The sequence below is a fragment of the Schistocerca cancellata genome, chromosome 1 (genome assembly GCF_023864275.1).
Source record: "Schistocerca cancellata isolate TAMUIC-IGC-003103 chromosome 1, iqSchCanc2.1, whole genome shotgun sequence".
Lineage (NCBI taxonomy): Eukaryota > Metazoa > Arthropoda > Insecta > Orthoptera > Acrididae > Schistocerca > Schistocerca cancellata.
Window position 1 is genome coordinate 208,409,004 of NC_064626.1, and position 144,179 is coordinate 208,553,182.

The 144,179-nt window shown below is 42.3% G+C and overlaps 1 protein-coding gene across 1 annotated transcript; it reads left to right on the forward strand.

Moving 5' to 3' along the window:
• Window positions 1–50,016: 50,016 nt before the first annotated feature.
• Window positions 50,017–119,249, forward strand: LOC126169105 (NPC intracellular cholesterol transporter 2 homolog a). Its single transcript, XM_049920614.1, has 4 exons — window positions 50,017–50,142; window positions 111,340–111,447; window positions 116,069–116,265; window positions 119,042–119,249. Exons 1-4 carry the CDS (start codon window positions 50,061–50,063, stop codon window positions 119,126–119,128), a joined length of 474 nt encoding a protein of 157 aa, XP_049776571.1. The 5' UTR covers window positions 50,017–50,060; the 3' UTR covers window positions 119,129–119,249.
• Window positions 119,250–144,179: the final 24,930 nt, after the last annotated feature.

Below are 144,179 nucleotides of genomic sequence, written 5' to 3' on the forward strand. Positions count from 1 at the left end.
CAAATGAAATCTTCCCTTTGAAATTTATTCTCTTTCTCAATCTTCGCATACAAATTTAATTGCTGTTTTTTAAAAGTGATTTTCAAATTATTTCTACGAAACATAGAATGTGTCGTCGTCGTCGTGTGGCCTTCCCGTCTCCTCTATATCTCTTTTGTTACGCAACCTTCCCTTAGGATTTCTAATTCTTGCTTAAAAATAACAAATGAAATCTTCCCTTTGAAATTAATTCTCTTTCTTAATCTTCGCATACAAATTTAAAAGCTGCTTATTAAAAGTTATTTTCTGATTATTTCGACGAATCGTAGAATGTGTCATCGTCGTGGCCCTCGGTCGTTACCTGCAGTAACCCAAAACTGTTACTTACCTTTTTTACTGTTACTGGATCGCCATCTGACTGCTACATCGAACTGCGACATGAATATACTTACTCTGGTTTACTATATTCTATTAACTGCTGGTGGGCTGTCATAATAAGTGGCTGTATTTATTACCAAAGCTGACGTTATTCTTTATTAGCAAAGCTAACGTTATTTTTTAATTAATTTGACTGAAGTTACGTAATTCATAGTTTTCTTGACAACAATAAAATTTTTGCAAAGTTTTATGTTGATGGTTTTTGGGATGGATTATAATCAGTAATGCAACATTGCTGGCAAAAATTAATTATATTCTGAAAACGTTTCTTCAAATATTTACTGCTGGTAATGAAATGATTTTACAATTGTTCAAATGGGACCTACTTTTTACAATAATCTTACGACTAGTATTGCGCAAACATACCTTCAGAAGTCTTGAGTTTATCAAAAAAATAATTCAATAATATTAGTTCCTCTTATGATAATAGTTAGCTGATGTCTCTGTACATCCGTTCATAATCTCTTGTAAATCATACCTGGTGGCTGTCAGGCACACCGCTTCTCTCAACCTCCCGCTTCAGACCTGCTACCAACTCGCTTCACATCTCGCTTACTACTGGCTCCTACGAACGCTAAAGTGCGGTCTCTCCTGCCAACAATGCTTTCTGGTGCAGACAATCCCTGCTACCATTACAAAATGTATCAATGCGCGGTCTTTCCCGCAGTTTTTAAAATTATATCAATTTGCGGTCTCTCTTGCCAACAATACTTTGGTGCAGACATTCCCTGCTACCACAATTATTTCCATGACAAATATTAATTATCCTACTTAATCCTATTAATAAAATATAAACATCTTTCATAAATTGTGATGACAATAGACAATAGAAATATACACGTCTTACATGAGTGTTAGTTCACTATTCAGCTATCCAGAGAGCAACGTAAAGGTCGACGCTGCGACTTGCCCCTTCTGCTGCGGGCAAGAACCGACTAGCTGGTCAGCTCTGTACCCGTTACTAGCGACAGCCTGAAGCCGGAAATCAGTTTATTCCGGCCGCCGGCTACTTCCACCAAATGTCCCACACACCAGACGGTGTTGTCCTACCATCCTGTCCCTTCTTGGCCGCGCGGTCTCAGGCGTCTTATCACGGTACGCGCGGCTCCCCCCTCGGAGGTTCGAGTCCTCCCTCGGGCATCGATGTGTGTGTTGTCCTTCGCGTAAGTTAGTTTAAGTTACATTAAGTAGTTTGTAAGCTTAGAGACCGATGACCTCAGCAGTTTGGTTCCATAAGACCTTACCACAAATTTCCAAATTACCTTCTTCTTGTCAGTATTTTCCGTATATTCCTTACCTCACCGATTCTGTGGAGAACCTCCTCATTCTTTACCTTATCAGTCCCCTTATTTTCAACCTTCTTCTGTAGCACCACATCTCAAATGCTTCGAATCTCTTCGTTTTCGATTTTCCCACAATCCATGTTTCACAACCATACAACATTGTGCTCCAAACGTACGTTTCCTCAAATTAAGGAATGGCCTTTTTCCAGTACTACTCTGCTTTTTATGTCCTCCTTTATTTTGCTGCCTAGGTATCAGAATTCCTTAATTTCATCTACTTCGTGATCACCAATCTCGATGTTAAGTTTCTCGCTGTTCTCATTTCTGGTACTTCTCGTTACTTTCGTCTTTCTTCGATTTACTCTAAATCCACACTTTGTATTCATAGACTGTCCATTCCATTCAGAAAATCCTGTAATTCTTCTTCACTTCCATTGCAGATAGAAATATCATCACCGAATCTTATCACTGATATCCTTTCGCCTTGAATTTTAATCCCATTCTTGAACCTTTCGTTTATTTTCATCACTGCTTCTTCAATGTGTAGATTGAACAGTAGAGGCGAAAGACTACATCCCTTTCTTACACCCATTTTAATCCAAGCACTTCGTTCTTGGTCTTCCACTCTCATTATCCCTTTTGGCTCTTGTACATATTATCCACCTTTTGCTATAGCTTACCCCTATGCATCTCAAGATTTCGAACGTCTTGCATCATTTTACATTGTCGAATGCTTTTTCCACGTCGTCAAATCCTACGAATGTGTCTTGATTTCTCTTTAGTCTTACTACTATTATCGACAGGAATGTGAGAACTTGAAGTCATTTTGACTATTTTTCGACCGTGACAGTCTCAAGAAATATGTAAAGGTTTTTTAAATTACCGCTATCAGTCACAAACTTTGTTAACTATTGTATTATTTATTTATTTTGCTACATGTTTCGAGGGAATACCTCATCTTCAAGCTAAATGGCATTACAAAAACAGTTTCACGATAAGATTATATTGATGTTTCATAGTCTTTTCATAAATGATAGAAGAACGAAGATACCCACAGTGGAACGTCCCCTTAGAACAATTTTAGAATTACTGTGCTTAAACTGACACACAATATTTTTTAGCGCAACGCAATCTGACTTTCAATAATCCCTACAAAAGAATGGCCCTGACTAACATTAATCTATACCTTTCACAAATCACTTACCTCACCAAAAATCTCCGTTACTCGAACTACTGCAATACAGCGAGCGCCACTACTGCCAGCTAAATAAAAGATTCAAACTACGGAAGGCACTAACTACTGATAGGCATAGTTAGCAAATGAAAGATTTTAATAGAGAACAAACAATGTGTTTACCTTAATAGTGTTGAAAAACCATAATATACATAGCAGTTCATAATATCCATTATAACAAATTTCAAAACTCCGCCATCTCTCTCCCCACATCCACCACTGCTGGCGGCTCACCTCCAACTGTGCAACGCTACGCGCTGTTCACGTCCAGCTGCCCAACACTACAATGGCAGACAACAATGCATACCAGATGACACAGTGGTTAGTTTATGTGACAGCTACACGATTATATCACGACGTTACTAACGAGTGACAATTTACAATGTTGCTTTTGCGGTGTATCTGTTTTATATCTGCACAGTTTTTCTGAATTATTCTGGAAAGTAAAACATGTTTTAGTAGTAACTTTTGTGGTATAGCTACAATGAGACAGCCTTTTCTGTAGCACAACAATACGTTACAGCACAGTAATTTCTTCATCACAACAATAAGCGTAATAACTAAGATATCTATACGCAAAGCAGTTCGCTTTTGTTTATTATGAGGTAAGTACATTGACTTCTGCAGAACTTAGCTTTCGGAGGACAATAACTACGACACTTCCACACAGATTATCTTACAGCAAGAAGCACATTTAGCGCTACAGGACACGTATTTGAGTGATTAATTTTGTACTTAAAACATTTATTTTTAAAGATATTTGAAGTACAATGATACAAAAGTTTTCCGTGATACATTTCATTCCATTGCTGTAATCTGTAACACCTGAGGGTATAATTACATTAATCCTCAGGGGGGTACACGCCTACTTTGTGTACCATGTGTTTGGCAAGCACAAGGAGCCCTAGCTAATATGCTATTTGCTTATACAACTTTACACATCGGTACCATATTCCTCTAAAACAGAATTACACAGCTATCTGATCATTTAACTGAGAGAGACAAACTTTTTTACTACGTCAGTGACACATGTTTACGCAATTACAGAGTTGGATTACTTCACACTTACGAAATTGTATTTTGTCTGTACTTTGTGAACTGTTCATATTTTTTTCGGAACCATTGTGATAGTACGAGAGCTTTGAACGATATATTTGGTATGGGATCACGATTTTTAAAGTACGTTTGAGGCAGATGACACTTTGACATGAGCAGAGAATTTTTTTTAATTATTGGAGGAAGCTACGACGATTGTGAGAGTTGACTGAGGTGTTATGATGTTATTATTACGACGACAATGTGTATTATGCTGCTGAGGTATGTTTATGATTAATAGGCTGATGCTATATGAGTTATTTGATTATGCTATGTATCTCTTATGATGAAACATTGAAGAAGTGTCGACGAATATGTATATGTATAATGAGGTAAGGAATAATGAGTAGTGGTTAGGGACTCTGGTTTGTGAATAAGGATGTTGGAAACCAAGAATCGTACTTTAAGAGTTATGAAATGTGTGTAAATGCGTGAATGTATCACAATGCCGGCGAAAATTTTTTGGACACTGTTATATTCATAAGATTTTGTTTCTACACATTTGCAACGCAAATTCTCGACCTGTGAAATTTTTTATATGAGACTGTCACTGTAGCGGAAACTGCTGTCGTAAATATTTCCGTAAGAAAGTTAAGTGACCACCTGCACGTAATGCGTCGTAGGCACCCAGCTGAGAGGTAGTCGTCTGACAAAAGAAAGCCATTAGGTGGAGAAAAAAAGAGGCCATTAACCTCACTGTTGACATTCCTTTGTAGAAAGCATCACTAATACGACACGCTTGTTACTTGAAAATATATGATTACTCGTACTTTGTGCTACTTACTGAAATGCTTATGAATTGATGGGAAACATTCTTACATCTGCACACCTGATTATGACAAGCGTCTTTCTACGAGAGTTGAGAGATTGCTCATTTTGTTTAATATATGGTTTCCAGCTGTGTTGCAGCATTAGTTTTATAAAATAAACTTAGATGCATTTGCTAATGTGAACACTTTCTGTCAACAGATCTATTAAATAATTATTTTATGATCCACATTCTTCAAAAAAAGAGCTCTTGGAATGGAGATAGTTATCCATATGGCATGCTCACTTGCAGGTTGGAAAAAACTGTAGTGTTTTAAGACAATACATTTACAGTTGTTTGCTTTATGTATGGAATGTCCCCTTAGAACAATTTTAGAATTACTGTGCTTAAACTGACACACAATATTTTTTAGCGCAACGCAATCTGACTTTCAATAATCCCTACAAAAGAATGGCCCTGACTAACATTAATCTATACCTTTCACAAATCACTTACCTCACCAAAAATCTCCGTTACTCGAACTACTGCAATACAGCGAGCGCCACTACTGCCAGCTAAATAAAAGATTCAAACTACGGAAGTCACTAACTACTGATAGGCATAGTTAGCAAATGAAAGATTTTAATAGAGAACAAACAATGTATTTACCTTAATAGTGTTGAAAAACCATAATATACATAGCAGTTCATAATATCCATTATAACAAATTTCAAAACTCCGCCATCTCTCTCCCCACACCCACCACTGCTGGCGGCTCACCTCCAACTGCGCAACGCTACGCGCTGTTCACGTCCAGCTGCCCAACACTACAATGGCAGACAACAATGCAAACTAGCCACAGACTGCACACAGCACAGCCAGTGATTTTCATACAGAGCGCTACGTAACGTTGCCGATAAGAAAACATAAACAGCCTACTTACAACAGCATTTATGAAAAGACTATGTAACATCAGTATAATCTCATCGTGAAATTTGTTTTTGAAATGCCATTTAGCCTGAAGTTGAGGTACTCCCTCGAAACGTGTAGCAAAATAAATAAATAATACAATAGTTAACAAAGTTTGTGACTGGTAGAGGTAATTTAAAAAAACCTTTACAATGTGAGAACTGCCTCTCTGGTGCCTTTACCATTTCTAAAGCAAGACTGATCATCTAACACATCCTCAGTTTTCCACTCTTCTGTATATCACTCTTGTCAGCAACTTGCATGCATGAACCGTTCAGCTGGTTGAGCGATAATTCTCGCTCTTGTCAGCTATTGTGATCTTCAGAATTGCGTGGATGATGTTTTTCCGAAAGTCAGTTGATATAACGCCGGATTATACATTCTACACACCAGCGTGAATAATCGTTTTGTTGCCACCTCCCCCAATGATTTTAGAAATTCTGCTGGAATGTTACCTAACCCTTCTGTCTTATTTGATTTTAAGTCTTCCAGAGCTCTTTTAAACTCTGATTCTAATACTGGATCCCCTATCTCTTCTATACACGTCCCGTTTCTTCTTCTATCACGTCGTCAGACAAGTCGTCCCTCTTATAAAGACCTTCAATGTACTCTTTCGACCCATCGGCTCTCTCCTCTGCATTTAAGTGTAGAATTCCCATTGGTTTCTTAACGTTAACACCCTTCCTACTAGTTTCAGCGAAGGTTGTTTCGACTTTCCTATATGCTGAGTCGGTCCTTCCGACAATCATTTCGTTTTCAACTCTTTCACGTTTTGTATGCAGCCATTACGCCTTACCTTCCCTGCACTTCCTATTTCCTTATCACAATATCTATAGTCTCAGAGAACTTCAAGTGTACCTCTTCATTCCCTAGTATTTCCGTATCCCACTTCTTTGCGCACTGATTCTTCCTGATCAGTCTCTTAATCTTCAGCCTATTCTGCACCATCACTAAATTGTAATCTGGGCCTATATCTGCTTCTAGGTACGCCTTACAAACCAGTACCTGATTTTGGACCTCTGCCTGATCTTGATGTAATTTAACTGAAATCTTCTCGTATCTCCCGACCGTTTCCAAGTGCAACTCCTCCTCTTATGATACCTGCACAGATTATTCGCTATTACTAGCTGAAATTTATTGCTGAACTCAATTAGTCTTTCTCCTGTCTGATTCCTAGTACCAAGTCGATATTCTCCCCTAGCTCTTCTTCTACTCCTTCCGCTACAATCGCATTCCAAACCCGCGTGACTGTTAGTTTTTCATCTCCTTTTACGTACTGAATTACCCGTTCAATATCGTCATACATTTTCTCTATCTCTTCATCTTCGGCTTGCAACGTCGGCACGTATACCTGAACTATCGTTGTCAGCGTTGGTTTTGCAGTCAATTCTGATGAGACCAACACTATCAATGAACTTTTAACAGTAACTCATTCTCTGCCCTACTTCCTTATTCATAATGAATCCTTCTCCAGTTGTATCAATTTCTGTCGCTGTTTTCATGTTACCCATTACTCATCTGACCAGAAGTCCTTATTGTAGTGGACTGACCCGACAGCCAATCCACTATGACTTGTAGCCGAATAGCACGCCTTTAAGCTCACGCAGACTGGCGTGAGGTCTGGAACAGATTAAAGGAGTTGAGTCTAATAAATAAAGTACGGAGTTGATGTAATACTTAACTTTAATCCATAATTGGAGAGCATCGCTCTTGTTGATACATTATATAATCTCAATATATACTGGTCATGGCGCCTTGCTAGGTCGTAGCAAATGACGTAGCTGAAGGCTATGCTAACTATCGTCTCGGCAAATGAGAGCGTATTTGTCAGTGTAGCTTCGCTAGCAAAGTCGTCTGTACAACTGGGGCGAGTGCTAGGACGTCTCTCTAGACCTGCCGTGTGGCGGCGTTCGGTGTGCAATCACTGACAGTGGCGACACGCGGGTCCGACGTATACTAGCGGACCGCGGCCGATTTAAAGGCTACCACCTAGTAAGTGTGGTGTCTGGCGGTGACACCACAATTATCTTCTTTCCATTTCACTTCACTGATCCCCACACATGGCTCCTAAAACGACCACGATGAAAACATCGGAGACATTAGAGTTTATGCCATTGTTTATCGGTAGTCGTTCGTCCCACACACCATTCGCGAATGCGACAGAGAAGGGGAGAAACGATAGTACTACCAGAAGTAACCTCCGCCATGCGCCGTAAGATGACTTGCAGAGCGTACATGTACATGTAGTTGTTTATAAATATTGGAAGGTATTGTTGACTGCCTGAATAGAAAAGTGTTCATCATTCATGTTTAACGGGCATCTTTACTTTGCGAACTGAGAGTAACACGGTGTGTACGAGACATGTCATACGCGTCGCTGTCAGTATATGATTCTAGGTGATAGAACTTTTCAATTGACAATACTGCCTCAACCCTTTTTGCTTTTAAGAGTCGTCAATCTGAGTGTAGAGGTTCTGAGACAAGAATCTCTAGACGAATAATAGAAGTAGAGTATTTTATCCACGAATGTGGCTTTACGTGTATGAAATTATTTAAAACCGTGTTAAACAGTCATAGGGCCATGACATGTAGGTAGATATCAGCATACAACGGAAAGGATCGCGGGAACCACCATCACTTCCGAACCGAAGCCCAGCCACTGCTTCGAAGAGTGCAGGCCTCCAATCCGTTGCCAACGTTTCATAAATGTGGAGAACAACAGCACAGGTGTCTCCTGTTCATCCAGCGCGTGTCCTTGAAGGGCCACGGCCGCTGGCAGTCTTATTGCCACACAGGAAGCCAACCATTCAGGCACGTGGCGTACTATTAAGAAACGCGGAAATGTGCTCATCCATTCTCTCTATTTCACAGGGTACACCTGCTGGTAAGGCCCGAATGCAGAAAATTGTCCTATTTTCTTGGAAGCTTCCGCAGCCTAGTTAGAAGAGACGTACCTTTGTATGATTGAAGTAGCTAATGTCAGCGACTGTACGCTATCTGATCAAAGGTACCCGGGCACTTGTTAGTGGACATTAATATGGGATGTGGCCACCCTTCGCCTTTATGAAGGCCTGGATTCTGCTGGGCATATTTTAGTGAGGTATCTGAATGTCAGTGGAAGAATGGCAGCCCTTTCTTGCTCAAGAGTCGAACCAGAGAAGGTAATGATTTATTTGATTTATTTATTTATATCATATTGCTTCTTTTGGACTGTATATATAACAGGCTATGTTTTTAATATGTTTTGAAGTTTTTACGTGTTTTGATGCATTCTAAAGTTATATCTCAGAATAGTAATAGAAATACTAACAATAATAATAATTATTATAATAATGATAATGGTGATTAAATAATGGTTTAAAAGTGTATGTATTCGTGAACATATTATATATTAGTATCAATAAGAGAGAAGGTAGTGTTTTTTATTTATTTGTTTTACTTTTATTAACATTAAGAGTCATCCACCGCGTTGTTAACTATTGTAGGTCGTTTGCTACTAAAAATTAGTAACAAGCTGCAGAGAGAGACTCTTCATCTCTTTCTACAGCTTCTCTCAATGCTATTATTTTTCTTGTCTTTTATGTAATTACATTGTTAGTTAAAAAAATGTTATACGTAAAGTACATTTTGGGAAAGGCAAATGTTTTTACTATATTCTTAAGAAGAAGTAACAGAAGAAAGGAAAGATTTAGGTAGTAAAAGAGGTCCCTTTAACTGGATGTTTCACGTGAGAGGGCTTTGGTAAACGCTTCAAGCCTGTCTCACTTGAATTAGTAATCCCATTCTACCATAATTACTACTGTATGCATGTAAGGCGACAGATTAACTCCACGTAGTTCGTGTATGAGGTTTAACATCATTACTTCTTACTACAATTACTTCCTCCATTTACCGGCACCATAAACGGGAGAGGAGACTTGGAAAGGTGACCTCGAGCCTCGTATCCCCGAAAGCCACTTCTTATGGATGTTGTACTTTCCTGTCTGTGCAGTTAAGTCTTATGATACTACGTAGCTGCATTGGTGTTTATATAGTTAAGTCTTATAATACCATGTGCGTGCGTTTATTTTCAATATTATAAAATTCACATTTTTTACAATTTATATCTCATGCAGTTTACATATGAAGGGCTTATTTCAATAGTGGTACAAGTCCATTACCTCCAATTTTCTGCCTATAATCCTTCTGCAATTAATGATCCAAATAAACAGAAAGAAAGGTTCGTCTCTAGCAAGAAGCCATATGCTTGGATATTTCTGGTATCTCAAATGCAGATTTTTCAGCGCTCATTTAACTTTAGGACTCTGTATCTCACAATGAACAAAAATGGACTTGTACCACTATTGAAATAAGCCCTTCATATTGTGCAATTACATGTTTGAAAATAATTACCCAAAAAACTAAAGAATTACATGTTTCACGCTGTACAAAGTGGTTAGCACACTTGACTCGCATTCGGGGGGACGACGGTTCAAACCCGCGTCCGGCCATCCTGATTTAGGTTTTCCGTGATTTCCCTAAATCGCTTCAGGCAAATACCAGGATGTTTCCTTTCCAAGGGCACAGCCGATTTTCTTCCCCACCCTTTCCTAATCCAGTGGGACCGATGACCTCGCTGTTTGGTCCTCTTCCTCCGATCCAAGCAACCAACTTTGTACAAACAGGAAATTTCGTTGTTTTATTTCCTATTACTAACTTATTTTTAAATGTCATGTATGTAGAAACTAGAAACTGCAGTACTGTTGCAGTCGTGTGATCTGCTGCTATGACGCATATGTTTGTGTGTTTGCTGATCTGGTGTGTTTATGTCATTATCTGTTTTCGTATTAGTGTTTGAATCTCTGTTGTGCCTTGTATCATGTTCTCGTGTAGGGGTTTGTGTCTGAACCTGATCTTGTATATCAGTGGTTCAAAATGGTTCAAATGGCTCTAAGCAACATGAGACTTAACATCTGAGGTCATCAGTCACCTAGACTTACAACTACTTAAACCTAACTAACCTAAGGACATCGCACACATCCATGCCTCAGGCAGGATTCGAACCCACGACCGTAGCAGCCGCATGGTTCCGGACTGAACTGCCTAGAAACGCTTGACCACAGAGGCCGGCTATATCAGTGGTTCCCGAGCTTTCTGCGACCATTACCCCTTAGTGTAATCAGATGTTAGCAAGTACCCCTCCATTTCCCTCATCATCATCATCAATATTTTGGCGCCTAACTAAACTTTAGAATGAAAAAGGATTTTCTTTTAATCCTTTCATTCTTAAAATAACAAAAGACAAATGATGTTTCCTTCTTGAACATCTCTTATTAAACCGCGAAGTAATGGGTCAGTGAGACAATTGGTACTCTTTATTTCTCAGTGTACGACGGGTCCTAACTACAATTCCTTCTCAGAAAAGAATGCTAACTAGCTACACTGAGGACAGATACTTGTTACAAAACATACTGCCTCTCCATCTCTCGTTCCCCTAGCGGCATTTACTTTACCCACGCCCTGCAACTCCATTTAAAATCAACCAAGTTAAAATGTGTGCACCACACTTATTGTTTCTAAAACACTTGATTTCTGGTCTTATTACTTCTGAAATGGAAGAAATTGGAAAACTTCAGGCTGCCAGTGTTTTCTGTCTGACCACTGCCACTAATAACATACTGTGTAGGCCTTACAGCTCTGTAGTAGGCATTAAATAGTTACTGTTGTGTTGTGCTGTCAATTAGTTCGTTTATCTGTTGCGAAACGCGTTAATACTAGTACGTTAAAAAAATTATTGATACCGTATGTGAACAGTGTTACTTTTTTATGTCACAGTGATAATTTCAATGACATTGAAAATATAATAATTTTAGTTTCGTGACTAAACCGCAACCCTCAGAAAATGACATTTAAACCCCTCTATGGGTGATTACCCACAGATTGGGAGCCACTGTTGTATATGGACGTTTGCTGCTTGTAAGTTTTGTGCATCCGGTTAAGCACGCTCCATTTGTCTCGATCTCATAAAGCTCGCCCTATGTCTTCGATTTCTGTCATCGGTCATACGTGCATGAGTGTACGGCATTTTAGTGTTATGTGTTTGGAGGATCCATGTACTCCACATTCACATATATCACTTCAGCTAAGGCCAAAGTGGTGCAGGTGTGTAAGGTACAGGCCATAGCCCGTCAGGATGTCTACCATAGCGCATCTTGGGCCAGCATGTCTGACCCTCAAACTTTTTCGAATGTTCGGGAAAAAGGAGAAGATCCAACAACCCCTCTTAGATGTTTCCCATTCTTTCTTCCATGTTTCAACCCACCAAACACATATTGGCGTTTTTCTGTAATATGCTCCACTGTTTTCTAATGAATCTTGTCCAGTCTTTCCCGTTCCAGCTAATATGCTACTGGTCTGCGTCTAATGGTTATGTTAAAGGGATATGTTGCAAGTACAACGCATCGGTCTTCACGGATGTGCTGCCAAATGCCCCTGACAGTCTGAGCATTACACCTCTTTGCCTACGCCTCAGAGCGGTTTTGTGGATCGAGAGTGTTCAATCGATGTGCCCTTACACTTGCTGCGAAACACATAACAGACTCAAAGAGGACTGTATGATACATTCTTAGTGTCTACCATCGTAGTCTGTAGTGAGATGAGTTTACCAAATGGTTCAAATGGCTCTGAGTACTATGGGACTTAACATCCATGGTCATCAGTCCCCCAGAACTTAGAACTACTTAAACCTAACTAACCTAAGGACATCACACAACACCCAGTCATCACGAGGCAGAGAAAATCCCTGACCCCGCCGGGAATCGAATCCGGGAACCCGGGCGCGGGAAGCGAGAACGCTACCGCACGACCACGAGCTGCGGACATGAGTTTACCGTAGCAAGTTTGTGGATTAGTCTTGTTGCTTTTTCAACTAAAAGTCTTACGTAGAGGGTAGGAGGAGTCGGGGCAGACCAAGGAGAAGGTACCTGGATTCGGTTAAGAATGATTTTGAAGTAATAGGTTTAACATCAGAAGAGGCGCCAAGGTTAGCACTGAATAGGGGATCATGGAGGAATTTTATAACGGGGCTATGCTCCAGATTGAACGCTGAAAGGCATAATCAGTCTTAAATGATGATGATGTTGTGTGTATTTATATACTGTGTAAGAGTACAAAAGGAATAGCGATGGAATCCGAAAGAAACTATCTTCATATAGTTAAGGCTAACCGGCCATTGACCTTCTTCTTCTGTGCTGGATGCACACACATTTACATTTGCTTTTTAGATCGAAAACAGTTCGTTAAGAATAGGTTGGTTTGTACTTGCGGTGATTTTTCGGCTGCTTTCTCGCTTACACCGGGAAATGCCGTCTGCTAGCACATCGTTGTTCCTCTGTGTTAGACACTGATAATTTTCGTCTACTTTTTAGATGTTCTGCAGCACTATGCGTTTCTAACAACACACTTTTATGCACGCCATTGTATTCTGTTTGTTTTCATAATTCACGTATGTGTTGATGTTTGTGTTTTGTAGTGTTGCCAACATAACCTTTCCACTACTTTGTCTTTGACCTACAAATATTCTTTTTTGAATTGGTATGTATTGTATGTGTGTACTTCTATTTAAGTATATTGTCTTGCATATGCGGATGACTTAGTTGTGATGACAGATTCGATTGAAAGTTTGCAAAGTAATATTTCAGAGCTAGATCAGAAATTTAAGGACTATGGTATGAAGATTAGCATCTCCAAAACGAAAGTAATGTCAGTGGGAAAGAAATATAAACGGATTGAGTGCCAAATAGGAGGAACAAAGTTAGAACAGGTGGACGGTTTCAAGTACTTAGGATGCATATTCTCACAGGATGGCAACATAGTGAAAGAACTGGAAGCGAGGTGTAGCAAAGCTAATGCAGTGAGCGCTCAGCTGCGATCTACTCTCTTCTGCAAGAAGGAAGTCAGTACCAAGACTAAGTTATCTGTGCACCGTTCAATCTTTCGACCAACTTTGTTGTATGGGAGCGAAAGCTGGGTGGATTCAGGTTACCTTATCAACAAGGTTGAGGTTACGGATATGAAAGTAGCTAGGATGATTGCAGGTACTAGTAGATGGGAACAATGGCAGGAGGGTGTCCACAATGAGGAAATCAAAGAAAAACTGGGAATGAACTCTATAGATGTAGCAGTCAGGGCGAACAGGCTTAGATGGTGGGCTCATGTTACACGCATGGGAGAAGCAAGGTTACCCAAGAGACTCATGGGTTCAGCAGTAGAGGGTAGAAGGAGTCGGGGCAGACCAAGGTGAAGGTACCTGGATTCGGTTAAGAATGATTTTGAAGTAATAGGTTTAACATCAGAAGAGGCGCCAAGGTTAGCACTGAATAGGGGATCATGGAGGAATTTTATAAGGGGCTATGCTCCAGACTGAACGCTGAAAGGCATAATCAGTCTTAAATGATGATGATGATGTGTGTATTTATATACTGTGTAAGATTACAAAAGGAATAGCGATGGAATCCGAAAGAACAGATACTATCTTCATATAGTTAAGGCTAACCGGCCATTGACCTTCTTCTTCTGTGCTGGATGCACACACATTACCCGAACTCTTACGGGACCAACATTAAGTTGGGAATGTGAGTCTCACAGGCAGCGTGCAAGAGATAAATCCCTGCAGTCGCACTATCCTCTGTGCCCTTGGTGGCTCAGATGGATAGAGCGTCTGCCATGTAAGCAGGAGATCCCGGATTCGAGTGCCGGTCGGGGCACACATTTTCATCTGTCCCCGTTGATGTATATCAACACCTGTCGACAGCTTGGGGTCTTGATTTAATTATCATTTCAAGTAGTGGAAAAATTATGTTGGCAACACTACAAAACACAAACATCAACAAATACGTGAAGTACGAAAATAAACAGAATACAGTGGTGTGCATAGAAGTGTGTTGTGAGAAATGCATAGTGCTGCAGAACATCTAAAAAGTAGACGAAAATGATCAGCGTCTAACACAGAAAAACAACGAAGTGCTAGCAGACGGCATTTCTCGATGTAAGCGAGAAAGCAGCCGAAAATCACCGCAAGTACAAACCAACCTATTCTTAACAAACTGTTTTTAGATCTAAAAAGCAAACCAAAATGTAAATAAACTTAATTACAGACCACTGATGGTGCTTTACCTCAATAAAGCGAAACGCGTCTGGTGAAAACATGACGCATTTTTGTAGCTGCAACGACAGAGCAAAACTACCCTCGTGAATTATACAGCAACTACGTACACTATGGCCACACAAATGAAGAGTTATACGTCTAGGTATCTTGCAGTTATTTTTCTCTGTATGTTAATGTTGTGCATTCTACGGGGTGGGCGAGGGGGTGTTCCCCGCAGTGGACCTTTGATCAGTAAACGTACTGTCTTGTTTTCCGCAATCGTGACCTTGTTACAGCTGCACCAGTTACTTATTTTTACAAGGAGTTGTGTAGCATTGCTTTCGAGTTACGCTCTCGAGTTTGCATTTATTACCGCTAGCAAGTCGTCTTCGTTCATACTGTTAAGGAGTGATTTTACGACAGTTTCCCAGAAAACGGACTGGCATATTGAGGCTTGTGAGCATCATTTAATTATTTTCTTGATAACCTTTTGTTTTCCTGCTAGTCATTGAGCCACCCTATATTTGCAATAGTCGAGCAAGCTATTGCATAAGGCTATTATTATCTGTATCTCTCGTAGCCTTGCGAACAAGGTAGGCCACCAAAAAGTGTCGAAGGCGCCGGCTGTGTCTATTGCTATTGCTACTCCGTATTTTTATTGTGTTCTGTTTTATTTCCAGCACATGGTTAACTGCATCGTCTGTTGAGCTTTTGGATCTAAAGCCATTCTGATATGGACTAAGACGAAGAGCCTCCTATGTGAATGTGTTCGATTAAAAAGAACCCTCTCCCGTATCTTAGCCAAAGTGTCCAAGAGGCAGGTGGGCTTCTAAGTCTTTGGGTCTGTTGGAAGATCCCGATCCTCTGAGGTTTTGGTGATTACTACGTCCGCAGTTTTCCATATGGCGGGGACCACTCCTTGCAGCAATGCTTCATTCAGTAACTCTGTTAGAAAAGGCGTCATCTGTGCAACTGTCTTTTTTAGAGTTTCTGAGTACATGCCATTTGGATCAGGGTCTTCTTATTCTTTAATTGTTTCATTGCTAACGCCACCTGTGCTTGGGCAAATGGGACAGTAACAGGACCATCTGTGTAAGTGTCATCCATTTTTCTTCGTAAGTCTGTGTGGTATTGCTCGTCATTCGTCATTTCGTCATCAGGGAGAAGCATGTTCAGTAGGTACTCTGCTGAACATCTCCGGCCCCGTAAGTGCGCCTCAGAGTTCACAGTACTATAGGCGTCTTTACCTTATCTGTTTGAAATTTGAATGGTTCCCCTCATATATTGTGTTTGTAGCTGAGTTTTGACAAAATTGTTCCAGTGGTTATATCTGGTCTTGTATAGTTCGTTTTTATATTTCTGCTTTGGATAATGGTATTGTTCCAGTCTTACTTCCCTCTCTTGTGCTGTTTTGTTCTTTTTGGCAATGTTTCGTTTTGTCTCTAGCGTCTTGCCTTAATTTTGTTAACTCAGTGGACCAGAGGACTTTCTGTTTCGGTGCATGGTTGAGTATTGGGATGGCTAATTGTTGTGCCCTTTGATGCAGGTCCGTCAGAATGTGTGCTACCAGGTCCCTTAAATTTTGCCTGTCAGCCTTGTTTAGAAGTTGTTTTTGTTGATGTGAAGTTCGTGTTTGCGTATGTGTCTGTGTGGGTGAGTACGGCGTTATGGTCACTGTGTGTGGCATTTTCTAGTACTTCCTATTTGTCGAAGTATATTATGGACTTCGCATATGCCAATGAGATGTCAATATTGCTCGTTCCTCCTGCATTGTTGCAGTATGTAGATGTTTGTCGAGCTTTGTTTAGACCAAAGAACCTGCTTTCATTTACTGTGCCTGTTCTGTCTGCGTGCCGTTGAGTCGTCGGTGAGTTGATGTCACTCAGTGTCAGTAGTCTTTCGTCGCTAGAAAACTGTGCTATATATCTCATATTTTATAAGCAAAACGTTGTGTATCATAGGAATACTGAGCATAGAAGGATGTGATAAACCACGATTCTCGTTCACCCGTAATTTCAACCATGGCTACATGTTCAGAACAAAATTGTATTATATTTGTAACTGTGCAATTTAAATCACAACTACAAATGCAGCTTTGGCAGTTTGGGTTCCAGCAATTGTACTGAGATGTTTGGGAACATCTGGAAGTTTCCCGCCACGCATATGCTGTTCTTGGAGACAAATTATATCTGCCTCTAATTCGTTCAGAAGTCTGCGAGTTCTAATTCCAACCAAAGTGCTCTTGTTGCAGGTTAGTTGCAAGGTCTTCACAGCGGGCGTGGGGCATCCAGTGTAGGTTGTGATGTTGGACACTGGGAGCTGGAGCGAAGCTGACATTCTGTCTCATCCCGAAAGTATTCCATTGTGTTCAAGTTGGGAGTCTGGGCAGGCCAATCCATTTCATGACCGTTATTGTTCACAAATCATTGCTTCACAGATGCTACTTCATGACAAGCTGTTTTACGATGCTGACACAATAGTCTCCGAACTGTTCCCCTTCTGTATGCAGTGTATCCATATCCTTCCGCATCTACCGTTTTCTTAAGTGAAATCAGGGAACAACACCCTAACCACGATAAACATCACCTCCTTCGTACTTCACTGTTGGCGGTACACATGACAGGTTACATGCTCTAGGCATTCGATTTACAAAACTTTTCCATCGGATTGCTACAAGGTATAGCGTGATTCAACAACTCCCGACGCACCGTCATTGTGCTATTTGGACTGCTGTTAGCACTTTTGAACTCACGTGCGGCTCCTTCCACTAATATCATGCTAGTTTTTGGAACCACTTTCCATATTTGACAGTCTCCATTTGTCAGCGCACAGGGTCGGTTTAATCCCCAAGCGACAGAAGCCGCCGCTAGGAGCTCCACTATTGTAGAATTTTTAGACGCGAGTTATCACAATTAGTAGTAACCCCTTGAGACGTCAAGTTGAGAGGGGTGCCCAAGTGTAAGATTTGTATATAGTGCGTATCGCAGTTACGCCTGTTTTGCACGAGCGACTTTCTGGACAAAATAGACTACGTGAATTGCATGCGGCTTTCATGACTGTGTGTAGATCAGCAACCAGCCACGGCACAAGTGTGTCTATAACGTCAATGACCTGTAGATCGTGCCGAGTGTAGAGCCATAAATTTTCGAGTATGCTGCATATGGTTTCATGTCTTCTTAATCTTTATTGTGTTGCTTCTTTTGTTTACGAGTCATATTTACGAGTCACGCGGAAAAATTACACAAGATCCTGTATTTTTTCAAATTAGTGTTGTTCTATAAGAGAGACGAAGTATTTGAAAACAAAACGATATTTACGTTTTACATAAAAAGCCTACACTACGCATAATAACAACGTAGATAGGTAAACTGTTCTAATGGAAATTATCAACAGTGAAAAATAAATTATGTGCGAGAAAAATAGTTTTTGATGTTATTTGGCACTTAATAAGAAACCAAAATACAAAGGATAAAGGAATAAGGCGCTTTTTACCGCATTATAGATATTGTTTGGATGCATTTATTTTCTCGAGCAAGTAAATGTATACGTTCTGAAATGTTTGGATGACACTTTTACTATTCTTTCAGTTCTCAGGAGTGCGAGGAATTCACCTTCGACGAGGATTTCCGCTATGAATTCTGCTTTGGTCATTAATAAACTACTACAGTCGCCTGTTCCTATACTTTGTTACTGTATTTCGATTTTTTCGTGAAAAGGATGGTCCATCATGGCCACAGTTTCACCGTTCAGATGCCAAACTGTACAGCAGACGACTTTCAAAACACACGCAATTTCGGCGGTGACGTGTAAACGAAAACAACTACTCGAAACACAGGAAACTCAGTACAGGTATAAAACGCCAGGGACGCTGCAGTAGACTTACTTGTCTCGAGTAGGCAGCTGCGACAAGAAAGCCGATCGTGTAAAACGGGCTGAAGTCGCGAAAACTGGGACATGTGAAAGAGAAGCAGGAAAAAAGGGGGGGAGGAGGGCCGCCAAATAATCAATCGTTTGTGTGGGAGAATGTTTTCGAACAGGCCCTGTCAGTACATGGGCTCTGCCGGGTCTTGGAAAGCTGTGGTTGTTCCATCGCCTTTACACTTGACTACTACATCACTAACAGTCGACCTGGGCAGCCTTAAAAAGGCTGAAATGGCTGCTATGGAATTGTTAATAAGGTCACAACCAACGACTAGTCCCAGTTCCAAGACACTGGGCTCTCCCCGCCGACATATTCTCCTGTTACTGACTGATACTCTCCATATCCTTTTATACTGGAGGGTTAGCCTCACGTTACATATAGTGGTCAATTAGGCTACGACGTTACGTAAGGATGCCTGGATACTTGAGTCAGTATATATAAGAATTTAATGCAGCATAGCAAAATCTGGATTTGCCTTGTTTTGATAACCAAGTAAAATTAGCTCCACCTGCTTCTGTGGCACTTTGTAATCTTCATTATCGATTTATACATAGTAGTAAGTATTTTAGTAATAAGTATTGCAATGTAATATAGGCATTTAAGAATTTTTGGAACGTTCCAGTCACTTCAATGTAAGTGACACATTACGATCATGACAATGACGTGTCGTTTCTGTTTTGTGTATCACAGTTCCCGATTTCATCTTTTCATAATGAGTGAGATGAGCTCAAACTCAGGACAGAGTTTCGTGTTATCCATTACCGGTGTAAGGTCTGCAGAAGAAGAAAAAGAAACTGATGTACAGTGTGAAAGAGTTTTCTGAACGAAAAACGTATTCCATTATGATTTACTAATGGTACAAAGCTTACAAAACATTTACTGTTTGTCATATACATAATTCCTCACAGGGTACAGTATATTGCTTAACAGACGTTATCCCGTGTACAATGTAAATGAAATAATTGATCAAGACATCGCCACTTGAAACAGATTGTATCTTCAGATGTGCTTAATTCATTGTAAACTACTTATGTAGCAACTTGAATATGGCAGCAGGCAGCTGAACCGCTTCTTACCAATCAGTTTTCTACGATAACTTAATGTATTGTTAGATTATATTGAAGAAAAAGAAAAAAAACATTAAAAGAATGACATTATTCGCGCAAAGACTGTATCTTTGCTCGATAGAGTGTTGGTTTACACTCATCAGCCAGAACATTATGACCACCTGCCTACTATCGATACAAACCCTTACAGGCGATAGCAGCGTTACCTGGCGAGGAATGACTGGTAGCCAGCCCCACATGCATGGTGCATGTAGTATCAGTGAGTGTGCTTGTCTTTGTGTGGAATAGGGGAGGTGTGCGATCTATGTTAGTTCAACCGAGGCCCGATTGTGGTGGCATAGAGAGTAGGCGCGAGCATTTCGGAAACTTCAAGACTTGTTTGGTGTTCGAGGAGTGCTGTGGTGAGGATCTTCAACACGCGACGAAACAAGCTGATGACCCATGCATGTGCCAATGTTAGCAACACGACATCTCCAACTACGACTGCAGTGGGAATATGACACTTGAAGCTGGACATTGGTGCACTGGCAGAATAATACATGATCTGATGTATCTCGATACAGTCTTCATCATACCGATCGGAGGGCGCGAATCCGTCGTCTTTCAGGACAACAGCTGCTTCACACCTGTACTGCGGGACTGAGACAAGCCAGAAGGAAGGACGATTGGGTTTAATGTCCCGGCGACATCGAGGTCCTTAGAGATGGAGCACAAGCTTGGATTGTAGCATAGATAGCGAATGAAAAGGAGCCATGCCCTTTCAAATGAACCATGCCAGCATTTGCCTCGAACGATTTAGGGAAATCATGGAAAACCTACAACTGGATGGCCGGACGCGGATTTGAACCAAGACAGGCTGCCGATGGCTCCATTATGCTCTGGGGAACATTCATGTGGGCATCCATGAGTCAAAAGGAGCTCGTGTAAGGCATTATGACTGTCAAGGCACATCGTAGTATTGTACCCTTGATGCAGACCAACAACGCAATGTGGGGTGGTACGTAGGTACTACTATGTAGTAGTGGGACAACCTACGTACCACCCCACATTGTGTTGTTGCCAAACTTATTAAAGATGTCGGATTCAAGATGGCGGCAGTAGATATGGCAATGTCGCAATGATGTAATCGTGGGAAGTTTAAATATTGGCGGGAAAATTGGTAAATTGGCATCCGACTGCCACCTCTTCCTTGGAATTGGCAGGAAAAGGACTCAGCCTGTGCCGGGCTGCTGGATAGGATAGATGTAACTCTTTATTTTGCATGCAGTGTTTATTTAAACAATTTGGGTTGTCACAGGCAGTAGCTCCATCCAGTGTGTTCACCATGAGGTCCAGCGTCCAACTGACCTAGTATACAGTACTGCCACCAGAGGGCACTATCGTCCATGGCGGTCTGGGGAAAAATGGCGGCAATATGACTCAGCCTTCTCTGGACTGCTGGATAGGAAGGACTGTATTTTATTTATTTTGGAACAGTTTATTTAGGGATGGATTTCACATGGTTTATTTATTACACTGTTACAAAACACTCACTCTTTTGTGCTTTGAGGTCACATTATATAGCCTACAGACCTGCAAACTACTCGTAAATCACCGAAATAATGCATACACTGATTTACAGACACGCAAAAAACTCGTAAATTGTCAAAGTAATGCATGTAAGAGGCTCTGCAAATACGCTCACAATGCTTAAACAGCCGAAAATAATGCAATGCACAAACATTCAGTGCACGTGAAAAAATACTTTCAAACTAGCATCAGCCATGACGTATAAGCGAATTGTTCCCTACAAAGGTTACAACGTGTACAAGTGCCAATGACGTCCGGACACGAGCCACCACCGGAGAAACAAATGCAGGGGTGCAAGCTATTGCTCTCAGGCCACTGCCGCCTACAGCCAGTAGGTGAAAGTCGCATCGATTTTCGGGTATACAGTTAGAATTCTTTGAGTGTTATACTGACGTCACATGTCTATGCAAATAAGAGTCAAGTCACCCTCTGGACATGCACGTGTTCACCTAACCACTGTGGCTGAGGTGTACCTGCCTGTCCAGCGCTGATAGAGATGTTTGCATAGTGGCTCACCCCTGCAGACACAGCTAAAAGGTTCTCAATGTTATACTTATGTCACATGTCTATTTAAATAAGAGGCAAGTCTACCTCTCAGTAATAGTAAAGTGCTGCAGGAAAAGTTAATGATCACTTTTGTAGGAACTCTTGTGATGTCTAAGCTTGTCTGGATGGAAATTCTGGTCCTCACAGGACCTGTTCACGAAAATAGCCCAGAATAACACCGACTGCATTCTTCCTCACGATCCTAACGGGACAGCCCGTCACGTTACTTATCAGTCCCTTCTTGGGATTGGTAAAGTGTCACAGAAATAGTTAACCGTCACTTTTGTCGGAATTTTCGTGACGTCTCAGCTCATCTGCATGGAAATTCTTGTCCTAACAGGTCCTGTTCGCAAAACTAGCAAAGAATAGTATGGAATGCATTCTTCCTGATGGTCCTAATGAGGCATCACGAGATACCCTTCCCAGAAATCGTAATGTCCTGCTTTCAACATACGTCTCATAAGCAGTAAACTTCTCACCACTGAAAGCATTCATCATGTACGTGCACACTTGCGAAAACACCGTTAATCATAAAAGCATTCTTGTTATTTCGAAAGAGAGCATCGCTGCAGCTTCCTCTCTTTATTTTGGGGAGGGAAAAAGCAAGTACACACAGAGATGATGGAATGCACAATAAGGTAGACAGCACCAGATTGAGGACAATGGAGGTTGGTTGTGAGTTTATACGAGGTACATTCAAGTTCTAAGGCCTCCGATTTTTTTTCTAATTAACTACTCACCCGAAATCGATGAAACTGGCGTTACTTCTCGACGTAATCGCCCTGCAGACGTACACATTTTTCACAACGCTGACACCATGATTCCATGGCAGCGGCGAAGGCTTCTTTAGGAGTCTGTTTCGACCACTGGAAAATCGCTGAGGCAATAGCAGCACAGCTGGTGAATGTGCGACCACGGAGAGTGTCTTTCATTGTTAGAAAAAGCCAAGAGTCACTAGGAGCCAGGTCAGGTGAGTAGGGAGCATGAGGAATCACTTCAAAGTTGTTATCACGAAGAAACTGTTGCGTAACGTTAGCTCGATGTGCGGGTGCGTTGTCTTGGTGAAACAGCACACGCGCAGCCCTTCCCAGACGTTTTTGTTCCAGTGCAGGAAGGAATTTTTTCTTTTCGTAGGATGCACCTGTTACCGTAGTGCCCTTTGGAACGCAATGGGTAAGGATTACGCCCTCGCTGTCCCAGAACATGGACACCATCATTTTTTCAGCACTGGTGGTTACCCGAAATTTTTTTGGTGGCGGTGAATCTGTGTGCTTCCATTGAGCTGACGGGCGCTTTGTTTCTGGATTGAAAAATGGCATCCACGTCTCATCCATTGTCACAACCGACGAAAAGAAAGTCCCATTCATGCTGTCGTTGCGTGTCAACATTGCTCGGCAACATGCCACACGGGCAGCCGTGTGGTCTTCTGTCAGCATTCGTGGCACCCACCTGGATGACACTTTTCGCATTTTCAGGTCGTCATGCAGGATTGCGTGCACAGAACCCACAGAAATGCCAACTCTGGAGGCGATGTGTTCAGCAGTCATTCGGCGATCCCCCAAAACAATTCTCTCCACTTTCTCGATCATGTCGTCAGACCAGCTTGTGCGAGCCCAAGGTTGTTTCGGTTTGTTCTCACACGATGTTCTGCCTTCATTAAACTGTCGCACCCTTGCACCCACAAACGCACTTTTGACACATCCATAACTCCATCACCACATGTCTCCTTCAACTGTCGATGAATTTCAATTGGTTTCACACTATGCAAATTCAGAAAACGAATGATTGCACGCTGTTCAAGTAAGGAAAACATCGCCATTTTAAGTATTTAAAACAGTTCTCATTCTCGCCGCTGGCGGTAAAATTCCATCTGCCATATGGTGCTGCCATTTCTGGGACGTATTGACAATGAACGTGGCCTCATTTTGAAACAATGCGTGTTTCTATCTCTTTCCAGTCCGGAGAAAAAAAATCGGAGACCTTAGAACCTGAATGCATCTCGTATATACACCAAGGCCCAGTGAGAGAGATTAATTTGAATGTACAGCCAATGAGAAGCTTTTACGGAATGTCACTTTTCCTGGACATGCCATAAAAGCTTCTCATTGGCTGTACATTCAAATGAAGCCCTATGACTGGGCCTCGGTCTATATATAAACTCACAACCAACCTCCATTGCCCTCAGTCTGCTGCTGTCTGCCTTGTTGTGCATTCCATCATCTCTGTGTGTACTTGCTTTGTCTCTCCCCAAAATAAAGAGAGGAAGCTGCAGCGATGCTTCAGAGTGTAGCAGCAAGAGGCATAGAGTTCTGGAGACAGGATTACCAATTGAGTAAATGATTTGTATTTTGAGTGCAAATTTTCGTGTGTATGTTAAGTTCACCTTATTAATTCTGTCTCCTTGTTACAGAACAACTCAAAGCTTTTATCTTGGAGTGTAAGGAGAGACAGGAGGAAGCTGGACTGTGGCAGACGCTCGCAGCCCAGCCTCATGTGGTGAGTTTGCATCTAGAATTGCTATGTGAGAATTGCTATTGTTTGTTCTTGTATAGTAGCAACTCTAAATTTTCTTATTTCATATCTGTTTTTCGGTTTATGTATGTTGTTTGCTGTTGTTGTTGTAGGCGAGACCGACCAATTACTGGACTTCGATTCTGATGAGGCTGATGACATGCATGAATGGGTCAGACAAAGAGCTACTGTACTAGAGGAGGATAGGCGCTCTGATCTGGCCATATTAGATGATGATGATGACTTCTTTGAGGGAATGGGCAGGAGTCGCCTGATGAAGTGTTAATGCCTTTAAGTCAGAGCAAAAACAGTAATTACTCACTCTACAAACATCTCTCTCAGCACTGGACTGGCAGGTATGCCTCAGCCATGGTGGTTACGTGTCTTATTTACATAGACATGTGGTGTCAGTATAACACTCAAAGAATTCTAACTGTATACCCGAAAAGAGATGCAACTTTCACCTACTGGCTGTAGGCAGCAGTGGCATGAGAACAATAGTTTGTGATGACTGGGTGCTGTGTGCTGTCCTTAGGTTAGTTAGGTTTAAGTAGTTCTAAGTTCTAGGGGACTGATGACCATAAATATTAAGTCCCATAGTGCTCAGAACCATTTGAACCATTTTTTGAACAATAGCTCATGCCCCTGCATTTGTCTCTCTGGTGGTGGCTCACGTCCGGTGCCGGTGGTGTCAGTGTGTGCACACGTTCGAACCTTTGTAGGGAACAGTTCGCTGATATGTCGTGGCTGATGACAGTTCAAAAACGTTTTTCCACACACACTGAGTGTTTGTGCACTGCATTATTTTCGGCTGTTTAAGCGTTGTGAGTGTGTTTGCAGAGCCTCTTACATGCATTATTTTGACAATTTATGAGTTGTTTGCATGTCTGTACGTCAGTTCATGCATTATTTCGGTGATTTACGAGTAGTTTGCAGGTCTGTAGGCTATATAATGTGATCTCAAAGCACACCAGAGTGAGTGTTTTGTATCAGTGAAATAAATAAACTATGTAAAATCCATCCCTAAATAAATTGTTCCAAAATAAATACAGTCCTTCCAATCCAGCAGCCCAGAACAGACTGAGTCCTTTTCCCGCCATTTTTCCCCAGACTGCCCTGTGACGATAATGCCCTCTGGTGGCAGTACTGTGTACTAGGTCAGCTGGACTCTGGACCTCATGGTGAACACACTGGATGGAGCTACTGCCTTTGACAACTCAAATTGTTTAAATATACACTACCTGCCAAATAAAGACCTACATCCATCCTATGCAGCAGCCTGGCACAGGCTGAGTCCTTTTCCTGCCATTTCCAAGGAAGAGGTGGCGGTTGGATGACTTAGGTTAGTGGAGGGTGCCCAAGTGACCTTATTTCCCGACATTTTCTTAGGTTAGTGGAGGAAGCCTAATTCATATTTTTCCACCAATATTTGAACTTCCAACATTTTCTGTGGGATGGGAGAGGGGAGGAGAGGTGTTAAGTTAGTGGAGGTAGCCCAGTTGACCTATTATCCCGCCAATATTCGAACTTCCCACATTGACATCATTGCGACATTGCCATATCTACCACCGCCATCTTGGATCCGCCATCTTTAATAAATTTGGCAACACTGCAACGTGGGGTGGTACATAGGTTGTCTGACTACTCACCCCCTCATGATGATCATGTTTATCGATGGCAATGGGATATTTCAGCAACATAATACACCTTGTCAGAACGCTAGGAGTGTGATGGAGTGGTTCGAGGAGCACAGTGGCGAGTTCCAGTTGTTGTGCGGGCCACCCAACTCGCCCAATCTGAACCCAGTCGAACACATCTGGGATGTGACTGTATTTGGCATCAGAGCTCATCGACCCCCTCCCCAGTATTTATAGGAATTAGGTGACTTTCTCTGCAGATGTGGTGCCAACTCCCTCCGGTGACCTACCAAGGCATCACTCCTTCCATGCCTTCCATGCCTTCCGTGCCAAAGGATAGAGAATTGGGTGTAAAGTCAGGGTGTATACGTGACGAGGAAAAAAAATTCCCGGATTTTTCCCGGAATTCCCGGTTAAAAGTACACTTCAAAAAATGGCTCTGAGCACTATGGGACTTAACTTCTGAGGTCATCAGACCCCTAGAACTTAGAACTACTTAAACATAACTAACCTAAGGACATCAGACACATCCATGCCCGAGGCAAGATTCGAACATGCGACCGTAGCGGTCGCGCGGTTCCAGAATGTAGCGCCTAGAACCGCTCGGCCATCCCGGCCGGCTTAAAAGTACGCTTCCTTCCGGGTGAAAATACGCTTTTTCCGTGTTAAGTGAGAGTATACTCTCCTCGGAACTGTAAAACTTACCAGTCTTTTGAATGGTTATGGTTTTACACACCGGTGTAGACTTTGCCGGCACTTTAAAAAACGAAACTCAGGGAACAAAACACGTTTTGAGAAGATGTCTGACGTGCAGCATCATGTACACTGCATATTTTCGTATTACGAAAGTAAAAATTCGAATTCCACCAATCACCGCATGTTACTTTCCGAAGCACTGAAATCGAGTTTGCGATGTGCTTTTGTAAGCCTGTCAGAGCTCACGTCTCGTGATCTCGCCAGCCGATAGCAGTGGACATTCAGAACATAGGACACGTGATGTAGTTAGCCAAAAGCAACACCACCGTTAAGTAACGCGAACAAACAAATAGCAAAAGTTAATGGTTTAAATTAATATACGTAGTTGCTACAAGAAAAGAAAAGCTTTCACATATAATGTTGCCCCTTTTTGCGCGTTTTAGACTTTGAGATACATCACACAAATGTGCCAGCAAAATGTTTAAGAACGACATAAATGTCAGATCTTCTTGGCTCGAAATTATTCTAAATGGTCGTCCTCAAAGAGTTGATTTTTAAATGAGAGTCAAAAGCTCTGCAATTTAAGAAATTCATAGTACATTCTCGCACATAGTTGATCTTGCGTAAAAGGAAATTTACTGTGAAAGTAACGCTTTCCAATCCACCATTCGCAGTATTTTCACGGGACCTGTTAGAAATAGGTTCGTTCCAGCAGTTGCCAGAGCGCGCCAGATAACAAGCGTCACCGCGGTTGCGCAGGTACGATGACGCAGGAAGCCCGTATGTTCGCACGTGTAAAACATTAAAAGATCTTACATAATGTCATAAAAGGAACAAGAGATTAGAGGATACTCCAAGAGCACGGATATTTCGTGAACCATACTGAAATGCATAATTCGGCTTAAAGTGCACATTCGTATTGTCCAGATTTGGATGTAAATTTTCTTGGAGTACCAGTACTGTATTATCTCATGTTTGGTTCTTTATTATGGCATAATGCCATACGTGCTATAAGATGAAAACGTGCACCTGAAATGCAGCGAACAGTTGAAACTAGCAAATAGTGTGGAATTAAACACTCCGTTTCAAATAAATTGGCAATAAATTCGCCGTTTCAGCGAAAAAGTTAATAAAGGCCAAATTTCCTTAGCAACTCGACAAAAATAACTTCTTCATTGTTCTGCAATGGCGATCAATGCTTGACTCTCAGAAAGGGGAAATAAAATAAAATCTGAAACTAATAACACATTTTAGCCTTCCGTAATTATGTGAATGTATTTTAATTCACTTGATAGCTCCCTCTCACAGAAATCCGTTTTGTTTTCATTTGACGTGAGAGCAATAAACGAAAAGGAAACAGCAAAATCACTAAACGTAAACACGGGCCACTTGAGACTACCCACCTCCCCATTACAACTTACGGCTGCTCTATAGATCTTCCCCGGATCTACGATATTTCCGAACTGGGGCAATACTAGATAGTGGCGCCTCTCCTCGCCCGGCCGTTTCAGGTAGGACGCCAAAAATATAAAAATCGGCTTTTCAAAAATATGTCCATTTTGTAGCACACATCTTTCTGGAGAGTCTGATACATAAAACACATGTGCTCGAGCAAATGTAAGACATATTATTTGTTCTAACACGTGCCAAAGTGCAGTGCCACGCCTCTTCACACAGCATTCTTCTATCGCACGTCACTGTATTTCGCTCTGTGGAACTCAAACGTGTAACATTTTGTAATGGGTGCCATCAAACTACACTCCTGGAAATTGAAATAAGAACACCGTGAATTCATTGTCCCAGGAAGGGGAAACTTTATTGACACATTCCTGGGGTCAGATACATCACATGATCACACTGACAGAACCACAGGCACATAGACACAGGCAACAGAGCATGCACAATGTCGGCACTAGTACAGTGTATATCCACCTTTCGCAGCAATGCAGGCTGCTATTCTCCCATGGAGACGATCGTAGAGATGCTGGATGTAGTCCTGTGGAACGGCTTGCCATGCCATTTCCACCTGGCGCCTCAGTTGGACCAGCGTTCGTGCTGGACGTGCAGACCGCGTGAGACGACGCTTCATCCAGTCCCAAACATGCTCAATGGGGGACAGATCCGGAGATCTTGCTGGCCAGGGTAGTTGACTTACACCTTCTAGAGCACGTTGGGTGGCACGGGATACATGCGGACGTGCATTGTCCTGTTGGAACAGCAAGTTCCCTTGCCGGTCTAGGAATGGTAGAACGATGGGTTCGATGACGGTTTGGATGTACCGTGCACTATTCAGTGTCCCCTCGACGATCACCAGTGGTGTACGGCCAGCGTAGGAGATCGCACCCCACACCATGATGCCGGGTGTTGGCCCTGTGTGCCTCGGTCGTATGCAGTCCTGATTGTGGCGCTCACCTGCACGGCGCCAAACACGCATACGACCATCATTGGCACCAAGGCAGAAGCGACTCTCATCGCTGAAGACGACACGTCTCCATTTGTCCCTCCATTCACGCCTGTCACGACACCACTGGAGGCGGGCTGCACGATGTTGGGGCGTGAGCGGAAGACGGCCTAACGGTGTGCGGGACCGTAGCCCGGCTTCATGGAGACGGTTGCGAGTGGTCCTCGCCGATACCCCAGGAGCGACACCTACAACGTGCTGACATGAGAAAGTTTCCAACCGATTTCTCATACACAAACAGCAGTTGATCGACGTTGCCTGGTGAAACGTTGTTGTGATGCCTCGTGTAAGGAGGAGAAATGCGTACCATCACGTTTCCGACTTTGATAAAGGTCGGATTGTACCCTATCGCGATTGCGATTTATCGTATCGCTACATTGCTGCTCGCGTTGGTCGAGATCCAATGACAGTTAGCAGAATATGGAATCGGTCGGTTCAGGAGGGTAATACGGACCGCCGTGCTGGATCCCAACGGCCTCGTATCACTAGCAGTTGAGATGACAAGCATCTTATCCGCATGGCTGTAACGGATCGTGCAGCCACGTCTCGACCCCTGAGTCAACAGATGGGGACGTTTGCAAGACATCAATCATCTGCACGAACAGTTTGACGACGTTTACAGCAGCACGGACTATCAGCTGGGAGACCACGGCTGCGGTTACCCTTGACGCTGCATCACAGACAGGAGCGCCGGCGATGGTGTACTCAACGACGAACATGGGTGCACGAATGGCGAAACGTCATCTTTTCAGATGAATCCAGGTTCTGTTTACAACATCGTGATGGTCGCATCCGTGTTTGGCGACATCGCGGTGTACGCACATTGGAATCGTGTATTCGTCATCGCCATACTGGCCTATCAGCCGGCGTGATGGTATGGGGTGCCATTGGTTACACGTCTCGGTCACCTCTTGTTCGCATTGACGGCACTTTGAACAGTGGACGTTACATTTCAGATGTGTTACGACCCGTCGCTCTACCCTCCATTCGATCCCTGCGAAACTCTAAATTTCAGCAGGATAATGCACGAGCGCATGTTACAGGTCCTGTACTGGCCTTTCTGGATACAGAAAATGTTCGACTGCTGCCCTGGCCAGCACATTCTCCAGATCTCTCACCAACTGAAAACATCTGGTCAATGGTGGCTGAGCAACTGGCTCGGCACAATACGCCAGTCTCTACTCTTGATGAACTGTGGTATCGTTTTGAAGCTGCATGGGCAGCTGTACCTGTACACGCCATCCAAGCCCTGTTTGACAGAATGCCCAGGCGTATCAAGGCCGTTATTACGGCCAGAGGTGGTTGTTCTGTGTACTGATTTCTCAGGATCTATGCACCCAATTTGCGTGAAAATGTAATCACATGTCAGTTCTAGTATAATATATTTGTCCAATGAATACCCGCTTATCATCTGCATTTCTTCTTGGTGTAGCAATTTTAATGGTCAGTAGTGTATATTGTCAGACACTTTGGAATTCATTCAGGTGAGCGGCGCTACGCTACTACTATAACGCCTTTGGGTAAGCATCACCTTCGACACCCCTTCTTAGAGGAATCCTCCGTAATCGTGACACAGGAGGGCGTGAAACAGGAGGGCTAAAAAACCATAAACACCCTTTATTGCTTTGGGTCACCTTCAGATTTCGTCGAATTTTTTTGAATGTTCAAGACTGTGTGTTAGCGTGTAAGATGTCCCAAGCCACTACTTCCATAAGCCGTCTAGTCCAAGGGTCATTCAACAAAATACCAGAAGTTTTTCTTTTAAAGCTCTATACACTTATGCCAGTACTGGACAAGCTTCTCAATTCCATGCACAAAAAATTCTTGTGGCATGTGCATAACCTTTTACGCAGTGCTGCCCAGACTTCATCAGCGAATCTTGAGTCTCGAAGAGCTTCTTTCAGTGGGTTAAAAATGTGGTAACCTGAAGGAGCCAGATCCATGGAATACGGATTATGGTGCAAGAAGATGAACTTCAGGTCTCCCTGCACACATCCATGAGGTTTTCTTTCACTTCTGTTGACAGATGTTTTGGAACCCATCTCGCACACACTTTCCTGAACATCAGTACACCATGAACATTATGGTGGGCTTTTCCAACACTAACAGCATCGTTTGCAACAATATCACTCACTGCAATATATATGTTTTCCCATATCAACTCATCAACTATCACAATGCTATTCTCTGTGACTGCATAGTGTGTCCTGCGTATGGCGAATTTTCAACATTTGTTACACACTGTCTGAACTTACCTGCTCACCATACATTTGTGATCGAGTCAGACAACTTTCATCATATTATTCTGCCATCCGACGGTGAATTTGGATCAGTTTCAACCTTTGAGCTGACAGAAGTCTGATGACACTCCGCTGCTCCACGTTGGTGCAAAACCTGGAAGGGTTTCACTGATTCCCAGCAACCCTTTCGCTAGCCAAGCATGCCAGCCCCACCTGATGATGGTTCTAGGACACTACCAAAAACTAACAAAGATGAAGAGACTTTGCCGAAGTTTTGTATTTCTTATACAACAATTTCTGCTTACAATTTCCTGTGAACACTCTCACACCATTTGGCTTCCAACTCTCGTCAATCGTTCCCTTCCGTCCTCTTCGTCTCTCGTATAATAAAAATGAGGTAGACTTTCCTTTTTCTTCAAGAAACTTCTCAAGTGTCCTCCATACAAGAAAATCTCCTGGCAGTAACGGAGGCAATGCGATTCCGCCAACGACATAGTGTGCTAGGTTAACTGATGTGGGTTTGCGCTGGCACAATGGCCGCCAGGAGTGTTTGTAAAGCACTGTGTACCGTGTCATTAGCAGTAGCTCTCTAAAAAGTTATTTTCTACTTTCCACACATCTATGTGGTTTCCTGCATTTTTGCTCGTAAGTATCCACCTCGTTAGAGCGCCCTATGCAGCACAGTACAAACTGTACTTCACATTATTAGCAGAGACTTTTTAACTGTGACGCATAAAAGGCGATTAAACTAGAAACGAAGTGATATACATTGTGTATAAGGCACGATTAAAAATTTTCCGTTATAGAGGGTTGCTGCAGTGCATATGCAATGTAGCCCGACTGCGATGCGGGTATATATGCACCGACATTTAGACAAGCGATAAATGTGGCATTAGTTCTTTCCGACGTGCGTGCGTTAAATGCGGAAATGTGAACTATGGCCATGTTATTATCAAATGCGTCCGAACAGGACCAACGTGCTGTTATTCTGTTCTTGGCTGCCTAAGGGTGAACATCTCTCGGAGAATGAAGAATGTGTATGGGACAGCATGTCTATCAAAAACAACCACTGTGAAAAATTGCGGCAAAGGCTTCTGCTGATTCATAATAACGCATGTCCCCAAATCGAAAATGTCGTAACTCAGTAAATTCGCCTATTAAAGACACTCGAGTACCCGCCCTGTAGTCCTGATCTGACCCCATTCGATTATCACGCATTCGACGATTGCTGTCGGACGAGGATGTGCAGCAGGCAGTTACGAACTGCTTCACGCAGCAGGACACATTGTTTTACCAAACGGTATCTTCAACCTCGTGCGGCTGTAGGATGATTGGCTCAGTGCTCACAGCGATTTTCCCCGACTGGCTTTCCGAGTCTGGAATATAAGGAGTAACTTTTTCATCACCCCGTACATCATAATCGACATTGAAAACGTAGGCGAAATTATGCGATAACAGAAGCAAAAATGTTGCAGTGAACGTGTGTCGGCAAACAAGTCGTTTCGCAGATATAGCCCGATGTTATGTTAGGAGCCTCCACTGACTACGGAATGAAGCATCGTCCTAGCTAGTACAAAAATATTTGAAAAATAAAATTTCGATTAACTCTCCATCTATTTATGTTGAAATTTCACCCATCGACATGGTTGGGCAATGTAGTGCAGAGTGGTTCACAACGTTCTGACGATTTCAGATTTGAGTAATACAAAAACTAGTCGCGAAACAACATTTTAAACGATGCAGAACATTTATTGGAGTTTATGTAGTACTGTTGTTACTGTGTTGTTGTTGTGGTCTTCAGTCCGAAGGCTGGTTTGATGCAGCTCTCCATGCTACTCTATCCTGTGCAAGCCTCTTCATCTCCGAATAACTACTGCATCTTACATCCTTCTGAATCTGCTTACTGTACTCATCTCTTGGTCTCCCTCTAAGATTTTTATCAACCACACTTCCCTCCAATTCTAAATTGGTGATCCCTTGATGTCTCAGAATGTGTCCATCAACTGATACCTTTTTCTAGTCAGGTTGTGCCACAAATTTCTTTTCTCTCCAATTCTATTCAGAAGCTCCTCATTAGTTATGTGATGCAATCTCCAGCATCCGTCTGTAGCACCACGTTTCGAAACCTTCTATTCTCTTCTGTTCTAAACTGCTTATCGTCAGCGTTTCGTTTCCATACGTTGCAACGCTCCCCACAAATACATTCAGAATAGGCTTCCTAACACTTAAATATATATTCGATGTTAAAAAATTTCTTTTCACCAGAAACACTTTTCTTGCCAATGACCGTCTACATTTTATATCCTCTCTGCTTCGGCCATCTGTTATTTTACTGCCCAAATAGCAAACCTCATCTACTACTTTAAGCGTCTCGTTTCATGATCTAATTCCCTCAGCATCACCTGATTTAGTTCGACTACATTCCATTATTCTTGCTTTGCTTTTGTTAATGTTCGTCTTATACCCACCTTTCAAGGCACTATTCATATCATTCGACTGCCCTTCCAAGTCCTTTGCTGTCTCTAACAGAATTACGTCATCGGCAAACCTCAAAGTTTTTATTCCTTCTCCCTGAACTTTAATTCCTTTTCCAAATTTTTCTTTGGTTTCCTTTACTGCTTGCTCAATGTACAGTTTTGATAACATCGGGGATAGGCTACAACCCCGTTTCACTCCATTCTCAATCACTGCTTCCTTTTCATGCCCTCGGCTTTTACAATGCCGTCTAGTTTCTGCACAAGTTGTAAATAGCCTTTCGCTTCCTGTACTTTACCCCTGCTACCTTCAGGATTTTAAAGAGAGTATTCCAGTCAACATTTCAAAAGCTTTATCCAAGTTTACAAATGCTATAAACGTAGATCTGCCTTTCCTCCACCTGTCTTCTAAGATAAGTTGTAGGGTCAGTATTGCTTCGTCTGTATTGACATTTCTCCGTAATGCAAAATTATTTTCTTGAGGTCGGCTTCTTCCGGTTTTTCCATTCCTTTGTAGAGAATGAGTGTCAGTACTTTGCAACCTTTACTTACTAAACTGATAGTCCGGTAATATTCACATCTGTCAGCACCCCCTTTCTTTGGAACTGGAGTTGATACATTCTTCTTGAAGTCTGAGGGTGTTTCGCCTGTCTCATACATATTGCACACCAGATGGAAGAGGTTTGTCATGGATAGCTCTCCCAAAGCTGTCAGTAGGTCTGATGGAATGTTGCCTACTCCCAGGACCTTATTTCGACTTAGACCTTCCACATCTTCATCTTTTTCCTTTCTATAATACTGCCCTCAAGTACGCCACCATTGTATAGACCATCTATGTACTCCTTGCACCTTTCGGCTTTTCCTTCTTTGCTTAGGACTAGTTTTCCATCTGAGCTCGTGGTATTCATACAGGTGGTTCTCGTTTCCCCAAACGCCTCTTTCATTTCCCTGTAGGCAATCTCTTTCCCCTAATGAAATTTGCTTCTAAATCCTCTAGCCGTTCCTGCTTAGCCATTTTGCGCTTCCTGTCAATCGGATTTTTTTAAACGTTTTTTTATCTCTTTTCACCTGTGTCATTCGATGTGTTCTGCTTTAATCAATTAAATTCAGTACGTCTTGTGTTATCCAAGGATTTCAACTATCCCTTGTCTTTCACCTATTCGATCCTCTGCTGTCTTCACTATTTCGTCTCTCAAAGCTCCCCTTTTGTCATCTACTGTAGTCCTTTCCCCTGTTCTAGTTAGTCGTTCCACAATTCTCCCTCTAAAACTCGCAAAAGCCTCTGGTTCTTTCGACTTATCCAGGTCGCATCTCCTCAGTTTCCTATCTTTTTGCAATTTCTTCAGTTTGAGTTTACTATTGACAACCAATAAATTGCGGTCAGTCCATATCTGCCCCTGGAAATGTCTTACAATTTAAAACATGGTTCCGAAATCTCTGTCTTACCATTATATAACCGATCTGCAACCCTACCGGTGCCTCCAGGTCTCCTCCACGTATACAAACTTCTTTCATGATTCTTAAACCAAGTGCTATCGATGATTAAATTATGCTCTGTGCAAAATTCTGCTAGGCGGGTTCCACTTTCATTTCTTTCTCCCACTCCACGGTCACCTACAATTTTTCCTTTATCTTCCTTCTCCTACTATCGAATTGCAGACCCCCATCACTATCAAATTTTCGTCTCCCTTAACTATCTGAATAATTTATTTTATCTCGTCATACATTCCTTCAATCTCTTCACCACCTGCTGAGCTAGTTGGCAAATAAGCTTGTAATACTATGGTTGGTGTTCGCTTTGTGTCTGTCTTGGTTACAATAATGGGTTCACTATGCTATTCATAATAGATTACCCACATTCCTAATTTCTTATTCATTATTAAACATACTCCTGCATTGCCCATATTTCATTCTGTGTTTATAACCCTGAATTCACCCGGCCTGAAGTCCTGTTCCTACTCCCACCGAACTTCGCTAATTTCCACTATATCTGGCTTCAACCTATCCGTTTGCTTTTTTAAATTTTCTACCCTACCTGCCCAGTTAATGGATCTAACATTCCACTCTCCGATGCGTAGAACGCCAGTTCTGTTTTTCCTGAGGACACCCTCCTGAGCCATCCCCACCCGGAGATCCGAGTGGGGGACTATGTTACCTCCGGAATATTTTACCTAAGAGGATGACATCAACATTTAACCATACATAGTAGAGCTGCATGCCCTCCGGAAAAATTACGGCTGTGGTTTCCCGGTGTTTTCAGTCGTTCACAATACCAGCACAGCAAGGCTGTTTTGGTTGATGTTACAAGACCAGACCACTCAATCATCCAGACTGTTGCCCCTGCAACTACTGATACGGTTGCAGCCCCTTTTCAGGAACCACAAGTTTGTCTGGCTTCTACACAGGCACCCCTCCTTCGTGGTTGCATCTACCGTACGGCTACCTGTATCGCTGAAGCACAAATGCCACCCCAGCAACGAAAGCTCCATGTTTCATTGGGTGGGTGGGGAGTATGAAGTAAAAATGGTTCAAATGGCTCTGAGCACTATGCGACTTAACTTCTGAGGTCATCAGTCGCTTAGAACTAATTAAACCTAACTAACCTAAGGACATCACACACATCCATGCCCGAGGCAGGATTCGAACCTCCGACCGTAGCGGTCGCTCGGTTCCAGACTGTAGCGCCTAGAACCGCAAGCCACTCCGGCCGGCTATGAAGTACACATCGGACAAATACGACCATTCGGGGCCACACAGTACACGAATCTTTCACCCAGTTTTTGAAGACATCTTTCGTAACGGCTGGAGGAATTCTGAAAATTTGATCGTGTATTAGATCTTTTAACTGTTGCAAGTCTGTCCATCGGCCGGGGTACACTCTTACCATCAAATAACCCCACAGCTAAAAGACTGGCACGGTTGAATCAGGCAAGTGAGGCGGTCAATCCACACAAGAGCGTTTGGAAATTATGCGGTTACAAACTGTTTCACGGAGAACTTGAAAGGTCTTCTTGGATGTGTGGCATGTTGCACCGTCTTGTTGGAACCAAGCTGGCCGAACAGCATCTACGAGAGCTTAGGTGTGAACTGTTACGCACACGATCGATGTTGTAGGGAGTTCGGACGGTTATCCGAGGACGCTTGACTTTCGGTTCGATGCTCTGGCAGTTGCTCGAAGGTTCCTCGTACAATTCAATATTGTTCCACGAATAGGGCTGGATATCCTGGCTAAATCTTGTATGCTTACCAAATGCACTTTGCATGCGCACGACAGATTCACCGTAGCGAAAATAGCAATTCACTGTGAAGGCACGATGTTGCCGCGACCATTACAACATTATTACTGATCTGTATGTGGGATGAAGCTTGACACTCCGCACTATTAACAGACGGTGCCTCTTACTTCAGCGCGAGTTATTCACACCTGAAATCGTCAAAACATAGTGAAACACCCTGTAGACGCATGATGACAACTTTTTGATGCTGACGTAAGTCAACAGTAAGAAGTAAGGCCCTGAAGCAGAATTCATCGTTAAGGCTCGCCAGGGGTGAAATTTGCGCCTTTATCGAAAAATTTACATTTCAAATACGTTAGTAGCAACTAGCGCATCATTTCATGCTGAAGTCAATGGCGGCTGATAACACACGTTCGCCGTCACCTGGCAAACGGACCCATGTGTACTGAATCATTTTTTTCTGATATCGTATCTGTGTAAGCTTCCCCTCTTAATTAGGATGCACCCTACATATGCCAGTCAGCCAGCACTTTATGACCACCGACCTGATATCGATATAAAGCCGTCCGGCCGATAGCAGTCACCTGGCGAGAAATGATTGCTAGTCAGATACACAGCCAGCCGGGGTGGCCGAGCGGTTCTAGGCGCCACAGTCTGGAACCGCGCGACCGCTACGGTCGCAGGTTCGCATCCTGCCTCGGGCATGGATGTGTGTGATATCCTTAGGTTAGTTAGGTTTAAGTAGTTCTAAGTTCTAGGAGATTGATGACCTCAGATGTTAAGTCCCATAGTGCTCAGAGCCATTTTTTCAGATACACGCACGGGGCATGTAGTAGCAGTGAGCGTGCTGTCCGTGTGTAGAATGGGGAAGGTGCGCGATGTATCTGAGTTTGGCCGAGGGCAGATAGTGATGGCTCTGAGGCTCGGCGTTTCGGAAACTGCACGACTTGTCAGGGGTTCGAGGAGTGCGGTGGTGAGTGTCTTCAACACGTGGAGAAACCAATGTGAAACAAAGTCCAGACGTCTGCTCTTCATGCCTTCTGGAAGCACCCATTCCACGTGTGGGATGACTCCGCCCTCTATATGTGCACAGAATACACGATGTATTTCTTCCTCTCCTTGACAGACATATCTCTCAGGAGCCCCATTATATGCCCTACATTGGAGCTCCCAACTACCAGTAATCCTGCTCTCTGTGACTGCCCAGATCTTGCAGTCCAAGACGTTTCCTCTAAAACAAGGAAAGCGACTGCATCTGGCTCAAGATCTACATCAGCCACAGAAAGCGCCTTAAGTCTGCTTGTCAGACGAATTGAGCAGGCCTTTCTATTGGTGCCCCAGAAAGTCTTTCGCTGCCTGACATACACTGGAACGACCTCCTACTCGACCAAAGATGAGAGTCAAAGACTGTCAGTCTTACTTTCAAGATGACGGCAGAGCTCACCATCTGTAGGATCTTCGACAAGGCCGATTGCAGACCTTTGATATAGAGCCGAGTGAAGGGTCTGAATCAGAGGCTCAGACGGTTCTGCGACCGTGTGGGCTGCCGATCCCTTAACTTGCCCTTTAGCATAGTGGGACATCTGGTTCCGCTTAATAGGTCAAGGATCAGTTACACGCAGTACGCAGGTACACGGGTAGTGGGGTTGTGTGGAGTGGACTGAGCAGATTTTAGGGTTAGAGGGTCTCAGGAAAGAATAAAAAGGGGTTCAGGTCAGTCACAGGACGAGGGTAGAAGCAGGAACCATAAGTATTACAAGAGTAAATTGTTGTAGCTTCGTGGGGAAAGAACCAGAGTTCCAAGTTCTAACAGAAATCACTGACGCTCAAATCGTTATAGGTGCTGAAAGGCGCCTCTGGCCGAAGATAAGTTAGACCAAAATTTTTACAAACAACCTAACGGTGTTCAGAAAGGTTACATTAAATACAATCGGTGGTGACATGTTTGTTGCTGTTAGATATAGTTTATCTTGTAACGAAATTGAAGTAGAGAGTTCCTCTGAGTTAGTATGGGTAGAGGTTATACTTGACAACTGGAATCAATTAATAGTTGGTTCCTTTTATCGACCTCCTGACTCAGATGATACAGTTGTTGAAAGGCTCAAAGAAAACATATCATCTCAAATAGGTACCCCATTCATACGGTAACAGTAGGTGGTGACTTCAATCCACCCTCGGTATGTTGGCGAAAATACATGTTCAAAATAGGTGGTAGGTATCAAAAGTCGTCAGAAATTGTATTAAATGCTTTCTACGAAAATTATTTTGAGCAATTGGTTCTGGAGCCCACTCGAAGTGTTACTGGTTGCGGAAATATAGCCGACTTCTTAGCAACAAATAATTCCGAGCAGATACGGAGTATCACGATCAGTACAGGGACTAGTGCCCACATGGTTGTTGTAGCGAGAGCGAATACGGCAACATCCAAACAAACTAAAAACAAGCGTAAAATACATCTGTTTTAAAAAGCAGATAAAAATTCGCTTGACTCCTTCCTAAGAGACTACCTCCATTGCTTCCTAACTATTATGTAAGAATAAACCAGATGTGGTTTATATTCAGAGAAAAAGTATCGACAGCAATCGATAGATTTATACCAAATAAATTAATGCGAGACAGAATTGATCTTCTATGTTACATAAAACATGTCTGACTGCTGTAGCAGAAGTAACAAAAAATGTATGTCAAATTTAAAATAATGCAAAATCCCCCAAGACTGGTGAGATTTCATACAACTCGAAATGTATCGCAGATTTCAACGCAAGATGCTTTTAACAGTTTCGACAACGAAACTCTGTCTCGAAATCTGGCAGTAAATCCAAAGAGATTCTTGTTGCATGCAAAGCACACCAACAGCTCGAAACAGTGAAGACCTTCACTGTATTATAGCAATAGCAATATTACCGATGACAGTGCCACTGAAGCTGAGTTACAACATACGTTTTCCGAAATTCTTTCACCGAAGAAGACAAAGATAATATTCTAGCATTTGAATCAACAACTGCGGAAAACGTGAGTAACTTAAAAGTAGATACCCCCTATTCAGCGAGGATACTCAAATCACTTAAGTAAGGCACGTCTTCCAGTCCATACTGCATACCAATTAGGTTCCTTTCGGCATATGCTCATGTCTTAGCTCCATATTTAGCAATAGTATACGACCGCTTGGGCGACGAAAGAGCCATACCTAAAGAGTGGAAAGTTCCACAGGTCACATCGATGCTCAAGCAAGGAAGTAGGGGCAATCCGCTGAATTACAGATTCATATCACTGACATCGATTTGCAATAGGATGTTAGAACACATACTGCGTTGGGACATTATGAATTACCTCGTAGAAATCGATTAACTGACACACATTCCCCAAGGATGTGTTATAGGTCTGCTCTTAATCTGTATAAATTATTTAGGAGGCGGTCTGAGCTGCCATCTTAGATTCTTTGCGGATGATGCTGTCATTTACCATCATTCACAGTCATCAGAAGATCACAGTAGTTGTTGAAAGACATAGTTATTAATTTTCACTGGCCTCTTCGCTTCCCTGATCTAAGCTCATGTCACTTCTTTTTGTGAGGATATCTCAAGTCCCGAGTAAATATTAGCAAAGGACACTGCCTCGAAGATCTGAAGACAACAATGGAGGAGTAAATCATTTGTATTCCACGCCAGATGTTAAATGATGCTACTCGGAGTTTTCGAGACTGGCTACAATCATGCGTTAACATAAGTGGCCAACGACATGATCTAGAAAACACAAATGAAACAACAAAATTCCCAACATAGAGTATGTATAATCACAAATAAAAATATTTTTAACCAAAACTAAGGACAGCTTATTTAAAAGCCACGAGAACATTTATTATTAATAACGTTTGGTATATCAGATTTACTTTCTATAATGTTCCAGAAATTGAAAAACAATATAGAAACAGTGATCACACAAGAACTGTTTCATCCTCGTTTTAAATATATTTAATATCAGTCAGCATTTTAAGTGGAATGTCATGTGGTTATATAACTAACTCCATTACATGCTCCTCTTCTGAAAGAGTTGTACTTATTACGTTTATGTGTAGACAAATTTTCTGTTTGGTTGCAGATTAGTGAAAATAATTATGTTTCAAAATATTTTTATTGTAAGATGCTCCAATTTGTAAATACAAGTATTTCATGTGAATGCGGTCGCTCCTAACAGTTATCATGCGCATTTTATCTGTCGTTTCAGAAGATATTTACAATTTAGGTTTTTATGATGTGTAGCTGAATCAGCCCAAACAAATACTGCTCATGACGCCTTTCATGCAACACCCAGTGTTCACCGAGAGCATTGGTTTGGTTTTCGTTCCAGGCAAAATGATTTTTTAAAGTGAAATTTTACATTACCAGTCGATAGAGCGGTCTCAAATAAGTCTAGCGCAATATTTGTGTATCGGTGTGTGGTAACAGGGGCAGTAAAACACGGAGAAAAATCATTGCTTCAGTAGCGACAGCCACAGCCACGCAGCAGGCAGCAGCGCTACTCAGTCGCTGCTACAGTACTTGTTATTCTCTGTGTTTTACTGTCACTGTTACCACAAATCGATACAACAAATACTGCATTAGAGTAATTTGAGGACGCTTTATCGAATGGTCATGTAAAATTCCGCTTTAAAAAACCATTTTTCCTGCCGATGCTCTCGGTCAGCACTGGGCGTTGCAAGAAAGACGTGATGAGCAGTATTTGTCTGGGCTGTCTTCAATCACACATTTACAAAATTTTTGAATACCTGACGATACATGGGAGAAAATTCGCCTGATGACAAACAAGGCAGAGGCAGAAGTTTCGGTCTACAAGATTCCTTGCATTTACATTACTTTATCACTCTGATCATCTTTATCTGTATTCTGAATTTGTTTGCAAATTGTGGAATTACGCCAACAATAATTTGTACATCACTGGAAACTATATAATGGCACAATAGATTGTCACAACTGATGAGAAGCTTCATTTTTAGTGAGAATTCTAACGGCTTGTGTAAGTAGTAGTAGCAGTAATAGAAGAAGAAGAGGAAGAAGAAGAAGTACTAGTTTCATTCATTAGTAGATCACTTTTACAAGGTTATTGGACATGTATTCCACTATTTATTTTGATTGCTGAGATGCATCTCTCGCTTGGTCCCCCTGATTAGGTATGCTTAAAAATCTCAGTGTCACTCAATTTGAGACTTTCCCACTTAGTTATAGCGAAAGGTTTTCCTGGATGGAGGTTTTATTTTATGTAAAGGTTAACTACTACGATGTTTTCAGAATGTATGATTAGTCTGTTAGCTCTAAACCATTGCCTTTAACTTTGCATTACGATTATTGCAGTTTCCTGCAGATCTTCCTCCCCATGTGATCTAGTTGAAATATTAGTGTGATTTGGAAAAAAGTACCACGGTTCTCTCAGTTACTTTTTCTACCCAGACGTTGAGATACAACAGAAACAGTTCTCGGAACTGATCCGTGAGGGACTCCGAATTTAATATCTTGTACATACCTGTGCCGTATTCTGCCTTTGTTATTTTATATCTGTAATCTGTTGATGTTTGTTTATGTACGGTTGGATCTAGTTTTCATTCTGGCGTCTATTTCAACAGTTACTTAATTTATGCAAGAGAATGTCATGATCAGTAATATCGAAAGCTTCACTAAGATCAATAAATATACCAGATACAAGTTGTTCGTCATCCACTGTGGTAATTAAAAAGATAAAAGTTGCTGACTAAGGGTACATTCCAAGTCTGAACCTATGGTATGAGTCATCTATCAGTTTTTTCAGCAGGCCATTAGTTTCTAGAGAACATTGTTCTCAATAGTTTTGCTAATAATTATGGCATGTGACGAGGGCCTCCCGTCGGGTAGACCATTCGCCTGGTGCAAGTCTTTCGATTTGACGCCACGTCGGCGACTTGCGCGTCGATGGGGATGAAATGATTAGGACAACACAACACCCAGGCCCTGGGCGGAGAAAATCTCCGACCCAGCCGGTAATCGAACCCAGGCCCTTAGGATTGACAGTCCGTCGCGCTGACCACTCAGCTACCGGGGGCGGACAATAGTGTTGCTAAAATGTGACAAAACTGAGACTGGTCTTTAACTAGACAGTTTGCGCAGGCACCGTTCTTGGGTAGAATCGTTAGTTCAGCAGGTTTTGGTCTACTTTGCAATATACCGTTCTCAAATGATAAGTTTACAGTGTCTACTTGCTGTTCTGCGATGACATTGGGAACCATGGAGCAGCTACATGGATGCACATGACTAAAGTGCGCATCATCATTTATGACGGCGGCCGAGTTTAGGTTCGTTCTGTGCATCTGACGTCACAAAACACAGTCAGCCAATGAACAGAGAATGACGTTGCCAGAGCTCGACTGCAGTGCAGAGCACGGACGAGTGTCTTCAGTTTTAGAAAGGTTCAGTCATAAATAAAGTAATTGAACAAAAGCAATGTCTTGATAGCAGACTTTCCTTTAATAGAAAGTTTGGAAAAAGCATTCTTTATACCAATTGCTTCATACTCTATTAATTAATTAAACCAAACAAGTAATAAGCCTCCTAATTCAGGCGATAGCAAGGAAAGGTGGTTTGTATCATTCTCACTAACCGCTTTTTCGCAATAAAGAGCAGCGGTAATTGTTTATTGCCTATTGTATTTCGACGAAGTCATACCAAAAGCATTTATCGGTTTTTTGCGCGAGAGTTTAAAGTCCTCCGGTTGATAGATTGAATGACGAGCTGCGTTAGCGTAATGGTTAAAGTGTATGGCTGCTCAGTGAAAGGTTCTGGGTTCAAACCTTGTTTGGTGCTTAATATTTTCTTTATTTGAAAACAATATCGAAGTGTCTTACTTCATGAATTTTATTCGTTTGAATGTAATTTTTTGAAATTTCTAGTGGCAACTAAAATCCACTATATGGAAAGTATATGCTATGGACTTTTACCTCTGCAAACTCTTCAAAATTTCGTGCAATGGTTTACTTCATCTAATGCTGCACAATAACTGCGTTGAGCATCGAAACAAAATTAAGTCATTTATAGGGGGAAGGTATCAGTCAAGAAAATGTGTAAAAATCAAATTTTTGGGCCAAATAGTTTTTATGAAATCGAATGATAAAGTGTGTCAGAGCAGTCGAAACACCATGTGTCTGCACAAGCGAGCAGTGCAGTGATGACAAAATCGCGCACAGCGAGAAATGCGGGGTGCACGTCTCTGTAGCAGCGAAAGGGTTAATGCGGCCGTGGGGGCTTTACTTGATAAACTGCGCGCTCCCCTCTAAACGTAAGTTTGCGAACTATACTATGGGGCTGCTTCTCTTGGCGCGTACAACTGGCAACGCAGCAATCTCCCGCGTCTGGGCGGCATGCGCGAACCGCCAAGATAAAAGAATAGAACTATAGTGTCTCTAAAGGGGCCTACACATGCGCCAACCGACCGATCAACTGACCGACAAATTGGACGCGTGCAGGCGTTTTGGCCGACCGACGAACTTTCGTTGACGGGACGTCGAGCGGGTTGGACCATTCCACCCTACAAACTGCGTCGAGTGTAGCGCTGTCGTACCAACCGCCCAACAAAGTTTCGTATATTGTCACTGCGCACGGCTGTTCCAATATACATGGCAGTCTAAGAGGCGGACGAAACTTTAAGGACAGAGTTTCCGGAGAAATTTATAGACTGATGAAATCTGCGGGACATGTTGTGCGAGGAGTATAACAATAGAGATGCAAGAAAGGAAGTACTTGTTTCATTTTTTTAACGAATCCATAATGGTTCCGTGTGGCACATTGAGAGAATCAAAGTCCATCGAGCTTCTGTATTTCTGTTTTTAGGTACTGTTTGTATCGGAATTGAATTCTAAAAACAGAAATATCGACATTCCATGGACATTAGTTCATGAAATCTACTTCCATTATTGTTATAAGTTCTAGCTCTCTACTATGAAGTACCAAGTGTGAGATTTTTCTTGCAGCTCTAACAGTTGCTAAGTGCTTTATTTCTTATGTACTTGTTGTGTTAATCAGATGAAGTGCGCCAGTGTCATGTGCAGTCTCTCTTCTCCGAATTTGAAATGAGTTTCTTAAACTTGCAGTTCGTTTTAACAATGTTTTCATGAAGGTCTGTTTTACTTATTTTGCTTTACCATTATGTTTTTTCTTAGTCAACTATAAATCATGTAGCAGGTTTCAGAAAGCGGTTTAATTAATAACTGTGGGGATAAACAGCACTGGATCTAAGGACCTCTTAACTTTGCCACTGGCTAGAAATCTTAATGTAGCTAACAACCTGTCCTAGCAGTTTACCTCTTATAACAGTATTATTTTTCATTAAGAATGGTTTGATGACGTTCAGTAGCTCAGAAGTGCATCATTCACCCATTTTTAAATAATTACGAAACTCATAGGCTCACAGCTGCTTAAGAAACAGAAAGTGGGTGAATTTCTTATTTTGGATTGACCACTTTTTTTGCTCATAGCTTTCTCTCAGCTTGATTTTTTTAACAGCCAAGGCGGATCCTAGTTTTTGTTTCTATGTAAAATCAAGCAGAATCTCTTAGAACATTAGGCTGGCATTACACTTTCATATTTGTTTGAATAAGAAATATGATCAAATATTTGTCGAATTTCTTTGACAAAGATCTTTGTCGTGGCACTAAAAAGGAGTATAACACTGTTGTCACATTTTCAGCAAGTTTCAAGATGGTGGATGACTACTTGTTATTATGCGCTGCAGCTGTTCGTACCACAATTGCATTTTGTGTGTATTTGGAAGAAAAGCGGCGGAAAAAAAGGAAACATACTTGGATGAAGCCCAACGTATTACGTCGAGATAGTAAAAGAATTCAGCAAAATTTGCTATGAGAGTTGCAAGTAGAGTAAGTCAAGTCTTAATACATAAATTACTTACGAATGGATGATGAGAGTATATTTGAGTATTTGCTCAGTAAAGTGGCTTCTAATATTATGAAACAGAGTACCCTCTTCGGAAATGCCGTATGTGCAGAAGACAGGCAAACTGTGAAACTGTGATTTGCTGATACACCAGAGAGCTAATCTAGTTTACAACAGAGCACTTGAATATCACATTGCACATTAAGCAAAATAATTCCAGAAACGTGTGAAGCGATTTATAAAGTACTGAAGGGGAAATATGCGAAGCTAAATAAATGTTTAGTACACTATATGGGGGATAAGAACTATTTTTAATTTTGAATAATTTATTTAATGGAATTAAGTGTTCCAACAACTACAAAATTAGTAAGGTATGAAACAGGTGAAACGCTTTTTAACTTGTACATCCAGAGTTGAAAAATTGACAAAGTAGAATGGAAAGCTAAGAGAGATTTTTTTTTTATTTTAGCGTGTGACCACATCATCTGTTCTGGCTTGCTGAAAAGCTGCCTGGAAGTTTCCAGATGTAAAGGTGGAAGGCTATGATTGTGGACATGAAGTCGCCTGCAGCATATTCCACCTGCCCATCAACTCACAATTAATAGTATATTCTGTGCCCCATGTGCACCCCTCACGCCCTAGTCGAATTAAGCTTATATTTAAAAAAAGGTCGACGAAACAAACCAACTTTGAAGCCACGTTTACAAACACACTACAGAGCCGTCAAATAGCTCTAGCGACGCCAGCGCTCGATGCGGTTATATCTCACATTGGAACAGAAGACGAACGACTTTTATGATCAAATTTACGGCGAGGCCCTACATTTTATCATATTTATTTGATGACAGGCGCGATTTGACAAAGTTCCCTATTGCACCATCAAATTTCTTTGACATAAATATTTGACATATCAACTTTGACAAACAAATATGACAATGTAATATCGGCATAAACACTATGAACTGTTGTTGTTGTTGTGGTCTTCAGTCCTGAGACTGGTTTGATGCAGCTCTCCATGCTACTCTATCCTGTGCAAGCTTCTTCATCTCCCAGTACCTACTGCAACCTACATCCTTCTGAATCTGCTTAGTGTATTCATCTCTTTGTCTCCCTCTACGTTTTTTACCCTCCACACTGCCCTCCAATACTAAATTGGTGAGCCCTTGATGCCTCAGAACATGTCCTACCAACCGATCCCTTCTTCTAGTCAAGTTGTGCCACAAACTTTTCCCCAATCCTATTCAATACCTCCTCACTAGTTATGTGATCTACCCATCTAATCTTCAGCATTCTTCTGTAGCACCACATTTCGAAAGCTTCTATTCTCTTCTTGTCCAAACTATTTATCGTCCATGTTTCACTTCCATACATGGCTACACTCCATACAAATACTTTCAGAAACGACTTCCTGACACTTAAATCTGTACTCGATGTTAACAAATTTCTCTTCTTCAGAAACGCTTTCCTTGCCATTGCCAGTCTACATTTTATATCCTCTCTACTTCGACCATCATCAGTTATTTTGCTCCCCAAATAGCAAAACTCCTTTACTACTTTAAGTGTCTCATTTCCTAATCTAATTCCCTCAGCATCACCCGACTTAATTCGACTACTTTCCATTATCCTCGTTTTGCTTTTGTTGATGTTCATCTTATATCCTCCTCTCAAGAGACTATCCATTCCGTTCAACTGCTCTTCCATGTCCTTTGCTGTCTCTGGCAGAATTACAACGTCATCGGCGAACCTCAAAGTTTTTATTTCTTCTCTCCGGATTTTAATACCTACTCCGAATTTTTCTTTTGTTTCCTTCACTGCTTGCTCAGTATTCAGATTGAATAACATTGGGGAGAGGCTACAACCCTGTCTCACTCCCTTCCCAACCGCTGCTTCCCTTTCATGTCCCTCGACTCTTATAAATGCCATCTGGTTTCTGTACAAATTGTCAATAGCCTTTCGCTCCCTGTATTTTACCCCTGCCACTTTCAGAATTTGAAAGAGAATATTCCAGTCAACATTGTCAAAAGCTTTCTCTAAGTCTACAAATGCTAGAAACGTAGGTTTATCTTTCCTTAATCTTTCTTCTAAGATAAGTCGTAGGGTCAGTATTGCCTCACGTGTTCCAACATTTCTACGGAATCCAAACTGATCTTCCCCGAGGTCGGCTTCTACCAGTTTTTCCATTCGTCTGTATAGAATTCGTGATAGTATTTTGCAGCAGTGGCTTATTAAACTCGTAGTTCGGTAATTTTAGAATCTGTCAACAGGTGCTTGCTTTGGGATTGGAATTATTATATTCTTCTTGAACTGTGAGGGTATTTCGCCTGTCTCATACATCTTGTCACCAGATGGTAGCGTTTTGTCAGGGCTGGCTCTCCCAAGGCTATCAGTAGTTCCAATGGAATGTTGTCTACTCCCGGGACCTTGTTTCGACTTAGGTCTTTCAGTGCTCTGTCAAACTCTTCACGCAGTATCACTCTCTCCCATCTCACCTTCATCTACATCCTCTTCCATTTCCATAATAACCTCCTCAAGTACATCGCCCTTGTACAGACCCTCTATATACTCCTTGTACCTTTCTGCTTTCCCTTCTTTGCTTAGAACTGGGTTTGCATCTGAGCTCTTGATATTCATACAAGTGGTTCTCTTTTCTCCGAAGGTCTCTTTAATTATCCTGTAGGCAGTATCTATCTCACCCCTAGTGAGATAAGGCTCTATATCCTTACATGTATCCTCTAGCCATGCCTGCTTAGCCATTTTGCACTTCCTGTCGATCTCATTTTTGAGACGTTTGTATTCCTTTTTGCCTGCTTCATTTACTGCATTTTTTATATTTTCTCCTTTCATCAATTAAATTCAATATTTCTTCTGTTACCCAAGGATTTCTACCAGCCATCGTCTTTTTACCTACTTGATCCTCTGCTGCCTTCACTACTTCATCCCTCAGAGCTACCCATTCTTCTTCTACTGTATTTCTTCCCCCATTCCTCTCAATTGTTCCCTTATTCTCTCCCTGAAACTCTGTACAACCTCTGGTTTAGTCAGATTATTCAGGTCCCATCTCCTTAAATTCCCCATTACACCATCAAATTTCTTTGACATTAATATTTGACATATCTACTTTGACGAAGAAATATGATAGTACAATATCGGCCTAAACACTATGAATTGAAGGTGAGCAACTGGCCGTGGTGGCCGAGCGGTTCTAGGTGCTTCAGTCCGGAACCGCGCGAGTGCTACGGTCGCAGGTTCGAATCCAGCCTCGGGCATGGATGTGTGTCATGTCCTTAAGTTAGTTAGGTTTAAGTAGTTCTAAGTTCTACGTGACTGATGACCTCAGATGTTAAGTCCCATAGTGCTCAGAGCCATTTGAACCAATTGAAGATGAGCTAATTAGAACAATAGGGCGGCGCTGTAATCGCTGAGTGCTGTCGGTTGGGACGTGTGTAGACTGCCACGAAATTGGTCGGTCTGTCGATAAATTGGTGCGTGTGTAGCGACCTTAACACACAGAGACGGCCGGGGTTCTTTATGCAGCAGCGTATGTCATATAGATGACGATAGGGCTGTTTTAGCGTCCCTGAATAACCCTGCCCTTGCGGATCATAATCTATACGAACTACATGTCAGAGTCTCTCCTTGCCCGTGTGTTTGCACGCTCGTCTCGTACGGTGGGCTATAAAGTCTAGTAGCAGCCGTAGCCGCGAGCCTGGACTTCCGTGTCTGCCGGCGTCGGTGTAGCGCTGGAGGGGTCAGCATAGCCGCAGCTAGAGCGAGTGAAAGCGGGCCCCGGCGGCGCGTTGTGTGTGTCTGTGAGTCTGCAGGTAGCGGCCGGCCGAAGCCAGTCCAGTGGGGCAGCAGAACGCAGCGCAGCCACAGCGGTTAGTCGACGTCTCGCCGCCAGCCACAACACACACCAGGGAGCATGGCCCGCTTCGTCGCTTTCATGCTAGCCGCGCTGCTGCCAGCCATGGCGGCAGCCACAGCAGTCAAGCACTGCGGTACAGGTGGGTCGCTGCGACTGCCACACGGTTGCTTTCGTACTATCCCGATTCGTGTGAAAATGTAGCTGTACAAGACTGATCAATTACATGCGGGATGGATAGCTATTATCTAAGCAGTTCCTGGCGCAACTGTATTTTGCGTATTCCAGAGTATGCCCGATGTGTCTGTGCCATTGACAAGGGATTTCAATTTGATTCAGAATTACTGGATTTCCACTAGGCTTTTGACACTGTGCCACACAAGCGGTTTGTAGTGAAATTGCGTGCTTATGGAATATGGTCTCAATTATGTGACTGGATTCGTAATTTTCCTGTCAGATGTCACAGTTCCTAGTAATTGAAGGAAGTCATCGAGTAAAACAAATGATTTCTGGCATTCCCCAAGGTAGTGTTATAGACCCTTTGCTGTTCGTTATCTATACAAACAGATCTGGGAAACAATCTGAACAACTATCTTACGTTGTTTGCAGATGACGCTGTCGTTTATCGACTAATAAAGTCGTCAGAAGATCAAAACTAAATTGCAAAATAGATTTAGAAAGAACATCTGTATGGTGCAAAAATTAGCAGTTGACGCTAAATAACGAAAAGTGAGGTCATCCACATGAGTGCTAAAAGGAATCCGTTAAACTTAGGTTACACGATAAATCGTTCAAATCTAAATGTCGTAAATTCAACTAAGTACCTAGGAATTACAATTTCAAACATCTAAATTTGGAAGGAACGCACAGAAAATGTGGGGAAGGTTAACCAAATACTGCGTAAATGTAACAGATCTACTAGACTGCCTGCACTACGCTTGTCCTTTCTTTTAGAATACTGCTACGCAGTGTGGGATCATTACCACAGTGGATTGACGGAAAACATCGAAAAAGTTCATAGAAGGGCAGCACGATTTGTGTTATCGCGAAATAGGGCAGAGCGTTACTGAAATGACACAATTTGGGATGGACATAATTAAAACAAAGGCGTTTTTCGTTGCGACGGAATCTTCTCAAAAAATTCCTATCACCAGCTTTCCCAAAAATGTGTGTGAAATCTCGCGGGACTTAACTGCTAAGGTCACCAGTCCCTAAGCCTACACACTACTTAACCTAAACTATCCTAAACACACACACACACACACACACACCTATGCCCGAGGGAGGATTCGAACCAGCTTTCCCCTCTGAATGCGAAAATATTTTGTTGACGCCGACATACATAGGGAGAAACGATCACCACAGTAACGTAAGGGAAATCAGAGCTCGCACGGGAAGATATGAGTTAGTTTTTTTCCGTGCGCTATACGAGAATAATAGAGAATTGTGATGATGGTTCGATGAACCCTCTGCCAGCCACTTAAATGTGATTTGCAGAGTATCAATGTAGATCAAGTTACCTTCATAAGACTGATTATGAAAAGATTGCCACAAGAAAATAGCCACTGTTCTTCGAACATATAGTATACCAGTTGTTCCGTAGATTAAGGAAACAAAGTGGCTCCGTGTGTATCCTACTGCCTACTTCCTGTAATATTTAAATATACAGGATGATACGATGCTATATTATTTGTATTTGAAACTTCAAAAGGGCCAGAGAAAAGCTGTTTTCTGCATGAATAAAAACATATGCTTGGAACAGTCCCGGTTCTCGCCAAAACTAAACCCACAATGCTGATCTATTTCGATCGGAGTTTTTATTTTGTTAGATACCCTAGCTTCATCAATAATCGTTCTGTCAATGAAGTCTTTTTTTTTTTTTTTTTTTTTTTTTTTTTTTTTTTTTTTTTTTTTTTTTTTCAAATTAGACACAAGGCAGTACTTCAGACTTTACAATGTCAAACCTGCTGCCGGGCTCCGTGACAATTTCGTAATACATACCGCGCAACTGCAACGCATTGAAGTATACCGGCCGCTTTTTCAGCGAAGGAAGCTAGTAATAAGCATAGTAGACACCAAAAGCGTGCTTCTACAGGCTGCTCCACATTTTCTACATTTAGTAGAATGAAAATCAAACGCTGCACACCTTCAGACTTTACACATCGGTAAACACAAGAATCAGTTTCTGGTGCTTTCGCGGATGGAAACATAGCGTATGGTTCTTGTTTGCGCCGCGTGTTCGGATCTGATACGTAAGAGAATTAATATAATTACGACCTGAAAGTTTTGTAGTAGGAGTTCTTGAGATACTAAACCTCATTAGTGCGTCCGCTGTTTCAGATTTTTCAGCATTTATTCTCCTGCGTGTCTTTAGAGTTTTAAAGAGCACTATGATCAGTATTTAGTACAAATGATTTGGCTTGATCATGATAAAGATATTTCATGTGTTATTGTCAAACAAGTTCATTCGCGCTGTTCTTCTGTCTGTGGACAGGGTGTCATACAGCTCAGTGGGAGAGAACTGCAGGTATAAATCTATCGTGCTCGTGATGAAGTAACTAGACAAGTATTCACCTGAACTAGTTTCAGAAAACGTAAATCGGAGAGGATGGAGAAAATGTATGTACGTACATCAACAATCCGTTTTCACTTTGTATGCCATTATCTTATGACTACGTAGTTACAGCAGGCGAATGTATAAAAACGGCAGCTTAATTCACACTTCGTTCTTCCGTTCGTCTCGCTTTACGAAAATTAAGTGTTGTATTGACTCGTGCACATCGAGAAATTACATTCTTGTAAACCAAAACGAACTGAAAAATTATTTGAATTCTCTTCAGTTGTCCTACATGCAGTAACTCCGTTATAATTATTCATCCAACGATCGTATCAGAAAGATATAGAAATTGTGAAGTAATATAAAAATCAGTAGCCCCAAATACACACAGAACACAAAACCTTTGAGGATAGGACAGGTGGCTGGAGATTATCACTGAATAATGCATTTAAAAAATACGAAACTGCATGACAAACGAAGAGAATGTCAAATCACATCCTGACGGGGAAAAACACCGCATTCAGTGTGTGTGTGTGTGTGTGTGTGTGTGTGTGTGTGTGTGTGTCAGTGAAGTTACCCTACATTGCGTAACTTGAAATTCCTGTACAACAGGCGAGTCTTTACTTTAGGCTGCCGTAGGAGGTAGTCACGCGGTTTTTATGTGCCCACTAATTCATTCTATAGAAACGCTTCAGCAGAAAAGTTTGTTGCGAACATCTCCCTGGTCCCAGGTGTAACACAAATATCGGTATGATCATACGTTAGAGGCACACCTGACCGTTCTCAAAGACAATGTGCTTCGTTGTTTGCCACAAAATCCAATTAAGTGGCAGATATCGGTAGAATATCCGGCTAATCGAAAGGTAACATGTGATCCACTTAGATTCATCCCTTACAGAATAAATTTAAAAATCGTTGTTCCGAATGATCAGTACGTTTTGAATTTACACTGGCTGTTGCTGTATGCAGTTCATATGTTATGTGGGACAGGCATCTGAATCTTCAAAATTCCACTGGCAAGAGTTCAGTTTTAAAGATTCAAAAGCATGAAAGTGAACTTCAGTGTTCTGTCGCATCTGAAATATTCTTACTTCGAGGTTACAGGTATTGCATCGTGAAATTCTCACTTATAATGCAAAAGGAGTGATTACCTTCGAGGAGTCCCTAATAAAATACTCACTAGAAGAACTTCTGTCATTCAATATTTATGAATAGCTCTTCACCAACCTGATTACTAGATTTCATCAGGGACACCATCTGGTTTATAGAAACAGCTGCATGCAAATAGTTGCCGTATTTACACGTATTTGAAAAGTTCTCGGGCAGGGAAAAAATAATAGATGGCAAATATTGGTTCAAATGGCTCTGAGCACTGTGGGACTTAACTTCTGAGGTCATAAACCCCTAGAACTTAGATCTACTTAAACCTAACTAACTAAAGGACATCACACACATCCATGCCCGAGGCAGGATTCGAACCTGTGACCGTAGCGGTTGCGCGGTTCCAGACTGTAGCGCATAGAACCGCTTGGCCACTCCGTCCGGCTGGCAAATATTCTTAAATGATTACATAGCGTCAACGTGGTCATCTCTGACCGCTGAATTAACCAGAATTAAATTGTGGACCTCATTAAAAGATAAAAAACCTGTGTGTAATAGTGATAATGAATTTCGAAAAAATTCTGCGTCTCGAAGCAGGAATCTTTTTTCCGTGGTGTCCAATTGTAACCCACCTATTCAGGTGCCTGTTCTCATGGACCGTGAGTAGGGCTAGAGATCGTTGTCAATGATAAATCCTACAACATTGTGATTTGTGGATGAATGAATCTGATCAGTTTAGATATGGCTGAAATTTTGTCTTATCGGTGCCTTAAATGCACTGAGATTATCACACTCCTTTTTACTAAATTTCCACGTATCTGCCAGTGCAAGGCAGGAATAAATTACTTCCACTGCAAATCCCTTGCACCAATCGTCTGCGTTAAAGATTCAGTTGTATATGGCAACGCCAATGGAATGACTCACTCTTAATAAACAAAACGCCAATGGGCAGTTGAGATGACCTCGAATGTTCTCAACAGTTGCAGGGAACCCAAACACCTAGTATTGTAAATTAAGTCAATGCCGCTGTAGGTTACTGAAGCCAGTGGCGTGCCAGCCTGTCAGGCGTCGATAATCGGTGTGAAGGCCCACCCAGAAGGTGACGCCCTTTCGCTGCCTAGCCGTCGTCCTTCGCGGCGGTCGTGCTGATGCTGCCAGACAGCGGGTGCCCCGTAACGATGCGCCTTTAGTGTAAATGGGCCATTGTTTCGGGCAGACTTTTACTCCGGCTGCGTCCGCATTAACGGCACGGATCAGCCAACTGCACGAGCATCGCCCTCGTCTGTGATGCAGAACACTGCATGCCGACAAGAGTCCTTGCTAGAGTGCCAATCGTAATCTGATTTCAGAGGCAGCCTTTTGCAGTAAATGCAAGCTTTTCAGATTGAAAATCATCAAATGATAATTGAAACCCTCAGCTGCCGACAGGTGTTGATATACCTCGATGGGGACACCTGAAAATGTGTGCCCCGACCGGGAATCGAATCCGGGATCTCCTGCTTACATGACAGACGCTCTATCCATCTGAGCCACCGAGGACACAGATGAATTGCGCGACTGCAGGGACTTATCCCTTGCACGCTTCCCGTGAGACCCACATTCCCAACTGTCCACAATTCTACATATGTAATGTACCTAACAGATATTTGCCCATCCACTCATTACTCGCGCACACTTTGGCGATTCCCGTAAGAGTTCGGGCAACTTGTGCGCATTCGCACATACGGTCAGTGGCTGGGTAGCCTTTAAATATATCTATGAAGATAGTAATTGAAACACTCAGCTGCCATGTCCTCGGTGGCTCGGATGGATAGAGCGTCTGCCATGTAAGGAGATCCCGGGTTTGATTCCCGGTCGGGCCACATTTTCAGCTGTCCCCATCGAGGTATATCAACACCACCTGTCTGTAGCTGAGGGTTTTAATTAATTATCATTTATTCTAGAGAAGCTGCACGGTCATCAATGATATCTGTTCATTCGAGAAAGTTACTATCTTCATGTATATGAAAATGCATTGCCGTGTAAGCTTGTTGGTTTTGTCGGTTCGTTGGGCCGCACGCACGCCAACCGACCAATTAATTCAGTATGGAGCCTTGACACGCCCCGAGCGCCTATACTCAGCGCTTATGACGAAAGATTAACTTTTCCCGGGGGGAGGCGGGGCGGTCAACACTAGTTCTCGTACCCAACCGACCGCTCGAAAAAAAAAAGCTCGTCGGTCGGTTGGCCAAAGCGCCTACACACGTTAAATTTGTCGATCGCTCGGTTGGTCCGTGTGAAGGGTTCCTGAATAAATCACCAGCGCTCCTTCCGATTCTTAGCGTCCACGGTCGCCTCTAGCAGTATTTGTAGATGTACGAAAAGTCCTGCGTAGTGTGATTTTGTAGCTTTACTGCCTCCCCTGCCACTAGCTCTGCATGCACTTCATGGGGTGACTCGATTTGTGAAGGAAGGCAGGTGATAAAAAAAAAAATGAGGTGTTAGACTAGTAATGCTTTCATAAGGCATTTATTTCTAACTTATATATACCGAGTGAAAAGACCAAGCGAGATGGCGCACTTTAGAACAGTGGATTTGTGTTCCCAAGGGTCAGGATTCCCTAAACCGCTTATGGTTGCCGACATGATTCGCGTTCCCGAGGATCGAGGCTTCCTAAATCGCTTAGGTTGCCGACATAATTACTTAGAGAAGAACACTGTTTCCTTATATATCCTTCCTAAAAGTTTGTCGCTAATGTTGACTAGACACTGAATCCGAACTTCCTTTCCACATGGGTGAAAAGCTTTGCTTCTTTGAAAGAGATAATTGCAAGAATTGGTACTCATTTGTGGAACGTATTGAAGTGCTCAGCAACGATAACTTTGGTGATAATTATAAAGTTCAGAAGGAACGGTGCAGAGTATATAAAAAATACGATATGGTGACACTCTACCAATTGAGTCACCTAATAAATAGAAGCGAAGACAGGCAAGGAAGTTACAGTACGTCTCATCGACATCACAGGTTGAAACATCAGCGTGTGAGAGGGTTCGAACGTAACACTTGTCACAGAGAATTGGGCCTCGTGGTGAGCCATGGCTGGCACAGAACACGTATAGCCGTGTGTGTGTGACCATTGCATAAGAGGGCTGTGATCACAACAATAAATGACGGCCGCAGAATGCCCTACAGCGTCGCCCACTTTATTGGTTGCTGTGGACCAGTCGGCGTCTTCGGTTCGATGCGGTCTGCCTTAGACTTACGAGGTGCATTCAAGTTCTAAGACCTCCGATTTTTTTTCTCCGGACTGGAAAGAGATAGAAACATGTGCATTGTTTTAAAATGAGGCCGCGTTCATTGTCAATACGTCCCAGAGATGACAGCACCGTACGGCAGATGGAATTTTACCGCTAGCGGCGAGAATGAGAACTGTTTTAAATACTTAAAATGGCGACGTTTTCCTTACTTCAACAGCGTGCAATCATTCGTTTTCTGAATTTGCGTGGTGTGAAACCAATTGAAATTCATCGACAGTTGGAGACATGTGGTGATGGAGTTATGGATGGGTCGAAAGTGCGTTCGTGGGTGCGACAGTTTAATTTAGGCAGAACATCGTGTGACAACAAACCGAAACAACCTCGGGCTCGCACAAGCCGGTCTGACGACATGATCGAGAAAGTGGAGAGAATTGTTTTGGGGAATCGCCGAATGACTGTTGAACAGATAGCCCCCAGAGTTGGCATTTCTGTGGGTTCTGTGCACACAATCCTGAATGACGACCTGAAAATGCGAAAAGTGTCATCCAGGTGGGTGCCACGAATGCTGATGGACGACCACTCGGCTGCCCGTGTGGCATGTTGCCGAGCAATGTTGCCGAGCAATGTTGCCGAGCAATGTTGCCGAGCAATGTTGCCGAGCAATGTTGCCGAGCAATGTTGCCGAGCAATGTTGCCGAGCAATGTTGCCGAGCAATGTTGCCGAGCAATGTTGCCGAGCAATGTTGCCGAGCAATGTTGACGCGCAACGAAAGCATGAATGGGACTTTATTTTCGCCGGTTGTGACAATGGATGAGACGTGGATGCCATTTTTCAATCCAGAAACAAAGCGCCAGCCAGCTCAATGGAAGCACACACATTCACCGCCACCAAAAAAATTTCGGGTAACCGCCAGTGCTGAAAAAATGGTGTCCATGTTCTGGGACAGTGAGGGCGTAATCCTTACCCATTGCGTTCCAAAGGGCACTACGGTAACAGGTGCATCCTACGAAAATGTTTTGAAGAACAAATTCCTTCCTGCACTGCAACAAAAACGTCCGGGAAGGGCTGCGCGTGTGCTGTTTCACCAAGCAACGCACCCGCACATCGAGCTAACGTTACGTAACAGTTTCTTCGTGATAACAACTTTGAAGTGATTCCTCATGCTTCCTACTCACCTGACCTGGCTCCTAGTGACTTTTGGCTTTTTCCAACAATGAAAGACACTCTCCGTGGCCGCACATTCACCAGCCGTGCTGCTATTGCCTCAGCGATTTTCCAGTGGTCAAAACACTCCTAAAGAAGCTTTCGCCGATGCCATGGAAACATGGCGTCAGCGTTGTGAAAAATGTGTACTTCTGCAGGGCGATTACGTCGAGCAGAACGCCAGTTTCATCGATTTCGGGTGAGTAGTTAATTAGAAAAAAAATCGGAGGCCTTAGAACTTGAATGCACCTCGTATATGCTCGCATGCACACCATTACGTCAGCTTCCTCCACCCAGAAATAACAAGACTTCTATGACACGTGAAGAACGTCGCTGTGTGCTGGGCTATCAGCTATATGGTGTTCTTGGATACGCTTCAACCTGCTGAATACATGTTGGGCGCTACCATGACTTTGGAGCCTGCAATGGAGCGCTACGAGCGCTACAGAGAGCACAACCACTACGAACTGGACGCGCCTATTCATCAGATTTCGTCCAGATTTATCGCATAGTGCAGGGCTTGACCAAAAATGAAAGTGGTGAGAATGTGAGCTCCACACGGCCAAGCTTTGAGAGAAAAATAGCGTTATTGGCACGGTTTGGGCCGTTCATGGCCTATTTATGTTAACATGGTTTCCAAAGAGCAGTTGGCGCAGTAGAAAGAATACAGACGTTTAATAAGAGGGTCGCGGGATCGATTTCCTAAAGGGAAACGTTTATTTTTAATTTTCAAGTTGCTTACACTACAAATAAACCGAAAAAAATAATCAGTATACTGTATTTTATAAAAGGCATGAAAGGGAAATCTGACACTGCAGATAAATGTTAAGAAATGGATTGTAGGCCGTACCAAGATCTTTATATATACGAGGATGTGCTAAAGTAATGCCTCCAAATTTGTGTGAAAACTTACTCAAATAAAACCAACGTTATTAACATTCTACATCTTTATTCTTAAAGTATAGATTTATTTCTCAGGTCGGAGGCAACGAACCTCTTTCTCCCATCGAGAGACCGGTTTGTTGATACCACCACTCCAGAATGTGACTTTGTTGACAGTCACAACCTCACTTATGCTTGCATCACTTCATCACTATCAAAGTCAAATCCTGGACGGTGTTCTTGAAGTTTTGGAAACAGATGTAAATCGTATGGGGCCAAAACGGAACTGTGGAGAATAGTCGACGACAGTGAACCTAAGACGTCGGATTGTTGCAGATGTCGCAGCGATCCTGTAGGGTTCGGACATTCTCATTCAGAGAGGGAGGATGCTCCATGTGTGTGGACGAACTCATAAAAATTCGAAGCGATTATAGCACACTTCGTCTCGTACCCCTCAGTTGAGCTACGCACCACCATGCTACAGCCACAATTTGGGGCACCTCTTGCTGCAGAGGGTTACACATATGTAGACACGAAGAACCTAGTAGTAATGCAATGACGTTTGTTTCATTTAAAAAGTTTTAATTTTTCACAAAATTCGGTAGCATTACTTTTCAGCACCCCTCCGTAATTTTCACAAGCGTTACTCTTCTAGTTTAATTTATTCCTTTCATTTACATCTCTTGATCGACTTGCCTATCTGTTACAGGAGGTTCATAAGGTACAATGCAGTGACTCTTGTTGGGAAAGTAGCTGGTTCGAAATCGGGTGATGGAAAAATTTTCAGTATTTAGCCAGAAAGTTGAAGAACAAATAGTCACCGATAATGGTTCGAGTAACGTGTGCGCCCAATCCGAACTTTTGTCATATTGTCTAACAATAATGGGGTAGTATATTTTTGATTCGTTCGTCGGATACTGCATTAATCTCGGAACCTCCTGGTGTTCTTTACCATACAGTACAGAAATCCGTCATAACATAAACGGAACATACCACTATGTAATAGCATTCAGTGTAGTAATAAAACTTCATAGACTAAGATACAAGATATTACATCGAGATACTTCATCTTATTCCACACAAACCCATGAACATGTTTAAAACAGTGGACCACGAATTAAAAAGAATATTTGTTAGATTTCAACCCACTTAAAACTGTCAGTTTGTTTTTGTTTTCGTCCTGTTGTGCGATTTGGACCTTGGGCCACTTTTAGGTACCTATAGAAATTTGATAGTATGACTGCAGATGCCATTTGATCGGCACTCGGAAGTACAAGCCTATAGACGTAATTTACGACCTAAACTTGCAAGAGAGCAGTATATTGGTCATACAGGAGAGAAAATTTATTTAGGTGCGCGATACCTAAAAACGGCCTAATGCCAAAACTGAGCAATGGTATAAAAAACCAAAAACTAAGTTGCAAACTAGATGGTCATGTAAAAAATGTGTAACTATGGACCCAGTTAGTATTTTTCGTATTTGCAGTTTCCTTGCCCATAGTTGTCCGTCCCTTCAAAAAATATGGGTCTTTTCGCACTCTTAAGGGACCAATTCGTTTTCCTTTCTTTTGTGGCAGTGGAGTCTATAAACAGTTAATATGAAATTTCGCAGACTGCCTTACAATAGCGCATTTCATTGGCGAACGTAATTTCAAAGTGCAGCGTGTGTGGACCATGAGAGGTTCTGTGCGTTCTGCTTACTTGTGTGTGGGATCATTGCGAAACGCGCCACCGTGGCATTTCACAAGCTTGGATGCATATAAATACTGCCATTAACTGAAGACGGTTCGAATGGGCAACTGGAATACGCACCTCGATGCCTGAGCGTGCGTGGCTGACATTCAAACAGCCGCCTTCTCGAGTCTTCATGGCTCTCGGTCTTTCAACGACCATGCATTTCGCTTTCTCTGGACTCACTTTCTCTCGGTGGCACTCCGTTTCGTGTAAGATTACGCCCCTCACACATAACAAGGCTGGTCGCTGACAAAACAAATATTGACATATGGAATAATCGGGTCTACTGCTGGATGTTTGTGTCGCACTGGCACAATATTTGGACCACGTAACTCGTTGCCCAGTATGGACAAGATCCTCCAACACGGCAGTCTCAGGTAGCATCTGAAGAAGGCAACGGGTTACGTGGCCGAAATATTGTGAAAGAGCGACACAAACATCCGGCAGTAGACCCGATTATTCCACATGTCAAGATATGGCCGGGAAAGCCAGAAGAGTTAAAAAACAAATATTGTTTTTGTTCGCAGAATGAAATTTTTGCTGTGAAGCGGAGTGTGTGCTGAAATGAAACTTGCAGCCAGATGAAAACGGTATGCTGGACCGGCAGTCGAACTCGGGACCTTTACCTTTCAGAGCAAGTGCTTTACCGACTGGGCTACCTAAGCAGGACTCATTAGCCGTCCACACAACTCCGGCAGTACTTAATCTCCTACGTTCTGTGAAGTGTGGAAGGTAGGAGACGAGGTCCTGCCGCAGTTGGGGACGGGTTGTGAATACTGCTAGGGTAGCTAGTCGGTAAAGCATATGCTCACGAAAGGTAAAGGTCCCGAGTTAGGATCCCGGTCCGGTACGCAGTTTGAATATGTTAGGAAGCTATTTTTGGTTAGCACTACTTCTATAGTGCTGAAGGTCACATTTACTCCACAAAAAAGTTCTTTTGCGCAGATCACATCTGTCTTCCTTCTTCGTTGCAGTAGCGTTTTTAGTAGTCTCAGAATTCCTGGCGTTTCTTCCGTAAGATGCTCCAGAGTTCTGTCTCCCACATGTGATCTTTGACGTCGTAAGTTAGTACCGACAGTATTACCTTTTTTTTGCATCTAACTAGCACATTAAAGAGATGTTAGTATCGTTTTATTGGGTATTTACCTCACTATTTACGGTACATCCAGAATAGTCGTATAAGTTTTTATTCTATCGGCTTAAGTTGTTCAGTTTACATTGATGCACCCAAACGTTATGGCCGCCTGCCTAATAGCTTGTTTGTCCGTCTTTGGAACGAAATACATCACTGATAATGCATACTATCCGACAGTTTTCCGATAAGAGTTGCGGAGGTATGTGGCATTAGATGTCTACGCACACGTCATGTAATTCGCGTAAATAACGGCCGCTGTTTTGCGTACGCGGTGATGGCGATAGCGACCCAGTTGGTTCCATAGGATTTACATCAGACGAATTTGGTCGCCGAGACATCGTGAGTTCACCATAATGCTCGTCAAATCACTGTTGCACGTTTCTGTCTGAGACACGAACAATTACTCTGCTGAAAGATGGCATCGCCGTTGGGGAAGATATCAAGCAGGAAGGGATTCAGGTGACTCACAGCTATCAGCGTGTCTCAGATTGTTACCACAGATTCCATGCAAGCACAGGAGAATGCTTCCATAGAAAAATACTGCTCCCGCCAGTATGCATCCGTGGAGCGCTGCACTTTCGAGCCGCCGTTCTCGACGAGGGCGTTTGAAGAGACGATCATCGACCTAGTGTAGCAAAAATGTGATTCACCCGAAGAGCTCACATATTTCATTGATCGACGCTCGAATTCCGGTGGTCCCGTGCACACTGCAACCGTAATTGACGATATCGTTAGGTCAACATGTGAACACTAAGCATGGTCTCCTGCGGAGATCCATGTTCAATAACGTACGGTGAACGGTGTGCTCCAAAACACTTATGCGTGGTCTAGCATTATGTGTTTTCGGCAGAAATGCCACAGATCACCGTCTTTCCTACTTCACAGAGCAGGCAATCCTCCGAACCCCACGTTCTGTGAAGAGTCGTGGGCGTCCAACCACTTAGTGCCTAGTGGTAGTTTCACTGTCCTACCTCTTTCCGTAGATGTTCAAGACATGAACATTCGGCCAGATTCATGTTAGAGATACTGATTCACCGGCTCTTCGTAATAATAATCTGCCGTTTGTCAAAGAGGCTTACCTCAAAGAATTTCTCTCCAGCCCATATACTCCCTAGGTGATCCCCGGCCCGTGCCTGCTACATACTTTGGTTGTCGCGTCACCGTAACGCCACCAGGCGGCAACCAACGTTGAGGTGGGCAGCGGTCATAATGTTTTGGCTTATCACTGTATGTTGTACGTACATTTATCGACGACCTAGTTCACTTATTTTCAGGATCGGAAAAGTTGGGATGCTACCCCGTTCATCCACTGAAAGTTTAAAGACCATTGACGGCCTGGCTATCAGCGCCCATGGTAGATATAAACAAATTCCCTGCACATAATGTTGTATCCACGGAACCAACCAACTCGCGCACGCGCGCCCTGACCGTGACATCGCTGGCCACAGTTCCTGTCGCGGCCGTCGGCGTCTCAGGGCGTTACCGCCGACGGAAGAGGTCGCGCCATGGCTGAGTTCGGGTCCGCAGCGCCCTCTGTCTTTTGCATATGAGGAGGAGCGCTGGCCCCGAGACGGACAGTCTATTGTCGATTGTCCACTGCTAGCCTTTCGTGGAGTTTATAGCGGAGCCATTGCTGTGTGATATTTGCTATTGTATTCGACTAGGCTCAGTACACGGATTACTCTTGGATATTACTTCGACTTGTATTGCTTGTGCACGTTGCGTCAGAAATAAAGATAAGTTATCTCTTCATTTTAGCTGGCGCAATTCTTGTCATTTTTCGGCCAACAGACATAGCTACATCCTGGTCACTACCCACGCTTTATACAATTTGTGATGGCTGCCCCAAAAGTACCGCCGAGGACCTTGGGTTTGGGAGCCGTCACAAAACATAACTTCCTCCTAGGAAATATAACAGTGATAGTTTTGAAGGTTTTAATATTGAACACAACCTGTCATCAAGTTTTTCAAAGCAAATACATATCGCTCCTTCCCCTCTCTGCTTCTGCGAAATTTCTATCAAGTTATCCAACCCGGCGAACTCCTATGAAGTGGTGGATTCTTACGGTAAGGAAGTCACAGATCGTTGCAGCAAGATAGTTCACTCGGAGCCGCTCCTGTTCATAAACTGTGTGAATGCTTAGGACGGAAAGCCGCTTATTCAAGCCAAACCTGTAAGGAAAGTCAATCCCTTGCCTGTGACCCAGGTTGGAGTCATTCTGAAGTCTTATCCTTCAGCGTATGTATTTTAGGAGAGGGGTATTAAAAATGCACGAGAAAAATATTTTTCTGAGAGCTAAAATTTTAAAGTCTTACAGGGGTCAGTGAATCATGAACGAACATACGAACTACCAAAGCTACTGATGGTCTTAATTTATGTCACAAGTGAACGTAATCACACTTTACACAGCTACTACTTCCCTATAATTCGGAGAGGAATCCAAATTAAGGGCTAAATGCGAAAGAAAATGATACTTGCCGGTTCGCCACGTGTGTACTTAGACTATCGAACAGGTATCTTGTCTCATACTGTTTCCTTGTTTTTGTTGTTCTGTAACCCCTATGGACATTTTGTGAAAGTTGTTGTGAATACTCAAGTTTTGGTACACTCAACATTTCCAGCGAAGCAGCTCGCCGCCTTACCTGTCGGGCGTTATTTCGAAAGTCTAGTGTGACCGCGCGGACAAGCGCGGAAGCGATTGCGCAGCTTGTTGACGAACAGGCATCACGCTAGGAGATGCAGGGAAGCGAGGCCGCCCTGTGAAACTGTGCTGCCGTACTAGTCGATGCAACACCACGGCTGCTTGGCCAGGATTGCGTGACGGAAGAGGGAACTCCAGATGGCCAAGCGTTTAGAAAAAAAATGAGGGCATGAGCTGCTTGTGGCAGTAGATTCCAGGTAGCAGCTGGCGCAGCGGAGAGTAGGTAACGAGGAACGTTCGGTAGAGTCCCTATGCGGAAACATTTTTTCAGTCTTTACGTTACACTGCAGATATTAAAATGGTTCAAATGGCTCGGAGCACTATGGGACTTCACATCTGAGGTCATCAGTCCCCTAGAATTTAGAACTACTTGAACCTAACTAACCTAAGGACATCACACACATCCATGCCCGAGGCAGGATTCGAACCTGCGACCGTAGCGGCCGCGCGGTTCCAGACTGAAGTGCCTAGAACCGCACTGCAGATAAGCCGAAATAATGCTAAATATATTGTCTTTATTATATGTGCATAAAAAGCACGATTAGAAAAGCCAAAAGAAACTTGAGAATTGAAAATGAATATCCAGGAAGGGATTAAAAAATGGAAACAACTTCATGTATAAAACCGCACAATTTTATTATTTTTCAGTTAATGATTTCCACGTTCTGGGGTGATATTCGTCGTAAAAATACGAAGTAGTTAATTTCTTCAGCATCTTGCACACGTTAAAAACGCCGGATTTTTAGTTATATAGTTCACTGAAAGCTTCTCTAAAAAAATTAGCTTGGTTTACATTGATGAAAGGCTCTCTTTATGCTCGCACAGTTCCGGAGCAAAGTTTCGTTTCGCCAGTTAGTGACTAAGGTAGCAAGTAATTTAGAATGGACTTTATTCTGAAGCGGTCTTCTCGGGATTTTACCTTTTTCTTCTCTCCTTAAGAGCAGTCTTGAAGCTTTATGGTCATGTTCTTCATCCGACGATAAGAAGAAATAAGCGCAGGGTTCCGCTACGGGAACGCATTTGGGGAAGAAATGCGCCAAGACGGCAATCCTTCATCTTGAAAGATCTTATTTTTGTGGATTTGTTTGTCCTCGCTTCGAGACAAGTAACACAATAAATTTGTTCTCCTGCAAATAGGATCTCATCACATCAGCCAAAAAATTTTTGGTTGCTGCAAGTTAAACAGATTTTGATGTGATGACGTTCCCATCTCTTGTGCAGTCATTCAGTTTCTTGAGGCCTACTCAAGATACATTCCTTTTCGTGCCTCTTGTAAAACCATTAATAAATACAATATACTTAGCATTATTTTGGTTCGTTTGCAATGTAAGTAACGTATAAGTAACGTAAAAAATGAAATTAGTTTCCTCATAGGGTCTAGGCATTTCTCTTTCCGCAACAACCGCTGCCTGGAACCTTCGCTAACACAAATGAAATGGCGAATACCACACCCGACCCGCCCCCCCAAAATGCTATTTCCTCTACATACTTTTCCATTTCGAGCTCTCACCTCGTTCACATTCCATTCTGGCAAAGTCCTTGATATACCATAAATTTGAACGAAATTGATGACGATTAGGCTTGGTCCGCTTGTGAGTATCGGAAAACGGCTACAAAACCCACAATCAGATACAAAAATGTTTTCGCGGTTTGACCACGAACAGAAGGAAATTTCCAAATGCTACAAAACCATACTACGTTGTCATGTTGTTCATGCAGGCTAGAGCGGTGCTGTCCGGGGCTGGATGAAACTCGCCACCATTGACAGGACTGTGTCTGAACCACACGGCTCACCATATTCCTCCACTATGTATAGATGGGTTTCGAACACCGACAAGGAGAACAGCGTGACGCAGTCATCTTCCCAGTTATAAACGCAATCACAAGTTCATTTTATTGCCATCCTGCTAGCTACTTTGTTACAATCATTCCTGCTCCATTTGAAAAAAACTGATATTCATTGCACAACTACGAAGAAACTGCTAAAGATACGTAGAATGCTTTAGGATTCTTCTTCCATTAGCATTCTCTTTGTCGTCTGATTCCTGAATATGTGCCATGTTTAACAATATTGCCTATAACATTTTTTCTCTTACATTGTTATAACGATCTGTTATAAAATGCAAAAAAGGAATTAAGAAACGTCTACAAAAAACAAGAATGGTTTCAGAAGTTCTGTTTAAAATTAGATTCGTGATACACAAACCAAAATGTATAAAAAACGAATAGGTGAAATAGGAACGCTTAATAAATGCACATCTTGGAGAGACCATGTAGCAGAATGGATACGAAAGATCTAAAATAGACATTAAAATTTACGGATAATAATGACAATAACAATATGAGTAGAGCTTACGGTTTTACTACAGCAAGAAAAAGAGCGCCTCTAGATATGCAAACGTAGACCACTGTATTATTGGGGCGGTAAAAACTACGTATTTTGTGAGATGTTGACCGTAAATGCTGTTTAAATGTTATAATCGATGAGAATGACAGTCCGAACCATCATGAAATGTAGGCTATCACAGTCGGCGTCTTCATTAATTCAAACTTCCGGACTAGGAGGCAGTGGTCGAATTTCTACTGTTCGACCACGGGCACTTAGCCCATAAGTTTCAATTAATGAATCCGCACCATAGTTTTAACTCAGGAAAATAGCTTATGGGAGCCTTTATATTTTATGAAGTAACAGCTTTTTCATGAGATGAGAAAATATTTTATTTTCCAAGCACAGACCAAAAGCTGACAAGAATAAACAATTCGTAACCAAGCCGACTACGGCAATGATAAATATCTATCAGCTGCAGCTTCCACCCGCTGTTTTCGGCGCAGTGGATAAACGACGTCGCCATATCAGCCCCCTCCTTTTGAAACCGGGTGCACCAGGTATGTGGGGAAACTTGCACTTGATTTTTCTACCAGCTCTCGTGAAAACATCTGGTGCAGGCAATGGCTGCTCCTGTTCTGCACTTGCTGCTTCGTTGTCCTCTTCTGAAACCGAGGGCTCGGCGAGACTATCTGCTGTTTCTTTGGCCTCCACGTTTGGGGGTGATTTTGCAGACCGAGGAAGGAGTGTACCCTCTTCGGTGTAAGCAGGTTTAAGCCGCTCAATTGAGACTGTCTCTTCTTTACCATCCTTATCGATTTTGCAGCTGTGGCTTCCTCTTGTCATTACCCTGTATGGTCCAGAGTAAGGCGAAACAAGCGGCGGGCGCACCGTATCATCCCTAAGCCACACGTGGGACGTTGCTTGCAGGTCTTTATGTACAAACACTCTCCGGTCTCCATGTCTGACAGGGTTAGTGGGTTTGATGTTTCTCATTCTAACGCTGAGTTGTCTCGCGAATTGCGTGCATAGCTCAGGGGCGAACGGATGTGTAGATGCTGGAACGATAAATTCTCCAGGAACCCTCAATTGCTCGCCATAAACCAATTCTGCGGAAGAGCATTGTAAGTCCTGCTTCACGGCCGTTCTCAATCCGAGTAGGACCAGCGGTATTAATTCAGGCCATGACGTGGAACTACACATTAATGCAGCTTTGAGCGTGCGGTGTAGTCGTTCCACCATTCCATTACTAGATGGATGATAGCTTGTGGTGCGTAGGTGGTAAAAGTTCATTGAAAAGTCGGCTTTCAAACTGCCTTCCGCGATCTGTTATGTTTTGCGGAACGCCAAACCTGGAGAACCATGAATGCAACAGTGCTTTTGCAACAGACTGCGCAGAAATGTCTTCTATTACAACTACTTCTGGTCACCTGGTAAAACGATCAATGATTGTGAGCAAATAGCGTTGTTCTGAAGAGCATGATAGCGGGCCCACAATGTCCACATGTATATGTGAAAATCTTGCAGATGGCGTCGGGAAGTTAGCAATAGGTGCAAAGACATGTCTGCTGATTTTATTACGCTGGCATGTTAGGCATGCACGCGCCCATGCACGACAATCTTTTTGTATTCCAGGCCACACTACTTTGGAGGAAACTAACTTGGCTGTAGCTCGTACTCCTGGATGTGATAGGTTATGTAGTGCACTATAAATCTCGCGACGATATTTGTTCTGGTATGTAAGGTCGCTCCTTTCCTTTTGCTACATCACACCAAATTCCGTCTGGAACATTTGGGACAGACACGTCTGAGCTGCAGCGCAGTTCTCTGTTCCTCTATTAGATTAGATTAGATTAGATTAGATTAATACTAGTTCCATGGATCATGAATACGATATTTCGTAATGATGTGGAACGAGTCAAATTTTCCAATACATGACATAATTAAGTTAATTTAACAACATACTTAAGTTAATATAACAACTCTTTCATTTTTTGTGTTTTTTATTTTATTTTTTTATTTTTTATTTTTTTTTAATATTTTTTTTTAATTTATATCTAAAAATTCCTCTATGGAGTAGAAGGAGTTGTCATTCAGAAACTCTTTTAATTTCTTCTTAAATACTTGTTGGTTATCTGTCAGACTTTTGATATTATTTGGTAAGTGACCAAAGACTTTAGTGCCAGTATAATTCACCCCTTTCTGTGCCAAAGTTAGATTTAATCTTGAATAGTGAAGATCATCCTTTCTCCTAGTATTGTAGTTATGCACACTGCTATTACTTTTGAATTGGGTTTGGTTGTTAATAACAAATTTCATAAGAGAGTATATATACTGAGAAGCTACTGTGAATATCCCTAGTTCCTTAAATAAATGTCTGCAGGATGATCTTGGGTGGACTCCAGCTATTATTCTGATTACACGCTTTTGTGCAATAAATACTTTATTCCTCAGTGATGAATTACCCCAAAATATGATGCCATATGAAAGCAACGAGTGAAAATAGGCGTAGTAAGCTAATTTACTAAGATGTTTATCACCAAAATTTGCAATGACCCTTATTGCATAAGTAGCTGAACTCAAACGTTTCAGCAGATCATCAATGTGTTTCTTCCAATTTAATCTCTCATCAATGGACACACCTAAAAATTTGGAATATTCTACCTTAGCTATATGCTTCTGATTAAGGTCTATATTTATTAATGGCGTCATACCATTCACTGTACGGAACTGTATGTACTGTGTCTTATCAAAATTCAGTGAGAGTCCGTTTACAAGGAACCACTTAGTAATTTTCTGAAAGACAGTATTGACAATTTCATCAGTTAATTCTTGTTTTTCAGGTGTGATTACTATACTTGTATCATCAGCAAAGAGAACTAACTTTGCCTCTTCATGAATATAGAATGGCAAGTCATTAATATATATTAAGAACAACAAAGGACCCAAGACTGACCCTTGTGGAACCCCATTCTTGATAGTTCCCCAGTTTGAGGAATGTGCTGATCTTTGCATATTATGAGGACTACTTATTTCAACTTTCTGCACTCTTCCAGTTAGGTACGAATTAAACCATTTGTGCACTGTCCCACTCATGCCACAATACTTGAGCTTGTCTAGCAGAATTTCATGATTTACACAATCAAAAGCCTTTGAGAGGTCACAAAAAATCCCAATGGGTGGTGTTCGGTTATTCAGATCATTCAAAATTTGATTGGTGAAAGCATATATGGCATTTTCTGTTGATAAACCTTTCTGGAAACCAAACTGACATTTTGTTAGTACTTCATTGTTACAGATATGTGAAGCTACTCTTGAATACATTACTTTCTCAAAAACTTTGGATAAAGCTGTTAGAAGGGAGATTGGACGGTAATTGTTGACATCAGATCTATCCCCCTTTTTATGCAAAGGTATAACAATAGCATATTTCAGTCTATCAGGGAAAATGCCCTGTTCCAGAGAGCTATTACACAGGTGGCTGAGAATCTTACTTATCTGTTGAGAACAAGCTTTTAGTATTTTGCTGGAAATACCATCAATTCCACGTGAGTTTTTGCTTTTAAGCAACTTTATTATTTTCCTAATTTCAGAGGGAGAAGTGGGTGAGATTTCAATTGTATCAAATTGCATAGGTATGGCCTCTTCCATTAACAGCCTAGCATCTTCTAATGAACACCTGGATCCTACTATATCCACAACATTTAGAAAATGATTATTAAAAATATTTTCAACTTCTGACTTTTTGTTCGTAAAGTTTTCATTCAATTTGATGGTAATACTGTCTTCCTGTGTTCTTGGTTGACCTGTTTCTCTTTTAATAATATTCCAAATTGTTTTAATTTGATTATCAGAGTTGCTGATTTCAGACATGATACACATACTTCTGGATTTTTTAATAACTTTTCTTAATATAACACAGTAGTTTTTATAATGTTTGATAGTTTCTGGGTCACTACTCTTTCTTGCTGTCAGATACATTTCCCTTTTCCGGTTACAAGATATTTTTATACCCTTAGTAAGCCATGGTTTGTTACGGGGTTTCTTACGAGTATATTTAACTATTTTCTTGGGGAAGCAGTTTTCAAATGCATTTACAAAAATGTCATGAAATAAATTATATTTTAAATTGGCATCAGGTTCACGGTACACCTCATCCCAGTCTAACTGCTGTAGGCTTTCCCTGAAATTTGCAATTGTTAAATCGTTGACTGAACGTACTACTTTGGAGGACTGTTTAGTATTGCTGAATGGAGCTATGTCATATATTGTAACTAGCTGTGCACCATGATCAGAAAGACCATTCTCAACAGGCTGAGCATTTATCTGGTTAAACTTATCTTGGTCTATAAAGAAGTTATCTATCAGTGAGCTGCTATCCTTTACCACCCGAGTAGGAAAATCAATAACGGGTGTCAAATTGAAAGAACCGAGTAATACTTCGAGGTCATTTTTCCTATTACCCTCTTTCATAGAATCTACATTGAAGTCCCCACAAATAATAATTTGCTTCCCCCTGTCTGACAGATAGCACAACAAGGAGTCCAAATTTTTCAGAAATAGATGAAAATTTCCTGATGGGGACCTATATATAGTTACAATTATAAATGTGCCTTTATTTAATTTAAGCTCACAGGCACATGCTTCTATATGTTTCTCTACACAAAACTTTTTTGTTTCTATACTTTTTGCACAATGATAACTTTTGACATATATGGCAACTCCTCCTTTCTCCATATTTTCTCTCATTACATGTGCAGAGAGCTTATATCCACTTACATTTACCTTATCCATATCAGTAACAATGTGATGCTCAGACAGGCATAGTATATCTATTTCATCCTCAGCTTCTAAATCTTCTAAACAAACCAGAAGCTCATCTATTTTATTCTTTAAACTCCCGATATTTTGATGAAATATACTTACATTATTTTTAATTATACTTTCATGAGAACCTTTCCTTATTCTAACATTTGCAGTACTCTCCTGTCTGAGTTTCTCATTGTGCTTAGGCCTAGTTGCTATACCAGTGGTCACATGGTGTTCAGAGAGGCAGCAAGAAAGGATTTTCTCGTTGTTTAGACGCTAACTCGGTCCAACGAATTGAATTTAAACTGGCACAATTCCTAGACAGGCAATCTGCGACCAGGTTGTCTTTTCCTGAAATGTGACGCACGTCAGTTGTGAACTGTGCGACGTACTCGACTTGGCTGCACTGACGTGGTGAATTGAGCTGTGTGTCTCGTTGAAATATAGCTACTAACGTCTTGTGATCGGTAAAAATTGCAAAGTGCCTCCTTTCGACAGACGTGCGAAAATGCTTTATGGCTAAGTAAATAGCAAGCAACTCACGGTCAATAGCACTCCATTTTTGCTGCTGTCGAGTCAGGTTTTTTGAGAAAAATGCGAGCGGCTGCCATCTGCCATCAACTTGCTGCACCCACTGCTGTTTTGCTCGCATCAACCATGAGCGCTAAAGGAGCGCTCAATCTTGGATGTCCCAGTAGTGTTGCCCGAGAAAGACATTTCTTTAAGTCATGGAAAGCTGCTTCAGCATCTGGACTCCATGGAGTTTTACGATTCCCTGTTGTATTTTTACCTGCAAGTAACGTTGTGAGTGGCTCTTGGGCGGCGGCTAATTTAGTTAAGTGACGTCTGTAATAGTTGAGCATGCCTAAAAATCTGCGAAGTCCTTTGTAAGTTGTGGGAAGAGGCATCTGTTGTACTGCTTCAACCCGCTCAAGCAAAGGTGACAGGCCTGCTGCTGAAACCAAATATCCCAGGAACTTAACCTCGCGTTTTCCAAACGTGCACTTTGTTTCGTTTATAATTATGCCATACTCTGTCAGACGGCGGAAAAGCTGCTGCAGATGTTCGACATGCTGATATACAGAACCAGAGAATACTAAAATGTCGTCCATATAACAAAATACGAATGGTAATTCTCGAAGCACCTCATACATGAATCTTTGCCATGTTTGGGCAGCGTTTCTGAGGCCAAATGCCATAAAATTGTACTCAAATAAACCGAATGTTGTGATAACTGCTGTTTTTTTAATGTCAGATGGAGCCATGGGAATCTGGGAAAATGCTTTGGCGCAATCAATCACACTAAATATTTTGGCATTGCTAATCGTACTGTTAAAATCACATTGGGTACTGGGTAGCGGTTGGGAGTTGTGCGGGCATTGAGCGCCCTGTAGTCTCCACATACTCTCCATGAATTGTCTTCTTTACGGACCATGTGAATTGGAGATGCCCATGAACTATCGGACCTATTTACAATACCTGTTTTTAGAAGGCTGTCGAACTCAGCTCGCGCCGCGAGCAGCTTCTCTGGAGGCAGACGCCGCGGGCGGAAGGCAACGGGTTGACCTTGTGTCGTGCTGATGTGGTGTTGAGTATTGTGCGGTAAGTGCTGGAAGGTCTTGAAGCAGTTTACGAAAAAGTAATTCCTCCGACAGTGCTCTGGTATTGCCTACAGTATACGAATCGTTAAGACTGTCGGGTGTCGTCTTGCGTGACGCACACGTGTGCGCCCCGCTTAGTTGCGGGTACGAAATCGTATCACAATATCCCGACGCGGATGAAGCGGTGGAGGAGCCGGAAATCTTCGTGCGGAAAGACACGGGCACATCGCACTGCACTTGAACCGACGCGGAAGACGCAGTAGGCAACATCCCTTCTGTGGGAACTGTCACCAAACGACGGTTAACCAGGTCGGGCATAAGTCGGTAGTTCCGTAAAAACACCGCTCCAATTATAGGACTCGGCGGCACATCAGCAACCACAGAAGTCAATTTTGGATGGAAGTTGGAATTCAGATATAATGCCAACTGTTTCTCACCATAGGTAGATATTCTGGAATTGTTTGCCGCAGTCAGCACATGTTGCGTTGTTGTCGTGAGTATATCACCTCTCTTTCTTGGATAAACACTGACTTCTGAACCTGTGTCAGTCAGAAACTTCTCACCTGAAGAGAGGTCCAACACGAACAATCGGTGTGAATGGTTGACTGCAGATACCGTGGCGTTTTCACCTCTTTGAATCACGCTATGACTCGGGCGCTTATGTTGTTGACGAACGTTAGCGCCCTTTAACGCCCGCCTCTTAAGTTTGGGTAGCTGCAGGGTTGAATACATTGACGGGCAGTGTTACCGAAGCGTGTGTGGTACCAGCACCATTGGTCTGTCAAATCCTGTTGGATAGCATTTCTTCGTCTTGTCCAACTGCGACTTCGTAGCTGGTGGTGGTGTGAAGTTACTTGCACGTTGAGTTTTGCCACTTGTGCTGCCAGTTGGTGTATGGTGGGTTCGGTCGATGATCACTGCTGTTGGGAAGTATTATTGCATGTTCCTGGCTCACTGACGTCAGATTCCATCACACTACACGTTCTTGGGCCACTATCCTGGCTGTAGTTGAACTCGGAACACGCAGAAACTTCGGTTAAGGTGTTTGCGATGGTGTCTGCTAAGACTTGCAATGGTAAGTCTGTTTCTGCTGCAATGGCGGCACGGATGTTGGTAGGAAGTTTACGAAGCCATATTAGACGTAAAGACTCTTCAGGTAGGAGTTCCGGGCCGGCTAATGTACGTAAGGCTTTGAGTACTTGTGACGGAGTCTTGTCGCCCAAATCTTCGTATGCGAAAATTTTTTGTAGTCGCAAATCTGGTGACAACGTATAATGCTGTATGAGAGCTTCCTTTAGCACAATGTAATTTTGTTGCGACAAGGTTTCTTCTACTTGCTCTATCACTTCTAAATTTAAATGTAAAACCACTATATTAAATTTGTCAATGTTGTTAGACTCCCCACGCCGCCGAAATATGCATTCAGCCTGCGTAAACCAAAGCTGGGGGCGCGTCGGCCAGAACGCGGAAAGCTTAACATTTCCGTGTCGCGCGTAGGTACTCCCATCTTTTGCGTTAACATCTGTCGTTCCGTTTTGTGGCGAATCAAAGGGCGTGGACCGCGATCCTTGGTCGAACAGACTGTAGTCTTCAATCTTGATTCCACTGCCCCATGCTTTTGTCTCTGAATTCATTATTTTCGTCGGTATATATATTTTCTTTATGCTTCTGCTACGATTTTTCGAGGTCACCACTATGGGAGCCTTTATATTTTATGAAGTAACAGCTTTTTCATGAGATGAGAAAACATTTTATTTTCCAACACAGATCAGAAACTGACAAGAATAAACAACTCGTAACCAAGCCGACTACGGCAAAGATAAATATCTATCAGCTGCAGCTTTCACCCGCTGTTTTTGGCGCAGTAGATAAATGACGTCGCCACAAGCTTATTCGTCGCATCGACGTGAAAAATAGCTCTGTGTATAACATCCAAATGAAATATCGTAGCAAGCCAGTTTCCTTAGCCTAGTTGAATAAGAATAAGAAAGGTATTTTTATGTAATTACAGCTAAAAGAAATAAATATCAGGATTTGGTCACGTGATCGAAAACGCTGTTATTCGCTGATGCTCTGGTGACGTCACAGACTAGGAGAAAGGCGAAGCTATACGTTTGTTAAGGGAGCGTTTACGTACTATTTCTGCAAACAGTTCAGGTATTTAGTAATGGAAAGCGCAATTAAAACTTAAGTAACAATAAAAAGCAATTTTGTGAACGCTAATAGTGGTAGCCTTGCGAAAGTTGATGCGTTTATGCTCCACCCATTTAGAGCGGCAAAGTGTCCAACGATGGACATTATTTTCTCTACTCCCTGCAACATCATTAAACTCGCTCAAAACCAAGGAACTGTAGAACTTTTGCATATGGGTCCTTATATTATAACTAGATTGTGGATTATCAGTCATGAGCTACGATCCAAAGCACAATGTAATTATTATTGGCAAAACCTAGTACTGATTTAGTCCGTAGAAGAGGCTCATCAGAGATACTGCATTCAGCTGTGTTCAGTGGCGCAACGGTTAGTGTATCCGACTACTAAGTCACACGTTCGAATCCTGGAAGAGTCGTAAATTTTAAGTTTTATACTAAATACGAAAATAGCGTTAGCAAGAACTGATTGCAGCAGTTGTTTCGGTTGTGGGATATATTACACACAGCTTCACATTAATATTAGTCTGAGAAATGGACAACAGAGGATAAACCCATTTACTTTGCGAGCAAACAATTTACATTTTTGAAAAGTATTGCTAGTAGTGAAGATGTCAACGTGCGCCCACAATACGAAGTGTAGGACGATGAGGTTATATGGAGAGATATAAAGCGTGTACGACATGCAGGCGACGCAAACGCAGAGCTCTAATGTTTGAGAGTGTGAACTAACGCGAATGTCTGAAACACTTACTTCATCTTTATGTAAGGTGATGAAATCGCAAAATTTTAAACAATAAGAATCCTAGCTTGACAGTACGAAGATAAAAACATAGTTTCTAATAATGTAAAAAGTGTGTGGTCACGTAACTGGGAAATATCATTTTGAACGTGACGTGTATGAACAGCGATGAACAGCAATTGCAAATATAAGCCCATGGAAACAGCAAGGAAAAGTCTTCTGTTTCTGTACGGTGTGGGGAAGTTCCGTTTTCATATTAGACTGTAGATCGTTTTATAAATAAGTTGAAATATTCTCTCGTGTTACATTCGAACCAGCGATCTATGGACATCTACTTACAAAATTAGACGAGCTATCGCCCTAACAACATATCAGCCGAATGACACAGGAAATGACAATTTACACTAAGTTTAATTTCGTTCAGTGGCGCTACCCTATAGAGCATACGTCGGAGGTAAATTAACGTTAACTTCACAGTGTAACACGTTTTTAATTTAGTAAACTTGTGCGCCGACGTGGTGGCAATTTGCCGGTACAGTGCAACCACGTTTCACGGATCTTATCAATCTCTGGAATATTCAATAACTTTTCAGGAGTTCGTATTTGTACAGTATGGTACTACACACAATTTCTAACTTGTTTTCCGATACGTAAATTGCGAAACAGGACATTCTGTGAAATAGCATTGTAACAGTAGTAGCAGTGAGCTAGCATTGACGTCACAGGCATCACATGACTCGAATGGAGCGTCTTAGCAGGCTTTCAAATTTGAATTTCATTTCCGATTTTATGAAAGAATACTGAAATTAAAGAGGATAAAAAGCATATTGGGAGCATAAAATGACGTAATCCTTTAAGACAGTTTCCGGGAAACAAATATCCGGTTGAGCTACTGTTAGGGGCGCCAAACCGGAAGAGTTGCGTAGGACAGAGGTGTGTGAACGGTAAAGCGAACGTTGGCGCCCAGACACGTCTGGGGCACAAAGACGGCGGCCAACGGTACAGCCGTAACGGGGACGCGGCTGGCTCTTACCTACCTACCCACCCACGCAGCTGCCGATGCTTCTGCGTCATCACTTAAACACTTAATATGCTGTCACTCGTTCTACTGGCGTTCTGCTCTCGGTGAATCATTTCCTGTGCGTAACGACTTACGTGCTTTTGAAACGCAGACTGTAGATTCAGCGTTCGCTGTAACGAAGCAGAAATTTCAACAAAGCAAGCTGGCATTCATTGATCCGTGACCGAAAACGTACCTGTAGATGCCGGTGGTGAATCATATAAGAAAACAGCGCATGTTGCTTCGATACGCCTGGAGGCAGTGAGTCACAGAACAGCGTAGCCATAGAACAGTGTTGTAATAGATACAGGTAAGATTGTATTTCCACAGCTGAAGCCAAAGGTTAAGCGAATAGGAGAAATAACATATGAAGTAGTAAGAGGTATGCAAGGACATTGAGAACAAGTTATTTTAGGGACACAAAATTTGAAACAGACAGCAACAAATATGCGGCAGACTGTCTGCGAAAAATAAATAAGCTACTAGCGAAATGTGCTTCACCATCCAAGATACACTGCAAGTTAACCCTTGGAATGTGTAATTCAGGCGGAATAATGGAGATGTGCAACAGTGCCGAAACGTGTCTGAGCTGAAGTGAAAACAACCATCGAACTGTTTTACTCAAGGTGGGAACGTAGATGTTATCCTGAAGCAAGCAAGCATGGCTGTAAACACTGAGCTTAAAAAAGTTGCCCATTTCGTAAAGTTTGACATGCTTTGATACTACGAAGGAAGGTTATTTATGAAAATGAAGTCAACTGAAACCACAAATTACTGTAACGAATTACATCTGTTCTTGCCGGGATGCGTTTTTGAGGTTTACACCTACATTTCGTGGATTTAAGTAAATTAACTAACCTAATGTGGTTTAACTCTCCAAAACGCCTAGTGGAAAGTTAAATACCATGATTTATCGACCCACTACATAAAAAGGAACGCAAACAAAACGTCAAACTAGAAAAGTCACTTCTGCCAGTGGCATACAAAATGTTATGGAAAAATTATCCTGGACACACAGCTGGGAGAGTATTAGATTGTTTCCGAAAGGGAAGATCCCGCAGCTTTTAACTGAAAATCAAAACTCCGCCACCAGAAAATCTATGGCAGTATCATTCATTGATTTCAAGGACGCATTGGATACGATAAATACAAACAATAGACAAAAGCAGTAAAGAATTTGGTGTTGAAGCAAAATTAGGCAACATAATTCGTGAAACAGTGTGTCATGTGATAGGAATCTCCTACTGACACATTTAATTTCTGCGCCTGGTGAGATATGCCTCCTTTCCAGATTTAGGTGGTCGTATGAATGTGAACGTAATCACTCCAAAGCAAGTGATGAAAACATAATAGTTTGTCACATAAGCTGCAACAAATGAACGCAACAATTTCACAATCACACAGTTTCTCTGTGCTGCGTCAAAAGATATGTTTTTGACGTTTGTGAAGTTGCGCTCCGTTTTGAAAGTTTTGATTCTTGAATTCCTTTGTTGTAACATAGTTCACACCCTTTTGTTTCCATTTCTGTGAGACGTCTATGTGGTGTCTCGCCTGGTTTCACTATTCATCGTATTTACTGGCGACGGTAGTGTGTTCTTACCACATGACTCATATTCGATAACCAAGTTCTCATATACTATAATCAATGTATAGTACAACTGCCAAAACTACAGAAAGAACAAACATTTCAATGACCGGACGGACAGTTCATAATTTTATGGAAAATAAATGTCATGAAGACATTTTGAACACGGCTCGCCCTATTGGCTGTCCAGCATCATAACCACTTACCAAAGACACTACGGCTACTTTCGTTCAATATTGCACTTGTTAAGCTTGGACCCTTCACTGTTTGTTCTGCTTTTTTTGCCCACTGTTCAGGACACCTTCCTGTTTTCATGCTTGATTTGTATTTAGTTTTTGACGGGGTATCCACTGGACCAACTTAACACTAAATCTGAGGGAGTTGCGATATGAAGTTTCCAGGAATACCACTGGCAGATCATACGTCTGCAAGGAAGACGTGTAACTAGGTGTAACCGAACTGTAGGAAGTATTTTACCGCAAGGTTCACGCTGGTTTCCTTCACATCGGACACCAGGCAACCGGAATGCGGAATGCAGACTCGCCTAGCACCACCATTCGTGTGCTCAGCGTCCGTGAAAAATGGTTATCCGTAGCATTTCGTGTGGTTACGTGACTAGTACATCCGGCAACCCCACACTTATCGCGTAAGAGCCCCACTGCACGCCAGTTTTCACAAATGACTGAGCGCCGGGCCGGAATACTCCAATTTGCAGTTCCACTCTTCTCATCCGTGCTGATAATAGCTACGGCTGGTGCAGTGGGCAGAGACAGCTATTGACCCCCATGCGGAAAGTCTTTAAAGAATGTAATTAACAGGCTGCTTTTTGGATACACGTACATATTTCTCTTGCACAAACAATTGCCAAATCATGAGTGGGTGTTTATCTCTTTAGATACCATTTTTATGTGAATGTTATACGAGGTGTGGCTACAAAATAACGGGAATATAGCTGTAAAACATTTCAAAGATATGAATATTTCGTTATTTTCGCTCTCAATATACTCCCCGCCTCTATCCCTATAACGCTCCATGCGAATTTTCAATTGGTGGAGACGGAGTTGGAAGTCATCTTATGTGAGCTCATTGATGACGCGTGCCGCTTTTTCTTTCACAACTTCATCGGATGAAAACCTTGTTCCTTATAAAGCAGACTTAATCTTGGGGAATAGGTAAGTCATGTGGTAAAAGGTCAGGAGAGTAAGGTAGGTGATTTAACACTGGAATGCTGTATTTCGCTAGAAACCTCTTAACAATGCTCTGCAGAACTCACGATTTGTTCTTCCTCAGTTGGGGTCGTTCATTTTCTCACGGAGTTCAGCAAGAACCTGAAGGTAGTAACGTTAGTAAATAGTTTGACCTTCAGGAACCCAGGGAAAATAAAACATTCCATGAAGATCGCAAAAAATCATCGCTCTGAATCCTTTTCGCTCTCGGTGATATTTGGATGGACTGGAACTTAGTTTTTTGGATCATAAGTGAAAAACAGATTCGTCACATGTTAAAACTCTTTCCAAGAATTTGGGATCATATTCAGTGGTATTCAAAGTGTCAGTAAAAACATTCTCAGGGGCTTCTTTTCGTTCGATCGTGAGAATTTTCGTCAAAAGTTCCACACACACTCTTCTCATTTTAAATTTTTTTATGTATAATTTACCCTACGCGTTGTTTGTCAATTCCTAGAGTTTTAGCATTCGACAAGCCCAATCGACGGTCAGGTCGAATAAGATTACGTACTTTTTCGGGATTTTCATCCGTTTTTGATGCTGAAGAACGTCGCGGGCATGAGTCGTCTCCAACGTATTCTCGGCCATGTAGGAAACGCTTGAACCACTCAAAAACTCGCGTAGGTGATACATAGTCTTTTAATATAAGACCTGTTTTTCCAAGTTTCATGTGAAATTTCACAATTTGTTGTTCTATTATTACACTCGTCATTTTCCAGGGAAAAAAGTTCTAATAGAAACGAAGACCATAGTCACAATGATTTGTCTACAGACACGAGAGGTGCCACATTCCACTGAGAAGGCTTCACGCTTCGCAACTATTTGTAGTTAATCTTTGGTGCGTGCGTACTTGTGACCAGCACCAGTCCCGTCACTTTATAGCCACGCCTTGCATATGGCACGTGGCTGACTACTTTTTGATACTACTGTCTCTTTCGCAGGCTTCGGCCTAGGCTGCTGTTGCTGTGGACCTGCTACGTCTCGTTAAATTCCTAATTAGCTTGGTTTTGTTGAAACTTTCGTATTATAGCATCAAATAATGTGGAGTAGAGCACTCTGGAAATCGTATTGCGAAACTAGCAGCTGCCACAAACTTCAAAGAAAGAGATTAAAACATTGCAAAAAAAATGCAAGTTCCAATAAAGCGGGCCGTAAATATGAACCTGCAAGTTAGAGCTCACTTACATTAATTCTGAAGAAAAGATGTCATTTGTGTCAGATGCTTTCTTGTTAACACTGAGATACTCTCCCAACTGGTGAAATGTTTATGCATTTTGGTGAAGCCATTATTCTGTAGGTTATTTATAGTATTTGGAACGTCACCCCAGACTAACTTCGAGACAGGCGCATGTGCAAGGGAAACGTCTGTTTCCTAAAATGCAAACTGGCATATCACTATCTTATGGACAGATCTTTAAGCCAATATAAAAAGAATTCCATTAATTGCAGATTATCAGCAAACAGAATATTCCAGCATGGCAAGTATCTGGGATTGACACCTTTTGATGTCCTTGTAAGACATATTTGCTACAGGTGTAAGCGAAGAGAGACCTCAGCTTATTTTGTCGCCGAGAGCATGATGCACTTGATCTCATAGTAATGATTGGAGCAAAGGAAAGAAAACAGCCGGCCGGAGTGGCCGAGCGGTTGTAGGCGCTCGAGTCTGGAACCGCGCGACCGCTACGATCGCAGGTTCGAATCCTGCCTCGGGCATGGATGTGTGTGATGTCCTTAGGTTAGTTAGGTTTAAGTAGTTCTAACTTCTAGGGGACTAATGACAATTCAGTATTCGTTTATTTCTTTAGAATGGGACCAGTTGTTGTAGTTTAGCATACTGACTGAATTATTCATTCTTTCAAGTGAAATCAGCCTGTAGCTTTTCTGTAGGTTAAATCGTATGTCAACTGGAGCCACTCTAAATTTTTTTTAGTGGACGAGCTATCCATTCATTTTTCTGGGCGAAACATCTGTAGTAATTTCATAAGCTGCACTAAAGTATCGGTATACAACTGGGGCATGCATACCTACCACAGGGTACCCCTAACCATAGGTATACGTGAAGGACTCACCGACGGTACTCCAAAGTTAAAGTACCCATTATACCTAGAATGAATCCTGTTGCATATTTTAAAACTGATTAACATATCGCTGTAGACTCAGTTGGTCGAAATACAGGTAAAGAGAAACTAATAAAATGAGGAGGTATAGAGTTTGGCGTAATAGTTCCCTTAAGGATACGTGCAGAAGAATCAGCTACAGTTTGCATACAGCTTTACAGAAAAGATATGATGGAATCCATGTATTAAAAATCTTTTGAATCTACTCCATAAATTTCTGCCCCACGTTGGCAAGTCCAGTGTTACTGCCTTTCCGAAATTTTAGTTTTTACATAGTGCCGATACGCAACTTTAGTTTTCCGTCCGTGACGATAATTGTTGCATTTACTTAACAATGAACTTTACATCTGGATTAAAAGGCCGAAACGCTCAGTTGCGCTGGAAATGGGAGAAATTATACGACTAGATAAAGTGTTGAAAACAAATTCACTGTGGTACACGGTACCTGCAAGGATGATACAAACTTAAAATTATATTAAAGAAATTCAGAGACAATCTGCAAAGAAATTTTTTTGCGAAATATGCTACAGAGAAGTCAATCTACGCATTAAAAGCAAGTGATTGGCACCAAGGAATTAAGAGAGAAAATAGTATCATACGCTTTCTGTTCGTTACCTCAGCAGCTACCGAAAGATTTCCATGGTAGGTGCGAACCGATGGGAAGAGGAAAGCTTCAATAAATTTGAATTAAAAAACCGTTCATTTATTTTAAACATGATCTTATAGCGTTAGATAAATTATTTAACTTCAAAAACCTACCAATAGTCGGTATTTAATGCCAGAAGTACGAAAAATTCGTAGTTAAGTAAATATATAAATTTTGAAAATATTGTTTTTAGACACCTTTTATTTACTTGTCCCGGGATTAAAATACGTGAATTCTCTAAACAGATTGGCATAGTAACTGCTCATGTGTAAGCTAAAAACCTGAACAAGTGAAAAACCAGCAAACCAGAAAATGAGTGGATGACATTGGTATAGCTGACACGGTCGCAGAGACAAGTTTCTTTCGGTTTTTCATTCGGCTGAAAAACTCGACTGAACGAAAAGCAATCGATTGGCCAACGAGGTTTTGAAACAAGTTTACTGTCCCATGCCTGCACACGGTTCGAGCAGGCTGTGGACAGTCCGCAGAAGTGTACGCCCAGGGTTTCCCGCGGGCATTTGTTTCTGTGAAACCGCCGCAGCCAGGGTCAAGTGGGGAGGCCAACTAAACATGCAGAGGAGGCGGCCGGCGGAGCAGATGGCGGGCTCAGATTGCGGCGGACGATGCGTGGGCCTCGGCGAAGGTGGCCGCTCCCAGTCTCTGTGCTCGACAGCGCCATGTGGAAAGCCGTAGAATCCGGAAACGTTACATACACTATCAGCCAGAACACTGACTACCGACCTAATATCGATGTAAACCCGCCCAGGCGGTAGCATGTCAACTGGCGAGGAATGACACACACACACACACACACACACACACACACACACACACACACATACATAGTTCGGCGCTGCAGTTCAGTTGCATGCTCATCTTGCCACGAATGTAGTCCTGGCTGTGTGAATGGGTATAATATCGTCCTGAAATATGGCATAATTTTTGGGGAACAACATTTGAATCACGGGATGCACCTGATCACCTAAAATGTTCACACAGTCGTTGGGTGTAGCACGGCCTTTGTGAGAAATGATGGGACCAGCAGAATACCATGCTATTGCTGCCCACACCATCACACTTCCACCTCCATGCTTAACGGTTCCACTGACAGACGCTGGAAGGCGGACGCTAATTATGTGAATATTTAAAGTTTCAAGAAGGCAGGCTTAAGTATAGACTAGAAATATACCAGGCAGTGCTCTAATGTAATGCCTATGAATTTCATGTAAAAAATTATTAATTTTTAAAAATAAGACAAACATTCTTCATCTTTGTCTAGAGAATTACTGTATTTCTCAATGTAACCCCCCTGGTGATGAAAGCATTTTTCCGAGAGACAGTCAGTTTGATACCGTCGCTGTAGAATGTTGACTTTCTTGGCGGAGCCACAACCTCGCCTATGCTTGGATCGCTTCATCACTATCCAAGCGGAGTCTTCGAAGGTGTTATTTAACCCGAGAACACAAAAGGGCGAAAATGTTACATTTTTACTAAACCATCGTAAATCTCAGTATCTGATATTTTGTTCAAAGAAAGTCATTTATAGTTTATGCACTAGGTCATTTCAATTATAAGATCTCCAATAGATACTGATAATACCAGATTGGTGGGAACCGCGAACTGCTACCAAGTGCTATCATAAATTTTACGAGGGTTTAGTAATCTAGGATAAAGTTTCGGAAACGGCTGAAAATCGATGAAAATCGATGAAAATCGCTACAAGGAGCTCTCTAGAGGCAGAAGGTTGCAAATATGTAGATATAAAGAATAGTGTGCACAATAAATATTGGTTTTATTTAAAAAGCGTTCGTTTTCACATAAACAAGTTTTAGGCATTACTTTCCACCACACCCTCGTACGTCATCGCTGCGCGTATCGTTTCCGTAAGGATCGCGAAGACAAGTTTAGACTAACCAGTGCATTCCATACACGATTAGGACTGGAAGAAACTCACTCGTAATACATAGTACAGTGCTAAGTACCCTCTACCATGAAATTTTTAATGATCTGCAGGGAGGGAGGGTTGGTAGGTAAATCTAATATACATTGTCAGTGCTGGAACACAATCACTTGATGTCCGTAACAATGAAAGCGGCCAGATCTGACGAGCACAAGTACATGTGGAACATAGGGATGCCAGGTTGTATGTGCGCGGAAAAGCTGAGTGAAGTTCACAGCCGAAGTGTTGGGGAATGCCTGCGAGTAAAGGAACCGGATCAGTGATACATTTGTGTTTGTCACTGCAGGCGAACAAAGCATTTCTGTGGAGTTCACATGGGGTCATTAGATACCCATTCAGCTAAGTAGTGTGGAACATCCCCGTCTGACAGATCTTTAGATACTCTGCTCATTGTTGTGTTGTTAGAGAAAAATTGTCGTCCACTATTGTTTTTAAAGGGTATGTAACGATTTCCGTTACAGGGAAAAATCTTCTCGTACAGCTTTTAGAGTAGAAAAAGAAAGGTACAACGGTAATTCAATTTGAGATCGTCCACGGATTTACTAAGTTACAGATGAAGATTTGTGTACTAAAACTGCCGCAAAGCCTAAGTGATATTTGTATAATCAGTGTCATTCCGCAAGCTGTTTCTGTTTTGGAAAAAAACGTTTTCACCGTCTCTTATCTCATGTAATTACGCCCCATCGCGGTGAAGATTGCAAAGAAAAAATATTTTGTTACAGTGCCTGAAAGAATTCAAAAACCGCATTGAGGCAGTCTCAGCGTAAGTTCAACGCAACTGATAGTGTTTATTTGATAAGGGAAGGATGTTGCTTGCCAGCAATCGAAACCCTTTATATTCACAAAAACTATTGAATTGATGTGGAATCCAGAAAACAAGCATATGTTCATTATTTTCGAGAAATAAACGTTTGTAGATCTAAGCGGTTCAGTCCAATGCGCCGCAGATACAGCAGACTGCTTTGTTTACAAAACTACAGTGACTATGTAGTCACAGATATGAAGTTCTGACTGTCCAAATAAAATGTTGATTCAACTACATGAGTATTTAATCACGTAACTCGTATGTGCGTCTAGAGACCTCAGAAATTCGTAGAAGGCCTGGGGTTCGTAATGTATTACGTAAAGACTGTATTTCGCCGGGAGAGTAATGGCGCTGATTTTCCTACAACATTTCTAAGAGACACCTTACCATAAATCTCACGTTCGTGTCCTACACAGTTAAGAGTCGTCTAGCGGAAAATGTATTACGTACAATTCTTTGCGGTGTACGGACAGTCGAAGAATTCTATACACGTCGGCAAATAAGTAACGAAGTGTCTTCATAGATGTATTTTTATAAGCAGTGTAACAATTCCGTGGCGAAGAGAGAATCTGTCAAAACGTTTGGTCATCCAAGAATGAGACGTAAGTTATATATGCGCGTGGAATTTACGAGAAGATTTTGATGGCACGTTCTTAGCAGCTTCCCGATAGTCCAAAATGGCTCTGAGCATTATGGCATTATGGGGCTTAACTGCTGAGGTCATCAGTCCCCTATAACTTAGAACTACTTAAATCTAACTATCCTAAGGACATCATACACATCCATGCCTTCCCGATAGTCCCTAATAATTTTCCATTCTGGTAACTCAAAACAATTACTGAATCACAGAAAAGTCATAAGATTAAAGCTTCAAGGAACAAAAGAAATGCGAACAGGATTACAGGAATAAGAAAGTCCAGTAAAAATGGACTCAAAAGGCATACCTCACGAGCCACGAGCACTTACCGAGAATTGTGAATCGCTTTACAGTGACAGTAGTAACTGAAATTAACTGAAATACAGCACGCGCTATATCCATACACAATAACAGAAGACTGTCTGCATATCGCGTTTCTTCACCCTTGCATTTCAGAGTCCATGTTTACTAGACTTTTTGCCGTACTTTGGTCCGTAATACCACCTCTCAAAATATGAAATACTTTTCAATACCCTACAGATGTCCAAAATATTAGACTCTTAGGTAATTGAAACGACACAGCTTACCCCATCCAAAGACGTAAGTTGCTGCCGGCAGTGTGGTCGAGCGGTTCTAGGCGCTTCAGTCTGGAACCGCGCGACCGCTACGGTCGCAGGTTCGAATCCTGCCGCAGGCGTGGATGTATGTGATGTCCTTAGGTTAGTTAGGTTTAAGTAATTCTAAGTTCTAGGGGACTGATGACCTCAGATGTTAAGTCCCATAGTGCTCAGAGTATATTTGAACCATTGAACATAAGTTGTTACACACTCAATTGAGCCTATGGATACCGGCGGTCGTACCACGTAACATACACGGCACGGCATGGCATGGCATGAAATCCACCTGTCAATGTTAGGATTGTGCATTAGTATTATGGCAGCACTTCTTGCGAAATAAGGAATACTGTTTGCTAGGTGGTAAGTCATATTCGGATAGTCGAATTAACGGACACGTACTGTTCACCCACTTCCCCATCTTCCCATGACCGTTTTCCAAAAGTCTTCACTGGACACTTGAGAGGTATAACAAATTGCATTGGTTCCTTAGCAGAGCTGTGCATTCTGTGCCTCGTTTCAGTAGACCAACATGCCCTGGTAGCCAGGAGAATGGTACTCTTTACCATGCTTATGGTGAGGGAAGAGCGTATGTACAGGGTGGACCATGGAATGGTCAGCTATCGTGACACCTCACGCGCTGTTTGAAGATAGCGCGTAGCGTTCAGCATTTTCAACCACGACAGTAGCAACTTCAATAATTTGTGGCTCAATTGGCCGTCGGCCTCACGCAAGAGCGATTCCCAAATCGCCAGTTAATTGAAACTTCCGAATCATGTTGTTCAGCCCCGGTGCAGGAAGAGAGCCTCTACATATTCCTTTAATGCGCCTTTAATGCGTCGATACTCACGAAGAGCAGCAGCGTATTGTTGTTGTTTTGATACAACAGCCTTACGAGCAATGAAAGCCCTGCTCGCCTTATCCTAACCTATGTTGAGTGTCTGAAACTGTTTCAGACCTTCGTGTGACGGTACCGGCGCCTAATGGCAAGTCATAGACACTAACGCTATTAACAAAGCAAGTCCTCCAGCGCAACCTGAACAGCATTCCTATAAATTTGGGTAAATAGTTTTCCGTCTACACTTGCTCGAGAAAGTTTAATTTTAACCAACTGGTAGTGTTAAAGCAAACGCTAACCAGTTAGAACATACACTACTGGCCATTAAAATTGCTACACCACGAAGATGACGTACTACAGACGCGAAATTTAACCGACAGGAAAAACATGATATGCAAATGATTAGCTTTTCAGAGCATTCGCACAAGGTTGGCGCCGGTGGCAACACCTACAACGTGCTGAAATGAGGAAAGTTTCCAACCGATTTCTCATACACAAACCAGTTGACTGGCGTTGCCTGGTGAAACGTTGTTGTGATGCCTCGTGTAAGGAGGAGAAATGCGTATCATCACGTTTCCGACTTTGATAAAGGTCGGATTATAGCCTATCGCGATTGCGGTTTATCGTATCGCGACATTGCTGCTCGCGTTGGTCGAGATCCAATGACTGTTAGCAGCATATGGAAATCGGTGGGTTCAGGAGGGTAATACGGAACGCCCTGCTGGACCCCAACTGTCTCGTATCACTAGCAGTCGAAATGACAGGCATCTTATCCGCATGGCTGTAACGGATCGTGCAGCCACGTCTCGATCCTTGAGTCAACAGATGGGGGCGTTTGCAAAACTATTATCTGCACGAACAGTTCGACGACGTTTGCAGCAGCTTGGACTATCAGCTCGGAGACCATGGCTGTGGTTACCCTTGACACTGCATCACAGACAGGAGCGCCTGCGATGGTGTACTCAACGACGAACCTAGGTGCACGAATGGCAAAACGTCATTGTTTCGGATGAATCCAGGTTCTGTTTACAGCATCATGATGTTCTCATCCGTGTTTGGCGACATCGCGGTGAACGCCCATTGGAAGCGTGTATTCGTCATCGCCATACTGGCGTATCACCCGGCGTGATGGTATGTCCGTATGGGGTGCCATTGGTTACACGTCTCGGTCACCTCTTATTCGTATTGACGACACTTTGAACAGTGGACGTTACATTTCAGATGAGATACGACCCGTGGCTCTACCCTTTATTCGATCCCTGCGAAACTACATTTCAGCAGGATGATGCACGACCGCATGTTGCAGGTCCTGTACGGGCCTTCCTGGATGCAGAAAATGTTAGACTGCTGCCTTGGCCAGCACATTCTCCAGATCTCTCACCAATTGAAAACGTCTGGTCAATGGTGGCCGAGCAACTGGCTCTTCACAATACGCCAGTCTCTACTCTTGATGAACTGTGGTATCGTGTTGAAGCTGCATGGGCAGCTGTATCTGTACACGCCATCCAATCTCTGTTTGAATCAATGCCCAGGCGTATGAAGGCCGTTATTACGGCCAGAGGTGGTTGTTGTGGGTACTGATTTCACAGGATCTATGTAATCACATGTCAGTTCTAGTATAATGTATTTCTCCAATGAATACCAGTTTATAATCTGCATTTCGTCTTGGTGTAGCAATTTTAATGGCCAGTAGTGTAGTTTGTGTCAGAAACGTCAAATTGACCGACGAGAGGTGTATAAAAACATAGTTTATGAACATCGGATTTTGCACCAGTGTTGTGTGCAAAGTTAAAGCAGGTCCGCAGTTTCTCAGAGTGAAGGCGTTCGACGTTGTGGCACTCCAGCAGTCAGATTCAGATTTCAGATTTGCAAGCTCCATTGCTAGGATAAAGGAGGGAGCTAACAAACTTCACTGGAATATTGCCAAGAAATAATGCGGGATCTGCCCCACTCTCGAAAGGTGGCATTGTATGCGAGCCTGACGTAGTGTGTTGGGAAGATCTGAAAAATTACTTTGTACTGCACTTGAAGTAAGCGAGGCCACGTGCGGGAAACAGCCACAGGCGTCAGCGGCCGCAGAGCAACCTGGGAAGCTGAACACCTTGGCCTCGAGCACTCCTGCTCGGCTGTTGTCCCAGTGTGACGTGACCGCCGGCAAGTGTGTGCTGCCCGTCAACTGGGAAATAAATCGTCCGTTTTTGTGGCCGGCGCCATAACGTCCCACGTCTCTTTCCACCCAAACCGCTGTCAGCCAGCCGTAGCAACAAAAACAGGTTTTCGGTGTCAGGGACCGCGTGCGGCGTGTCTCATTACGACGTGAAACTGGAAACCACAATTCCGTTTCAACTGGCAGGGCATTCTGAAAAATAAGTCTGGCACCTCTGTATGGCATGCCATAGACGAAAAAGTAAAATGAACTTTTTGTAGCAGGGCAGTTAACACAGCTACGTAGGTGGCGTTACGAAAACGAGAGCACAGCAGATGTTCCCTAGGAGGGTGACCCTGGGAACAACTGAGCAGTTAATGTACACGAGCTTCTCTCGTCTTTAGTACAAGGGTATTCATATTTTTTTAATTACAGCCGCGCAAAAATAGGGTAATTATTGTTTGGCGGTGCATGTCTGCAGTCTTAGCTCACATTGAAATCCTGGCGCCAAAGTACCGTAGCACGTCGCTAGAGGAGCCACAGGAAAATGGAGCATCCCATGGTCACTGCATCAGTGGTCTGCATCTGCACCTGAGACAGTGCCCGCCATCTTTAATCTAAACTTGTGGCCCTGCAAGATATTTGGAATTTTAACAGTAAACGCCAGAAGTTGTCAGCAAAGTTTCCTGCAACTCGCCGTAGCAGTTTCGGCGGCTTCCCGAGATTTTTTGTGCTCGGCCATTAATTTTGTGGATTTTTTCGCTATCAAGAAGAATCCTGAATTCGTGCCTTACGTTTCGAAAGCAGAGGCACAGATAGTCGCTCTTACTCCCAAAGTTACTCAAGCACGTCGGTGGAAACATGGTACTGTACCTAGTACCGAAAAGTTGGTTAATGAGGGTAGTTGAGAGCTTCTATCTTGCGTTTGGAATTAGTCTGGAGAAAAGTTCATTAAATTAATTTTTGCAGATGCTGAACTTCGGCAGCGCTGGCCCAAGGATGACTTCTTCTGTTGATATGGTGTTAATAATGGTACAGGTTTTTATCAGCTGGTTGAATAAAATGCAAGTTTCTTTTTTGGCTGTTAGTGTACTTGTGACGTAGACGATCAACTACTGTCCACAACCGATAATAAACTAGTCCAGAGTTATAAACACACTAATACAGTTCCTTCCTAACATTTTCTTACGTATGTGGTACATGCTGATTCGACCATGCTTGCAAAACCGAAGACACATCTGTGCCAAAGATAGTCTTCCAACAACTTACGTTAGTATGAAACCATGAATTATGACAAATTTTTATACATCAAAAGTTAGAAAATTGTGCGTTAATTCAGAATGATTTGTATTACTATATTAAATTACTGTTTTATTCAGATCAAACCTGGAGAAGCACTCGACAAAAAAGAGGTAGAAAGCAGCTAAGCAAGTGGACCCTAACAGTGGTAACATTTTAATCGCCTCGAAAAAATAGATGCGTAATTCTTCGTATCTTTTGTAGTTAAATGACTGTAATACTAGTCAACACTCAAATACAAACACCTGCACTTCAGTACAGGAGCACTCCACCAGAGGAGTCACTGTACCGCAGCGGGGGTATTTTTATTTCTGTGTTTGCGAGGATTATAGACATTAAACTAAAATCACTTTTTGGGTGGTAATTAAAGCTTTGACTACTACTATTAGATCAGCGCGGTATGATAGTGAGCAGCATTTTGTATTCAACGCAGCATATGTGTTGTCAGAGCATGGTTAGATAGAATTGAAGAGCATGATCTTGTTACAAGCGCAGATATACATCGTAAAAGAAGAACCGTGCTGACATACATAACTGTGCTATGGTTATGTTCAGAAGGCTAGAAGCCCTCAAAAAAGAACTGGAAAAGAACAGCTGTTAAGTCGCCCATCATAGGAGAGAGGTAGCAGTTTCTTGGAAAATTGTAAATTGTCCACTGTGCGAACAGTCTAAAGCAAATGCGGCAGAAGGCTGTAACAGAAAGGTTTCCTAGAATGCTGCACGACGTCAAGGCTAAAAGACTTGCACCGAGGATTTTCCCCGCCATTGAAATTCTGGTTTTGCGATTACAGTGCAAGGTCAGTTTTATAGTTCCAATGAAGAAATTCAGGGTATACCTGTTACTCCTGACACGGGAAACAAGTATGCAGATGAGGATCACATTGTCTTTCGTAATGGCGGAGTTTGTGTTACTGTCATATGAAGCTGTGCATTCCGAAACAGCAAAGGCCACTTCGCAAAGTTTTGAGATAAACAATTTTTTCTCATCTTTAAACATACTAGAACTATTGTTTCATTCCATGCGTAAATATTAAAAGACGCTTGTGTCTTGTAAAATGTCACACCAAAACTATGAACGGTTTGAGTAAACAAATTATGAATTGGGATTCTTACATTTCATTAAGTTCTATGTAATTGCATACGAATACATGGGAAAACTTAAGTTTTGGTGAAATCTTACTCCGAAAGATATCATTAATTGCATGATCCTTACAATATTCAGTCTGAATCCCAGACTTCACTTTTCGAGGCAGCATTATCAGTGAGATTAGATAGTGAAGTAGGCGCTCAAATTGTGGCCAATTGTGTACTCCAATGGCTTGTATATACTTCTAATTGTCCTGTACTTTCGCAGGTTTCAAACTAATTCCACTGTTTGACATTCTGTAAACTGCCATATTCGAAAGACATTCTGTAAACTGCCATATTCGAAAGACATTCTGTAAACTGCCATATTCGAAAGACATTCTGTGAACTGCCATATTCGAAAGACATTCTGTAAACTGCCATATTCGAAAGACATTCTGTAAACTGCCATATTCGAAAGACATTCTGTAAACTGCCATATTCGAAAGACATTCTGTAAACTGCCATATTCGAAAGACATTCTGTAAACTGCCATATTCGAAAGACATTCTGTAAACTGCCATATTCGAAAGACATTCTGTAAACTGCCATATTCGAAAGACTTTCTGTAAACTGCCATATTCGAAAGACATTTTTCTTCAAACTGAAATGTGTCAGTAGTCCACTGGCTGATGTGCTAAGTCATGTCATTGCGATACTGAATTGTTTTTTTTTTTTTTTACTTTTGAAAAGGTTTCGAAATCCATAATCGTAGATTTATCGGCGTGAACGTGTGTGTTACTTACGTCTATCCATTGCTGAGTGTGCGCACACTGCCGTTCTATCTCCTCTGTAACACTATGCGAGCAATATCTTTGTTTGTAAATTACTCACATTTTTAATAACTTTTAGTTTCATATATTTAAAGGTAACGCCTAATAAAATTTTAAGTGTTAACAGCACTAACAGATGCTATGAACTTTGATTTTAGATTATTTGAGCAGCATAATTAACATTGCTTAAGACCAAAATTCGCCAGTTACGTTCACATAGGAAAACTCACTACTTGCGAGTAAAAGTGTGTCCATCATAAACGTGAAATAAAATTTTTGTCCTCAGCCTGCAGGAGTGATGTTTGCATTGGAAAAGACAGTGACGAGGCTGGTATGGTCTTTTTCTAGTAACAAGGAACAGTGAGGTAACCACCAGGTTTTAACCATCTCTCGAATTACCGACAAGAACAAGCGACAGGTGCCCACCGATGCACCACACTTCTTGGCCGGACTATTCAGAAAATTACCAAATTATTACAGCTTACGTTAAAAAGCAAAATTCATAAGATCGTAGACTGAGTTCTGATCTCTGGATAGAAAAAATTCGCACAAACTCCATATTTACAGGTGACATACACGTTGGGAAAACGGAATTTACGTTGTGCTTGGTGGTGGAAACTGGAAGCTTAGGTCTACAACGTTCAGCGTGAGAGATCGAGAACTCTGCCGTATCTAAATGGCCTAAATATTAAAACATTGTAAGAACTTTATCGAGATCAGTGGTAAAGAAGCATACAGTAAAACCACTCTGCCTGAACTCAAAACCAGTGAAAAGAATATAAACAAAGATACCAAAAAACAGCATTTTCCGAGCTATATCACCACCAACCTTAATTCTAACAAATAGCTGCCAGACTTCAGGAGTACGCTGTCCGTCACTTTGTTTCACGAAGTGGCCACCGTCGGTTGGTGCTAGGACATAACGCAACAAAATATTTAAATAAAGCTCTTGTCCGTTTCTACTACGTAAAATGTTGTTTAATTAAACAAAAATGTGACGAATGTATTCTTCAGATTTTCGAAGAGACATAGTTTTATGTCAATGCCCCAGTATTTCCAGTGCTTCAAAATAACTGCACTGATGTGCACACAAAATCGTAATTATTGAAATCTGCTAATGTTTGATTTTACTCCGAAAATTAGGCAGTTATGTGTACTCTGCGCCTTCTTTCTCCTTCTAGTGCAATGTTTTCAGTTAAAACAGCTGTTTCTATGATAGAATCTGGAAAAAAGCCATGATTCAGTGTCAAAATTTAAATTCCTTTCCAACAATTGCTGGTTTCAATTCGGGAAGAGATCCATAAATGTAGCATAGTTCTGTTTATGTTGGAAAACTGATCAGAAATACTAGCAGGTAACTCCTTACGCACAGGAGAAACTGTTTACATACATGCGCGCACACACACACACACACACACACACACACAGGGGCGCGCGCGCGTATCTATGTTCAAATTTTTAGCTAGTGTACATATCCAATTACTGCAAGGGAAAGGAAATTCCGCTGATGACGTTACAGTTGTTGCAACGTGAATGTAACGTGAAGGACAGAACGCTGAGGGCGTTCTTAAAAAGGCTTTACGTTACAAAAAAGGTGATGAGACGGAGACAAGTTTACAAGCTGGTTGTGAAACCGGTCGTAAGAGCAATTGCTGATGTCGGATGTCTGGAAGAGCTCGGGTTTGAAATGTATAGACTGTAGGAAGAATTAGTTTCTGATACGTGAATAGCAATTCATGGTCGCGATCTTGGAAGGAAATAAAATGTATGCGAGACGGAGAGAGTGATGTCTGGAATACCTGACTGCACAAGGTTTGCTTCTACAGTGAGTGTCGTATTTTCCTAAACAGCAATGTGTTTCGAGGGTGTAATACTAAGAGCCTCGATGTTAGACGTATTGTCCCAACAGTATGAGATGCTAAGGAGGAGACCAGCCCGTGGAAGACTGAAAATACGTGCGTTGTTTTGATTCTTGGGCTTACAAAGCACTAGGCTGTTATCACTGGCGCCCTCGCAAGAGTAGCTAAAGGAAAACAGAGAAAACGATGTTAAGCAGTTATCTTATCGCCACAGAAAAAAGTGAAATAGAATGCTTAAAAACAGAAGGTACACGGAATAAAATCACAGGACTCTGTAATTGGAAATATTTCCATCTTTGTAGTGAAAATTATCCTGTTGTGGAAAATTCTACACTTCTGCGAGATTCGGGAGGACGACGGTTCAATCCCGCGTCCGGCCATTCGATTTAGGTTTTCCATGATTTCCCTAAATCGCTCCAGGCCAATGCTGGGATGGTTCCTTTGAAAGGGCACGGCCGACTTCCTTCCCCCTCCTTACCATGCGGGAACTCGAAACCGCACTTGGCCGATCACGGTCCTCCGCTCCAGGGCCTGATTCTATTCATATTCAGATGCTGAAGAACCTTTCTCCTGCGGGTAAAGGTTTTCTTCTTCGTACATACAATCGCATCTGGATTGAGGGACATGTTCCCGCATGCTGGCGCGAGTCTATTGTTGTCCCGATTCCTAAGCTGGGGAAGGACAAGCACTTGCCTTCCAGTTATCGACCTATCTCGCTTACCAGCTGTGGCTGTAAAGTGATGGAGCGAATGGTTAACTCTCGATTGGTTTGGCTGCTCGAGTCTCGACGCCTACTTACCAATGTACAATGTGGATTTCGTAGGCGCCGCTCTGCTGTTGACCATCTGGTTACCTTGTCGACCTTCATTATGAATAACTTCTTGCGGAAGCGCCCGACCGCGGCTGTGTTCTTTGATTTGGAGAAGGCTTAAGACACCTGTTGGAGGGCGGGCATTCTCCGCACCATGCATACATGGGGCCTTCGCGGTCGCCTCCCTCTTTTTATTCGTTCCTTTTTAATGGATCGACAGTTCAGGGTACGTGTGGGTTCTGTCCTGTCCGACACCTTTCGCCAGGAGAATGGGAGTGCCACAGGGCTCAGTTTTGAGCGTCGTTCTCTTCGCCATCGCGATCAATCCAATAATGGATTGCCTCCCAGCTGATGTATCAGGCTCCCTTTTTGTGGACGATTTTACCATCTATTGCAGCGCGCAGTGTACACGTGTCCTGGAGCGCTGTCTTCAGCGTTCTCTTGACCGTCTTTACTCCTGGAGTGTCGCCAATGGCTTCCGTTTTTCTGCCGAGAAGACGGTCTGTATTAACTTCTGGCGCTACAAAGAGTTTCTCCCACCGTCCTTACGACTCGGTCCCGTTGCTCTCCCAATCGTGGAGACAACCAAATTTTTAGGCCTTACCTTTGACAGGAAACTTAGCTGGTCTCCACATGTCATATTTGGCCGCCCGTTGTACCCGTTCTTTAAATGTCCTCCGTGTTCTCAGTGGTATGTCGTGGGGAGCGGATCGAACCGTCCTACTTCGTCTATATCGGTCGATCGTCCGCTCCAAGCTGGATTATGGGAGCTTCGTATACTCCTCTGCACGGCCATCCATCTTACGCCGCCTCAACTCCATACAACATCGGGGTTTACGACTTGCAATCGGAGCATTTTATACCAGTCCCGTAGAGAGTCTTCATGCTGACGCTGGCGAATTGCCACTCACCTACCGGCGCGATATACTGCTTTGTCGGTATGCCTGTCGGCTACTGTCAATGCCCGACCATCCGTCTTATCGTTCCTTTTTTGACGACTCTCTTGACCGTCAATACGGGTTGTATGTCTCTGCCCTGCTACCCCCTGGAGTTCGCTTTCGTCGCCTCCTTCAATTCCTTAATTTTTCACTCCCTGCAATCTTTCGAGTGGGCGAGAGCCGCACGCCACCTTGGCTCCAGGCTCAGGTCCGCGTTCACCTTGACCTCAGCTCGCTCCCAAAAGAGGTCACCCCCGGTTCGGTCTACCACTCCCGTTTTTTGGAACTTCGAAGTTCATCAACATGACTTTCATTTATACAGATGGCTCTAAGACCAATGACGGGGTCGGGTGTTCCTTTATTGTCGGGCACAAAGTTTCAAATACCGGCTCCATGGCCATTGTTCGATCTTCACAGCTGAGCTCTTTGCCCTCTACCAGGCTGTTCTTTACATCTGCCGCCACCGACATTCTGCTTATGTCATCTGCTCAGATTCCCTGAGCGCCATCCAGAGCCTCAGTGATCCGTACCCGGTTCACCCTTTCGTACACCGGATCCAACGCTCTCTTCAGCAGCTGGTGGACGTCGGTTCTCCGGTTAGCTTTATGTGGGTTCCTGGCCATGTCGGTATCCCTGGGAACGAAGCTGCAGATGCCGCGGCCAAGGCTGCGGTCCTCCAGCCTCGGACAGCTTCTTGTTGTGTCCCTTCGTCCGATTTTAGCAGGGTCATTTGTCGGCGCATCTTATCGCTGTGGCATGCCGATTGGGCTGCACTTACCGACAACAAGCTTCGGGCCTTAAAACCTCTTCCCGTGGCTTGGACGTCCTCCTCACGCCCTTCTCGGCGGGAGGAGGTCGTTTTAGCCCGGTTAAGAATTGGACACTGCCGGTTCAGCCATCGCCATCTGCTGACGGCTGCGCCGGCGCCGTTCTGCCCATGTGGGCACTTGCTGACGGTTAGACACATTTTAATGTCCTGTCCAGATCTTCACACACTGCGCCTCGATCTTAACCTGCCTAATACTTTCGATGCCATTTTAGCGGATGACCCACGAGCAGCTGCTCGTGTTCTTTGTTTTATCAATTTGACAAACCTCGCTAAGGACATTTGATGATGTTGTTTTTTAATCCTATGCCTGTCAGTCTGTCTTTTATCGTGTTTTCCCTTTTAGTTGTTGTTGTCAACTTGTGCCTCGCGGTGCATTCTTAGAGTAGTCAGGGCGCTAATGACCATTGAAGTTGTGCGCCCTAAAACCACAAAAAAAAAAAAAAAAAATTCCCCCTCCTTCCCTAATCCAACGGCCTTGCCGTAATGGTAACACGCTTCCCGTCAGATCACGGAAGTTAAGCGCTGTCGGGCTGGGCTAGCACGTAGATGGACGACTATCCGGTCTACCTAGCGCTGTCGGGCTGGGCTAGCACGCACTCAGCCCTTGTGAAGTAAACTCGGAAGCAACTTAATTGAGAAGTAGCGGCTTCGATCTCGTAAACTGGCATGGTCGGGACAGCGGTGTGCTGACCACATGCCCTTCCATATCCGCATCCAGTGACGCCTGTGGGCCTTCATGGCCTGTTCGGGCGGAGTTTAGTTTTTTAGTTTATGGCTACGTGTCATCCACAACTGTTCTAGATTATCATGCCAGATAATCCTAGAGAATTCACGCGCGTGTGCATGCGCATGCTGCCTGGCCACGTTAATAGAAGTATAGCTGCACCCCCCCCCCCCCTCCACCCCGCCTGTTTTAGCGAGTATGAGCTCTGTCTGACAATGGGCGTCAACATTTTGTCTCCCTTGTCTTCTCACAGTCGAACTGTAGACTCGTGCCATTACTGGTAGCGGAAATAGCGCATCCTATAAAAGTTCTATCAAACAGGCAAATTCGCGGATATGTCAAGCGCTGAAGTGATATTATTGACGTAAACTGCCGCCCTTGCCGCGAACGAAAAACGCTCGCTGCCCGCCTCACGTGGCATCAAAAATGATGAGTTGGCAGCACCAGCGAAACACGTCTGTAAGGATCTCGGTAACTTCAGTTAAAAAGACAGCTGGGAGACTGCTTCAAGGCTGCAAAAAAACGTTGCGCTCATTTTCTTATTTTTACAGCCGACGCAGAGTAGTGCAGCAACAAGAAAAGCGCCAGCTAATAACTCGTTATAAAGGGATAATTACAATTACGCAACTGTATAGGGACGGCCGCTACAGGCCCCATAGGAGCTTGTGGGAGTTTGAATTAAGGTGCATATAAACAAAAAACACGCACAAATATGTGCGCATGCCAAAATGTTTGGAAAAACTTTTAAATGTGGTGAGGAAGACGGAATGACGAAGTGATATCCCACTTTTCAGTCTCTTTTAAATAAAACGTAAGTCGTCTTTTTTTGTGCTGCGGTAGAAGCGTTTTTCCGCTGTTTGCCCCCTCCTCGTCCCTTTCGTCACTTTCTTCATTTCGCGCCATTCGCCCTCTGACAACTGGCGTCTCGTGTTCGGAAGGGCTTCATACTAGGACGTTGATATTTTTTAATAGCAGCAGTCTATGAAAAAAACCGATGTGCAGAAATTGCACACTAGTTGCGTTAAAAATTGTGTGGTGTGCTATTTCATCACATCGAAAATCTTGTTATTCCATTCACACTGCCATACTCTCAGCGCAATCGGACTTCTTTGTGCCACCTATACTTGCTTCACACAGTGAAAGAGACTGGACGTCATGAAAGCTCAAAAAAGTAAAGGTATGCTCCACTACAATTTCAGAACAGACATTTACCGAAATTTTCGAAAAAATATTTAATAAAAATATCGGCAGTAGATAGTTCCATTCTGATACCTATATATCGGGAGAAAATATCGCGCATATATATAATCAACAGCACTGCTTCAAACCTCTCCAGGCCTACTAAATCTCGGATTTGCGTGACATCTTTGCAGCGCTTCCGACGAAAGAATCTTTAACAATGCCTCGAATGGAGTCCTTTCCCATATAGATCCAAATGATCTCGCCCTCTACCTTTAATAACACTAGTGCCAATGACACTCTGAAGTCCAACTTTGCTTCTCCTCTGATGAGCAAAATAAAGAAATATTGGCTGCAGAACATACAACCGTCTATTCGTCCATCTCAGTGCTAGCCTCTAGGTTACACTAGGCACAGGGGAAACAAGTTACCACGAATTGAAGTAATTTCCAAAGAATCTGAAAAACTTTTTGCACATCTCTAGCGCTAGCTTCTGCCTTCATTTGCCAGCAGAGCAAGAAATGCAAGTTTAGGGCTTGTAGAGTCTTCAGTATGGTTCAAATGGCTCTGAGCTCTATGGGGCTTAACTTCTGAGGTCATCAGTCCCCTAGAACTTAGAACTACTTAAACCTAACTAACCTAAGGACATCACACACATCCATGCCCGAAGCAGGATTCGAACCTGCGACCGTAGCGGTCGCACGGTTCCAGACTGTAGCGCCTAGAACCGCTCGGCCACCTCAGCCGGCAGTCTTCAGTATGTTTGGGGGGAAACAACGCGGGCAAATGTGACAGTTCATTTCTCCACCTAGCCCAATTGGCGCATTTGGCATGCAGCTTTGCTCCCTTCCTTACATGCTGCTGGGATCTGCAGCTACAGTGTGTCCGCACAGGATAACGTGACTGATGCGGAGAGACCAATTTTCTTTCAAAGTGCTGGGCAAGTTCATTCGTTTATTCAGGAGAGGCCGACAGTTTTTGCCGCGTTTCGGCCCGTCGGCGATGACAGTCGAGGCGCACGCACTGCAGTCTTTCTCAAACGATTTTACGGAAACTACTCGGCAAAAAAATTGTTGCATTTCTTATAGCTTTATATGCCGGGTTCATAATGTGCTTTTCATTTCGGAAATGGTCATTGCTATTGTGATATTTACATGGAAGTAACACAATGCGCGAAATACGAAAACGTTTGCAATGAAAAATGGGAGTCGCTGTGATTTTGCATTTGGTGCAAATTAGATCATACGTTGCTGCATATGAAATTTTGCTGACATATCGAATTTTTCTTTAGACTTGGATGTATGTATGTAAGTCACCAGTCTCGAGAAAATTAATCTGATGTAGCACACTCATCTTTGGTCGCACCGCGCCAGTGATAAAGCCGGAATGAAATATCCACAACATTCCTCATATCTTATAAACGGTTCGAGATATCAAAATAAAATTTTAGCAAACGATAGCATACAAAGAGGAGAGTTATTTTACCATATGGGTATTATGCAAAACATTACCCACCGTGTTATTCCACTAACTACACAATTTTCCGATGAAATGTAATTTTTAGGGGCCATCGATGGCTGATGAAATGAGAAATGCTATGAGTTTCGGAACAACATAAGTAAAGACATCACACTTTCATTTTGCTTCATCTTCAATAAGCTACTGACCTTACCTTTTCTCAGTTCCTCACCCAATAAACTTGATAAACTACTGTTCTGAAGTCTCACAATTGCACCTGCACAACATGTTTAAGAGGTGACGCTGTGTAAACTCCGCTATGTTCTGGCGAAAGAAGTAAATTTTAACATGGCATCAAGAGAAATATGTCAGTTTTACTGAAAATTAGCCACTCATAACGATTCTCTGATGAAAGTTACAAATGGTTCAAATGGCTCAGAGCACTATGGGACTTAACATCTGAGCTCATTAGTCCCCTAGAACCTAGTACTACTTACACCTAACTAACCTAAGGACATCACACACATCCATGTCCGAGGCTGGATTCGAACCTGCGACCGTAGAGGTCTCGCGGTGCCTAGAACCGCTCGGCCACACCGGCCGGCCGAAAGTTACAAATGGTTAACCAGCCAAGCGAAGATAAAAAGCTCCCTTTTTAGCGGAATTCTGCTTAGATACTAATCAAAGTAGAGGTGGCAGATCATTTTTAAATGATTACCATGCAAAGTGTGGGCGTGGAGGGGATTCCCTTAATATTTACATAAAATGCGAGCGTAGGCTACGGTTTAGTTCGGCGTTTCCCCTCCAGCGCTCGGGCGTTTCCCGTACAGCACCTGTCCGTAACTCCTCAACTAACGTTCTCCCCACGCGTGCCCTGCCGACCGCGCATATACCGGTCACGATATTTTACGTGGACTCTTTAACGGTCGAACAATACTTTCTTCCTGCTGACCTAATGCACTGAACACTCAAGCACGCAGTAAACTGGAATGTTATTTGTGTCTCCTACCGTTTCGGTAGCAACAGATTCTTCTCTAAAGGCTTAGCCAGAACGTTAAACGCATATTTGTGGCTGCTTTAACTTTTTCCAAACAATTTTACAACGCACGCCAGTAAAAGCTTACATGGACACGACAGACGAAACAGGAAAAGCTTGTTCAGTGAGATTAGAAACAAGAATTCCGTTATTTATATTTAGCACAGCAATTAGCAAAAACACTTAAGACTTGCAATCCTTTAGCATGCCTAATTGTGGTGTTTGCGCCACAGTAGGAGTTGAAATGATTAATACGTCAGTAGCATCAATTTTCACTGGCATTCAGAAAATGCAGTGGATGTGTATTGCAAGATGACCAGTTTATTTACACATGTGTTTATGGTAACTTACGACAACAGAGGCCAGTATGGCAAATTCCATGCAAGTAGTAGATGTATCTGACACATTAGGAACATCCTTTTTACATAGTTCGAAGTATGCCATCAATTTCGAGAAGATTGGCGTGTTACGTCGAAAAGCAATGCGTGCATGTCTGGACAGCCTGCGCAGACAAGACACAGTTCAGTGTTCAGTGCCGCACTGGTTGAAGATTTCTGTTTGGGAACAGATTCGTCCAAGAGAAACCCAAGTATGGAACGTCCATTCCGAACTTAGCCACACTAATCTAATTCATATGAACAAATGAGTTAGAATTAGAAATCGATGGGGTTTAAGGAACACAGTGTCACTAGGACTGTAAAATACATAGCTCTCTCTCTCTCTCTCTCTCTCTCTCTCTCTCTCTCTCTCTCTCTCTCTCTTTTCACTCTCTGAATAAAATTGGCACTGATTATCTAATTATGAGAACGACGTTACACAAAATTAAAAACAGTATTCCTGTAAATTGTCATAAAAACAAGCCTATCTCGATGTTATACCATTTGTGCGTAAGGGTAAGCCTTCAGTGAAACCAAACAAATTTGGAAAGGGAAAGAGAGAGGAAGAAAGAAACCTTCAGATTTGTCGATGACATAATCAGGCAAAGTAACTGGAGGACGACGACGAGCAATTGAACGGAATATATACTGTCTTGAAAACACACATCAAAAGTAAACCAGGGATAACGGAATGTTATGCGGAGGGAATTCGATTAGAAAATGAGACAAAAAAAAGGAGTTTTGCTGTTTGCGCGGAAAAATAACTGATGGCCGAATTAGTGAAGAAATATACGCTGTTAGCAGCAAGAAAATCATTTCTGTAGAAGACGAATTTTAAGTGTTGGGACGTCTTTTCTGAAAGTGTGTGTGTGTGTGTGGGGGGGGGGGTTGTACTGAAATGTAGTAAAGAGTTCAGACGAGAAGAAAATGGAAGATTTTGAAATGTGGTGCTACAGGACAATGCTGAAGATAAGGCGTACGTGGGTAAATAACGGAGGTAACCTACTGAAGAGAACTGAGGAAAAAGAAATTTATGGGCAAAATTATCGGCGGGTAGTACACATCCTGATGTATTGAAGAATCGTGGAATCGTAAACTTGGTAATGGCCGTAAATGTTGTAAATACTTAAAATGAAGTTCAGATGGATGTAGACTGTAGTAGTTGAGTAGAGATGAGGCTTCTACAGGATAAACTGGCTTGGAGACCTGCATCAAATGAATCTTCGGAGTGTAAGCAACAACAATAACAAACATGTTTCAGGATAATATTTCAACAAACTTTAAAAAAAAAATTGCGTTCTGGTCCGTGTTGATGAGAAGTGATGCTAACATTTTGAGGAAACGTAAAGAGCTGCCTAGAAGCTTTCAAAGTCGAGCCGCTGATTGTGACGCAATGATTCCAGGTGAGTGGTGAAGGCCATTTGAGAGGTTACGTGTGCAACAGCTGATGAATGTTTCGGTCTTCGGAGTGGAGGTAGCGCATATCATCGGACTACGTGACCAGAAACTGTGCCGATGGTGCAGCTTCAACTAGGAATGCCGACGGCTGGAGTGAAGGGGAACACAAAGCGGCGGATATCCGGGAGGCGGCGCACGTAATGTGTGGCAGGTGGCAGAGGAATGCCACGCGTTGTTGTAATACTGGGTGGGGTGTCGATGCATTTCCGCCGCAGCACAAAAGCCTGCTAGGCGTACAACTCGGAAGTGTCGGTCAGTGATTTCGCATTGAGCCTCGGCTGCTGGTGACGCACGTATGTAACCGCAACACTGTGGACAAAATATTGTTCGATTTGTATTCCGAATTACTACTTCATATACAAGCAAAATTAAGACCATTCTTAGTTTTCATTGCTCACAATGACCCTACACGGTTACTCTGTAATTTACAGTGTTCGGTAGAGGCTGAATGGAACCACTTCGACTATTCCTCTGCAGCTCCACTGTCGATCTACAGTTGCGGCTAAACAAACCCCTAAAGATTTACGTGCGATCTCTGATTTATCTTCTGTCTCACTGGCCATGTTCTCACTATGTAGGTGGCGGTGACGAATCTTCGGAATGAAAGGAGTTCAAAAATGGTTCGAATGGCTCTGAGCACTATGGGACTTAACATCTGAGGTTATCAGTCCTCTAGAACGTACAACTACTTAAACCCAACTAACCTAAGGACATCACACACACCCATGCCCGAGGCAGGATTCGAACCAGCGACCGTAGCGGTCGCGCGGTTCTAGACTCAAGCGTCTATAACGGCTCAACCATACCGGCCGGCATGAAAGGAGTGTGGTGGAGGGTACTTCATGTAGCACTTCCCCTTTCTCCACTTCCAGTCGTGAATGGTTCGTGGGAAAAACGATAGTTAGCAAGCGTCCCTGTGACCTCGGATCTCACTAATTTTACCTTCATGGTATTTTCGTGAGATACACAGGATTATTATAAATGACTGAAGCGATTTCACAGATTTGCTGTAGCAATGTCATTTGACATTGTCAGAGGGCTTCGAGCGCGTGCACACACACACTCATTATTATTATTATCATCATCATCTTCTTTCCTTTCTCAGACCTTAGATCTGGTTAAAAATGGAAAGTGACGCGGACCTTGATCAAGCGTGACTTCCTTTTAACTGTATGGTATATGTTATATTGCATTTAGGAACTTTCGGGTCATTGAACATGTATCAATAATTACAGATTTTTGTAGTTGTATATATATGTTTGGATGTAGCTGTATTGCGTTGATGTACTGGTGGATATTGTGTGGTATGACTCCTGTAGTTGATAGTATAATTGGGATAATGTCGACTTTATCCTGATGCCACATGTCCTTGACTTCCTCAGCCAGTTGGATGTATTTTTCAATTTTTTTCTCCTGTTTTCTTCTGTATATTTGTTGTGTTGGGTATGGATATTTCAATTAGTTGTGTTAATTTCTTCTTTTTATTGGTGAGTATGATGTCAGGTTTGTTATGTGTTGTTGTTTTATCTGTTATAATCGTTCTGTTCCAGTATAATTTGTATTCATCATTCTCCAGTACATTTTGTGGTGCATACTTGTATGTGGGAACGTGTTGTTTTATTAGTTTATGTTTTATGGCAAGTTGTTGATGTATTATTTTTGCTACATTGTCATGTCTTCTGGGGTATTCTGTATTTGCTAGTATTGTACATATTATTATTATTATTATTACTAAAAGTGCTCCATATTTACCGCCGCCGCCCCCCATTCTGATTCTACATATGTAAAATACAGGACATTTCAAAATGAATATACGTGTTCTAAGGCTCTATAGCATTTATCACATCCAACTTTGTTATAAATAATATAGCAAATGAAAGAGTAACTCAGGTTTGTTTGTGAACGTGTACGCAAAGGGAAGAGAATTTACAGCATCAAGATAAGAAACACCAGTTGTAGTTGCTTCACCGAAAAAGAAAGGCTCCTCATAAACTTTCCGCCGGGATATGGCACAGAAAAATTCAGCTTAGTCTCTTTCCAACTACACCGTCTCGTGGGAATTTGTTGACCCCCAAATGAGCACATTGCTTGTGTTCACATTTCCGCTTAAGTGAAATTTCGATTCATCACCGAAGACGGCACGATCCAGAAAATCTTCATCGCCATGCAGCAACGTTTCGGTTGCAAAGTTGGCACGTAAATCGTACTCTGTAGCCTTTGGAGCTTGTAACAACTGCAGACGGTAAGGACATAGTTGTAGGCGTCTCCGTAAGTCTCCACATAGGTGACACTGGTACTGCTAATTCACGACTAGCCTTCTGAACTGATATCTTGGGACTGCGCATGAAAGGCTCTCACTCGTTCAACACGTTGTTCAGTCACTCTTGGCTCGTTCCACTCTCTTCCCTTGGTACAGATAAACAAACAAAACTGTTGGAGTTGCTCTTTCATTCGATGTATTATTTATAATTGTAAGTTGAATGTAATAAATGCTACAAAGCCTTAAAACCCGTATATTCATTTTGAAACACCCTGTAGATAAAGTCCTCCCCTCATTCGGCGCAACATGTCCCTATCAATAAGTTCAAAAGCACTGAAGATACGTTCTGGTAGGTTTGTTGGTAGAGGAGGCGAAAACACTATCTTTCCCATAATACCACAGAACAAATATCGCATAGGGTTAGGTCGGGAGAGCGTGGAGGCCATGATATCATGACCGATCTATTTAGTTCCATATTTCCTGTGAAAGAATTCGTGAACATCGTGGTGGAAATCTGGTGGCGCACCATCCTGTTGGTATATGAAGTCCACACTGTCAGCGTGCGCTAGTGGCGTGAAACAATTTTCCTGTAAGATCAGATAAAGTCCTGTAACTGCGTTTTCGGAGAAGAAAAATGGACTATAAACGTAAAACCGTGAGATTCCACAGATATGCCATTAATAAAAAACCTCGCCACATCACTGAAAATGAGTTTCTCACAAAACCAGTTTTCTTCCATAAGCAATTGCAACGGTGTCGAAATTTCAAAGCGTTTTATTTAACAACTGGGAGTCAGGGCTTGCAACAATTTGATTAAAATATTGCAAGATCGTAGTGATGTTTACTATTACTGGTTTAGACTTCCCAACTTCAGAATGTGATCCCCGCAAGGGTAGTAATAGTAGAGTAACAGACAGCACTAAAATGTACGGCGTTAAAAGAAAATAAAGGAATGATGTAGCATTTACCACTTTGGAAATTTGAAGCGGTAAGTCTTCAGGGGCGTTAGGGAAAAGCGGATGATTATCCTAAGTAGGCATGAAATTAACTTTGTCGCTTTATTTCAGGGAGATCGTTCGTTTCGGGGAAACCGAGCTTTAGGGCAAAAGGGTACTCGTAGCTATAAATATTGAACTTAAATGCCGGATAGATTTCAAAAGTAAGGCTAGCAAATGGAGTTGCTCACTGGGTGAAGTCTAGTAGCTTTCGGGGAAAAAATCATTAAAGGTTTTAACAGGTATTGGTCAGTGAACTTAGGTCCAGAATGAAGAAAATATAAGAGGAGATGATGCGAAACTATTATAACGAGACTAAATAATCAGCTAAACAAAAATCGCTAACGAGGAGAACACTGCAAGTGGCACAGTGCGATTTCCCAGAAATTTGGCTCAGTGGAACAGGAGCCAAAGTAAGCAAACACGTGTCTCGGTTTGTCGACCGTTTGTGAGAAAACGATCGCCAAAGTTTTCGACATAACTGAAATTCCTTTTAGCGCTGAATAAGCTCACCCCGACTGTGGCGTAGGGACTATCATCGAGGCCTCGTCTTTGCGTCCCATGTTCGAAACCCGATTACTGTTTGTATTTTGTCTAATCTTTTTTTTTATCTGCCCATGTCCGTGGAATGTTACTGCACGTTCTAGTAATTGTAAAATTCCAAATGGGTTTCACAATAAATGTACACCTATTAAATATCCGTGTATAGTATTTTGAACGGTTACAGTCCTTTCAAATTCTCATTCTTATATTTCATTACTATATCAGTTCTTAATTCTTATATCTCGTTTATTCTTCAGGAAGGTTTGGTGCATTCCCTTGGATATTACCGATCATAGAAACATTCGAAAACCGCAAAGGCAGGTTTGCCACAGCGACACTTTTTCGTATGAATCTCTCTGGGAATAAATGTTAATACTGCTGACTGAATGAACGCCAGGAATTTCAGCGAAAAGTTTCAAATAAGTTTTCCGTTCATTTCTTTTTTAATTCATTTACCGGATACATAATTAATACACGCATAAAACCAACGTTATTTCAACATTCGTTTAGTAATCTTCTATGGACATTTGTAGATAAACAAAAAACAAAAATGAAAATAATAATCGGGTTTCGGACACGGGGAGCAAATGTAAGATGCTGCAACGTTAGTTACGTTGAACTGATTTCTCGCTCAAAAGACACGCAAACTACATCGAAAACTTTGACCGTCGTTTTCTCAATCGGTCGAATATCTACGGAGAAGCCGAGGCACATGTTCTCTTACTTTGGTCACCCTTCCACTATGCAAAGTTTCTGGGAAATCAGTCCACGGCACTTACGGTGGTCTCCTCGGAAAATTAAAATATTAGACATTGTGTGTAGCATATCTAATATGGGGACCTCGCCTACCAGTCAATGCAGATTACATCCAGATTTATGGTGTATGCAGGTGTGGCCAGAAATGAAAGTGATAGAAGTGGGAGCTTCAGACGGACAAACGTTTAGGGCGAAAGATGTATTTTAGGCATCAATCATTAGGTAGCGTACATCCCAGGAAGGCGCTGGCTGGCGCCACGGAGAGAGACATCGGAAAACCAAAAGTCGTGGATCGAATCTCCATACGGGAACTTTCTCAAGTATGCCGAAATAGTACCAACTATATTGTGTTTATTAATATTAACGTAAAACACACGAAAGTCACAAAAAAATCGGATTGCAAATAAACTGCTACGAAGGGATTGCAAGGTCTACAGGGGAACGTTGTTTATAAAATTACGTATTTTTATTGTTTTACACTTGATTTGTGTGTTGATATTCATAGTAAAAAACGGGGAATTGTACACGGAATAAACGTCGCATTTTTACAACTACATCGTTATTTTTTGGTTTCTCTAGAAAAGAAGAACGTTTACATTCATCGTACAGTTTGGGAGCAACCCATGGGTAATGTATCATTTCGCCAAATCCTGGCTTGCATAGCTGGTTTAATGTATTTTGATGTAGCCCTCTAGGGGTCGGTCTCTCTCTCTCTCTCTCTCTCTCTCTCTCTCTCTCTCTGAGACAGACTGACTTAATCTGTAGCGTTAACTATCATTCGCGCGTAGCTGCCAGGAGGTCGAAATGAAACAGATGCGAAGTCCTGTACGCTTCTGTTACAACCCTTTCTTGGAAAGTTATTTGTGGAGTCCTCGTGGACGCTGTATTCCTTATTGGAAATTTATTTTCCTTCCCAATTTTTCCCTTCTTCATGAGTTTGATGAAAATATATGTACAATGTATTGAGATTTCGACGTATTTGCAGTATAAGTAACGTAAAAATTGAAAATAAAGTTTTCTCACAGCAAATGGATCCCACTATCCACGAATTATCGTTCTGTAATGTTGCCACTGCGCCAACCGCTGCCTGGAAACTGCGCTAACGTTTGCGGCTCAAGCCTCACCCCACCCGCGCCAAAAGTATTTTTTTTCTAAACTGCGTTTGGCCATCTGTAGCTGCCACTTTTATTCCTGGCCAAGCTATGCATATATTAGAAATTTGCGAGTAATCGGTGTTGACGCGTAGGCGCGATCCCCTTGGTGAGGTAGAGAGCGTGACTCGGGATAACAAGAAAAAGCACGCGGTAAGTCATAAAGTAAATTTCAGTTGTGTAACAAATGTTAGAGAAAGCTGCGAATAGAAATGACCACGTTAAAATAGAGTTACCGCATGCCAGCGGCTTGACTTTCTATTTTATCTGCAGAATGTTACCTTCTGTCTTATGACACTCCGCTGGTACTCAGAACCTGTTACACAGTCAGAGCGCTGTAGAAGTCACCTTCGCTCAGACCGGACGACGAATGTAATTTCAGCTTCCTTCGCAGGCCTCTTTACGTAACTGCGCGGATTTGACGTCATAATTAGCGCTCCGTTCTTTTCTCTTTGCTTGCCCCTCTGCCACACACACTGCTCATTAGCAGGTAATTCCTGTCCTTGCATCTAGTATTTCTTGTCCCATCAGTCTATATCTATTCCCCTGCCATTAGTTCAGCATAAAGTACGTTCCTAGTGTCAAATAAAACTAAAGATCTGGCGTTTGTAAGAAACACAGAAAGGCAGCAACTGAAGTTCTGGCAATTCCATTAACTATATCAGTACTATTCTGAATTATTGTGTTAATTTGCTTTTTTAAAAAAGCGTGTAGTTTCTTAGTACTGACTCTAAATTCAGTCTTGAAATTATAGTTTAAGCACCCAGTAACCTTTTCGTGTGTGATGCATTTGTCTTGCTCCTTACTAGGATACATTTTGTGAATTCTCGAAAATAACGTGTAAGGAGTAAATGTATGAATGACCACGTCAAAACCGTAAATCTCCCTAGAAAAAACTTACTACATAATTGGGCGCATGTGTCTAAACCGTACAAGAAGATTCCGCTCTTGATACCGGACCTAGAAACATTGTACGTAGGTTTTCGTTGGATAGCTGACATGTCGTCAAGAATGACAGACCAGGTTTTTTTAGCATTTCGGTGGCATTCTCCCATGGCTGAGACAAACCTGTGGCTAATCTTGCAGCCTCATTATACGTTCTATACCCCCTGTTCCCCCTATTCGGTATTTCTCACACACCCCACTTGTACTCTACAGTGGGTCGCACGAGTGTTTTGTAAGCAATCTCCTTTTATAGAAGACACTGCACTATGCTTGGAGGAGACTTCGCGTCCGTTTTAGCTATTTTCTGTCCTACTCCAGTTACATAATAAACGAGTGAAGAAACTGTGTGTGTGTGTGTGTGTGTGTGTGTGTGTGTGTGTGTGTGTGTGTGTGTGTGTGTGTGTGTCTGAAATACCGATGCTGCGACCCCAGCAGTGCGTTTCTTAAATTTATTCTGTGCACTGTTTTGCATACTCGTGAAGGACTATTGCTTTAGATGTGCCGTGCTTTTCCAGAACCATTCCATACTCTTAAATTAAAGTGTGCCATTGATGTTCCCTAAAATTGATTTTACTTTTTCGCCCCGTTTCAAATCTCTTCAGACTTTCCTCTACGTAGTTAAACGATGTAATGGTGTCAAATTGGAAATTTGTGGTAAGGTCTTATGGGACCAAACAGCTGAGGTCATCGGCCCCGAAGTCTACACATTACTTAACCCAACTTAAACTAACTTACGCCGTGGACAATACACACGCCCATGCCCGAGGGAGGACTCGAACCTCCGACGTGGGGAGCCGCACGGACCGTGACAAGGCGCCCCAGACCACGCGGCTACCCCGCGCGGCCTAATGGTGTCATAGTTCGGTACTAACACTTAGTTGTGAACAATTGCAAAAGATAAATGTTTATTTACTTTATTTTGTCTATCATTACCTTAAAGCATACCTACAAATCCTTGGAATATATCTAGTAGTCTCATTCTTTAAAGACTGACTTCAACTCTGTTGCAGATTCGCCGTACGAAGATGTTAACGAGGTTTTGATATCTGGATGCCAGCAGGGGACCTGCAAACTCAAGAAGAAGACGGAAGTGGGCCTCGAGTTCAAGTTCACTCCCAGTGAGTATAAAGTTTATCTTCTGAGCTGCCTTACTTGATGTTTTCTCCTCCAGTTTCCTGCGTCTTAATGTTTATCACGAAAAAAGAAAAAATCGTTAGTATGAAAGGGGGTGTAGAAGTAGTGCTTGTTTCTGCCTATTCTTGTATTGCTCACAAAGGTCCTAAGCACAGATCCTAAACAAGTGTGTTTAATGTCTTTTGTAAAGACTGCAAGTGCACTTCTCAACGTTTAACATTCCCTGACTAAAACATGTTTTGATATAAAGATTAATCTGGCGCATAACGAAATTACATTAGTGCAGTAGTCCTTAGCACAACAGATTAAGCGATTTGACGTTCTCTTTTTCACCATTGCAAACGTATGGGGCTCTTGAGGATTGGGATACAATGGGCGATGACTTCAGTAATTGTAAATCTTGTACGCAACTAAAAAGATTCCTTTCGCGATAATGATAGATAGATATTCACATGAAGCCCAAGAATTGGCGGTAACGATAAGGATAACACGTAATACATTAGATGCAAACACATGGGTTAAATAATATGTAGGCACAAAAGGTGTGGGGAAGAATGGGAATTGTTGAGAGAGAGAGAGAGAGAGAGAGAGAGAGAGAGAGAGAGAGAGAGAGCATACTGGACGGTGGAGGAAGCTCATATACATACACACATGCACATTGCCAAAGACTTACATAATTCAAAAAAATTGTTACCGAAAAGTAATTCTTGCAGCAGGTAGTCATTCTACCCAGATTTTTAATGTTCTACACAATTCGAGGTAATATATCTTATTAGCTGTGAAACCATAAACACATGTGGTGGATGGTGCTAGCACACACAGAAAAATTATCTTTGAGAGGTCCAAACTCTCACACAAGCTTCTTGTTAATCCTGACTGGTGAGCCAAAGCAAAGTGTAGACACGGTGGGCAGTGGGGCAGATACACTGAAATCGGAAAAGTAGTCCAATGTTAAAAATTCTTACGTGATGCAGGTATTGATTCTGCGTGGATTTTAATGTAAATAATGCATTCTGGTGATACCTGTGTCGTAAACTCAGACGCCGTACGAAGCACATCTGTCAACTGTCTGTCCACGGCAGAGCTGGAGGGCTGGTATGATCATAGCCGCCGCCGAGAAATGACTCCACTCAGAGTGGTGGAGGAGGAAGAACCATTGGGCCTGGTCCACTATCTCATGACAAAGTTCAAACCTGACGTATCTCCCTGACTCCTACCCTAGTTCTCGATCTTAGGTAAACTGCTCCTGAAATTTGTGGACTTACTATACACATTAGCTGGAGGCTCTGTGAAGACTGCCTGCATTTCTGATGAACTGTGCGGATCAAAATGGAAAATTGCACCATTCATTACTTCACCAAACGTAATGGAGATCTTCACCCCATAACGAGTAATAAGAGTAAAGTTTCTTTATATCGGGAACCGATGTCCATCACAAGTATGAAGTGTGATACCTTTCGAGCACCAATACACTCTTGTATACATGGTGCCATGGAAAACAGCCTTTTTGTTATCTTGATGAATTTATAGCTGTACCTGAAACACATCGTCACTTCATACACATTCCTTGTGGGACACTGGTATCAAAGAATACGTCTTCCCATTGCATCCTAGACATACTCAATGGGCGACAGATCAGGAGAGCAGTCAAGCCAGTCAAGAATCCATACATTCCTCAAGGCGTTCATGATGTGAACAGCAGTGGGGGGCCTACAGGATTTCCCATTCTTGTTGCATAATGGCGAGCATTCAGACTCTCTTAAAGAATTACCAAATCAGTTCCTGCCGGTACTACGATTCAGGTTGTGGTGTGCGTGTGTCAGAATAGCACCTTCCTTTGCCTTTTCACCAGGTAGTCTAGGGGGTGTTGGCATCGATATGGCCAGCACAAACACATGAGACTCATCGCTAAACACAACAGAATGCCTCTCTCGTCCCACTTTACACTGGTACTATACGACATTTCTTTGTTGTATGTGGTGTGATGTCAGCAGTAAATGGCGTATCACAACTGGAGATTTCAATTTTGTTTCCAGTAATCTGTTCCCAACCGTTTGTAGTTACTCAGTGGCTGTAACATCCTGCCTGGATTCACTCTTCCAGGCATCCATCTTGAAGAGTCAGTCGAACAATTCTACTATCTTCTCATGTAGTCCTTCTGGATGACTTACCAGTTTTGAGTCAATTTGTCGCCAATCGCTCTGCACCCGTTGCACTACAGCCAATAGTCTATACGGTCTGTCAGTGTGGTTGTGCCATGTCCCTCATACCAATAATTAGATCATCAGGTTGGGAAGATAGTGATGATCTGAACGTGCGAATCTTCCCAGCATGTTTTGTTGCAGTCTCCACCTGAGAAGTTCCCTGCTAGACGCACCTTATAATCATTCATTCATATTATTCTTCCTCCACGGCGGGCATATGCAACCTTTGGTGACTCGTGGGCCTGATTCACATACTTAGCTCGTGGGTCACCTCATCACGTGACGCGACAGCAGTGCTCCTAGCGCATATTGATACTCCAGCGTCTGCGACATCAATGATTATGGCGTAACGCTCCGATATGAATGGCACGCCTTTGCCGACTCGCCACGGTCACAAATTATGCCTCAAAATACTCGTACATTCATTTCATTTTGTTTCAAGAGTCTCAAGGTCCGGATTGAAATCAGTCACAGGTCGGACTTTTTTATTTGGAAAATAGTGCAAGCATAAAATTTTGATCAACACACACCAGAGGTATGGAAATATTGATGTATGTTTGGTAGCAACAGACAATCTTGAATAGCGTAATGTGCAGCGCTGTTAGCTTTGCGAGTTGAGTTCGTTTGAGGCAAGCTATTTTCTGTTGAAAATTGATTATTCGAAGTGCGTGCGCTTTTCGTCCCAGTGTGTAAATCAGCAATCAGTAATCAGTCACATCAAGTGCGTGCGTGTGTGCGTGTGTGTGTCGCATCAATTGTGCCGTGTCTCGAGTTGTAAAATTGAGAGTATTCTGTACACTGCGCATAAACAGGACTGCGGTGGCGATACTAGGATCAGAAGTAAGCCTATTTTGACCGAACTCATTCCTGTTCTAGAAACAGATTTTGTGTTTTCGTACACTCTTAATGCTACTGTTCATTCTTCCTTTGTTTCCATGACACTGAGAAGGTTGCACGAGGAGGTTCTGGTATTTTTCCTGCTATTATTCTGCTGCAAGAGAGTCGAACTATCTGAAAGCGGAACTGTATTTACGTTTTGCAGGGAAAATGCCTACACTATGCATAAAAAACATAAGCGTACTTCAACGAAAATTATTTCAACAGCGACAAAATCAATTATTTGGCGAGAAAAATAATTTTCGATGTTGTTTGGCATTTAGCAAGAAAAAAGAATAAAACAAAAATTACCTATTTACTGCGTTCTAGATTTTGTTCGGTGTGTTTGCAAGTACAGATTTTCTCGAGCAAATAAATGTCTCAAACTCCAAATTAATCCGCCTAACACCTACATTAAGGTGTGATCAGTCATGATGCAGTAATGGCTCAACAAAGTGTACGTTGGTGCCATGAGTAATGGAAGCCGACTTGCAATTGTCACAACCTACGTCGTATGTCCTATTCCTGTCCAAACTGTTTCCCACCAAACCCACTATCATTATACGGTAGTCGTCTCAAGAGTCGGTGCATAAAGATCGTATGTCCCTATCACTTGACTTCGTTCTGCATGTGGTTTGAAACTGGTGGTGGCTGGGTACACTGCCCGTAAGCTTTCCTGTAACGGGGCCTGAACCTTGCCTCCAGCTACTACCTACTACCACCACCACCTCTTTTCTTCCTAACAGAGGGCCTAACGTCGCCTATGGCTATTACCTTGCCTGGTACTTCATACATTACTGGCCTTCATGATATCAGCTGAAATGTGCTGCACATTTCCTTCTAGTCCTTACCTCAGGCTCTTCTCCACTTCACTCGGGCAGTGGAGGATACCTATTTTTAGTGTTGGAAATTAAACTATCTGATCGCGTTCTATCTTCTTATCAGCTGTCACTTTCAGCCCACACTTCTCCGGCACTTGCTGGCAGATTAAAACTGTGTGCCGGACCGAGACTCGAACTCGGGAACTTTGCCTTTCGCCCGCGAAAGAGCACTTGCCCGCGAAAGGCAAAGGTCCCGAGTTCGAGTATCGGTCTGGCACGCAGTTTTAATCTGCCAGGAAGTTTAGTAGCTGCCTTGTTTTAAAGAAATTTATTACTATTGAAAAACGTAATTAGGGTTTTTACTGTTAAGAAAAATTTACGGCTACTTAGCGACTGTAAGGATTTCAAATAACAGTTGGTTTTAAGAGAAAGTACAACAGAAACGCTTAATATTCACTTGTGTGACATGAACACAGCACAGAAATTGCTCAAAACAAAATGAATTGAACTGTATTTACTCTTAAATAAGTACTTTTCATGGAGGAAATACACCTGCGTATCTCGGACTGTTTCCACAGCAAAATGCACCAAGTGAACATCTGTGACAGTTGTAGATCATTTACATATAGACTGACTGAAAGCTCATGTCCGTTTTTTGCGCTGTTATCCACACGTGATCAGAGTTACTGGTGGTGTGCCCGCAGGCGAGGACATCAAGCAGCTGAAGAACAGGGTGTACGCGGAGCTGCTGACTCTGCCCTTCCCGTTCGCCGGCGTGGACGGCACCAGCGCGTGCGACCAGGTGTTCGACGCCAGCGGCCAGAAGGCGGGCTGTCCGCTGAAGGCCGGCCAGGAGTACGTCTACAAGAACAAGCTCAAGGTGCTCGACATCTACCCCAAGGTAAGACAGCGGCCAGCCGAGTTGCTCGGTCCCCTTGTAATCGTCGCACGAATACCGAAATGGCATATATTCAGATAAGTGAGCGAAGAGTAGCAAATGAACTAAAATCGCTGAAGTATTTTCTTCTTAAATTCACCCAAATTTTCGAGGTAAAAATAGCGAATTCAAAAAATTGAATTTTGAAGCGCATCTTCTTTATGTTTGTCAGCATACTGGCTGCAACAGAATCACAGTGTGTCCATTTTGCTGACTAAGAACTCAATAAGAACCACTTCCAATGATATTCGAAGTTCTCTTTTACTCAATCATTTTTAATTTCAAGTTTATGTCCAACATTTCTCTAATGAAAGAACCAGCACACATGACTTCTTTCAATTTCCTTTCTTCAGAGATCAAAGAAACATTGTTCATCTGAAGGTAGGGCATCCACAACTTTGAGCCATCAGTCTGAAAAACAGTTTGATGGGGCCTGCTGAGAATTTCTTTCTTATGCCACTTTAATTTCATAGTCGTACTTGCATCCAGCGTACTCAGATTTTTCTTGGATGTGTTCCAAACAGTCTTCCTTTACTGTTGTTACCCTCTACAGTTCTCTTTAGTACCATGGGAGTTACTACCAGATGTCTGAACACATGTCCTATCATCCCGTCCCTTCTTTTTGTCAATGTTTTCCATATGTTCGTTTATCAGTTCGGTGAATAAGCACATTATTCCTTATCTTATCAACCTACCTGTTTCCCAACGTCTTTCTGTTGCACCACGTTTCAAAATTCTTTACTTCTCTTCCTTCACTGTTTCCGTACAGACCGTGATTAACTACCATACAATGGTGTGCTTCAAACGTACATTCTCAGAAATTCCTTCCTTGGATAAAGGCCTACGTTTGATAAAAACCGACTTCTTCTGGCCAGGAATGCTTTATTTGCCTTAGCTTGCCTCTGTCACCTTTACTTCATCCGTTGTGTGGCATTTTGCTTCCAAGGTAGCAAATCTTTGTTCATATCCTTCCATCCTGAATTTTAAGTCCACTCTTGAAACATTTAATTTCCATTAAGCCTCATTTCAATGTATAGGTTGTTGAACAGTAAGGGTGAAACACTGCATCTCAGACTTAACACTATCTTTAATCCAAGCACTTCGTTCTTGGTTTTCCGACCTAATTTGTCCCCCTTGGTTCTTGTACGTATTGTATGTTACTGTTCCATTAGGCTCAGCTTCGTGTAAAATTCTTGTGAAAAAAAAGCCAAAGCACTTACCGTATTAGTTCAGATAAACAGAATGCTGTTTTAACTTAAGGCAACTAATTATCTTGAAAACAAAGCATTGTAAAAAAAAAAGTTAAAGGTGAAAAATTAATATTACTTAAGGGGACATGTTTGTTCTACAACTGGCTACTTTCTAGCCACCCCTCCTGTGTGGATGAGGCCACCTTTGTATTTTCAAATGCCCCCCCTCCCCAACCCACCCACGAATTTTTCTTGCACCAAGAAATACGTATGGTATACTCAAACCATAATTTTCCATTTGTGGTAGATGGCACTGTAACAGACAAATATCAACTGTGCCTGTTTTTGCATTTAAGAACTGACACATCTGATTCTGCATTTCATTTATGTTGTAGATGTAAACCTTTTTGTTCTAAGGGTTCATTCCTATGTTTGAAATTAGTGTTGCAAATTTGATTGTGCAGTACAATATAGTTACCTGGTTCAGTGTCTGGTTATAAATTGTTTAGTGATATGCAGGAACAATGACTGGGGTGTAATAGTACTCTGTTCCAATTGGTATGCTTGATATTGGTGAGTCCCTTACCCTAACAATTGAGGCACTTGATTTTGTTGAGTATCCATGGCAGTTGTGTGTGTTGCTATCACTCCATGAACATTTTATCACTGTTGTGGTTTGTATTCCGCTGGTAGCCATGTAGCAGCCAGTGGCAGTTGGATGGAAACGCACTCTGAAGTCGAGCATTCATATGGTTTGAGGACTCGCCACAGTCAACTGTGTAGGGAACAGAAAACTAAGTTATCATACAAGTAGCTTATTTACCAGCAATGTCTACCCATATTATCTGTACTATAAGGCTCAAAATTACATTGGCAACATTCAAGTAATATTTGAGCATAAATATCAAATGACAGAACACAAAGGTTAACATTTACATCATAAATGGTATGATGAATCAAATGCATTGGTTCTTAATTGCAAAAACACACACTTGATATTCGTTGACTACAGTGCCATCTATCACGAATGAGGAAACAATGGTTTCTGTAAACTGTAGATATTTTTTTTTTTTTTGGTATAGAATCCGAATATGCCATAAAAGTAGGAATCTGCATCTGTAAATACAAAGTTGACCCCCATCCATGCAGGAGGTGTGGTTCGGAGGTGGCCATTCATAGACAGATGTCCCCTTTCCTAGTATACATCTAGAACCTTTTTTCGTACAATGTGTCATTTTGTAACCAGTGCAACCACTGCTACTGGAATTCCAGGTTATTAACTAAAACAACATGAACTATGTCTTTAAAATCTCTAAAAACCAAACTTTTCAGTATTCTGGTTTAAATGCGAAAAGTGGGTGGTGCCGTGGCTTTATCACATTAATTTCAGTGCAATATAAAAACCGCAAGAAAAACAACTTTAATAAAACATTTTATTGTTGGGTCTGTTACCTGTGGTATGCATAAACCAGTTAAATTACTTCTATAGTAGGATTGTTTTATTCTAATGGTGTTTTGGGATGACCTAAGAGGACATCTTTTGGTTTCAGATCCGTGTGCTTGTGCACTGGGAGCTGCAGGACCAGAATGAGAAGGCACTCAAGTGCTTCGAGGTCCCCGCCAGGATCACTTCATGAGTGGCACTTCCCAGACGATGTGTGCACTCACTCCTCCACACTGAAATTGTTTACTCGTGGTTGTGTTAAAGTGTTAGCTCTATATGTGTCCTTTCTTAATAAAATTATTTAATTGAAAGAATCATCCTTTTATTGTTTGTACCCAAGCAACTTTTACTTAGGCAACATTCATGTTGCCTGCTGTTAATAATTTTTACACACTGTTAATTCTTGGCACAATATTATTTCTGAGTGTGGGAGAAGCCAAACACAAGAGGCATGAAATTTGTGTGGACACAAATTTATGCAACAACTGATAATTGTTAAAAATAGTCTAAAAATTCAATTGTTTCTTAAAAAGAAGTGGCAAGAACGAGCAGATACAGATACTCTAAACTATGATAAGTCAGAAACTAGTGACAATGTACCAATCTCTCTCTCTCTGTTTTGCATCGTAAAACAAAAATTATTTATAAATTTACATACGATTTTATTTTCAAGCCTTGAGGAGGAAGGCATAGTTGAACAGGGATAATAAAAGGTAAGCAAAGAATTATTAAGATGGGAGAGAATAAAATATTCAACACAGGTAGAATGGCTAGTGTATCAGAAAGAGGCATTTTGTGCACACATTCTTGGAGCATAGGAACATCTTTACAACAAAGCATTATAAATTGAGATAATTTGCTTATGACATTTATTCCATAGGAGATGAGATGATAAATTTCTGTTCTGTAGAGCTCAGTTGGCTGATGATGAATCGACAAATGCACCCATTCTTGCATTTCATGTGACTGAAATTCACATCCACAGATGCCTTTCTTCAGATTGCCAAAGGTGTGAAAACCGGATGGTGAAAGATCCAGACTGTGCGGAGGATGTTAATGTTTCCCAACCAAATTGTTGAAGTGTAGCCTTTGTCTGATTGGCATTGCGGGTGGTGGACATTATTGTGCAACAGGGTGATTCCATCAGACAACATTCGTGGGCGTTTCGACTTCATGAATTTGTGCAAAGTGTATTCATAGTTAAAACTGAAATAAATCAGACCTCGGTCACAATTTTTTAGTTTTATTAACATGTTTCAACATGTCTAAGAGTGCCTTCATCAGAATTTAGACATTTAAAGTGGTCTATAACATAATTACAAATTTGTGGGAAGAAAGTTTTTTATAAAAAAGTGTAAGTACTGACTAACGATACAAGACAGACAGTACTTACATGTCAAGTACAAAATAACAGGCCAGAAGGGCTTTAGTCAAAAAATATTGAAAAGGAATGTGTGAAGGCGAGCCTCCACGGAATGCTCGCCTTCATACATTCCTTTTCAATATTTTGTGACTGGTCGTAGTAGTCACCATCAAATAGAAAAAACGTTGACGTTAGAACATATCTGAACAGATTGGTGGTTTTCTCATCAAATTTCCAGCCGATGAGTTCCAGAGCTTCAGGTAACGGAAGCCAAGTAAACAGGGAAACGTCAAAGCTCACAAGTATGTGTTACCTTAATCGTGAGATGGCTGATGCGTCCCAAGAAATCCGAAGAGTTACGGATATGGTGTGGGCATGTCCCCACGTGAGGGCCGAGCAGCTGCTTGAGGTACTTCGCGAGAGGATACGTCGCGATACCAATATGGCTGATAATAGAACGTAAGTCCTTGTGGACTTTCGGTAAGCCGTACAGCCTCTGAGGAACAGGGGCCCTGAGTTGTATCTCCTTTGTGACCTCTTCAGGGAGGCCGGAATCAATGAGAAGCGCCAAAGTTTTCCCTTTCGATCCTCTTGATAGGATCGGTATCAATATTGTAGTATGCGGTGTCATCTAGCAGGTCCCGCATCTTCATGGTGTAATCCTGGTGGGATAAGATTACTGTAGCGTTACCCTTGTCTGCCGGTAAGACCACTATGTCTGGATCTTCTCATAGCTTCCGGATGGCCGCCCTTTCTTTTTTGGAAATACTCGGTTTCATATGTCTAGTTCTAGTTATGGCCTTGCAGGTTTCGCAACGCACCTCTTTCGCTGTCTAAGGTGGGAGTCGAGCGGTTGTCTGTTCAACTACACTAATGATGTCGGCGATGGGTGCATCTGGTGTCGGAGCAAAGTTCAATCCTTTCTTGAGAAGCGACATCGCGTCATTCATTACCCAGTTCCATGTTCGTGAGGTTGATGATGGTCTTCCCCCTATCTTCAGAGGGCCGTTTCTCCGATATACGTTCGAACTTGAATGTCTGTCGTTCGGTGGATTTCTTTTGGGCACAGTCTGCTGTGGCCCATGTGACACCATCAACCCAATCACAGGTGCAGGAATTGAAGCGGTTGGCGAGTTGTAAATGTAGCTGGAGAAGTTCTTTATTGGTGGTACATCAGCACAACTGATGATGGCAACAAGGTCGATTGCCGAAATAATGTGTCCTTTGTACACTCACACCAGGCTGTTCACAAGAGAGTTATTTCGTCAGCAGAGAAGTTAATAATAAAATTAGCTTCACACGAACCCTATGCAGACAAGCTGTTATACATTAGCATAATCAACGACAGAACATAGGAATTTGCTTAATTTTTTTTCCAGGAATTGCCTGACAATATATGGTGCGAGTGAGAAGAAATTCTTGAGTTTCGATTTGAGTGTTTGATGATTATTGCAAAGATCTAATTATTGTGGTAGCTTAATGAAAATAAACGCAGCAGAAAGATAAGCGAAATTAAAGAAAATACATGTTGAGAGGCCAATGTGAGAATTCAGAGGCTCCTAAACAGAGGCCGACAAGAGGTTCCCAAAGTTACTCCACATATTGCTCAAACTGTATTTCCGACCCAAATAAAACATTTGTGAAAGGGAAGAGTTACCCTAGAATATAAAGCTGTATGTCATAAGTGGACGAAAATAAGCAAAGTAGAATAATTTTCGTGGTGGACTAACACTTATTGCAGATGGTGAATATACCAGCATTAATTTTTTGAATCACATTCTGAATGAGTTTTCCATTACAGCTTACCATCAATACTAAGACCTAGGAATTGTTCACTCACTGATCATATGCCTATTCTGCGTAAACAAAATGTCAATTTAGTTGGATTGTGTATTATAAATTGTAAGAACTGAGTCCAATTGTTGTTTAGCATCAATTTATTTTGTACAAGCCATGAAGTTGTCTTGAACTGCATTATTTGATTCAGTTGTTAAACGACTTCTCAAACCAAACTGTGCGTTTGACAGTATGTTTTGTGAACTTGAGTGATCAATGACCCTTATCGATTACAAAAACCGATGGCATAGAAATAGATTTAAAATTTTCTACATTCTCCCCTTATCATTTTTCCATAAAGCGATTTAGCTGTTACTTGAATTGTTCAGGAAACGGACCATTCCTAAAAGACAAATATTTTTTGCAGATACGGCTTAATATCGGCCTAACATACGACGCACAGCGATTTAGTGACTTCATAGATACCTCATCATATCCATGAGACATCTTAGTCTTCGGCAGTTTAATTATTGACTGAATCTACCTCTTGTCAGTATCACGGAGATGTATCTCAGATACCAGTCTTGGAGAGCCATTTTATAACAGTTATATGATTTTCCACTACGAAAGTTAAAATGGACCGTTTACCAATTGCGGAAAAGGTCGATATCGTGTTGATGTATGGCTATTGTGATCAAAATGCCCAACGGGCGTGTGCTATGTATGCTGCTAGGTATCCTGGACGACATCATCCAAGTGTCCGGACCGTTCGCCGGATAGTTACGTTATTTAAGGAAACAGGTGTTCAGCCACATGTGAAACGTCAACCACGACCTGCAACAAATGATGATGCCCAAGTAGGTGTTTTAGCTGCTGTCGCGGCTAATCCGCACATCAGTAGCAGACAAACTGCGCGAGAATCGGGAATCTCAAAAACGTCGGTGTTGAGAATGCTACATCAACATCGATTGCACCCGTACCATATTTCTATGCACCAGGAATTGCATGGCGACGACTTTGAACGTCGTGTACAGTTCCGCCACTGGGCACAAGAAAAATTACGGGACGATGAAAGATTTTTTTGCACGCGTTCTATTTAGCGACGAAGCGTCATTCACCAACAGCGGTAACGTAAACTGGAATAATATGCACTATTGGGCAACGAGAAATCCACGATGGCTGCGACAAGTGGAACATCAGCGACCTTGGCGGGTTAATGTATGGTGCGGCATTATGGGAGGGCGGATAATTGCCCCCCCCCCTTTTTTTGATGGCTGTCTAAAAGGTGCAATGTATGCTGATTTCCTACTTAATGTTCTACCGATGGTACTACAAGATGTTTCACTGCATGACAGATTGGCGATGTACTTCCAACATGATGGATGTCCGGCACATAGCTCGCGTGCGGTTGAAGCGGTATTGAATAGCATATTTCATGACAGGTGGATTGGTCGTCGAAGCACCATACCATGGCCCGCACGTTCATCGGATCTGACGACCCCGGTTTTATATCTATCGGGAAAGTTGAAGGATATTTGCTATCGTGATCCACCGACAAAGCCTGACAACATGCGTCAGCGCATTGTCAATGCATGTGCGAACATTACGGAAGGCGAACTACTCGCTGTTGAGAGGAATGTCGTTACACGTATTGCCAAATGCATTGAGGTTGACGGACATCATTTTGAGCATTTATTGCATTGACATGGTATTTACATGTAATCACGCTGTAACAGCATGCGTTATCAGAAATGCTAAGTTCACAAAGGTACATGTATCACATTGGAACAACCGAAGTAAAATGTTCAAACGTACCTACGTTCTGTATTTTAATTTAAAAAGCGCCATCTATCACAAAGCGAAATAAGTGGTGCAACTAAAACATTCATATTTCCTATTTTAAAAAACGCAGTTGATATCCGTTTGACCTATGGCAGCACCATCTAGCGGGCCAACCATAGCGCCATCTGGTCCCCCCCTTCCAACTAGACAACTTACGTTATTTGTAGTTTTTTCGTTTTACGCTTATTTCGTGAGACATTTGGCCCGGTCACTATCGATGGACCACCCTGTATATTGTGTGTGTGTGTGTGTGTGTGTGTGTGTGTGTGTGTGTGTGTGTGTGTGTTGCTAAAATTTATTAAATATGGTCTGAAGGGACATTAGTACTTTTACCAAAGACATATCACACAAGTAATTAAGAAGAAACAAAGAAAGGAACACAAGATCTTCCAACGTTCTTTTCCTTGCATAATAACTTATAACATTAATATTAGAGTCGCCATGTATAACTAATTTTCAATACGTTCTATAATGTGAGATGCAAGAGCTCTCTCTAGACTAAACAGAAATGTTCTGAAATCAGGGTTATCTAACCTATAGATAACTATAATTAAAAGTTTAGTTTCACTAAATTCAACTACCCCAGCTGAACATTCAATGACCTATTCAGTGCAGTGCTTTAGTATTTGTAACATACCAACTCCAGTAATCCATAATAGTATGCGACGAAAGATTGCACGAGGACGACTATTGCTAGAGAATACATTAAGCTAATTTCCTGAACTATAAACTCTGACAATTCTCCAGGGACCTTTAAAGCAAGTCTGCTTAATCTCACAGATCTGAAGTTCCGCCTTACACGTCAACTCTGACCGCTATTTTTCGCGCAGTTAGATCACTCGCCAATCCAGTTTACCTAACGAGGCGTTTCCCCCCACAAAAATTTTTAACCTTATATTATTTTTTCATTGTTACAGCAGATTTTACAGTAGTAATGCAGAAATTATTTTGTCTGTTGCATTTCCACAACGAAATCACCGCGCGGGGTAGCCGCGTGGTCTACGGCGTCTTGTCACGGTCCGCGGTGCTCCCCCCCCCCCCCACTCCCCCCCGTCGGAGGTTGGAGTCCTCCCTCGGGCATGGGTGTGTGTGTTGAGCGTAAGTTAGTTTAAGTCAGATTGTGAGTAAGCTTAGGGACCGATGACCTAAGCAGTTTGGTCCCATAAGTTCTTACCACAACCAAATCGCTGGGCCGGCCGTGGTGGTCGAGCGGTTCTAGATGCTTCAGTCCGGAACCGCGCGACTGCTACGGTCGCAGGTTCGAATCCTACCTCGGGCATGGATGTGTGTGATGTCCTTAGGTTAGTTAGGTTTAAGTAGTTCTAAGTTCTAGGAGACTGATGACCTCAGAAGTTGAGTCCCATAGTGCTCAGAGCCATTTGAACCATTTGAGCCAAATCGCTGAACTGATTTTGATGAGATTTGGTAAGAAGCTAGCTGGAATTCTGGGTAAGAACACAAGATCGTAATAAATACCCTAAGAGTGTGAAGTAGGGAATCGAACATCTTTTTCTACATCAGTGAACACAAGAAAAGTTAAAAAACTATTAAATCTGTTATATAATGTACACATTGCACATAGTATAGCTACTTCAATAGCATAATACATAGATGTATGCTCATGCCCACGTCTCTCTCCATTCAACACACAGTGGTCAACAGTGTTGCGTATGTCACTTCGTCGTGCATTATGTCAGTTGGAGGGGAGGTGAGGGGTGGGAACAGGCTAGTAGTGGCCCAAAGTGGGCATCACCCCATCTTGCATTGTTGCAATATTTATTCAAGATGGCGGCCATAGACGTGGCAATGTCCCAGTGACATGATGACAGGAAGTTCAAATTTTGCCGGCCAGTCTATACTGGGCTGCCAGACAGGACAGATACAGGTCTTCATTTTGTTCTCATTATTTGTGTGCACAATTGGGAGAGTCATATACAGTTTGTTCACCAAGAGGTGCACAACAACTCCATCAAAGGGCACTGTTGCCCCCCCCCCCCTGCCGCAACGTTATGAAAGATGGCGGTTTGTGACAAATGGTGGGAGACGGATTCAGTCTGTGTCTAGCTGCTGGACTGGGAGGATGGACGTAAATTTTTACTGTTTGCAATGGTTGAGATGTCTGTTCTGCAGGGGTGGACATTAACAGGTATGTTAGCTGTAATAATGCAGCTGAGGACAGCATTGATAGCAATGATATTTGGTGGAGATGAATACGCTTCCTCAGATAACGAAGATGCAGAAGAATGGGACTAAGTTACACTTCGGAACTCTTTTTGATAAATGAGAGTGCTGTAACTGTAGATCAAGTCCAGAAAAAGTCCAGTCAGTCTCATAAAGCGCAAGGGGCAAGAAGTTCACCCCATACACTCTGCACTCCTCTGGAAGGGAGGCTCCCTGCCCCAAGTGTCTCTGCACCGGCTAGAAGAGGACACGGGGTAGCTACAGTGTGGACTAAACATGAAACACCCGCAGCTTTCCTCCTTCCCACTCCCAATGCATGGAATACCCTTTGTTGTTGAACTTTAACTGCTTCTGCAGTTATTACATTTGGCATTTAAGCAATGTGCAGAATAGTGTCACATACATCACTGGAGGTGTCACAGGAACTAAATGTACCAGTGAACACACACAAACCCACACACACACGCAGAGGGAGAGAGGGAGAAAAAAAAAAGATTTGCAGATGACGCAAGAATATTTAAACAATTTGCGATGTAATTACGCGTCTGATTCCGAGGGACACCACCATAGCTCCACTTGAACACGGACCCTAAAAAGATTGAGGCACAGTTGTGAAACCTTGCAGAGACCCTTCACGCACTTCTTGTGAATGCCCATGTCTTTGAGCACGGGCTGCTTCCAGAGTTACTAAATCCAACTCAATTTGTCTCCAAATACAGTTTCAAAAAGATCGCTGCATAGTATGGGGCTATTACAAATGATTGAAGCGATTTCATAAATTCACTGTAGCTCCATTCATTGACATATGGTCACGACACACTACAGATACGTAGAAAAACTCATAAAGTTTTGTTCGGCTGAAGCCGCACTTCAGGTTTCTCCCGCCAGAGCGCTCGAGAGCGCAGTGAGACAAAATGGCGACAGGAGCCGAGAAAGCGTATGTCGTGCTTGAAATGCACTCACATCAGTCAGTCATAACAGTGCAACGACACTTCAGGACGAAGTTCAACAAAGATCCACGAACTGCTAACTCCATTCGGCGATGGTATGCGCAGTTTAAAGCTTCTGGATGCCTCTGTAAGGGGAAATCAACGGATCGGCCTGCAGTGAGCGAAGAAACGGTTGAACGCGTGCGGGCAAGTTTCACGCGTTACAGGACACGTGTATCTGGACATGCTGGAAAATTGGCTCATGCCACAACTGGAGACCGACAGCGCCGACTTCATCTTTCAGCAGGATGGTGCTCCACCGCACTTCAATCATGATGTTCGGCATTTCTTAAACAGGAGATTGGAAAACCGATGGATCGGTCGTGGTGGAGATCATGATCAGCAATTCATGTCATGGCCTCCACGCTCTCCTGACTTAACCGCATGCGATTTCTTTCTGTCGGGTTATGTGAAAGATTCAGTGTTTAAACCTCCTCTACCAAGAAACATGCCAGAACTGCGAGCTCGCATCAACGATGCTTTCGAACTCATTGATGGGGACATGCTGCGCCGAGTGTGGGAGGAACTTGATTATCGGCTTGATGTCTGCCGAATCACTAAAGGGGCACATATCGAACATTTGTGAATGCCTAATAAAACTTTTTGAGTTTTTGTATGTGTGTGCAAAGCATTGTGAAAATATCTCAAATAATAAAGTTATTGTAGAGCTGTGAAATCGCTTCAATCATTTGTAATAACCCTGTAGTTTGCTTCAGTTTGGTGATGTATATCGCCACGCACGAACACATACTCTTAAAAAATATCACTGCACATTTTTGTAACCTCCACAGAGCTACTTCACGTGCTTTTGTGAGTAATAGGTTCAGAAACCGATATCACCTGCAATATCTGACTTTACACGCCGACGATATTTGGAGGCCGAAATAAATATCTCCCTATAACACTGAAAATAGGACGCTCACTACTTCTCGAGTTTTAGCTGCTTGTTTGAAGCCACTGTCAGAGAGAGAAAAATTTCTGAGTTCTACAGCTGCTGTGGGGCCGGCCGTGCAGGCCGAGCGGTTCTAGGCGCTACAGTCTGGAACGATGTGACTGCTACGCTCGCATGTTCGAATCCTGCCTCGGGCATGGATGTGTGTGATGTCCTTAGGTTGGTTAGGTTTAAATATTTATAAGTTCTAGGGGACTGATGACCTCAGATGTTAAGTCCCATAGTGCTCAGAGCTATCTGAACCATCTGAGCTGCTGTGGTATTCATCACTTTTCTGAAACGGTGAGTGGGTTTAGTTTATATATTCTGGTGCATTCAGGGACGCTATTTTCCTCACTTCTCGAAGCATACACTGGTGTCTAAGCACAGATGGGAAATTCAGAAAAATTCGAAGCACTCCCTTACAGACGAGAATAATAGCTGGAGTTTTCGGTGTCCTGCAACTGCTGTCTGGAGATGCCCAAAAGCCACAATGGCGGGTGAGGGACAGCATCCCGCCTGTCTGGACCAGAGGAGGATGGTTTGCTTGGACTTGTCTCTGAACACTCGAATAAAGAAGGCATCACATGACTTTCAGACGTCACAGAACTTTCCGTAAATACCTTGCACTGTCTTCGAATCAGTCTGTAGAGGTTCCTACGCCCCACACAAAGGATATCTTGTGACTCTCTGACGTCATGAAACTTCTTGTAAATGGAGTATTCTGATTGGTTCTTACTGAATTTACCCACTGAACTGCTGCTGCTGCTGTCGGTGTGGGAGTACTTGTAACGTCCCACTGGTTTGTGAGTAGTTAAAAATGGTTTAAATACCTGTGAATGTCCTGCATTCGGTGTCCCTCGACGAGTGCATACATGAGCTAAAATATGCTTGTTCAATAAATACAGGATACCACAATGGATTTCACTACAATGATGTAGGCCACAACTGTATCTTGTGAGCTCATGATCAATCTTCAGGGTAATAAGCCTCGTTATTACTACTACAGCTAACCGATGGTAGCACATACTACACTGGCGGTATTAAATTGTCCAGATGCAGTAATTTGATAGAAATGCGTGTGCGAGGCCGACAGCATTGTTCAACACTAATACTGCACAAAGTATGAATATAAGGTCACATATCATTCTGCCTTTTGCGATATTAAATCAAACTGTTTAACACTCCGAAATAATCCGTCACTGCACTGTTCTAATATGCTGTTTTAGACAATGTCCAACACACGAGTTGCTCTATTGTAAATCGAAACCTGAATCATGCACCAAGAACGTATCTCAACTGTACGCACAGGTCTGTCTTCTAGTGGGTCCAACACTCATCTGCCTTAACAATACTCGAGGCCGAGTATTTGTACTCTTCCTACACTGTACTACTGGTTATAATAATGCAAAACATAATTTATAATATGAAATACGAGTAGTTTAACAACATTATCAAACACTCTATGATATTCCCTACTTTGCTAGAACAAGTTTAAGACATTTTCTAAACATAAAGAAATCACATTAATAGTGAAATTGCAAAAATAAGCACTCTAACAATGCTAAATGATCAATTACCTATATTTTGTTAATTAGGCTCGAGATTTAACTCCTACCATTTACAGATGATGAGAACGAAATATATTACTCTTTTATCTAAACATTTTCCATATATTCATTTCCTGAATCTAAGTTTGATTCTTTATGGTACAAAGGGTATTGTAACTACTATTGTTTGGTATTGCTATTATTCTTCTTCTAAAAGCCTTTTTCCTATTATCGAAAAGTAGTTGAATTTAATTATAGCTGGAGATACAAGAGTATTGATGTAGTAATACATAATGCAGGGGTGGTAACCATAAGTCTGGAATGTTACACACTGACCTCCATTTTCAGCAGACGGACAAATTACGAGACTTCTAGCGACGTAACTGTTTTGTACAGATCGAGGAAAAAAAAAAAAAAAAAAACATTCTGCAGTCATATTGCACTACGGCGGTTAAGCCCTGCAGAAGAAGTCTACAGATCATGAAGTACAGAAGCTATCGCCAATGACACTGTCTCAATTACACAGTTCTTATTCTGTGGAGGAAAGCTGGAATTTTTCAGCAAGAAATCTTTTTCCAACTGGGCAATATCGCCATATACCATATCGATGTAGTAAACACAATTTGTATCCTGCACCTTAAAAAATCATCACTTCTCAAAAAACTATCGACCACCAGACACTTGTACATATACTACAAAGAGGACAGATTCCGAAGAAACATAAGCACATGCAGTGTACATAGCCCTCCTAGCACTAGATATTTCACCCGAGGTCGGTCAGTCATTCACGGCGGCAAACAGTCGCGAGTCAGCTACCCCCATACCCCTGATACGCGACCAGAGCGCAGACATTTGCACTGTGCGAACTGATGTACAAAGGCTGGGCTGGATCCCCTGGCATAAGGACGTTACTGTTTCTGGCCCCAACCTTCTTGCTCGCTTGCTGCCAAGCTTTCTACAGCTACCTCCAGACTCTGGGATTACAAGACAATATGTATCTTCATATGGTTTGCCAGAATATCATACTACTTACGCAACAATTTTCGATATCAGCCACAGTTAGCAGTTAGCTACTGCTCACCTGCACAGCATAATTATGAAGATCAAGAGTCAAAATTATATCTCTAGCAAGATGCAGCGAGGTGGAACGTGCTGCAGACCACTGAGTAGCTAGAAAATTATTGTCTGTGAAGCTCTTTAAGTGAAAACTCGAAAGGATAGAGGAAACTGGTAGTTCCACTCGTATTTTTTTTAATAAATACCTATGTCTGTTACATAACAGATTCTAAATCATTCTTGTACTTTATAGGTTCAACAAAGGTGTTTCTCATGTCTGGAGAACCAACAAACATCTCTTCCACCTGTCTTTCACCGTCTAGAGGCACACAACACACACCACAATCGATGTTCTCTGAACCAAATAAAGACATGAAAAGTGTAGAAGCAGTCAACCGACAATTTAGATGGGAGGCAATAATTGTCCAGCACAAACACTTCCGCACATTGAACCTTCTCAATTTTCCGCGGAGCACACACACAAACACGAAGCCTGCTTAACACACACTGTGTGTTAGTTCGCTATTCAGCTGCCCAAAGGGCGACACATTCAGGTCATGTACATTCCTGTACCCCAGCCGCCCCCTCTAGCTGAGACAGCTCCTGCTGTAAGCCATAAATGTAAATCCTTCTAACATCAAGCTACCATTGGAACACACGCTCCTGCATCCCAGGCAGAATCGTCATAGGAAACCAGCCACATATATTTTTTCACTGTACTTACGATTAAATATTACGACTGCAGCCTCAATCTGACGACATTCGACAAAGTGTGAAGTATCTGAAATACCCGCTCCTGACGATGGTTGCTCTAGAAACATGAAAATCTGTAGTATTATTATGGCTGGACATTAAAAAATTCTTTCATTCCCCTTAACATTAATCTCAGTTTTCAATGTCATATCCATACCTTCCTTAGGATCTGTGTGTTCTGTGTGTGACATAGAGCACTATTTACTTGCTATCGTTAACAGCAAATTTTTCACTCATCAAAGGACTTCAGTGTCATGTGTGATGGTCATGAAACATGTCCATCCTATTTCGGCACTTTCCTCTAGACGAACGAAGATATATGTGATGTATTCCATTCCCCTGCCGCATTTTTGTCACGAAATCAGGTCTTCAACTTGATAACTACAGTGATTCTAAGCTAGCAACACGTGTGTGTGAGGTACTACAATTCCCGCGTATACAGCTGCTTGATAGATGTCCTGTTTAAAGACTTAGTTGCAGCATGACATGTAATTTCACATCGCTGCTATGTGTGTGTCTCTTTCCTTGTAAGAGGCATTCCGCACTACAAACAATCATTTTATAGGTTGATGTGAGTATAGTATGACTTCTAAACCATAATTGGATGTGAACAATGGGCGCTATACACCTCTGGAAACCTATATTGTGCATGTATCTCAAAATATCGATGTTTTCTTTGGTGTGCAAGGTAGCAGTTTTTCCATTTTTACAGTTTGTCATCATAGTTTATCGCAGAGAAACTTGCAAGGAGAATGTATGTCATGCACTGGAAATATATTTCTTACAGGGTTATTACAAATGATTGAAGCGATTTCACAGCTCTACAATAACTTTATTATTTGAGATATTTTCAAAATGCTTTGCACACACATACAAAAACTCAAAAAGTTTTTTTAGGCGTTCACAAATGTTCGATATGTGCCCCTTTAGTGATTCGGCAGACATCAAGCCGATAATCAAGTTCCTCCCACACTCGGCGCAGCATGTCCCCATCAATGAGTTCGAAAGCATCGTTGATGCGAGCTCGCAGTTCTGGCACGTTTCTTGGTAGAGGAGGTTTAAACACTGAATCTTTCACATAACCCCACAGAAAGAAATCGCATGTGGTTAAATCGGGAGAGCGTGGAGGCCATGACATGAATTGCTGATCATGATCTCCACCACGACCGATCCATCGGTTTTCCAATCTCCTGTTTAAGAAATGCCGAACATCATGATTGAAGTGCGGTGGAGCACCAACCTGTTGATAGATGAAGTCGGCGCTGTCGGTCTCCAGTTGTGGCATGAGCCAATTTTCCGCAGGCTACGCGTGAAACTTGCCCGCACGCGTTCAACCGTTTCTTCGCTCACTGCAGGCCGACCCGTTGATTTCTCCTTACAGAGGCATCCAGAAGCTTTAAACTGCGCATACCATCGCCGAATGGAGTTAGCAGTTCGTGGATCTTTGTTGAACTTCGTCCTGAAGTGTCATTGCACTGTTATGACTGACTGATGTGAGTGCATTTCAAGCACGACATACGCTTTCTCGGCTCCTGTCGCCATTTTGTCTCACTGCCTCTCGAGCGCTCTGACGGCAGAAACCTGAAGTGTGGCTTCAGCCGAACAAAACTTTATGAGTTTTTCTACGTATCTATAGTGTGTCGTGACCATATGTCAATGAATGGAGCTACAGTGAATTTATGAAATCGCTTCAATCATTTGTAATAGCCCTGTACATTTTAATGTTAACAGCATAGCATTCCACATGACTAACAGGTCCGCAAACCACACTGCTCTAACACTATACCATGTTTTAAGTGCAAAACCGTATAGCCTTACGAGTGTTTATGTTCTCTCTTACTAATGCCTTACCAATGCCTTGATAGCGCAGCTGATTCACGTAAATGGCTTCAAATTCCATCCATGGAAACCACACGTTTCTTCTTAACCGTCTGTTATGTCATCACAACACTTTCATATCTACTATACACCGATAAGGGATGCTAACCTCCTCGACATGCGCGTATATGGAGAGATTTTGTGCATTTGGATGGGTTCTGTGAGTAAGATTGGTGTGGAAGAGCAGTTACAGGTTTGGCTGGCTCTGTTCCTTTATGAGACATGGAATGTAGCGGTCTACTTCTAGTCAGTTGCAGATTAAATCGGTAACAGTATTGCAGGGAGAGTTTGTCAAAGACATTGCAAGGAGAACTTTAAATCTCAAACTTTATCCTAAGAATGTAAGAAAACTCTGTGACTGCCATCCCCATAGGGAAAGATGGGCAATCGTAATCGTACAGGGTTATTACAAATGATTGAAGCGATTTCACAGCTCTACAATAACTTTATTATTTGGGATATTTTCACAATGCTTTGCACACACATACAAAAACTCAAAAAGTTTTTTTAGGCATTCACAAATGTTCGATATGTGCCCCTTTAGTGATTCGGCAGACATCAAGCCAATAATCAAGTTCCTCCCACACTCGGCACAGCATGTCCCCATCAATGAGTTCGAAAGCATCGTTGATGCTTTAAACTGCGCATATCATCGCCGAATGGAGTTGGCAGCTGGTGGATCTTTGTTGAACTTTGTCTTGAAGTGTCGTTGCACTGTTATGACTGACTGATGTGAGTGCATTTCAAGCACGACATACGCTTTCTCGGCACCTGTCGCCATTTTGTCTCACTACGCTCTCGAGCGCTCTGGCGGCAGAAATCTGAAGTGCGGCTTCAGCCGAACAAAACTTTGTGAGTTTTTCTACGTATCTGTAGTGTGTCGTGACCATATGTCAATGAATGGAGCTACAGTGAATTTATGAAATCGCTTCAATCATTTGTAATAGCCCTGTATATTACACACTGTGCTTGAAGTGCTAGAAATATAAAGATCGCTATCTGGTGTATTTTGGCGTATATTTTCAAGAATTAACAATTAATGGGCATACTGCACAGTCATCCATCTACATTTGCAATCAAGCGATGATACAGAAATTGGGAAGCATGCTTCCACATTATTGATCGGTGTCCAAATTTCGAAAAAAAAGACTGGTAAAATTGCTAAAATTGATTACATTATCGCTTTGATGCTTTTTACAGTATCTCGTGGTTTCTTTTCCATCCCATCCATCCACTGGTACACTGTTGATTACTATATAATGATTGTATGACATCATTTGTATGAAATGAAGAAAGAGTCTTGGTGGAGGGGCAACACCCTCCAGGGATGGCTAGCACTGGAACAGTGAACGTGTACATGGCCGAAAATATGAGGAACCGGACGAAATGCAATGCCAAGCCGTCAGTTAGCCCATCTGTGAATGATGAGTTTAAATGTATAGGCCTTATATCACCTTCAGACACGTATTTGGAAACGCTCCACAATGCTGCAAAATTCTTCCAGTTTCCTTATTTTGTGACTTATTTCAATCATCCAGTGTGTGTGGTGTGGGAGGAGCAGCAACATGACTTACACAGTGTGATATCCTCTTTTCTGTGGGAGCCAATGGATCGAAACAGGTTAATGTCAGTTTAGAATATGACATAGACCTCGAAAAAACAAAATGTATGGCTGTGTGAAAAGGTGCAGTCATACACTGCTTGGAGATGTCACAGCAGAAAAAAAAACAATGTATCAAACAACAACACAGGGACCCTCTTTTGCGACTGATAGTCTGTGGGATATGGTCCTCCTACGGTACGGGCGATGAAACTTTACACTGGTTTGTGCAGGGGACTTTGATCACTGAGTGGATTGCCACATATGCTGAATGCCAGCACACAGGCGGTATTTTTTTTTGTATTATATACTCAGAAGACAGGGATGTGGTAAAAATCTTATCAAGTTCTCTGTCGGATGACGTTATTGGAGATTTTATAGTTCGTAGTTTTTTTTCACTCTGTTGGATGTTACAAAATAACGATGATATAGAGTATGTTTGAGTGACAGACGTGAATGCATCCTGAGGGACTACACTACCTATATGTAGGTTGGAGACACCACTATGCTACAACAAAATCCTTGTCCTGCTTCCACTTCACGTAGCTGCATGTATTGTATTTTATACCATCTCGTGTTGCAGTAAAAGCTTCATTTGGCGCTGAGCTTGTACACTGTACATGCCAGGTGAAGCTACAACAACATGTTCTCATTTTCCACCGAGTGGTCTTAGATATAGCGATCTCTTACTTCTGCTCAGTTCGGATTTAAATTGGAACGATCACATGCACAAAACTGCAGGTATGGTGGAGCAGTTTCAAGAATAAGAGGGATTGTATAAAATCACGTTGGAGTTTTAATGTAGGAGGTAGGTTCGAAAAGGGTGACTTGCTTCGAGATATGGAAGTGCCACAAATATGATTAACCAGTGTCCGTAATCATTACAACAATCTCCTTATGATCCAATGAAAGTATGCGGTTGAATGGAAAGAATTGATTCCAAATCGCATATGGCATTTCTACCAGAAAGTGTAACACTATAGATCTGAAATTCCAGTGTATTGATCATAGGATTTTGTACATTTCTTACCACCTCAGTCTAACACTGCATTTTTAAAGTGATTCGTCGCATAGCACATCATCTGCTGTACATGATCATTCTCAATCAACCATCACCTACAACCCAGTGGGTATAATGCAGAATCTCTGAGATGGCATCGAGATAGTCGTTGCGATCGTGTTTTTTTAATAGTTGGTCGCTTATAAGAAGATTATGTCTCTCTCTCTCTCTCTCTCTCTCTCTCTCTCTCTCTCTCTCTCTCTAAGAAACACTGGTACTACTAGCAAAGAAACCAAATGAGACAGACATGTCCATCCATCGCGGATTTTCGCTCAGTATTTCTTGGCGTCACCAGCATTCAGTTATTGGAGAAGTATTATTCTTAGTAGGGGACATGTGGTAGATTTGCAGTGATCTGCAGGCTTATAAAGTATGTGTGTGTTCCGACATGTGCAAACAAAATGACTATGTCCTGTCATAAGGTATGGATTTGGCGTGGAAAACTGCGATAGCTGCAAGGGGAATGAAAAATTTTCTTACGTGGAATATTATGTCTAGTCATAAGAATGCCACAGATTTTCATATTTCCAGAGCAACGGCAGTCAGGGAGGGTGTTTTTGTTACTTCACTCAGTGTCGAATGTCGTCAGATTGAGGCTGCAATAGTAATATTTAATTGTAAGTACAGTGGTAAAATATATGTAGCTGGTTTCCTAGTACGATTCTGCCTGGGGTGTGGGAGCACGCATTGCAGCTGTAGCCTGTGGCCGGAACGATTGACATTTCTGGCTTACGGCGGGAGCTGTCCAAACTAGAGACGCTGGCTGGGATACTGGAATGTGGCTGACATAACCGTGTCGCCCTTTGGGCAGCTGAATAGCGAACAAATACACAGTATGTGTTGGGCAGCCTTCATGATCATGTGTGTTCCCTGTGGACATTTGAGAAGAGTCAATGTGAGCGAGTGTTTGTGCTGGACGATTATTCCCTCTCATGTAAACTGTCGGTTAACTGCTTCTACACATTCTCCACCTTTATTTTGTTGAGGGGTCAGTGTTGTGTGCCTCTAGATGGTGAAAGTCAGGTGGAAGGTATATTTACTGGTTATCTAGACGTGAGTAGCACCTTAGTTGATTTTGTAAAGAACAAGGATGATTTGGGGTCTGTTATATAACTGACATCAGTATTCATTTAAAATATCTGTGGAGCTACCAGTTTCCCAAATTTTTAGAATTTTCACACAAAGACCTTCGCACACGAGTAAGTTTTTATGTTGCTCAGTGGTTTGTAGCATGTTCCACCTTGTTGTACCTCGCTAAAGTTTGTACAAATATAATTTCCACTATTGATCTTCGGAATTATACTGTGCAAGCCATCGGCAGCTAACTGCTATGTGGCTGATATCGAGAACTATCGCGTATATGTTATGATATTCCGGCAAATCATGTGAAGTACATACATTCTTGTAATCCCAGAGGCTGAAGATGGCTGTGGAAAGCATGGCAACAAGCAAGCAAGCAAGCAGGCTGAGGCCGACAACAGTGACGCCTTTGTGCTAGGCAGAACCATTGCAGCCTTTGTACAGAAGTTTGGAGAACGACCACAGTCTTCTGAGGGCGCTCTGATCACGTAATGAACCAGTGTGCGTGCAGGGGCAGTTGTCTCATGACTGTTGGCCCCAATGGATGACTGACCTCGCAGGAAATATCTACTTCTGCAACTATGTATATGGTACATGTGCTTATGTTTCTTTGGGATCTGTCTGTCTTCGTGGTATACGTCTGGAGGTCAATAGCTATATGAAGGATGCAGAAGTGATGATTTTGTATGGTGTAGGATATGAACTGTGTTTACCACATCGATATGGTATGTGGTAATAGAGCCCTACTGGACATCAGTTTCACGAAGAGAAATTCGAGCTTTCCTCCCCAATAGAAGGTGTAATTGAGGAAGTGCCTTTAGAGATAGTTTCTGTACTTCATTATCTGTAGACATCTTTCGCACGGCTCCACCGTCAGTGGAATATGACTGCCAAATGTATCGTAATTTGTCCATCTGCAGAAAATGGTGGGCAGTGCTCCCACACTGTAAACAACAGCAGTTTGGTGGGTAAATTCAGTAAGAACCAATCAGAATGCTCCATTCACAAGAAGTACCATGACATCAGTGAGTCACAAGACATCCTTTGTGTGGGGCGTAGGAACCTCTACAGACTGATTCGGACAAGACAGAGCAAGGTATTTACGGAAAGTTCTGTCATGTCTGAGAGTCATGTGATGCCTTCTTTGTTCGAGTGTTCAGAGACAAGTCTAAGCAAACCATCCTCTTCTGGGTCAGATAGCCGGGATGCTGTCCGTCACCCGCCATTGTGGCTTTTGGGCATCTCCAGACAGCAGCTGTAGCACATCCAAAATTCACCGATAATTCCAGTTGTTTTCTCGTTTGTAAGAGAGTGCTTCGAATTTTTCTGAATCTCCCATCTGTCTTTAGACATCAGTGTGTGCTTCGAGAAGTGAGGAAAATAGCGTACCTGACTGCAGCTGAAAATATAAACTAAGCCCACTCACCGTTTCAGAACAGTTTTGAGCACCACAGCAGCTGTAGAAGTCAGAAATTTTTCTCTCTCTGGCCGTTGCATCAAACAAGCAGCTAAAACTCGTAAAGTCGTCAGCGGCCTGTTTTTAGTGTTACACAGAGAGATTTATTTCGACTTCCACATTTCATCATTTTAACGTGTAAAATCAGATATTGCTTATGATATTGTGTGAAGTAACTCAGGGAGCTTTCAAAAGTGTGTAGTGATATTTTTTAGAAACCGTGTTCATGAGCGTTCTTACGAGGCAGTTACATCGCCAAACTGAAGCAAACTACTATGCAGCGATATTTTTAGAAAGTGTATTTAGAGACAAATTCAGTTGCATTTAATAACTCCTGAAGCAGACTGTGCTGTAAGACATGGGTATTCACAAGAAGTTCATGAAGGGTCTCTGCAATGTTTCACAAGTGTGCCGCGATCTTTTTAGAGTCTGTGTTCAAATGTGGCGATGGTGGTATTTCTTGGAATAGAACGTGTAATTACATTGGAAATTGTTTAAACATTCTTGCGTCATCTGCAAAGTTCTCTCTCTCTCCCTCTCTCTCTTGATGTGTGTTCAGTGGTACTCTTAGTTCCTGTGACATCTCCAGTGATGAATACGACAATACTGTGCACATTGCTAAAAACTGTAGATGTAATAACTCCAAAAGCAGTTCATGTTCAACAACAAAGGGTACCCATGCAATGAAGGTGGGGAGGAGGAAGGCTGTGGGTGGTTCCTGCTTAGTACACACTGCAGCTACCCTGTGTCCTATTCTAGCTGGTACAGAGACTCTTGGGACCTGGAGCCCAACATGTGGCCTCTCTTCCAGAGGAGTGCAGAGACTATTGGGTGAACTTTTTGCCTCTTGCACTTCATATGACTAACTGGGCTTTTATCGAATGATCTACTGTTACAGCACTCTCGTTTATCAGGATGAGTTGCGAAGTGTAATTTAGTCCCATTCTGCAGTATCTTCATTATTTGATGAAACGTATTCATCTTTACCAAATATCATTGTCACTGACACAGCCATCTTCATGATTACAGCTAATATTCCTGTTAAACTCCTACCCTCCATCATAGACATCTCATCCATTGCACACAGTAAAATATTACGTCCATCCTCCCAATCCAGCAGCTAGACACAGACTGAGTCCCTTTCTCACCATCTTCCCCCAGACCGCCATCTTGTATTATGTCGTGGGAGGGGAGGGGGAGAGGCTCTCAGTGCACTCTGGTGGTGGTGTTGTGAACAAGGTCAGCTGGACTTCGAACCTCATGGTGATCACACTGGATGGAGCTACTGTATATGACAAGCCCAAATGTTTAAATAAAGCATCCTGTCCAGCACCAATCGCGTCTTATTCCCATCAGTTTCCAGGTGGGGGGATGGTGAGGGTGGGGAGGAGTGTTAGGTTAGTGGGAGTAGCCCAATTGACGTATTTTCCAGCCAAGATTTGAACTTCCTGCCATGATGTCACTGCGACATTGCCACATCTATGGCCGCCATCTTGAATAAATTTAGCAACAATACAATGTGGGGTGATGCCCATTTTGCTCTACTACTCAAGCTATGCTTCACGGAAGCTGAAGTTGTTATATGTACTATAGCTTATTTACTCATACAGATGCCGGTAACAGCTAGTTAGTGTATGTAATCCCTGAATATAAACCAGTGGACATACGTTTCTGTATGCCCTGCTGCCCATTAAAACTGCAGCATTATTGATGAGGTGCAAAATTTGTCCAATTGGCATGGAGACTGTGTTTGCTGGTCCTTCATATTGCTACTTCTGTTGGTTGGTATCCCATGACTGTTGTGTGAATATGGAAGATGTGAACGTCCCAGCAGACCAGCACCTGAGAGTACAAATGTAATGATCGTTTGTCCATGCATGCTTGGACTCTCACATAACTTATCTCAAGTCAGGAAATGGCTTGTTTGCAACTAGACTACGGTCCACACAGAAAGGGCAGCATCTGAGGCACCACAGACTGTCAGCAAGCTGTCCATTTTGTGTGATTACACGTGACACTGCAGCACAGAGAGGAGCACTGATGGTGGTGTGCATGACAGCAACACTCAGGGCAGGAACTGTATCATGTCATCTTTTCAGATGGCTCATGATTCTAAGTACAGCATCACAATTGATGCATCTGTCTGTGGAGGCCCAAATATTGCCAGATCGTATTCATCATCGTCATATGAACCCAGCACATGGTGTGACGGCATGGAACGCCATTGAGTACACAACACGATCCTCTCTTGTTCGCATAGCTGGTACTTTGGATGATAGGCGTTACGTTTTTGATGTGTTAAGGATGATGGTTGTGCCCAACTTTGAAGTGTCACTAATGTTAGGTTTCAACAAGGTGTGAGACTGCACATTATCCATGTTGTCCTCTCCTACCCTGATTCAGAAGGTGTTCGACTGTTGCCTAGCCCAGCCCATTCTCCAGATCTCTCATCCACTGAAAACATCTAGTGTGCTGTGCCAGAGAACTGCATCTCCCATGGACATACCATGAATTATGACGACATCAAGTTGTTGCAGTAGTCTAATACCTTTTGGGATTGTATTCACAAAGAGGCTGTCGAGATCCAACTGCACTTCTCAATTAAGCAAGGCCTGGGATGCAGACTTGGGTGTGACCATAGCACAGCAGCTGCCTACGTGGAGCTTCTCTCCCATTACGACAGCTAAGCAGGGCAAAGAAGTTTGCTGCCACACCACTAGAGATGCACGTCCGGTGCTGGCTGTGGCACTACTGAAGACCGTGTATCGACGCCCGATGCTGCGCTTTTCCACCACTACAAACAGGTCTGCTCCCATACGCACTTTACACATCAGACGAACCTATAAGTAACAACACAAAATAAAACTTGGCTCTGTACGCAGATGGCACGACCTACTGGGTAACTGGAACCCAAACAACCGCCATCGCAAATGAAGCAGAAACATATTTAAACAAGTTAGAAGAATGGTGGTAAAATGGTGAATCAAGCCAAATCCAATAAAGACACAGACAATACTATTCCGCCACGGACACCTTATTAGAAAGAGACGATACAACGAAAGGGATATCCACCAAACACTATGGGATACATCCCTTAGGGGTAAACAACATAGACACAAACTTAGGACTGCACTTGGATCAAAATCTAAATTGGAAGACCCACCAACAATACTTGTTAATCAGAAAAAGACAAGGACTTTTCAGGCAAGTGCAAGACAAATTCCAGGGATGTAGCATCAAGACCGCTCTCCACAGTAAGTAAAAGATACATTAGGACCCATCTTAGAATATGGGCACCAGTAATGGGAGACACCAATAAAACTGTCGCAAGGAAGCGATATGCGTCAGAAAGGTGCCTAATACAAAGCTTCGCAAAGCTACCATACTGGACCAGCAACGTACAAGCATACAGAATAACAAAAACAAGGCCCCTCCAAACCAGTCTCGCAAACCTTAGAGCAAGGTTGAAAGGTCTCTGTTGGATTCCTTTCATGTTTGATTTCTTAAATCTGTTGTCATTTATGGAATAAATTCCTCTTCTAAATTTACTGTGGCGTTTCTGACTATCTGGGAGGAGACTGAGTAGTGGAACGTGTTACTTTTACACATAAACAAGAACGATCTGTCACACTACTACACTTTAAAACACAGTTTATATGTAATTCATGCCACACAGTCTCATACGGAACCTACATCCGCTTTCTGTTATATACTGTATATGATAAGATACTGTCATCCCCCTTCCCTTCTGTGTGAGAGGATGAATGAGCAAATGTACTGTATTTCTAGTTGCATGCTTGAGGGTAGCAGACAAGGCTGTCTGCTAGAGAACAGTAGGACCAACGGCGGAACAGGTAGCTACGCTTTCTAAAAGCAAAGAGGTTTCTATCCTTAGTATGGTCCTGTCCGTCCGTTGTCATGTTGGTATAGGAAGCTGCCCCTCTGGTCACTTCCGTTTGTATTTGGGAAGCACGCTCGGTAGGAGCGCAGGTCAGTCGGTCCATGGCGAGCATCTGAAGTGGTAAGATCTCCGGCTAAGCGCGTGTCTGCTAAGTCCGTAGGACAATGGATTTCTTAAGTTCAGCCTAACTGAAAATTTAATCACCTTTATTTCAGGTTTACTCTAAAATATCTAATGTTATCTTAAATTGCAGCGCAGTGTAATTCTCGTGTGAAGTTCAGATTATTTTCCGGTAGTTGCTTTGTCACTACTTAGTGAGTAAAGTGGAACCACGTATTGATCAGTAACTCTAACTAAGATCAATCTTAAATGCGAATGCTTGTGTGATTATAACGTCTCGTCTTGACAATATTTTTCAATATACCAACTTTTCTTTATGTTCAACCCACGTGGGGTGTACTTTGCGAGACCAGTACCACGTGCTTATATAACTGTTTGACCCGTCAGGTTAACAGTAAGATGTTAGTAACCAGTTCGAGGTTTTTCTTTTGTAAATTGCTTTTCGATCTAATTTATTTTAATTATCAAAATTATTGTGGAGTTACACTCTTTGTGTAAACCAAGTTGACCACGTGAACCAAGTGGTGTAATCATCAAAGTAGCCCTCAGCTATTCTTTTCGCGAAGATTTCACAGAGTTAATATGAATTTAGTATACCAGTGTGTGGTAATTACATGACGGACAGGATTGTGCTACGAATGTATCTTCTTTGGGTGAAAATTTGAATCTGTTGGTAGTGGTTAACTTTCTCTTGCATACGTTTCAACGTTCTTTGTGTGTTGTTTTATGAATGCAGTGTTGTATGCAGTCTCCCGATCTTGCCTCCATATTTGATGTGTTCCGTTAGATTGCGAGCGTGTTATAATCTTAATTTTTTTTCCCTACAGGCTCAAACAACTTTTGCGTTGTTTCCGAGGAGACTTTCAAAAGATTCACGGCGTTGTTGATCGGCGTTGTGTTGTTTGTCTTGTTTTGTTTTCTATATTTGTGTGTTTTATATGTGTGTGTGTTTTTTTTCTCGCTTGTAAATTCCACTGTTTCGATCAAAGATAAAAATATGTTTTGCTTGTGAAAAAGTGCGTACTAGGTTGGGTATCTTTCGTGTGACTGTCGTAATTTTTGGGGGACACATTTATTTTGATTAGTGTGTCGCGTACCGGGTATAAATTGCACTAATGCAGACACGTAAAAGTAAGCGGTCCGACAACTTAAGCAACATGGACCAAGGGGATAATTTGATTTCGAATGTTAATGCCTCGGACAGTTCGGAAAATACAATGGGAAATACTTCAGACGAAATGCAAAACAGGACGAATGGGCTCACAGCAGAGCCAGAAATAAATTTGCCTCCTACTAACCAAATTGATTTGGCAGAACTCATGAAAGCGTTATTGCAACAAAATAAAGAAAACGCACAGAAATCTGAAAAATCGATCCGCGAGCTAGGCGAACAAATGACGCAGAAATCTGAAAAATCGATCCGCGAGCTAGGCGAACAAATGACGCATAAATCAGAAAAATCGATCCGAGAGCTAGGCGAACAAATGACGCAGAAATCTGAAAAATCAATCCGCGAGCTAGGCGAACAAATGACGCAGAAATCAGAAAAATCGATCCGAGAGCTAGGCGAACAAATAGACGAAAAACTAATCCAGCAGACAAATAAAGTCGACAAGTCGATGCAGAGAGTGTCTGATGATATCTCACAAAGAATAAACAATCTGGCAAGTATGAAAGAATTAGGCCATACATTTGAACAAATCGATGA

Bases quoted from the DNA above. Each gene is read 5' to 3' on its own strand.
- LOC126169105 (XM_049920614.1), top strand. From the start codon at position 50,061: ATGGCCCGCTTCGTCGCTTTCATGCTAGCCGCGCTGCTGCCAGCCATG. The intron at 111,448-116,068 runs GTGAGTATAAAG...GTGTGCCCGCAG, and splicing joins CGAGTTCAAGTTCACTCCCA to GCGAGGACATCAAGCAGCTG. The intron at 116,266-119,041 runs GTAAGACAGCGG...TTTTGGTTTCAG, and splicing joins TGCTCGACATCTACCCCAAG to ATCCGTGTGCTTGTGCACTG.